The sequence below is a fragment of the Malania oleifera genome, chromosome 7 (assembly GCF_029873635.1).
Source record: "Malania oleifera isolate guangnan ecotype guangnan chromosome 7, ASM2987363v1, whole genome shotgun sequence".
In the NCBI taxonomy this organism is placed as follows: Eukaryota; Viridiplantae; Streptophyta; class Magnoliopsida; order Santalales; family Ximeniaceae; genus Malania; species Malania oleifera.
In genome coordinates this window covers 46303355-46447533 of record NC_080423.1, presented here as the reverse complement: position 1 = coordinate 46447533, position 144179 = coordinate 46303355, and the positions used below count along the sequence as shown (strand labels likewise).

General features: G+C 35.8%; 1 protein-coding gene across 2 annotated transcripts; it reads left to right on the top strand.

Annotated features, from left to right (window-relative positions):
* Positions 1 to 41481: 41481 nt before the first annotated feature.
* LOC131159648 (solanesyl-diphosphate synthase 1, mitochondrial) lies at positions 41482 to 125340 on the top strand. 2 transcript variants are annotated; one of them, XM_058114705.1, is made up of 14 exons: positions 41482 to 41586; positions 41820 to 42011; positions 42158 to 42295; positions 55686 to 55766; positions 55887 to 55958; positions 69319 to 69450; positions 77556 to 77642; positions 89741 to 89812; positions 90420 to 90505; positions 112742 to 112874; positions 113853 to 113942; positions 122682 to 122780; positions 124060 to 124259; positions 124880 to 125340. In XM_058114705.1, the coding sequence occupies exons 3-13, from the start codon at positions 42161 to 42163 to the stop codon at positions 124237 to 124239; spliced, it is 1167 nt and encodes a 388-aa protein (XP_057970688.1). In that variant the 5' UTR covers positions 41482 to 41586; positions 41820 to 42011; positions 42158 to 42160; the 3' UTR covers positions 124240 to 124259; positions 124880 to 125340. The 2 variants fall into 2 exon arrangements, with proteins under 2 accessions (XP_057970688.1, XP_057970687.1); XM_058114704.1 differs by lacking the exon at positions 124880 to 125340 and having other exon boundaries at positions 41484 to 41586; positions 124060 to 124523.
* The last annotated feature ends 18839 nt before the right edge of the window (positions 125341 to 144179 follow it).

The window sequence follows — 144179 nt, the reverse complement described above, 5'->3', positions numbered from 1 at the left end:
AGAGCTCAAGAACTTGCAAATAGAAAAGAGAGATGACATAGAATTTTTTTTTTTTTTTTTTTTTTATTCCATTATGAACAAGTGAAATTTGGTAAGGTTCTTGCAAGTGTGGACACCTTTTGTAATAACCAGAAAAAATAAATATTAATTAAAGAAATTAAATAATTAAAATTGTTAATCAATTAGTTAGTTAAAACATTATTAAATTAATGTATTAAATAAACAAATAAAAGGAATAGTAAAAAAAATTATTAGATTAAATTAAAATTATTTATTAGTAATTAATTAATTAAATAAACATTATTGAATTGAATTAATTAAGTTAAGTAAATGGTGCTTATATATATATATATATATATATATATATATATGTATATATATTAATGTATTAAATAAACAAATAAAAGGAATAGTAAAAAAAATTATTAGATTAAATTAAAATTATTTATTAGTAATTAATTAATTAAATAAACATTATTGAATTGAATTAATTAAGTTAAGTAAATGGTGCTTTTATATATATATATATATATATATATATATATATATATATATATATAAAAGGCTATTATGTTAAAGTAAATAAGTAAAAAAAAAACATAAAAAAAATTATAGAAGCTTACTTGAAACTTCATCTAACAATTCTCTCTGAATTACAGAGAGTCCACTGTTTCCCACTTCGTCTTCATCTCTCTCTCTCTCTCAATTTCTTGGCGGATATTCGACCAATCCAAAAACAGAAAGTGTCGTTGGATTCCTAACTCTGCCACCAACATTTCTACTGGAGTGGATTTGTCGTGCGAGCGGCGTAGGCACCATTCTTAGGGTAAGGCAAATTTTTTCTAATTTCTCAATTTCTCATTAGATTTTCAATCAAATCGACGATCATGCACCACCATCGGGTCCAAGTCGTGATCGTCGTCATTTTGACATGAGTAAATTTCCAATTGGGGTTTTCTAAGCTACAGTCCAAAGTGAGAGTGGGATTTGAAAATTTTGGCAAATTGGTTATATTTGAGGGTATAACTGTTTATTTGGTATCTAAGGGCCTAGAAAATATTAAAATAATATTTTATTTAGGGTTGATTTAATGGAACTAGGTTTTTTATTTTAGGGTTCAGGTAAGCGCCGCAGGCATCTTTTTGGGATCCCTGTTGGCGTAGTTCAAGAAATCAGGTAAGGGGAAATTATATATTAAGTCAGGTTTTTCATGAATTAAAATGGATTATGTTTTGTTTAAGTGTATATGTTTCCATGTTGGTATAAAATGCCAGCCATGTAAAAACTATGTTTTCTAAGCCTCAGACTACTTATATAGTTATGTATATGTGAAAGTAAACGAATGAAAGTGAAAAGTAATTTCTGAGGAATTATGTAAGAAATGAAATGTATTTTCAGCATATAAGTGTTAAATGTAGGTTGTCTTATTTTACAGGAATATGTATGAATTTTACTGCTAAATTATGTGGCATGAGTGAATGTAAATTCTGTACAAATATATGTTAAATGTATGAGATGCAGGCTAAGTAAGTAAAACATTAAGAATAAAATATGTTGTGGACTATGCTGCTTGTGTATGTTAATGCAACCGTGTAAATGTAAGACAACAGAAAGACAACCATGTTACCATATTCTAGTACACTTCTTTGTAGACTAACTGATGACAACTGAAAGGAGCTGTAAACTAACTGATGATGGCTAAAGACTAGCTGTAGTACGAAGGAAAGAAATGAAAATGTAATGTAATGACAATGAAATGATAAAGGAACGAAATGAAAAATTTGAACGATGTAATGTTGATGATTACGTAAAGTGAAATGCAATGCAATGTTTAAGCTATGAACAAGAACAAATATGTATGATTGAATAATAACAGAAAAAATAATGTATTATGATATTAGAAGTTTTTATGTAGGTAGAACATGTTACGTTTGGGCGGGGCGCACTCTTCGCTTGAGGGCTTGCTGAGTAAGGCGAGTGTACTATTAGCTTCAAATGTGACAATAGCTGCATAACGTACTAGGGTAGAGGGAACCTACTTGTATGGGTGGGTAGATTTCTCTATCCTTAGGGCCTTTGTCGATAAGCTATTGTTGAATGGTGTGAGTATAAGATCAATCTAACACTTGAGGGCTTACTAAGTAAGGTGAGTGTCCAGGTATGCTTTAGTAGTGACCTTAGGGTTACCTAAATATCATAGTAGAGGGGTGCTACTTATATGGGCAGATAATCACCCCTATCTTTGGGTAATCTCATGGGTTAAATCTCTGTAGGTGATTGATTAGGTTCAGAGAATGATTTCAGTGTTACGCTAATGATTTGTAAAATGTTATTAAAATCATATTTATATACCTCATATTAGCCACACGCTGTTTTAATATATTGTTTCTTCCCTTACTGAGATGTGTCTCACTCGAATATGAATTTATCTTTTTCAGGATTTCCTCAATATTAAGCTTTAAGAGCTCAAGGTTTTTATAGCATTATTGGGAAATATAAAAAGAAAAGGGTATATTTCTATATTAATTTTGGGATGTATAAAAATGTTTTATGTTTTAAATCTTCTAGATATTACGAATGGTTGTGAAACATACTGGTATTGTGAATACTGAATATTTTTGGGAGATATGTGTATATTTGGGAATACAAGTAGATGTATGGTTTATTATGGTGTGTAGATAGACTTAGAAAACTCTGGTATTATATTTTTTGGAAGATTATAGTTATGTTTTTCGGCCTTGTGGGACCTAAGTGCCACATTATTCACTTCCTGTACCTGATATTCCATTAATAAATACGCAGCAAAAAACATAACTACCATCCTCAATCAATATAATACCAAAGTTTTCTACTTCTATCTACATTCTAAATAATTCCTTCATCAACCTGTATCCTTATATATACATATCTCCAAAAACATGTTTCACAACTTCCAATATTCAAAACCAACCATGTAGTGACCCGAAGAATAATAGCGTTTTAATAATAATAAGAGGCAGAGAAAATAGATACCGAAACAGATGGAGCGTTCGTCGACGACATTGCATTTTGAGGGAAATAAAAATTTCAAAAAATTGCCAGGCCTCGTCGACGAACGCAGGATTTCGTCGACGAAGGTTTAAAGAATTTCGCCGACGAACACAGGGCTTGGTCAACGAGAAAACACCGAGAGACGGTTCGAGCTTTTTTGAATTTCGTCGACGAATACAAGGCTTCGTCGACGAAATTACCGAAGGGTTCGTCGACAAAGTGACGTGTCTCGTCGATGAACCTGGCCCTATAAATAGTGGTAACCCGAGATTTTTATCATTTTTTTTACCATGCTCTCTCTCTTCTCTATCTCTCTCTACAGCTCCCTTCTCTCTTCGATTCCGGCCCCATCAGTCGTCGGATCGACGATCCGAAGTTACCACGACGCTCCTGGCGGAGTTCTCTACAAATCTGCCGGAACAGATCATCGGGAAAATAGAGTTGGAATTCATCCCAAATTCAAGGTAAGGCCTTTTAGTCCCTTTTTGGCCTTATGACAGTTATAGGAAATAATGTAGGCACAAAAATACTGATATTATTTTTTCTAGCATATGTTGGTTTTAGGGTATTGTGTAGGAGACCCTGCAGGTGTTAGGCCAGTTTATCATAGGAGCTTTTCAAAGTTAAGGTAAGGGAAATATGCAATGCTAGGTATTTCTTAAAATACTCTACAACTTATTTAATTATGAAAATTATGTATTTGTGTATGGTGTGGCTTGTGAATATGAATATGGTACGGGTATATGTTTTACGAATGCTAGTTTCATGATTTTACGGATTTCAGTACCATGATTATGTGAATTTCAGTATTATGATTTTATGGAATTTAGTACCATGATTATACGAATCTCGGTACCATGATTATACGAATCTCAATATTATGAATATGTAGTTTCAGTGCTATGAATAGATAATTCTCAGTATTATGACATATGAATTACGGTACAGTTATGCAGCATCATGGTCATTACGATTACATCAGAATCATGGTAAATCAAATATATATGTATATAAATATATTATATGATAACAGACCCTGTTGGACTTGCAGCTACAGAGCACAGTACTGTAGACTCTCAAGGAGGAGAAGTTTTATGCTAAGTTCAGCAAGTGCGAGTTCTAGCCTGAGAAGGTGACACTTTTAGGCCACATGATCTCAGGGGACGGTATTGCAGTGGATCCCAGCAAGATTGATGCAATGGTAAATTAGGCTAGGCCGACGAATGTGCAAGAAGTCAGGAGCTTCTTAGGACTGGCAGGTTATTACCGTCGTTTTATTGAGCGTTTTTCAGCCTTGTTAGGTCCTCTCACGCGGTTGACTATGAAAAATGCCAAATTTGTGTGGGATGAGGAATGCGAGCAGAGTTTCCAGGAATTAAAGCAGTGGCTCATCACTGCACCAATTCTAACGATTCTATCAGGAGGCGATGATTATGTTATCTACAATGACACGTCCTTGAAAGGGCTCGGTTGTGTGTTGATGCAGTAGGGTAAGGTGGTGACATATGCGTCCAGGCAGTTGAAAGAATATGAGAAGAACTACCCTACTCACGATCTAGAATTGGCTGCGGTAGTACATGCATTGAAGATCTGGAGGCCTTACCTTTATAGTGAGAAGTGTGAGATATTTTGTGATCATAAAAGCCTAAAATACATCTTTACACAGAAAGAGTTGAACATACGACAGAGGAGATGGTTGGAACTTATCAAGGATTACGACTGCACCATCAGTTACCACCTAGGTAAAGCAAATGTGGTGGTTGATGCTCTGAACCGTAAATCAGGAGGCACAACACAGTTAGTTGTGATAGTTCAGCATCCAATTTAGATGGACATAGAAAGACTCGGTGTGGAGTTAGTGGAGGATGATTCTCAGGCGCTTATTTCTAGTTTGATTGTACAGCCCACATTGTATGAAATGATTAAAGCTGCTTATAGAAATGATCCAGAGTTAGTGGAGGTGATAGCTAGAGTACAGGATGATCAGGGGGAAGAGTTTAGTATTTCTGATGATGGGGCTCTAAGATTTCGCACTTGATTGTGTGTGCCTATAGATTATAGCATTAGGAAGATGATTCTAGAGGAGGCACACAGGTCTCTATACACAGTTCATCCTGGCAGTACGAAAATGTATAGGGATTTGCGAGATTCTTTTTGGTGGAGTGGCATGAAGAGGGAGATAGCAAAGTCTGTACAGTAGTATTTGACGTGCCAACAGGTTAAGGCTGAGCACCAAAGGCCGGCTGGTCAGTTGCAGCCACTTTTCATTCTTGAGTGGAAATGGGACCATGTGTCCATGGATTTTGTTACTAGGCTGACGCTGGTATTGCATGGACAGAATGCCATCTAGGTAATAGTTGATAGATTGATGAAAATAGCGCATTCTCTGCCTATTAAGGTCAGCTAACCTATGAATAGGTTAGCAAAGATTTACATACAGGAGATTATTCGATCCCATGGAATGCCGATATCCATAGTCTTGGATCGTGATCCACGTTTTACATCACGGTTCTGGAGGAGTTTGCAGGAGGCGCTAGGGACTCAGTTAGCATTCAACTCGGCTTTCCACCCTCAGACCGATGGTCAGACTAAGAGAACCGTCCAGGTATTGGAAGATATGCTTCGTGCTTGTGTGCTAGACTTTGGAGGTAGCTGGATTCAGTTTTTGCCGCTAGTTGAATTTGCTTATAATAACAGTTATCAGGCTAGCATTGGCATGGCACCCTATGAGGCATTATATGGTAGGAGATGTAGATCTCCTCTTTTTTGGGATGAAGTTGGCGAAAGGCGAGTGTTGGTCTAGAGATATTTCAGCAAGCATGTGATAAAGTCCGACTTATTCGTGATAGGATCAGTGCAGCACAAAGTCAGCAGAAAAGTTATGCAGATACTCGCCGCCGGGAATTAGAATTTGGAGTAGGCGATCATGTTTTTCTGAGAATAACTCCTCTGAAAGGAGTTATGAGGTTTGGAAAGAATGGCAAGTTGAGCTCTAGGTATATTGGACCTTTTGAGATACTTAAGACAATTGGGTTAGTTGTGTAAAGACCCGAAAATTTAAAAGGATTAAAATAATTTAGAAAAAAATATATAAATAAAATAACAGATAAATAAATAAAAGGAATGGCGTGGGAAAAAAATTTAAATTAAAGAAATTAAATTAAATTAAGATAAATTAAATAATTAAATAATTAGTTATTAAATTAAATATTTTTACATTGGATTTAAAAAATAATAATAATAATAATTAAAATGATATTTATAAGTAAGTTATTATAATATATATATATATATATATATATATATATATGATAAGTATAAGTTATAATAATATATATAAAGTGAAAGAAGAAGGAAGAAGAAGAAAGAAGAAGGAAGAAGAAAGAGAAGATGTCAGGCACGCCCCCCCCCCCCTTGCAAACTTTCCTGCGTTGTACGTGCAACCACTCCTCCGTCTCCACTTCTTTCCTTCTCTCAATTACTCGGTAAGTTTGCGACGGATCGGGAAACGGAAGGTGCCGTTGGAATCCTGATTCCGCTGCCGACATTTCTACTCGAGCAGATTTGTTGTGAGAACGACTTAGGTACTGTTCCTGGGGAAAGGTATTTTTTCCCAATTTCTCAATTTCTGGTTAAATTTGTTGTTAAATCGACGAACGGACACCACCACAGGGTCCTAGTCGTCGTCATCGTCATTCTGACGTAGGTAATTATTCAATTGGGGTTTTCTAGGCCCTACTCCAAAGCGAGAGTGGGAGTTGGGAAATTTGGCAATTTGGTTAAATTTAAGGATATTATTATTTATTTAGGAATTATGGCCCTAGGAAGTATTAAATTAATATTTTATTCATAAATAATTTATTGGAACTAAGAATTTAATTTCAGGGTCCTGGATGAGGCAAATAAAGTCAAGAGGGCAGGTATGAATTTATATTAAAGATGATGATGATTTTATTTAATTATTGATGATGCAAAAATTTATTTGGGAAACATATTTATTGAATGGTATGAGGTATAGTAAATCGTAGAATTATGGAATGAAAGACTGGGTAACAAATTTCAAGGACAAAATTTTTTAAGGAGGGGAGAATGTAAAGACCCGAAAATTTAAAAGGATTAAAATAATTTAGAAAAAAATATATAAATAAAATAACAGATAAATAAATAAAAGGAATGGTGTGGGGAAAAAAATTAAATTAAAGAAATTGAATTAAATTAAGATAAATTAAATAATTAAATAATTAGTTATTAAATTAAATATTTTTACGTTGGATTTAAAAAATAATAATAATAATAATTAAAATGATATCTATAAGTAAGTTATTATAATATATATATATATATATATATATATATATATATATATATATATATATATGTAAAGTGAAAGAAGAAGGAAGAAGAAGAAAGAAAAAGGAAGAAGAAAGAGAAGATGTCAGGCACGGCCCCCCCTGCAAACTTTCCTGCGTTCAGTACGCGCAGCCACTCCTCCGTCTCCGCTTCTTTCCTTCTTTCAATTACTCAGCGAGTTTGCGACGGATCGGGAAACGGAAGGTGTCGTTGGAATCCTAGTTCCGCTGCCGATATTTCTACTTAAGCATATTTGTCGTGAGAACGACTTAGGTGCTGCTCCTGGAGAAAGATAATTTTTCCCTAATTTATCAATTTCTGGTTAAATTTGCTGTTAAATCGACGAACGGACACCACCACAGGGTCCTAGTCGTCGTCCTCATCATTCTGACGTAGGTAATTATTCAATTGGGGTTTTCTAGGCCCTACTCCAAAGCGAGAGTGGGAGTTGGGAAATTTGGCAATTTGGCTAAATTTAAGGATATTATTATTTATTTAGGAATTATGGCCCTAGAAAATATTAAATCAATATTTTATTCATGAATAATTTATTGGAACTAGGAATTAATTTCAGGGTTTGGGTGAGCGCCGCAAGTATTTTTCGGAGTCCCTGTTGGCGTAGTTCAAGAAACCAGGTAAAGGGAAAAATATATATTAAATCAAAATTTTTATGAATTTAATGGAAAAATAAATTGTGTTATATGTACGTGTATATGTTTCAGTATGGGTAAAATGCCAGCCATTTAAATTATATTTCCTTCGAGTTTAGGGCTGTTTATTAGATATGTATGTGTAAAAATGAACTGATGAAAGTGGATAAATATTTTCAGAATATTTATATAAGACATGAAAGGTATTTTTAGTATATAAACATTAAATATTGGTTGGCTTATTTTATAGGCAGTGTATGAATTTTACTATTAAATTGTGTGGCATGAGAATCTGTGCAAATATATGTTAAATGTATGAGATGCAGACTAAGTAAGTAAAATCATGAAAATAAAATATGATATGGACAATGTTACCTATGTGTGTTAATGCAACCATGTAAAGAGCTGAAAAATACTAGGTAAACAGCTGAAAGATGTTGGGTAAAACAGTTAAAAGTGGCTGGGTAAATGTGTCACGGCTAAAAGTGGCTGGGTAAATGTGTCATAGCTGAAAGTGGCTGGGTAAATGTGAAACAACTGAAAGTGGCTGGGTAAATGTAAAACAGCTGAAAGATGCTGGGTAAAATAGCTAAAAGATGCTAGGTATGAAATGAAATGAAATGAAAAGGGAAATGAATGAAATGGAAATGAAATGTGCAATGTGAACAATGTAAAATGGGAAAGAGTCACTTAAAGTGAAATGCAACACAATGTTAAGCCATGAATACAAACAGATGTGTATGATTGAATAATGATAGAAAGAATTATATATTATGATATTAGAAGTATGTATGTACATAGAACATGTTACGATTGGGCAAGGCGTACCTTTCGCCTGAGGGCTTGCTAAGTAAGGCGAGTGCACTAGTAACTTCAGATGTGGTAGTAGCCACATAACGCGCTAGGGCAGAGGGAACCTACTTGTATGGGCAGGTAGAATTTCCTATCCTTAGGGCCTTTGCCGGTAAACTATTGTTGAATGCGTGAGTACAAGATCAATTTAACACTTGAGGGCTTATTGAATAAGGTGAGTGCTTTGGTATGTTTTAATTGTGACCTTAGGGTTACTTAAGTATCAGAGCAGAGGGGTGCTACTTGTATGGGCGGTAATCACCCCTATCCTTGGGTAATCTCGTGGGTTGAACATTTGTATGTTTTTTTTATTAGGATCAGAAAATGGTTTCAGGAAATTATGATAATGATTTGAAAATATTATAAAATGATATGTATAATCTCATAATGACCACACGCTGAGTTTAATATATTGTTTCTTCACTTACTGAGATATGTCTCACTCGAATATGAATTCATTTTTTTTTTTCAGGATTTCTTAGGATCGAGCTTTGAGAGCTTGAGATTTTATAACATTTTTTTGGAAGATATAAGAAAAATGGTATATTTTTATGTTAATTTTGATATGTATATTTTATGTTTTATGTCTTTATGTTTTAAGTCAGATATGAAAGGATAGTTGTGAAATATACTGGTATTTGTGGATAATGTTTTAGAGACATATATATATTTGAATACAGGTGGATGATTAATTTATTATGGTTGGTAGTTAGAATTAGTAAACTCTGGTATTATGTTATATGGAGATTATGGTTATGTTTTCCGCTGCATATATTATGGATTATGGATTATCAGAGATTTTATCAGGTATAATACGCCGGATCCAGGTTCAAGGGTTCAGGTTATTACAAGTTGCCTACAGGCTAGCTTTGCCACTAGCTTTGGCTCGTATTCATGACGTATTTCATGTTGCCATGTTACGCAAATACGTCCCAAACCCATTCCACATCATTAGCTATGCAAAGATAAAGCTTAGGGATTCATTGGCATATGAAGAAGTACCAATACAGATTTTGGACCGAAAGGTCTAGACTTTACGCACTAAAGAAATATAGTTAGTTAAAGTTTTGTGGAGGAATCATGCCATAGAGGAAGCTTCTTGGGAACTCGAGGAGCATATTAGACAGAGATATCCGCAGTTGTTCCAAGAGGAATAGAGATACCCAGGTAAAGTATAATAGTCAGATAAGTTTTTTTTGCATGTACATGTATTGATCTTGGATAGTAGATAGTTTTTACTTTTATGGTTGTAATCTCCCAGAACTACCCATGTAACCACAGTATTCCTTCGCCATAAGTGAGGGCAGGTAATAAAATAAGTAGACTTTTTTCTTTACAGAATGATGGAAGTATAAATAGAGATTCAGATAGTAAATTTCGAGGACGAAATTTTATAAGGAGGGGAGAATGTAGTGACCCGAAGAATAATAGCGTTTTAATAATAATAAGAGGGAGAGAAAATAGATACCGAAACAGAAGGAGCGTTCATCGATGACATTGCATTTTGAGGGAAATAAAAATTTCAGAAATTTCCAGGCTTCGTTGACGAACACAGGATTTCGTTGACGAAGGTTTAAAGAATTTTGTCAACAAACACAGGGTTTCGTCGATGAGAAAATACCAAGTTCGTCGACGAATACAGGGCTTCGTCGACGAATTTACTGAAGGGTTCGTCGACGAAGTGACGTGTCTCGTCGACGAACCTGGCCCTATAAATAGTGGTAACCCGAGATTTTTACCGTGCTCTCTCTCTCCTCTCTCTCTCTCTCTCTACAGCTCCCTCTCCCTTCTCTCTTCGATTTCGGCCCCACCAGTCGCCGGATCGACGATCCGAAGCTACCACGACGCTTCTGGTGGAGTTCTCTGCAAATCTGTCAGAGCAGATCGTCGGGAAAACGGAGTTGGATTTCATCCCAAATTCAAGGTAAGGCCTTTTAGTCCCTTTCTGGCCTTATGACAGTTATAGGAAATAATGTAGGCAGAAAAATACTGATATTATGTTCTGGCATATGTTGGTCTTAGGGTGTTGTGTAGGAGACCTTGCGGGTGTTAGGCCAGTTTATCATAGGGGCTTTTCAAAGTTAAGGTAAGGGAAATATACTATGCTAGGTATTTCTTAAAATACTCTACAGCTTATTTAATTATGAAAATTATGTATTTATGTATGGTGTGGCTTGTGAATATGAATATGGTACGGGTATATGTTTTACGAATACTAGTTTCATGATTTTACGAATTTCAGTACCATGATTATATGAAATTCAGTATTATGATTTTATGGATTTTAGTACCATGATTATACGAATCTCAGTACCATGATTATACGAATCTCAGTATTATGAATATGCAGTTTTAGTGTTATGAATAGATAATTCTCAGTATTACGACATATGAATTACAAAATAGTTATGCAGCATCATGGTTATTACGATTACTTCAGAATCATGGTAAATCAGATAGATATGTATAGAAATATATTATATGATATCAGATCCTCTTGGACTTGCAGCTACAGAGCACGGTACCGTTGCTACAGGTACTATGTTACATTGTTAGTGCAACCACCTATTCAAATAATACGTGGTAAGGTCGACCACCTAGGCCCTTATAGAGGTTAGGCTCCCCATCCAGATATGGGTTGAGGTGGGCAGGTCGACTGACGGAGTTCAGTGATTTATTCCTGGTTGACCAGCCAGGGTAAATCCAGCCTATGGGTCGCATAACCTTGTCATGAGGGGGGCAAGTCATGACACATAGATAGCCACAAGGAACAGCTTCAGTTACTATTATTTACTTACGGATTTACAGAAACAAGGACCCTACTTATATACACTAGAAGTACTTTGATTTATAACTTATAAAACTGCTATGTTAAGCAACATGGAAAGGGGTGGTGTATTTTATTAATTGTATAGTACTTTTGTATTCAGTTATTCATGTTTATATGAAAACAAATTTCATGATATATAGTAGCTCATTTGCCACACACTAGTAATAGCATATTTCTTCTTACTAAGCGTTGGCTCATCCCAATGTTGAAACATTTTTCAGGTGATCCAGGTAGGCGAGCTTATCAAGCTCGCAAATAGAGGGGCGCCTGTAGTGCCCTGTCAGCAAAGTGAGTATAGTGGAGGATTTTTGTATTTGCCCTAGTTAGTTGAGGGTAATTTGGGAAATCAGTGATATGTGTATATTTTGGGAAACATGTAGTACTCTGGTATTGAGTGGTATTGGTTTTGTATTGTATATAATGATTATGGTTATGTTTATATGATTCTGCTTCTTGCTGCTTAGGTTTATGGTTGGGTTTACCCCCAAGCATGGTATTAGAGCATGTAGAATATTAGTGTATAAAAAAAATCAAAATCAGTTTATTAAGCAGGTCGTTACAAACCATTTCCTTAGAAGACTTAAAACATAAAACATAAAACATAAATTTTATACATCCCAAAATATCATCAACATTATACCCTTTATCTCTATTACTAAAAAATGTTGTAATAACCTCGAGCTCTCAAAGCTTGATCTCGTGAAGGTCCTGAAAAAGATAGATTTGCATTTGGATGAGACACATCTCAGTAAGGAAAGAAACAATATATTAAATCAATGTGTGACCAACATGAGGTTTGTATATAACATATTATTCATCATTTGCAAATCATTAGCCTAATTTTTGAAATCATATCCTGTTCCTAATCAAACACATGTAAGACATTTTACCCACGAGATTACCCAAGGATAGGGGTGATTACCAGCCCATACAAGTAGCACCCCTCTACTCTGATACATTAGGCAACCCAAAGGTCACAACTGAAGCATGCTAGAGTACTCACCTTACTTAGTAAGCCTTTAGGTAGTAATGTAATCTCGTACTCACACAATTCATACAAAGGTTTACCAACGAAAGCCCCGAGAATAAGGAAATTTACCCGCTCATACAAATAGTTTCCCCCTGCCCTAACACGTTAGGCAACCTAGTGCCACATGTGATACTTACCAGAGCACTCGCCTTTCTCAGCAAGCCCTCTGGCGAAGAGTTTGCCACGCCCATATGTAACATATTCTACTAGCATACATACTAATAATACCATAATATATTATTTTTCCTGTCGTTATCCTGTAATTTTTAACTGTTCATGTTTTTAGCTAAAACATTTCATAGTATTTCACTTTATGTGGCTCATTCCATTTCACATTGTTTGCATTTCACATTTCCTTATCATTCTCATTATCTTTTAATTACAACAGCTCCCTTCTGGTTGTTATTTCTACAATTCCCTTTTGGCTGTCATTAACATGATCTACAACTCCCTTTTGGCTACAATGAACATAATCCACAACACCCTTTTGGCTGTCATAAACGTGATCCACAACTCCCTTTTGGCTGTCATAAAAATGGTTGCATTAACAAACACATGCAACATATTCCATATAACATTTCATTCAAATGCATTTCCTACATAACATGCATCTCACACATATAACATAGTCCCACACAAGGTTCAATTTACTCATGCCGCACTATTTAATAGTAAAATTCATATATATGTATTCCCCGTAAAATAAGTCAACCTGCATTTAACATTCATATACTAAAAATATACCTTTCTTATCTTACATAATTATCCTGAAAATATCTTCTACTTTTATCAGTTCATTTTCACATATACGTATCTAATAAACAACCCTAAGCTCAGAAAATATAATTTAGATGGTTGGCATTTTAAACTCATACCGAAACATATACACGTATATATAACACAATTCATTTTCCATTAAATTCATAAAAATTCTGGTTTAATATATATTTTCTCCTTACCTGATTTCTTGAACTACGCCAACAGGGACCCCGAAACGATACCTATGGCGCTCACCCGGATCCTGAATCAAAAACCCTAATTCCATTAAATCAACCCTAAATAAAATATTATTTTAATATTTCCTAGGCCCATAAATTACAAATAAATAATTATACCCTCAAATATAACCAATTCACATATTTCCCCAAATCCCACTCTCGCTTTGGAGTGGTGCCTAGGATACCCAAATTGAAATTTACTCCAGCCAAATTGTCGACAATCGCAACTAGGACCCCGTAGTGGTGCCTAGTCATCGATTTAACGACAGATTTAAGGAGAAATTAAGGATTTAGAGGGAATATACATTTCCCTAAGATTGGTGGCTACGCTGCTCCCATGACAAATTTGCTCCAATAGAAATGTCGGTGGCGAAACTAGGAACCCAACGGTACCTTCCATTTCCCGATTGGCCGAATATCCATCAAGAAATTGAGGAGAGAGGGAAAGGAGACGAAGGAGGCATGAGAGAGAAACGCCAAACAAAGAGAGAGACTGAGAGGCGTTGTAGAAAGCTTCTCAAGTAGGCTTTCTAATTTCCTTTATTTTTTTTTCTTTTACTTTATTCATTAACATAATATCATATTATATACTTATATATGTACATATATATATATATATATATATATATATATATATAACCACCATTTTACTTAACTCAATTAATTCAATTTAATAATGTTTAATTAATTAATATTTACTAATAAATAATTCTAATTTAATTTTTTTTACTATTCCTTTTATTTTTTTATTTCATTAATTAATTTAATAATGTCTAATCAATTAATTGATGAATAATATATATATATATATATATTATTTTATCATTATATCTTTCGGGTTACTATAGTTGGTCAATTTGATCAACACTTCAAAGTTCATGGGGAACAAGTTGATCCTATGTCATTGAATAGGTTTGATGTAGAGGCAAGACAAGTTGTGGCTGATCAAATTCTGATTGACGAAGTATATGCTGATTTCATAAACAATAATGATAGTGATGTTAAAGATTAAACCTTGGTCGGCATATTGTATAAAAAATGAGGATATACTATAGAGTGATGATGACACTTATATTGATGACGTATAGCCATTTGATGATAGAAGGTAGGTTGACAAGGATCAAGGGGATTGAAGGAGGTCAAAACATACCATTTTAAAGCCGAGGATTGCGATTCACGATGCGGCTTGCTGGCAGTAAGAGATTGATGCAATACTACGCCTTCAAATCCTATTAGTACCTTGTCCCCTCACCCATTGTTGACATCGAGATTTGAAGACTCATCTAGATTTCCAACATTTAGTGACCATTTTTTAAATCAAACAAGGGTAAACTATCAAACCATTGGTATATCTAACATGTCCTTTTTATCTTTAAAATTTGAATCGTCACTTTATTTTAATTTTTGAAAAGATAAAATAAAGGAAAACCTTTTTAAAGAGATTAAGTTCGTAGTACATTTACTAATAGGGAAGGTATTGCATTAAATTGTTTTTTTATATTAGAATTCAAAACACGAGCAACCTAAATCACCCATTCATTTCAATGGTTACCGTGGTTAGCTTGTGTGTATGTGTACTTCCCATTTTGAAATAATTTTTTGAAAATAAACATTTGAGGTTCGAGAATGTATGATTTGGGAAAACATTCAACCTTTGCCCCTTTGAAAAGACCTTCGTATGATTTTCATCCTCATGAAAGTCCTATCACTTTAATGCCTAATCAAATTGCACATACAATACATGCAAGTTAACAAACAATAAAGAAGAAATAGAGAATAGATGAACAAGATATTCAGGTTTCTTCATTTGGTATGGACAAATCTATAAAGTAAACAACTTGCACATCCTTATAAGAGGAATCAAGTCATTTGTCGTTTCCAAAAAATATTTTTACTTCAAGTTTAAAACATATTTTGAGTAATTTATGAAAACATTTAAATTTTCATGATTTTTTGTTTCTTCAAGAGGAAAACCATAAAACCCAACTTGAAAACCCTCAAGTTATCTTTAAAAAAAAAAAAGAGGTTTCTTTAATCCATTTAATAGTCATATCATATATGGTTAATTAAAAATTTAAATTTTCTTTAAATACATGTTTGGTTTATTTGAAAGGAAAATCCACAAAAATCATTTTGAAAAAAAGTGTGGATTTTTGGAAGGAGAACCACAAACCCAACTTGATCGTCATTGAAAATATTGGAGAACTCCCAAATGCTTGTTCATTAATGTATAACCCCACATAACTTGAAAACTTTGGAAACATATTAATGTTTTTACGATTACTCATTCAAATCCATTTGTTTTTTTTTTATATGAAAATGTGATTTTTTATAGAGATTGTATGAAAACTCTTAATGAAAATATCAATAAATATTAATCAAATGTGCTACCATGTGTAGCGACACTAACACATTTGAAATCAATAAAGATATTAAAAGAAAGTGCAAAATAAGCACTCTCAAAAATTGGCAGTCGACCACTTCTAGGGGCTTGTTGACCACCAGTATCCAATGACTACATTTTCAAAATGAAGAGAGGTCGATCAACCACATGTAATGGCTGATCGACTAACTAAAGACAAAATTAAGCATACATATGCAATTTTGACATGCTAACATGTGTTTTCCTATACAATAATGATAGAAACTACAACAACTAAGTAAAGGGTATGACATTGTCCTCTTTGAAGAAAAACATCTTTTGGATCAATTGGAAGGTCCTTCCCTTCAAAACACACCTCAAAAATTAATTTCAAAAGAAGAAGATTATGGAATCTCTTCTTCAAACAGAAAACCCTTTTGAAGCTCAAGAATTTGTCTTAAAACCCTCACCATGCCCCGATTTGGACATGTCCTGAAGTCTCCCATAGGATGTTTTCTTATATACCTCCAATGGAAGGGAAAAAAGCCCTTTTGGAATTTGAATTTTAAAAATTTAAATTTGAAAATAACTACCAATAACTCCTAACCATTAATTGTTAAAGTCAAAAGTTGAAATGTGACATCAATGAGACGCTTGGTTGGTCCAAAATATTTAGCTAATTACATGAACACAACTTAAAAAGTCAAATTTCAAGTAGGTTGATCAACTACCTAGAGAGGCTATTCGACCGCCTACAAGATCGCACCGGTACCTAGAATGAAGGGAAGTCCAATTCACCGCCCTAAGAGAACGAATGATCATCGAGTGCAAATTTTGTTTTTTTCTCCTTATTTCCTTTGATTTTGCATCTTCATTTGTATTGAAAGTTGTTTGGTAAAAAACAACTATCTAAACCTGCCATCTTTTTCTAACATTTTTTGAATTAAAATGTTAGGAAAAGATAGAGATATAAATTGCCCACGTGACTTAATCATTACTTTAACCAAGCACCTTTTAGGAATTTCCGAAACTACAAAAACTTATTCATACTTTTACCTTCTTTATTCATGTTTTTACCTTCTTCTTATCTACTCCTTCAAGGTGTCTTCCGTATTTGTATTATAGTCATTACTAATATTGCTAAACACTTTGAAAATGAGTGTAAGTTTTGAAATTTTAAATTATGAGGGAAACAAATGAAGGATTATTGGAAATTATGGTCAAGGAAAAATTGGTATGATGGCAAAATTGTTGATCATTGCTTCGACAAAACCTTTTCAATTCTTCATCAAATGAATAAGCAAAGTGCAAAATAATTTCTTGAAAATGATTGTCCATTATTTTTAAAACTACTCCACATAACACTTTTGCAACTTAAAGGAACATTTGTAATTGCCCTAGTTTCAATTGAGTCAATCTTCCATCCAACTCTTAAATAAATCATGAGTTTTGATTTCTAAAGCCAACTAACAAACATAATATCTTCATTAGGAACCGTTGTATAGATGACCGACGATTACTAGCGATTTTGTCATCATGCAGGCGAGTTGCAGCTGCTAATCCAAACACTTGAGGGCTAATCTCCATCCGACCTAAAGAAAGGAAAACATTCTATAATCAGTAATCAGATGATTCATGAATCGTCCATTGTGCGAACTAGAAAATGGAAAAATTGGTACAAGTTATACGTTTTGCCAACACTTTATGGATGTTTGAAATGAACCCATTATTTTACTCGATAGGTTGTCTATGTACCTTATTTTTAGGGATCAAGTCCATTCGTAGTTTAGATTTTATTGAGATGGTGTCTTGTAAAATCCTTATTTTGACAATAAACACATTTTCTTTTGTTTCTTTCTTTTTATTATTTCATTTTTTCTCTTTCTTATTTAAAATATCATCTTTTATAGATAACAAGCTTTATGATTTAAGGCTATTTTTGTAGAGATCCAGAAATATTAATAATAAGAAAATAAAAGAAAAAGAGGTTTTGGCCGGATGAAGACCAAAACATGTGACAATTTTGTGGGAAGCCAGAAAATCGGCGCCAATTTGCTATTAACTGCGGGGCGGTTACCGGCTAAACAGTTAAAAATGGTGGGTTAAAAATCAAAATTGGCGACGGTTTTGGGTGAGGCACAGAAAATCGTCAACGGTTTTACATGCAGAGGATATTTTAAAAAGGAACCCAAGAGCAAATGTTTTTAAACATTTTAATAACCCCTCTCTCTTATGGAACCCTCGGTCCTCCCTCCTTCTCTCTAGATTTCTGGCTCTGATAAAGCTCGGTTTGACTATTAGATTGCTCGTGAGAAGATTTTCTACATCATAGCCAGAGCAGAATTTTAGTTTGGGGTACTGGGGCAGCATCCCAAAACCAGGGTAAGTTGAGTTCAATGATTTATTTGGATTATTGGGAACTTAGAAAGTGTTTTATGAAAATTATTTTGAGGTTTTGTTGAATGTTCTGGGAAATGGAAATTTCAGGCTTTTGAGCTGTGAATGCCACGGGCGTAGGGATTGGTTGTTTGTGAGCATCTCGATAAGCCAAGTAAGGGAAATAAATTATTACAGGTATTTTTGTGAAATACTGGTTGAATTATATGTGAAACCAATTACAGTATTTTCCTTTAAATTATTATAATAAGATTAACAGATGAAAAATTGTGTGGCATATGATTATATGAAAATGATGAAATGTATCGTGTAACATGTGATTTGAAATGTGGAAATGTTAATGCAATTTCTGGAAAATAATGAAATGGGATAAATGGATGTATGGAAATGATTTTATGAGAACAGTGAAAGTATGAAGCACTGATATATGTGTATGCAGAGGAATGTGGAAACATGTGAAATATGGAAATGGTTTTATGAAATGGAGGAAATATGAAATATTGATTTGTGCACACCGAAAATGACAAAACATATGAAATGTAATATATTTTCGTATACATGTACACATTATTATGAGATGAAACAGGTATTGAAATACTAAGAATGAAACAATAGACAAATGTGAATCTACTGGGAATATTGAAATGAGAATATTGATATGTAAATACTGATTTGTGAATGATGAACGTGAATATTCAAAATGTGAACATTGCAACGTAACAACTGCAATCAATATTGAAATAGGAAATGCTGATATGAGAAAAGTGAAATGGTGGAAATGAAAAAAACCTTAATGGATGGAAATGGAAACCCCAGCAATGGGTTATAATATCGAGCACGGTAAGTGTGGGTAATATTTGTTGAAATGAACTACTGCTTGAACTACGAAAGGCTATTTTGGTTCTAAGTGCATAGCTTTCAAAGTGTGGGTAATATTTGTACACCGTAAGCTCTCTTAACTGCCTTTTAACCCTACAAATGTGTGGTCTCATTCAATTTAGACCTCATTTGTTCAATTTGGACATTCAAGTTCTTAAATTAACTTCTACTTGAGGTATAAAAGGTTACTTTATTTTTAAGTGCATACTTTCAAACTATGGGGAATTTTTGGGAATCTCAAGCTTTTAAATATGCATTTAAACCCCCAGTACGTGCTTTAGTCTTATTCAATTTGGACCTCATTTGGCTGATTTGGACATTCAAGTTCTGAAATGAACTATTACTTGGATTACAAAATGCTGCTTCGACTTTAAGTGCATAACTTTGAAACTATAGGAGGTTTTTGGGAACCACAAGCTCCCACAAATCCACTTCAACCCTATGGACGTGCTAGTACTGGTCTTGTTAGATTTGCCCCTAATTTTCTCAAGTTGGATACTCGAGATCCAAAATGAACGACTACTTCAACTATGAAAGGCTACTTTGGTTCTAAATGCATAACTTTGAAACGATGGGGAATTTTGCAGAACCATGTTCTAAAACTTGTCCTATTCAATATGGACCTCATTTTCTTGATTTTGATATTCAAGTTTCGAACTAAATTACTACTTGAACTATGAAACGTTACTTTGGTTTTAAGTGCATAACTTTGAGACCATGGAGAGTATTTAGACATCATAAGTTGTAAAATATCCCTTTCAATCTTATGAATGTGCTAGAACTGGTTTTGTTAAATTTGGACCTAATTTGACCGATTTGGACACTCAAGTTTTGAAATAAACAACTACATGAACTACGAAAGGTTGCTTTGACTCTAGTGCATAACTTTGAAACTGAGGGGATTTTTTTGGCACTATAAGCTCTGACAAATCCCTTTTAACCTTGCGGATGTTATAGAACATGTCTTGTTAGATTTGGGCCTCCTTTGCTTGATTTGGATACTTGAGTTCCGAGATGAAAACTTGAACTACGAATGGGTACTTAAACTCTAACTGCATAACATTAAAATGTGAGAAGTTATTGGACATTATAAGCTCTCATAGATGCTTTTTGTTGACAACCTATTTTGTACAAGGTCAATTAAGCCAATATCTAGACTAATTGGGAGTTAAAAAAGCTATCAAGGGTTCAATTTGAGTTCAAAAGCTATAAATTAAAGTTCGATTCTCTTTCCTTATGTAACGACCTGAAAAATAATAATATTTAAATAATTAAGAGAGAGGGAAATGGAAACAGAAATAGAAGGAGGCAATAGGTTTCGTCAACGACATTACATTTTGGATGGAATAACCCAAAAAATTTTCCACAGGGCCTTGTCGACGAACACAGGGAGTTTGTCAACGAGTGCATAAGGGGACCTCATTGACGAGAAGATATCAAGAGAAGAATTTGGGCAACTTTGAATTTCGTCGACGAAGGGTAAGGTTCGTCGACGAAATTATTTAAGGACTCATCAACGAGATGACGTGGCTCATCGACGAAGCCCGCAGTATAAATAGTCCTAAACTGATTTTAATCGCACAAATTTGGTTGCAAACCCTCTCCTCTCTCTCTCTTACGACCCTTCCCTCTTCTCTTTTCGATTCTGGCCCCGTCAGTCGTTGGATCGATGATCTGACGCCACCACGACATTCTTGGCGGAGTTCTCTTCAAGTCTTTCGGAGCTGATCGTTGGTGAGACAAAGTTGGAATTCATCTCAAATTCAGGGTAAGGTCTTTTATTCGGAATATGACTTTTCAGCAGTTGTAGGAAATGTAATAGACGTAGAAATAGTAATGTTTTGTTCTGAAATTTATGATTTTCAGGGTGTTGAGTGGAGAACTCTGCGGGTGTAGGACCCATTACAGTAGGGGGATTTTAGTAGAAATCAGGTAAGGGAAATATGCTATGCTAGGTAGTTCTAAATGATTTCCAGTATGAAATGTTTATTTTTACCAATTTATAATTTACAGCAGGACATTATATAGATTATGAATTATGAATATTATGTAATAAATTATTATGTGGCTTGAGAATATAAATATAGTACAGAAGCAAGTTTTACAGTATTTTCAGGGTATGCTTTTATAGAATATACAGCTAGTGGATATGTTTTATAATAATTACAGTACCATGATTATACAGTTTTGAGTACCATGATTATACAGTTTACAGTACCATGATTATAAAGTTTTCAGTACCTTAACTTACAGATTACAGTTCAATTCAAAAATACAGATAATACAGTTACAGTTTATTATAGTGTCATGGTTAATACAGTTATTATATAATCATGGTAAAACAATTAGTTGTATATAGAAATATATTACAGAGTATCAGACCCTGTTGGACCATACAACAGAGCACGGTACCGTAGCTACATACAATTTATAGAGTGCAACCACCTATTCAGATAATATGTGGTAGTAGGTTGATCATATAGTGCCTTGACGTGGATAGGCTCCCCATCAGATATGGGTTGAGGAGGGTAGATCAGACCGAGGGAATATAGTGTTTTACCCTGGTCGGCCAGCCAGGGTAAATCCCGCCTATGGGCCGCACAACCCTGTCATGAGGGGTTAAATCATGACACACAGTTATCCACAGAGAAATTTTCAGTTATTATTATGTATATACAGATTTATTGAGACAGAGAATATACTTATGTACATTAGAAGTATTTTAAATAATACCCTAAAATACTGATATGTTAAGCAACGTGGAAATGGTGGTGGTTTCTATTACTTATACTGTATTTACAGATCTAATTATACATGATTTTATAGAAGCAGATTTTCATAATATTGTAACTCATCTACCACACACTAGCAATAGCATATTTCATCTTACTGAGCGTTGGCTCATCCCATTTACTTTAACATTTTTCAGGTGATCCAGGTAGGCGAGCAGATCAGGCTCGCAGATAGAGGGGCCTTAGTATTGCCCTGATATTAGAGTGAGTATTTTTGGGTGTATTTTGTATAGCCCTAACCAGTTGAGGATATTTCTGGGGAAAAGTTATATATGTATATTTTGGAAAACAATTTAGCACTCTGGTATTGTATATAATTACATATAGTTATGTTTATTTGATTTCTGCTTCTCACTGCTTAGGTTGATGATTGGGTTTAATCTAGTATGGTATCAGAGCATATTAAATGTTATAGTATAAAAATAAAAATAAAACCCAAGTTAAATAGCAAGTCGTTACACCCTACATATCAATGGTCAAATCTTGTATTTAGAGCATTATAGAGCCCCGGTTTCATGTTTTGGGTCCATTTAATTGAAGACAGGGGGCTTGTCTCATTTTAATTTGGATTTGGACAATAATAGGGTAAAAAGAATGCCCAAAATTGAATGTGGAAGGGAATCTTTTACAACCTCAGCAATTTTTATTTTTATTTTTAAAAGAGGAATGAAAAACTAAGGTGTAGTCCCAAGAGGGGGGGTGAATTGGATTTAAAATTTTCTTTTACTTCCTTTTAATGTATTCTTGACTTCTTCTTGATTTACAAAATACACAACCAATACTTAAAATAATATCCAATCCACAACCATGTACCAATAAAGTATTTAAACAATCAAGTAATCAATCAATCAACCAAACCAATCAATTTTTTCAATCAACCACAGTATCCAATCAAGATGGTTGTTTTGTTTGCAGCCCTATGTATATGAATTTGTAAGCCCTGTAGAGAATGTAATTTGTTTCTCAATTTAATATTCAACAAAACATTCACACTCTTCCCAAAATTCGGAATTCAAATAAACTCTTAGTAAATTTATCTTTGGGTGTTAACCAAGTAACATACTCCCTTATGGTTTCCGCAAAGTATGGTTTAACCAAAGTACTCTCTTTTGGTTTCCGCAATCCCAAATCAAAATTAGACTTTAAGTTTACTTGATTTCCAAATATACGTAGTATATATGATTAAATTTAAATCATCCATGCAATTTATATGTGCTGAAAAATAAAGAGTAAGGGAAAGAGAGAATGAGATCGGGATTTTTACGAGGTTTAGCTTACACCCAGCCTACGTCCTCATCTTTGAAAAACCACCAAAGGATTCACTAAAATCAGTTCCTTTGCCGGGTGGAACAACATAGTTTACACACTCCTTTAGTAGGTTAGAACCCGCCTCTCCAAACAATGTACCCTCGTTCGGTCACTCCTTCAATTAGGCTAGAGCCCGCCTCTCTAAGCGATATCCCCACGTTTAGCCAAAGATCCAAACAATCCTTGGAATCGTCAATCTACAAGATACAAAACGAATAGATGTACAAAGAATGCTCTCACAAAGAGCTGATTAGTACAAGTTAAATCTATATACTTCAATCAAATTCACAATATGGAAATATGAAGCTCAAGAAGATATCACTATAAGACTTCTTTCTAGGTTGAAAGAATTAAGAGTAGACTCAGAATTTTCTTGATAAATTCATAGCAAATCTCAATAGTGAAACTCAGAAATTGATTGCACAAGAGAGCTTTGAGAGAATTGGGAGATTTGAGAGTAAGAAAGCTTGTTTGTTGTATTTTCTTAGTGTAATTAATCCTTAGCCTTGGGGGTTTATTTATAGATGATAAATCAAGTCTATTTCGTGTTCCCCAAGTGGCTTAGAGTGTTTTCCAGATTTATAGAAAGTTTGGAGCACAAGAAATACGAATTTGAATTTAAAAACTTTTAAAAAAATATGACCGTTAACAGTGTTCAGGCACCTAAAGTCTCGGGGTTAGTCACCTAAAGTTTCAGAAAACTATAATTTTCGAAATTAGTACATGTTCAGGCACCTGAACTCACAGGGTCAGTCGCCTGAGGTTGTTCTGTCTACTATTTAGGCGCTTGAATAGACAAGGTCAGTCACCTGACAGCTTCAACCCCCCTTCAGTAGTTTGTTCATAACTTTTTCTGTATAACTTCAAATTAGGTTTTCTTGGTGTCAAAAGAAAGGTAAGAGACCTACAACTTTTGTGTTGAACACTTTTTAAAATAAGGAGTGTTTGATAGAGAAAAATGCACCTCAATGCGAATGTAGAAAAAATGATAGCATTTGGAAAAACCTCTTTTTGGTGTTTTTCATTCCAAAAATAATTTTAACCTTTTTGAAATATCTTTTCACCTTATAAAAATATTTTACAAGTATTTTAAAAGGTATCTAGGTCCAAGAAGTTAACCTAAGAGCTTCATGTATCCATATTGAAATTATTTGAAATACGTACATATAACTTCCTTAAGATTCCTTCAACTCGTGAAGTCTTCATGTATGTCCTTACTTTGAGTCCATCTTTTCTTCAAGCTTTCAATGTACTTTAGGTTTTTAGCAAGTTCACTTTAATATGCATGCTCTCATAATCTTCAAGTTTTATTTAAATCATCTTTAAATCCATGTTTTGACTCTTTTAAGCTTTATTTTATCCTTATGAGCACTTTGACCTTGCTTTCACATATGTAATCCTTGTGACTTCTGAAATATTACCACTCAACCAAAATGTTAAGTTCCACTTGTTTGTTAGCATCAAAACAAGATTTTAAACCTTGTAAGGCCAACAAGGAAAGAAGGATAGGAAACCCTAACCCTTGCAGTATTTAAAAGTCTTAAGCATGCAAGGGAGGGGAGACATGGAGAGAAACACATACATTCATAGTAGGGAGAAGGAGACAAGAGAAGGGGGGGGGGGGGAGAGAGAGAGAGAGAGAGAGAGAGAGAGAGGCTACTTTGATGAAAGCAAAGGGTCGACATTTGAACTACTCAATTTCTCAAAGGAAAAAAAGTCAAGGTATGTCCATTAACCTTATTTTCCACTAAAATCCAACATGTTTACATGCTTGATATCATGTTAATGGTTAGATTAGTTGTTGCATTACCAACGTCGTATCTAGTAACTCGCAGGAAACGATGCTGGAACCCTAGAACTTTAAATGATCATATCTTCTTCATTTGAACTTCAAATTAAGCAATATTTTTTATTCGAATCACTTTGATCTCAAGAATATTTTTCAACCAAAAATCACCCAAAAATCGATGAAATAAAACCTTTCTCTAGCTTTGCTAGTCGTCATTGGCAACTACCAAATTTTTAATGTTTTAGGAGTTTTTTTTTTTACCTATTTCTCTACCTATTTAGACCCTTGGACTCGTTTTTAACCTATTTTCTATCTTTTGGGCGTGCCATGCATGTAAATACTCTGATTTTTCAAACTTTCCTCTTTTTTTTTTCTTCTAGTTGGCAAAGCCTTGGTGAGCCTTCTCTTTTGACTATTTGCCTCTAAAAAGCCTAAAAATAATCTACATAAACAATGCCTTATAGTACATAAAATCCAAGATTTAAGACATAAAAATCCAAACTTTCAATAAAATAAAGCCAAAAACTTTAGCTTTAAACCATTTTACCATCTTGCACATATTAAATCATCCTCCTTTGCCACCATGTAGAGTTTAAACGTACAAAATTTTGGGTTTTAATACGAAAACAATATTAAAAGACTTACCTTGTATCTTTGTACTTTAAACCTTTGAGAAATACACATTTTTGCACATCAGCCTCTCAATTTTAGCAGTGTCTCCTCCTTTCTTCCTTTCTCTCCTTTATCTCCCTAGCTTGGGCATGCAACTTTTCTTTCTACGCAACGTGCTCTCTTTACCTCCAAAATCCCCTTTCTTATCTTGCTCATTCTCTTTCTCTTGCTCCCTTGGAATGAACATACACCATAATCCCAATGTGTTTCCCACTACTTTGAAAATTAAACCCCTTTAAATAGAGCAAGACCAGGGCTTCCTTTTTTCTCCTTTTCTAAAAATGTCCCTCATCTAAAAAAAAAAACTTATTTTATGTCCAATAGGGGTGTTTTGGTATTTTTTATATCTTATCCTAGTCCAATTTTAAATTAAAATGAGCATAAGCCTCCCTTCTCAATTAAATGAGCATCAAATCACAAATTTAAGGCTTACTACTCAAAATGCAAGATTTGCACACTAAAATGCAAGGGGGAGATAAAGACCTTGCATTAACTATTGTTGAACTTCAATTGACCCCATAAATTGTTCTGTTAACTCTTAATTAGTTCAAATTCAAGCTAAACTAACCCTAGACAAAATAGGGTGTCAACATCGCCTAAAACCACTCCCTTTCGTTTATTGTAAATCTCTATTTAATCGTCCACTTCCTAGATACACAACAAATCAGGTTAAATGCACCTATGATCACTTAACTATTAACTAAAATCATAGTGGTGATTAAACCTTTTCTATGGGCCAAGCCACTTTTCTTCCAAATTAATACAATCTCCCTATTTCTATCCAATTTAAATTCTCCTCCATTACAAATGCTTACGCGTAAGAAATTTTTGTATGTGTGGTAGCTTAGGTGCTGTCTAGGTTCTCACCTTTATTTCATTAACATTTCTTCATATATGTGGCAACAAATGTTGGCTTTTGCTAAGAGGCCTTTCATCTTCTACACAAAGATCCATCTTCCCCGTTTACAATTCTCTGTTTTCAGTACAATTTTCAATGTATTCGTTGTGTAACGACCAGAAAAATAATGATATTTAAATATTAAGAGAGAGGGAAATGGAAAGAGAAACAAAAACAGAAGAAGGCAGCAGACTTTGAAGCGTTCGTCGACTACATTGCATTTTGGAAAGAATAACCCAAAAGATTTTCCATAGGTCCTCGTCGATGAACTCCTTGTGTTCGTCGATGAGTGCATAAGGGAACTCGTCGACGAAGCTATGTCTTGTCGACGAGAAAATATCGAGAAGGATTTTTGGGACAATCTGAAATTTGTCGACGAGGGAGGAAGTTCGTCGACGAAATTATTGAAAAACTCATCGACAAGGTGACGTGTCTCATCCACGAATCTGGCCCTATAAACAGTGAAAAACTCAGATTTTAGACAAATTTTCAGCGTAGATTTCTTCTCTCTCTCTCTCTCTTCTACAACTCCCTTCCCTTCTCTCTTTGATTCCGGGCCCGTTTCTCGCCGGACCGAAGATTTGAGGCCACCACGACGCTCCTAGCGAAGTTCTTTGCAAATCTGCCGGATCTAATCGTTGGAAAAGTTGATTTGGATTTCGTCCTAAACTCAGGGTAAGACATTTTATTCAGTATTTGTCTTCCCCTCAGTTATAGGAAATGCAATACACGAAGAAATACTAATGTTTTGTTCTGAGGGATGTGGTTTTCAAAGTATTGAGTGGACAGCCCTGCGGGTATCGAGCTAGAGTACAGTAAAGGCTTTTCGGAGATAAGGTAAGGGAAATATGCTATGCTAGGGAATTTATTTATGTTATCAGAAATTATATATATAAATATGCATGAATACCAGATATTATACAGAATGAGAATTTTAAAATTATGTGTGGCCTGAATACATGTTATTGATATGCAGTTTTACAATATTTCAAGTTATACAGCCATAGATAAATAATTGCATATTTTATATAGACAGAATATGTACATATATATAGTTTTATTGAAATGATTACATAGACAGATATTTATGTATATAAATCAATATATAGATATTTATTGAGAACAGTATATACAGTGTATATAGAAAGTTATGTTTTTCCTAAATGTCATAACACTTGGATTATACAGAAAGAAAGTACAGACTGATTATATAGAAAGAAAGTACAGACAGATTACACAATTATAGCATCAAGATGCTACAGATATTATAGTATTTACAGTACAACAATATAATGTTATGATTATTTAGGAAATATAATGAAAACAGTATAAAAGGTATGGTATGTATATATAGTATTAGATCCCTGTGGAAAGAACAGATAGATACAGAGCACGATACCGTTGCTAGATATAGACAGAGTGCAACCACATATCTCAGATAGTGTGTGGGTATCGTCAATCGTGCTCGGAGAGTATGCAGCTCCCCAGTTCACTGGGTTAAGGGGGCTGGTTTGACGAGGTAGCAGCTAGTCCCGAGCTTAGGAGTGTATGCAGTTTGGTTGTGCTGGAGTAGTGTAGAGTATATTGACTTATCTAGAGGGACGACCAGATTAAGTCTCGCCTATGGGCCGGACAACCCTGTCATAAGGGGTCAAATTATGACATACAAAGTCCCAGGGAAAGAACGTAGTTATGTATATGTATACAACTTTACAGCTTTTATTGTATATAGTATGATGTAGCACTATGAATGATAGAAAGTTCAGATGATACAAATGTTTTAAGTTATTATACACGTGTTGTACAGAATTTCCAGATTATACAATTTTTAAATGTTATTATTATAATTTTATGACTTGGTCGCCACACACTAGTAATAGCATATTTCCACTTACCGAGCGTCGACTCACTCCATTACATTACCATTTTTCAGGTGAAACAGTTGGGCGAGCAGATCAGGCTCGCGGGTAGAGAATATATTGATTACCCAGGTTCAGAGGGTAAGTTTTGTGTAGGGTTTTGTATTTTTGGGTAGTTGACACTGGAGAGTGAGATGTATTATGTAGCTATGGTTGAAAATAATGAATTCTGGTATTGTGTATACATGTACATGTGGTTATGTGATTTATGTTTTTCCGCTGCATAGGGATGCCCATTACATGCAAGTATTGGAGTAATTTATTATTAAAAAAAATAAAAATAAAATGGTGAAAATTTTGAGGATGTTACATGTTGACTTATAGGACAACCTCATTCGAGATGACTAGAGGAGGCTTCACTCTTCGCTAGAGAGTGACGTTACATTCATAGTGGGTGAATTTTTCATTTTTTGTAGCGTTTTGAATCCATGAAACTAGGTTGTATTATTTAGGGAAAATGTAAGAACCCGAACCATTATATATGGAGTTGATTTTTGTAAAAGAGGGGTAAAATGGAAATTCTACAGGCTTCGTTGACGAAGGTAGTAGGATTTTCGTCGACAAAATTCAGAGGTTCATTGACGAAGAAAATCCGAGAGGAGGAAAAATTGGAAATATCAGACTTCATCAACGACGTCGCCAACTGCTCGACGAAATGCTGGATTTTTCGTTAATGAAGACACCTTTTCGTCAACAAAATCCCTCAGGTCAAAGGTCTATAAAAGGGATCTTTTGGGTTTCTTCATTGCTAAGTTATGGAAAAGCTCTCTCTCTCTCTCTCTCTCTCTAAGTTTCGAAGCTCTCTCTCTCTCTCTCTCCTCGATTCCTTCGTCGTTTGTCGCCGGATTCACAAATCCAAAGTTACAACGAGGATCAGTGAAGGATTCTCTACGTTTCTGCTGGATTGGAATCTCGTTTTGGAGGATTTCGGGTTTCAGGCCAAAATTGAGATAAGACTCGATTTTCATTTTTGATTCGATATATGTATAGTAGTGCGGATTGTAAGCATGTTTAGTATTGTGATTTGTAGATTTCAAAGTCTCGGTTCGTAGTTTTGAGGATCGTAAAGTTTGTAGTTGAAATTCGGGTTAAGGTAAGGGGATTCTATTTATATCAGTCCATTTTTGAAATTAGGATCAGTAAGCTTGTAGGCTACAATCATATGTATGTTTTGATTACTTATTTGGGGAAACATATCGGGTAAAATGCTGGATTTTCGGGTTACAGTTTTTGGGAAAAATTGGGGATTTTGGGTATCATCTCTATTTTGTTTGGAAAACTGTTGGATGTGTTTAAACTATATACTTGAATTTGTAAACGATAGGATTTGCTGTAAACCAAATAAGTGTGGTACGTATGGATGTATGTATGTGTTCCAGGTATTTGTAAAACAGTTATGTGGCGGTTAATTACCATACGCTGAAACGTATAGGAACATGAGTTCCAAAATGATTCCAGGTTTTGTGAAATCGGCTAGGGGCTGCTAATTAGCGTACGCCGAGAGTGGCCGACTCTATATCCAGGGTGTGAAATATCACCAGTATGATTCAGCTGGTCACCGAAGGTGTGATCTACACCGTATGTAGCAATGGATTCACAGTAGGCCTAGGTCATCGCGGCGTAGTTTGCACGTGGTAATGTAATCGGGGTTAGACCAGGTGACCTTGTGTAGTTGCGTATGTAGCAATGGATTCACTATTGGGCCTGAGTCGTAGATCTTCGTAGTTTCATGTGTTGGAACATAACCGCTGTGAGACTAGGTGACCTTGTGTAGTTGTGTGTGAAGCAATGGATTCACCATTGGGCCTAAGTCGTCGTAGTGTAGTTGCGTGTGTAGCAATGTAATCGTTGTGAGTCTGTGGTGACCTGGTGTAGTTGCGAATAGTGTGAAGACACTGACCATATGTATGTATGTACGTATGTATTTGAGTATCGTATGGATGAACTGGAATGAGTTTTTGTGAAAATACTGGAGCTGTATGGAAATGTTTGGAAATGTATGGGACTGTATGGAATTGTTTTGAAACTGTATGGAATTGTTTCAAACTGTATCGTATGTATGGTGTTATGAAGTATGTAAAATGACACTAGTATGCCACACACTGATATAACTTGTTTTCTCCCTTACTGAGAGGTGTCTCACCCCGAATATATTCAAATGCTTTTTAGGTCCTTCAGGTAGCCGAAACTAGCATCCTAGCATCCAGAAGCGGGGGTGTGGTTTAGCAGCTACAAGTGCCTGATAGGTACGAGTTTTGTAACCGGGTTGTCGTGATAGATTTTGTAGACGCCCGTGGTATGTATGGTATTTGTAGGGATATATAACCTTGTATGGTATAGACTCTGGTATGGTACAGTTTATGTATAGAAAGACCGTATTCCGCTGCGTATTTTGATGAGTATAGACGATTGTATGTATGTATGTAGGGCATTTGTTCACCCTACGAGGTTAGACCCTCTTTGTATGTGGTATCATGTATGTTTTAATTGATATAGAGACAGGTTAAGTTACTTAAATTCACCCCTGGGTCCTATTTTCGGGTTCGGGGCGTGACAGAAAATGCTTCAGGCATTATTATTGGCCTTACAAGGCTTAACATCCTGTTTTGATGCTAACAAACAAATGGACCTTAACATATTTGGTTGAGTAATGGTATTTTAGGTCTCACATATAACAAAGCAAGGTCAAGTGCTTATATTCCAAAGAAAGATGATCATATGAAGCTTAAGGCATGGATTAAAGTTTGAAGATCATGAGAACATTGATATTAAAGAAAAAGCTTCAAGAATAAAAGTTCAAGGATCAATGAAGCTCAAAACTTAAAGCGATAAAGATTTGAAAGCTCATATCAAATTCAAGTAATCAATACTGAAAGCTCAAGGATCAATGAAGCTCAGAAACAAAGAGAACTCAAAGTAGTAACTTGAAGATTTTCAAGGAATTCAAGAAATGAAGAGAGACAATAGGACATGTATTGTAAGTACTTCAAGTATATTTCGAGTATGAAATCATTTTGGAGCTCATTAGGAAAAAGAGACTTAGAGACCTTATTCTTAACACTTGGAACATATTTTTTTAAAGAAAACAAATTGACATTCCAAGAAATGAGGAGCAAAGAGAGTTAGTATAAAAATATTTTAAAAACCAGAATTTCGTCTTGACAGAAGCCTAACTGAATCTGTTAGTAGGCTGCCACTTTAAGAGTTTTTAAAATACATAGATAGAAGGTCGTCAGGCTACTACCTGGACCTTGATAGGCCCCTAACGAGGCAAACTGAGAAGCCTGTCTAGATTTCATCAGGTTATTGTCACCCTTTTGCCTATTTTTTAAAACTGAGTTATTCAGTGACAAAAGCCTGGCCACAAGGTAACAGGCGACTGTTACCCTACTACCTGTGAAAATTAACTGTGTAATTTATTGATAGGCAATTGACTGAAAGCCCTCAGGCTACTGCCACGCAATAAATTTTAAATTTTATAACGGACATATTTTTGAAAAATAGATTGCTTGGGGCTTAAACCTGTTCAAAACTTGGACAATACTCCAAGTAAACTTGGGCATCAAGTTAGACACTTTTCTAAATCTATAAATACCCTCAAGACCAATGAATTTATATACTAAGAATCAATTACAACTCTCATACTCTCTCAATTGTTCTTAAACTCTCAAAGGCTCTCTCACTCTCATCTTGTGCACGAATCCTACTGAAGTACTGCTGTCTTTCATCACTGAAATTATGCATCAAGTTCTAAATCTTTCATCCATTGAAAGAACCATTTGGTGATATACTCTTGGAGCTTCAATTTGATTTTCATATTTGAATTTCTTTGAAGTATATAGATTGAATTTGTAATAATCAGCTCTTTTGAGAGCATGTCTTATACATCTTCTCTTAAATCTTATCTTGCAGTGTTTTTGATGATTCCAAGGTGTTTGTTTCATTGGCTAAGCATGGGGTATCACTTAGAGAGGTGTAGCTCTAGTTTAATTGAAGGAGTGACCAAGTGAGGGGTATCACTTGGAGAGACGGGCTCTAACCTACTGAAAGAGTGTGTAATGGTGTTGTTCCGATAGAAAAAGGAACTAATATAGTGGAATCCTTTGGTGGTTCGACAAAGGCGAGGACGTAGGCTGTGGTTAAGCCGAATCTCGTAAAAACCCGATGTCACTCTTTTTCTCTTACTCTCTTTATTTTTCAGCAACCGTATAAACTACGTAGATGTTTTAATTTTCATGATCATATAAAGTACATAGTTTGGAAATTAAATAAACTGAAGTTTTATTTGTTTTTGGGCTTGCGGAAACCGAAAGGGAGTACGTTGGTTAATCAATACTTTGCGGAAACCATAAGGGAGTACGTTGATTGGTCAACACCCCAAAACCTATTAACTGAAGGTTTATTTGAATTCTAAATTTTGAAAAGAGTGTGGATGTTATATTAATTATCAACTTAAAAAATCAATTACAAATACACAGGGCTGCATACAACCAAGCTGAGAATTGCCAAAAAGAATTGTGTAGCACATCTTGATTGAATATTGTGTGATTGTTTGATTGGTTACTTATTTATGGGTGATTGATTTGATTGGTTGATTGAAGGTTTTATTTTGTGTGGTTGTGGATTGAATAAGAATTAAGCTTTCGTTGTGTGATTGCTAAATGAACAAGAAATCAACAATTCATTGAAAGAATTAAATTAGGTTAAAGAATTCATAAAAAGTTTTAAAAAGAATTTTAATAACCAAATTCACCCCCCTTTTAGGACTACACCTTAGTTTTCAATTACTATTGATGAAGACGTGGTTAAGACCCTCTACATGCACCAAGTTGTGGCTTCTCACAACTTTGATGAGTTTGAGTTTGACTACTTGAACATATTTTAGAAGTTACTCAAAGAGCTAGTCATTCTATTGAGATTACTTCTGTCAGAGCGAGTGAAGTACCTATAGATTATTTTCGGTAATACATTGTTTTTTTTAAATAAATCTTTTGCAACTAGATTCCACAAGTATAAACATCTATTAAAAATAAAAAAAGAACTCGACTGGGTTCTTTGATCCATTTTTCAATAACAACCTTTCTTTATAGCCACTCATATGAGGATCCATACCCTAGTCATAAGTGCTTGCATCCATAGAAAGACCCTATGTCTCACCAAAATTAGCATTTAGTCTTTTGGTCATGTGGTCCCAACTGGCACAACAAGGGTTGTTCGGAGCCAGAGTTGTTGTACAAATTGACCCCTCCAACTTTCACACCGTTGTGTAGAGGCTCATTGCAGGGCGATTAATGACCAAATAGGCAAATAGGTCCTATTCACCAACCTAAGGACGCATGTTGCCATCAAACTTTCCGCAGGAGAATTAGGCCAATAATGGCCACCCTTAAAGCTCCACAAATGGTGGCAAAGTGTGAGAAACTTGGAGATCAAGGATAGGAGTTTTATGGGATTTGGTGGCAGAGAGACAGAGGTGGCATCGCTAGTGTTTCCATTTGATTCATTCTCCAGTGTCGAAAGGAGCTCGAAGATGCTGTTGGAGGAGGAAAAGAGAGCCACTTCAAAGAAAGGTTTCTACTTGCACCTAATCAGTCCTTTGAAATCTCTGAGAGGGTCGAAACTTAAGTTCTTGCTTCTGTTTCCTTTGCATTTCTCTAAGATAGATCAATAATTAAAACTCCTAAAATTTATTTTTTAACAGTTGAAATTTCCCAAGTATGACCCACTTTCGTATCTCTTAATGAGGAGTCATGGTTTAAGGTAGATATATACATTTAGGAGAATCTAAACAATGCTTCTCCGAATGTTTTTAAATGTATTTTCAATCCATTTCAGTGTTGCAAAGTGTTGGAGTAATATGGAACAAACATCACGAAGTACTTTTCTAGCAAGTTTTGGTCAAATTGGAGTTAGTGAACTTCACGAACTTAAAAGCCTTTTTACCATTGTATATGTTGTAATTGATTGAGATTTTTTTTTTCCTCGCACTAAAATGCAGTTGATTTTTTTTCATATTCTTGGATAACATTAATTTTTGTAAATGAAAACATATTAGTTAAAGAGAATGAGGTAGAGTTTTAATTTTAATTTTAATTTTTTTAATTTTATTTTTGTGTCATAACAATTATGGGACCCCATCTACCAAGCATGTTATGATAGCTTTCCATGTAAGCATATATAATGGAGGGGTGTTTCTATTAGACACAAAGAAAAGGAGATTGACGTTTTGGTAGAAGAGTGACCTTGACACCCACATAAAAAAAATTAGTGACATCAATTGATTTATGTCAATAGCTAAGTGATCATTGGTGCATTTAACACAACAAACCCACTTCTTACCCTTCGCCCTTTTCCATTGCAAATAACTAAAATTGTATGTGTCCACAATCAAATGTATTTCTTTGTTTCTTACATCAAGGACGATTTGTGATGACCCAAAAATATATATATATATGATTAAAGTACAATAATAATAAAATAATAGTCATTAAGTTAATATCAATACAGAAGTGTTTTTCTATAGGATCCTTGATTCCATGTTTGATGCCTAAGAAAGACCTTGTCTTAGCGAGTGCTCAGAGACCATTGCGGCTCAGTCGCTCCCTGGAGGTCGGCCTGGTCAAAATGGAATTTCATAGGATAAACAGGATAGACACTATTTGTACACGTAAATAAGTATATATACATAAAATAGTGTTTTGACAGACATAATTTGTCGAAATACATAATAAGATAATAATAATATAGGTATCATATGTGGGGCCCACAAGACTATGTGGGGTCCACATGAGTCCCGGAGCCACAAGACACTGTTTATATACGTAAATAAGTACATAAAATAATGTTTTAACTGATATAATTTGTAAAAATATATGATAAAATAATAATAATATAGGTATCCTATGCGGGGCCCACAAGACTGTGTGGGGCCCACATGAGTCCCGAAGCCGTATGGAGGTTTTCACAAGTCTCAAAGCTATGTAGGATGCATAAAATCGTATAAGAGTTATTCGAGTTACGTAGGATCCATTCGGGTCTCGAAGTTGTGTGGGGCCCACAAGACCATGTGGGGCCCACATGAGTTTTTAAAATTTAAATTTAATTCTTGTTCAAAAATAAATAATAAAATAAATAAATACTTAAAATAGTTTATAAGTAATAACAATGATAATAATAATGACAATAATGATTAAGAAAAATAATAAAATAATAAAATAATTAATTAACTAATTGATTAATTAATTAGGTAAGTAGTTAATTAAAAATTTATTTAATGGGAATGGTGGCAAGCACTCCCACATGGCCTCCATCCCCATCCCATACTCAACCCATACCTTGCCCATCCCTTGCCCATTCTTTAATTTTAAAAAATTATAGTTTCACCCATCTCCCCACACTTTTATAAATTCTATTTCTTCCCCAAAATTTTCCTATAAATAAGGAGCTTTCAACCTTCATTTTTCACAACAATTTTCTAAGGAAGAGAAGGATTAGTGAGTGAAAGAATTTGTGGTGGAGTGAGAATTTTGAGTAAGTTCTCACTCACCCACTCTTTCCGATCTCATATCTTAAAGATAGTTATTGTGTTCGTAGCATACGGTAAAAGAAGAAGGTAAGTAAATTTTGATTATGTTAGTTTCTTTTTATTTTAAATTCATACCCGAGTTTATTTTGTACGTAAATTTTAATTATGTTACTTAGTTCCACAAAATTTCCATGAGTTTATTTTTACGCAAATTTAATTATACCAGTTCTATCTTTAATATACTTGTATCTATTTTTGGGTTAAGAAATGTTCCAATCCCCTCGGGTAAATTTTCAGCATTTCTTTCTATTCAAAAATAAAATTATATATATACACAAAAATTGTGTGGCATGAGTTTATTTGTACGTTGCATTTTTATGAAAATATGAGTAAAGATGAGATTTTCGCGATATTATTTTTAAATTTCATAAATTATAATAAGATGATTTTAAACCCCCTTATGGCAACGAAAGTTCAAAGTTACAGATGCTCGGTACCGCAGCTTAAAGTTTATACGGATCAGAGTGCACCCACACTGTTTACAGAGTGGTTATTTATGTTAGTGGATTTCTCCTGAGTGCACACCTAGTTCCGGACCAGGACTTAATAAGGAAAATCTCACTTAAAGTTTACGTACGTTGATTTAGTTTGGTCGGCCAGCCAGCTAAGTCCAGTCTTCGGACCGCACAACCCAGTCATGGGGGTAAACATGACTTACGGCAAACAGGCCTAAGGGTGGTTTTTACAATATATGTTTATACATATTTAATTACGTGTACAAAGTTACTGATGATTTGAAGGGAAAGTGTAAGTTTACGTGAAAAGGATCATTTTGGTGCTTAAATGACGATCTAAGGAAAACGTATAAGGAAAAGTATATGTATGTTTATCATTAAATATTTTAACAGTTTTAAAGTTAAAAGTTTAATTTAACAGTTATAGTATATGATTGTAAAAATTTACTGTTAAAATTGATGACAAAAGTTTTATGCAGGAATTTTTAAATTTATGTTTATTCTAAAAGCAGTCTTGAAGTTATAGTATTAAATATTATTTTACGAAATTCTTTAAAAGCTCATTTTGGCCACACACTAATAATAATCTTATTTACTTACTGAGCGTCGTCTCACCCCAATCATATTTTATTTCAGATAACTCTGAAGGACATGTCGGAAATCAGGCTTAGCAAGCATGCGGGTGGGGATTAGAAAAATAAAGATTTACTTAGAAACATTAGTATGATTTCAGATATTTACGTTTGTGTAATTTTCTTCTTTTGAAATAAGTGATTGTAACATGAATAATTAGCGCTCTGGTGTAATAAAAATTGAGCTTATTTGCTTCCGCTGTAAATCAGTAGTAAAAAGTTAATATCCCAGGCCCCTCGGGGTCGGGGTGTTACACGATTGATATTGATGCTTCTATATATCTTTCACCTATCCCCCCCCCCTCCATATTCTATTTTTCTAGGATTAGACTAGAGCATTAAATAGTTTGAAGGAAGAAGGAAAGAGCTTGTGATAGAGGGCCAAATTAAACAACTACGTACATGATGCTGCCAAAAACCAATAGTACCATCTCTTGGTTGTCCTAATCACTAGCATTGGCATCTTCCCCAACGCCCACAATTTCTTACACATATCCCTCATCACTAAATTACTCAGTTGCATTTACTACTAGGGTGCCAACAACCTCAAGTATGTAACTTGTGAGTTTTGGTGTAATCCCAAGAGGGGAGATGAATTGGATATTTAAAAATCTAGGTCAACTTTTAGCCTATTTTTAAAACACAACCACTCAAGTCTAGGGTTAATCAAACAATCACGAGACTATAAGTATTTAAACATACAAGTGTGGAAAATTAAATAAGAGTAGGGATAGAGAAAACAAACACTAAGATTTTTACAAGGTTCAGCTATTGCCACCTACTTTCTCACCTCAAGACAACCGCTAGAGGATTTCCATTAACGACTCCTTCAACCAAGGCGGAGCCACCTCATACAACACTCCTTCACTCAGGCAGAGATACTCGTTACAACACTTCTTGTAGGTAGAGCGACCTCTCCCAACGATATGTTCTCGTTTAGCACGGTTCAAAACCCAAACCGCAAAAATATAGATAAATGTTTTGTGTACAATGAAATGTTTCTTCAAAAGTTAGTTAGTACAAAGAAAAACTTAATGCACTCTCACAAGATAAGAATGAGGCTCAATAGAGTTTGGGTATTTCTCTTAACATTTTTTTTTTTTTGCAATAAATGAGAGTAGATAATCTTTGATGTAAAAGAAGTATGTGTAATAAATGCTTCAAAGATTCAAGAGTAATAAATGATTTCTCCAAAAATGATTTTGAAAATAAAGAGTACAAGAAGTTAGGGTTTTTCTCCCAAAAGGATTTTTGCAAATAAAAGAGTAGGAGAGCTTTGATTTGAGAAAATGAGTACAATAAATGCCCAACAATGTAAGAGTATTGAATGATATTGGCAAAAGTGTCTCCAAGTGTTTTGGTATTTATAGGCAAATACATAATATGACCGTTGTATGACTATTTGTCATTATAATAATAATAATATATTTTGAATTTTATAGCTGTTTTCTACTCAAAATAGCCTTAACCCGAGAGTTCCGATCAACTGACCCAAGGACGGTTTTCCTTTTAGCGCGATTAGGTCTGCCAAGCTGATGATTCGGTCTGCCGGATCATCCTTACATGAATTTCGGTCGACCGGCTTACGATCCGATCGACGAGCCCTTTAGAAAATTGAGTTTCAGTCAAGTTTCAACTTCAAAATCATTTCAACTCTTTTGTATTTGTTTATCATTTTTAATACAAAGGTTTTCCATGAAATCTTGAGTTACTAGGGTCAATCTGTGGTCATCATTGAGCTTCATATTAGATCAAATAAGACATACACTTACAATCAAATCTAAATATATAACAACTGAAAAAAATACGAGTCTTCACTCTGTGCTCTTCAATTTGCCATGGAATGAGTTACGTGATGTGTACTTTGAGTGTCTCTTAGCTTCCGCATTGCATTGACTATTTGTGCCTTCTAAAAATAAATCTGTTCATATACTAAATGCACAAATGAGATGCTTATGATTTGTCATTATCAAAATGGGATAGTACTAAAAAAATCAACATAACTCTTCTTCTAATATATCTGCCTTCATTAGCTACAATGCTTTGTGCGACATCATTGCCGACCATCTATTCTTTGGCCAACTCAACAACAAAATGGGAAGGATAAGGATATATGACACGATCCTCATACTTATGGTCATTTTCTAAGTTGCCTCCGATCTCTCCTTCATCCACGAATATAAAGGCGTGATGGCCATTCTATACTTTTTTTGATTTGAAAATGTATTTTCTTTGTGCACTATAGGCTTTTACTTGCTTAAGGTACACTCTTAATTGTACATATATGATATATTTTTCATTTTTTACCTATCAAATATAACTTTGCACCGCAATGAGATAATTGTACTTGTGATTTCCACTGCCAATCCACCTCCTTATAGCTTCACTAATCGAATGATTTTCATTTGTGTGTAGAGGTCTCCTTTATCACGTATTGACATGTGCAATTTTGTGTTTGTATTTTGTTTTGGCCCTTGGTACTTTATAGAGATGCATGAGTTGGAACTATTCATAGATTATATTATTTTTAATTTTTTTTTTTCAAAGCTCTATGTGCTTTATTCCTTTAATTTCTTAATTTTGTAAGTAATTAGGAGAACTAGAAAAGTAATCACTCTTGGTATTCTCAGTGGACACCTGCCATTTTGACCAACATAATTTTTATTTATTTTTTCTATTGTTGCATATTGTGTTTTCATGTATAACTACTGTCAAGGATATCTATGCATCTCAATTCCTCATAGAAAGTATCTCATAAAGAGCAACAAAAGTCATTTCTTAACTAATTCATGATATTTTTAGGTTAATTCGTATTTAGTTGAGGGTCAATGATATTTGTGCATCTCAATTCCTCATAAAAAGTATCTTACAAAGAGCAGCAAAAGTCGTCTCTTAACTAGTTTATGATATTTTTAGGTTAATTCGTATTTATTCTTTTCGTAAATTGCATGCAGTCATGCTTGCTGCAAAGTTGGTTTCATATAAGACTAAAAAGATTAAAAAGAAAAGAAACGAACGTTATGTTAGATATACCCTTAATATTGTATCATTAAAGTTTTGTAGTATATAATATGATTATTTATGGCTTTGTTCTTTTTTTTTTTCGGCTAAGTTTATTACTAAAGGAGTGGATTTCCTTACTTTTCATCCTAATCAAGAATATTGGGGTATTTTTTCTCCACTAATTTGCTTGCATTAATCATGAATATTGTTTCTTGGCTTTATCTTTTTGACTTTTGTGTTAATTTTTTCTCATAAGCATATTTTTTCTCTTGGCAATTTTATTAAATGTATTGTTTTTTATAAAAAAGTTAAGGGTTCATTTAGTTGTGGATTTTTTTTATTTTTCCCTTTCATTTTTCTAGAAAATTACATAAAAGTTCGCTAATTTTTTAAATTTTACAATATTTATATGAAATAATTGAATAATAACCACTTGCTTTGGAAATGATTTTTATTTTTCATTTCTAATTTTTTAAATAATTGTAAAAATGCTATATTAGTTTTCAATTTATAAATTTTATTTAGAAAATTTAGAAAATATTTTTATTATTTTCTAAATTTCTAATCTTTACTTTGCTTTTGGAGTATGAAATTTGGATCTAACACTTTAACTTGTGTGAATTATATATTGGATTTATTCCAAACCGATACAAAATTAAATTCAAGCCTTAAAATCCATGATGCCTTGATAGCACCTCATATAATTTTTTTTATCTAAATACTTTAAAATCTAGAAATAAAAAGTAAAATACTATCTTGCTCATTTAAACAACTTTTTATGTTTTTACTTTTTAATACAAATATTTTAGAGCTAAAAAATAAGTTAAAATTTTTATAACTCTTTGAAAATTTTAAAATAAAAAATATTATTTGTCATGACATCATAATATATGGTAAAGAATAATATTTCTTTCTTGCCCAAATTTTTATGTAAACCTAAATTCACACATCAATCTTGTTATTCATCTAAAAATGAAAATTTTCTTACTAAAACGTAATTTTCTACGCACTGTGGCAATGCGCACTGCCCACCACGATCACGACGACAATATTTCCTGAAGCATGTAAATAGCTTGAGGTTGGGATAGCGTCGCAATCTATATCGATCTACATTGTTCCGCATCTGAGATCTACATCATTTCGCATTTGATTGAGGTGCATCGCTTATGGTTATCCGCTTTGCTCCCAATAATTCCAAACACCCTATTTTTCTTATAATTTGTAATGATTTATTTCTAACATGACATTTAAACTTTATTAGTTGAGAGTAGATTTAAATATAGAAATCCGTAAAGATAATTAGCCAGGTTTTTGATATAAAAAAATCATATATTTATAGTTAATTTTAAAATTTAATATTAATAGCAATCATGCGAAGAAAATCGCAGAGAAAAACAGTGCGCTGCAAGTTGGGGCAAATTGAAGATGCTACACGGTTTTATTATGAGCTCGCCTTCATCCTTCGGCGGCAGTTGCCCATGCTTGCGTGCTTAGTGTGCGCTTGATGCGGAGGCGACTCACTCTCGCTCTTCATTTTGTGGTTGACTCCGTGTGTGGTTGATCGCAAACGTCCTACCAGGGTGAGTGAGCAGCCATCCTTGCGCGTTTGAGGATGCTGGATACTGCTGCATTCTGTTCTACAATATCGTCATGATGCTTTCGCTCTCCAACCTCTATGAAACCTGCTCAATGCTCTCCCTCTTGACCTTTTCTTTTTCTTCCGCAGGATATGTTACTTTATCGGGGGTTTTCTCGGAATTCGAGAAGTATCTTGAACCGATGCCAGTGGGTTCTCCTTCCTCTGCAACATCACCATTCAATTCTTTCGAGCACTGTTCGCTCTCCCCCTGACCCTACTCGGAAGGTAATTTTTTTTTTGCTAATTTGATTTTTTTCCCATTATTCTTGGTGTTTGATTCGTGAGAAAGCTCAAAAAGCGAAGAGAAGAAAATAACAATTTTTTATGGGCAAGTAAAAAATATTTCATATATAGGATTTCAAATGCTTTGAAGACCGCCGTTGACCAGTAGTTTTTTTTTTCTTCGGAGCCAAACATACTAGCTATCAGTTCTTGCATTCGGGGCAATGTAAATTTGGTTAGTTTTGAGGTACTGGTGCTGTTTTTACTATTGTTGAAGAAGGGTAAATGAGTGAGATTGTAGGAATTTGTTGGTGTGAACCAGTTATTTGGGCCATGCTAAGTTGCAAACTCATTTATATTTTTGGCTTGGGCATTGAGTATATATTTTAGGTAGTGAAGTGTTAGAATCAGGGTTGCAGAATGCGTGTATGAGCTAAATGAAATGTGTGGAAGACAACATGGGAGAACAAGCATTTCCTTATTTAGGGTTTATGATTCTAAGAGATTTTATAGGAGTTGAGTAGTTCAAATTCGGGTTCAAATTATAAGGGTTTATCCCTTGTGTGAGGACATAAAGTCCTGCATCAAATTGTTGAGTTAGGGAAAAGGTTATGAGGCATGGAAACAGATGGGGGATTCAAGCTACCGTGTGATGGCAGGAAAGATGAGAGTTCCTATTTGTGATGTTGGGAAGTTAATGGAAATGATTGGTTCTTGGGTTGAGGGATTGTCTTTGCTCCTATGCACTGGTTTGGGTATGGGGTTAGCTTGAGCAGATTCCTTTTAGTTCTGCTCAGCAAAATGGAGGGGGGAAATTGTTCCCTGAAGAGACAACCACGTTTGATTGATTATGATGGGCTTGAAAATGGTGAAGTCCAAGCGAATTAAATCTTTAGTACACTCAAGAAAACTCTAGGCTTTATTGTTACTTGTTAGCCATTTTTAGGTTATGATGCTGATAATTGGGGGTGTATTTGGGTGATGTCGACATAATGGAATACTTGAAATTGATTCGACTAGAAAGGTTCATGCTTGAAGCTCAACTCAAAATCAATCTTATAATTGTTGAATTTAAGCTCAACTTGAGTACTAGTTCTTAAAACTCGAGTTTGACTTGATTAAACTCAATTTGGTTGTAAAATAATATTAATACGTGTATATATGTATAATATATGACTTGTATAATATAAAAATAATAAAATAACATCACTTGATTAATTTCATGAGTGGTATTAAGAAAGTTGAACTTGATTCATCAAGCTAGTTGGATTTGTTGGCTTCATGATTTTTTCTCTTTTTTGTTCTTAGTTTTTTATTTTTGGTTTGTCCTAGGAGATGTCTTATGTTCCCTCTTTGTAAATTCTTTCTCTATTTAATGAAAATTTCTTTTGCTATCCATAAAAAAAAAAAAGCTACTTGGGTGGCTCAACTCGAGTTTGAGCTTGAAAATCGGCAAGCCAAGTTAAGGTAGAGGGCAAGTCAAGCTTGAGTATCTTGCCAATCAACTCAACTACTCACATATGCCCTTTTGATAACTTTGATACTGATATCTCTTTTATTGAAATAGCGATGGGGCTATAGCTGTAACAGAGGATGACTAGGTCTCCGTAATCTTTGCAAGGTTGGTGTTGACCATTGAAAGGAATCTGCTAATAGGCCGATGTTCAACCCAATGTCATCTGATACAACCTAGTCCATTCCACTCCATTTTCTTCACACACCAATCCTCATGGAAAGATTAGTGACATCTTGATGTAGGACAGGAAAGGGTGGCCTAGTCCTATGGTTCAACCCTCACAAGCACATAGACTCAATACACTTTAAATTAAGAATTTAATTATCCGAACATAAACACAATAAACTAGAGGACATTTCACATGTTTTGGGATTTTGAAAAGGTGTATGATGTTGTTATGAAATAAGTCCCAAGAGTTCTTTCACAAAGAAATCAAGTTATATGCAACAAAGATGTTATTCAAAATTTCAAGAATTTAAGTTCTATTGTTAGCAAGCAATATTCCCACAATTGATTTTAAACTAGCAAGTATCAATATTGAAGTCTAATGATTCAAATGTGGTATTCATGCATGGAATTTCAGATTTCTAGCAAAGGCTTACAATATAAAGTAAGGGTTCAAATAAGTGCTGAATTTACCAATAATACAATGGATGACTTGACGATATTCTACACAAGTTAGTCCATGCCTTAAGTTCTTCGTACAAGCTTTGAAATACCAACGAATGCAGCAATGCAATGGAGTGATGGTGGCCGTGTGGGGATATGAAGGTGCTGGCTGTGTGGGTGTATTTAGGTGGAGGTCGTGAGAGTGAGGGAGGGAGGATATGGAAATGGAGTTGCTGGATAGGTTAGTGGTCTCTCACCACCTGATCTCCGAAGAGAATAACGTAGCCTCTCACTACACAATCACAAGGATTGGACAAAGCTAACGAGCTTTAACAAAGGAATTTCCTTTCAATATCAATATTCAAACTTTTCTCTCTACATAGTTCTTACAATGAAGGGGTATATATAGCTAGCATGGGGGGATAAAACATTAATAAGCTTAGCTAGCATGGGGGGACAAAGACATTAAACAACTAACAATTCCCACACAAGCATGAGAGACAAAATAAATACAACACAACTCTCAACACTCCAACTTACAAGACTCACAATTTTCTAACACATTAAAGACTCCTATTTTCTAGACACAATAAATAATAAGCACACACTTGCAAGCTTGGTTGTCTTGCAATAATACAAAATAAAAATGTAAGTCAAAGGGGTGGCTCAAGCCGTGGGGGGCCCACAAGATCATGTGGGGGCCCACATGGGTCTTGATCTTGATTTGCTTCGGCATCTCTACTCGGGTCTTTCTCGCACTGAAAAATCTTCAAAACAAGTCTTCAAATAATCCATTCAAAATCTACAAACAATTATGAACCGATGTGGACAATTGAAGGTCGTCCACGTGTCATCATGTTAGCAAAGGAAATGTGGACATCGAGAGGCCGTCTATGTGTCACAACATCTGAAAATGACATAAGTAGGGCATGCTAATCCCCATCATCTCTCTCGGGCCCAAAAAAATTCTTCTCTAAAGAATCAAAGGTGAAGTACTGGGAGTAACATTCCGGGTTAAGATGAAGGAGGTCTTCCTTAAGATTCCAGCTCCTTTCAAGAAGTGGCTCACCTCTCCACTTGACCAAGTACTTCCGATATGATCCTGCTTGTGTGAACTTTGTCTTGTCATCTAAGATTACATCAAGGTTCTTGGGCATGGGTAGGGGTAGAGGTAAAGGCAATTTTGGTTTTTCAGGTTCAAGAGGAGTGGGTCTTTTGTAGGGTTAGAATTTGAAGGTTCTACAAAAGAAGATGCTACAAGAAATGGGGTTAGATTTTCAACATTAAAAACATTGCTTATGCTAAAATCAACAAGAATATTAAGCATGTAAGCATTAGAATCAGTTTTCTTTAAAATTTTGAAATGATCCATCTTGTTAGCCTGAAACTTCCTCACCTTTCCTACACGAATTTGCTCAAGACGAATACAGACCATAACCATGTCACCCTTTAAAAATTCTTTCAACATGCAATGTATATCAGCACAAGATTTATGATGTTCAAAATTCAAATTAACCTTCATTCTTATTTCAGAGTGTAGATTGTGTATATGCTTTGCAAAAACATCAGTTAGCTCACTTACTCTAGACTTAAGTGGTAGTGGAATAAGATATACAAGCTTCCTAAGACTATATCCTGTGATAACCTGAAATGGGCTGAGTATTGTGGTCATATCCACTGAACTACTGAATGAAAAATTGACCATAGGAAGGCATAAATCCCAAGCTAGGATATTCTCAATTACCTTACCTCTCAATAGGTCCCTAAGGCTCCTATTCACTACTTTAACTTGCCAATTAGTCTGCGGATGATATGCACTAAAATACGAGCCTAACATAGTCCACAAGGCTTTCAAGCAGTAACCTATAAGCTCTACATCTCTATTGGAAACAATGGTTTTGAGAAACCTATTTTCGATGACAATCTTGCTGGTACCTCTATTATCGATGCATGTGCTCATAGTGTTATCTTCCTGGGGATTAGGGAAAGTAGGGCAGGCAAGTGGACCTAAACTTTTTCTGAACAAAGTCATGTTTTTTCAATTCATTCACTTGTTTCAGCTTCTCATGTTCTATTGGGTTCACTCTATGATGTGGTAAATCAGGCATAGATGAACAAGGAACAAGGTCAGTGACATGTTGATTGTCTCTCATGGGAGATGACTCACTATGTGGCTTAGAGATGAGATCCTTAAACTTAGAAGGTAGGGATGATACTTCTAGTGGTGTTTCCTTCTCAGGAAGGGGTATTTCAGTCTCCTTAGTAACAACCACATTCACTTCCTGTGTATCTTGACTTTCTTGCTCACACAGCTTTTTACTTGTGGTGTTCAAGGATTCACCACTAGTTTCTCTCTTTTCCTTCTTATTTTTCTCACCATCTTCCCTATCAAGCGCCAAGTTCCTGGTGGGACATTGTTTGGAAAAGTGTCTTTGTTTATGGCACCTGAAGTACACTGCACTGCTAGAACTCTGGTGAGAGGATCCAGTCATGGGTGCTTTTCCTTTGTCCATAGGGTGTTGGACTATGGAATTACTCCCTTGGGAGGTGACTTGACCTAATTGCGCTGGTCGAGACTTGTCATAACTCTGTATCTTTTGAGAGTATGACTCATTTGAAGAGGTATCAAACCATTTTCCCATGGGTCCTTTAGTCATTTGCTCAATGTCATGAGCTAAATTATAGGCCTGTTCAAGGGACTCCATGTGATGGGGAAACAGTTTTCTCCTTAGTTCAGACTTTAATTTTAAGCGAAATTGGGAGATCTGTTGAGTAACAGTCTCATAGTCACCACATCTTATGGACAACTCATCGAATTGACTCATGTATTCTAAAACAGTCATGCTACCTTGACACAAGCTGTAAAGCTGATCTATAAGGTGCTCTCTATAACTAAGGGGTGCATACTTCTCCCTTAACCTATCCTTCATTAGATCCCAATGATCAATGGGACCTTGCTTCCTGCCTCTCGACATTCATCCAATGGTGCTTGGCTTGCCCTGTTAACTTCATTTTTGCAAACTTAACCCAATGAGGGTTAGTCATCTTACACCAATCAAAATAGGAATCCATCCTAGTCACCAATCTTGGAAGGCTTTAGGAGCCATCTGCCTATCATAGGTTGGGGCTTCTATCCTCATTACATCCTTGTAAGGATCTCGATGGTCTCTTCGGTAAGATCTCCTAACATGAAGGTCATCAACGTCATAGTCCTCATCATTCCAATGTTGGGCATAGGGCTCATGACATAGTGGTCTCCTAGCAAAGTCATCTTGACGATTCACTCGCCTTTGTGGAAGGAGGGGAGGTCTTTCTCTAGGAGGCATAGGTGGTTCTCTTTCGTCATTAATCCTACAACCTCGGTAAGGATTCCTAACTTGAGCAGACATCCTAGGGGTTGGAGAAGGATTTGGACACACTAGGGAAACCCTTGGAATGGTGTTTGGTCACACAAAGTAGGGTCAAGTGTAAACCTAATCAAACTAAGTTCCAAATATCCAAAATTCAGACTATAGGTGGGTCTGTTCTGGGAAAAATCTTGCGGCTGTTTCAGTCTGAAACTAAAATCCTGCAAGCTAAGGAAATAGGACTTTGAGGGTTTGGCCTATTCTGACCTAGGCTCTGATACCAAGATGATGTAGGATGGGTAAGGGTGGCCTAGTCCTACGGTTTCAACCCTCACACAAGCACATTTGCTCAAGGCACTTTGATTTAAGAACTCAATTAACTAAACATAAACACAATAAATCTAGCTTCATTTCACACTGTTGAATTTTTAAACGGTGTATGATGTTGTTTAGAAATAAATCTGAAGAGTTGTCTCACAAAGGAATCAAGGTATATGCAACAAATATGTTATTCAAAATTTCAAGAATTTAAGTTCTATTGTTAGCAAGCAATATTCCCACTATTGATTTTAAACTAGCAAATATCAATGTTGCAATCTATGGATTCAAAGGGCTTATCAAATATCGAATTTCATATTTCCAGCAAAGGCTTCAATATAAGCAAGGGTTTACAATACATAGCAAGGATTCAAACACAAGTACTAAAATTACCAAGAGAATTGTTTGGATGACTTGACGTTGTTCAACACAAGTCTTAGACCATGCCAGAAAATTCTTTGGAACAAGCTTTAAAACACTGAGACAAATGCAGCAATGTAATGGAGGGGAAGTGGAACTGCTGTAAGTATGTAGTGATCCAAATGAATGCTGAATTTACCAATCAAAATGATGGTTTACTTGACAATATTCTACACAAAATAGAAGTCTCCTGAAGTCCTTCGTGCAAACTTTGAAATGTAATATGTATGCTGCAATGTAATGGTGGATTGTTGGCCTTGGGTGTAACTTGGTGGTGGCCGTGTGGGTGACGGAGGGAAGTCGTGAAAGTGGATAGGGATGGAGTCGCTGATAGAATGGTGGTCTCTCACCACCTGATCTTTGAGGAGAACAACGTAGCTTCTCACTACACAATCACATGGATTGGACAAAGCTTAATAAGCTTCACAAAGGAAAAACCTTTATAACTCAATAACAATACTTTTCTCTCTACATAGTGCTTACAATGAAGGGGTATACATAGCTAGCAATGGGGGACAAAGCATTAATAAACTTAGCTAGCATGGGGGGACAAAGACATTAAACAACTAACAATTCCCACACAAGCATGGGAGACAAAATAAATACAACACAACTCTCAACACTCCAACTTACAAGACTCACAAGTATGGACTCAAGTAGGGAAGGAAAATTTTTAAAAATAGACAATGCTTTACAGTTTTATGTTGAGGATTCTCAGAATTGTTCTGTCTGACTTAGAGAAAGGAGGAAATCATTTTCAAAAAGACAAAGAAAGAAATAGGAGGATATTTCAGAAGTGGACAGTGAGGATGATAGTGATTTTTGCGTGTGATAGTGGTCTACTGTTGGATGAGATTTGTGAAAAATTCAGATTATATTTCCGACTCTTATGATGCTCTTGGGGATATATATCCTATCTGCTCCCTTCTTCGCTTAAAGGTTTGGAGTATGTTTCTATCTTTGAGAAGGGGGGACTAATCAACGTAGGGGTGGGTTATCATCTACTTTGATGGAGGAGATTAGTGTGCAGGATGCTGGTGCTAAAAAAAATTGGATCATCTGTGAATGTGGCTGGTTTATCTTTGGAGGGAATGAAATTCGTTTGGATGGGGCTTAAAACAAAAGCGACTAATGGTCAGTGGGAACTTGCAAGATTACAGAGCTTTATCAATTGCAGAGGAAAGGGCTTAAAGAGGGGTTTTCCATATTATGGTTTATTGTTTTGTCTTGTTTTTTGATAACAAAAGAAATATCATTAATGGGGAAAGGATTTACAAGGAGGGAGACTGAGAAATCTCCTAAAAAAATCTGGAAATCAACCAGAAAAAAACTAAAACAACAAAAATCAAACTAACCTGTTCTTCCAATCCCTATTTAAATCCTGAAAACTAGCTTCCCTGAAAATTCCAACACAGCATGAAGAAGTCAAACCCTGAATCTGTTTCTACGCCAAAGCCAGATTCAACTTCATCTCAGAAAAAACAAGCGCGTTATGTTCCAACCATAGACTCCATAAAACTGCTTACTTACTACACTTGCACAAAGCTGCCCTTCCCACCATAGATCCCTATAAAACTGCATACTTTCTACACTTCCACAAAGCTGCCCTATCCTTCCTTCTTCCAAAGCCAGCGGAAGAGATGACTAACAAATCTTCCACTGAACAGGGGAAAACCCAACTCTCTTCCATAATACCAAACAATTTATTCCAAATCCTCCATGCGAAGTCACAATGCAAAAAGAGATGGGAGGCTGCTTTGGAATTCCTATAATAGAGCATGCAAGCACATGGAGAGAGAGCCTTCAAAGGTCTCCTAATCTGGAGCAAGTTATTGGTATTAATTTTGATAGCACAACCAGCCGAGTAAACTCTTTTATTTTTGGGGGAACTTTATCCTTCCAAATAATAAGATAAAGACGAAAGGGGAGTTGAATATGTCAAAAATTGCAAGAATGATTTACAAGAGAACACCCCCGAATGATTCAGACACCAAGAATGAACACCCCCATACCCAAATATAAGTTGCAGTGATTCAAAACAAATAAAAAGGAAGACAACTCCACCATCTCCCTATCCTTTAGAGGTCTCTTGAAATGGAGATTCCAAGAGACTGGAAGGCTACTCATGTTGTCCACAAAAAAAGAAATAACTTTGTTCAGCTCATAGCACAATCTAAAAAGACGAGGAAAAGAAGTGGAAAAAGAAATGTTCTTGAGCCATAGGTCTTTCCAAAAACGAATACGGGAACCCCTTTCCAATTCAAATTTGGTGTGAAGGGTGATTATAAAGTAAATCTAGGAAATAGAAGTCCACACTTTCCTCAAAGAACATCTAAAACTAGCATTGGTATCCCACCTATTCTCATCCAACCCAAACATACTATGTCTAATTCTATGCCACAAGGAATTATCTTCTAAAGGGAAGCACCATAACCATTTAGCTAAAAGAGAGGTGTTTTTAGACACCAAGTTGCCAAGACCCAACACCCCCCCTCCATTTTAGACCTACAAATCTCCGCCCAACTCACTTAATGGTCCCTATGACTCACCACACCAGACAATAAAAAATCTCTTATTATTCTTTGAAGCTTACTAGCGATTCTTGTTGGAATTTTAGAAGTAGATAAGAAATACATTGGAATGCTAGAAAGACAAGCTTGGATAAATGTAATTCTACTCCTAAAAGAAAAAAAAGGCACCCTTCCAACGGTCTAATCTCTTCGTAACTCTTTCCACTACCAGATTCCAAAAATCTTCTCCTTTAGGATTCCCTCCCAATGGAACCCCTAAATAAGTTAGTGGCCAATCCAATAAATCAAACCCCACGTATGTAGCTCAATCACTACTTCTCTCAACGGTTACATTTAAGGCTGTTAAACCATTCTTCCCTGTATTAATTTTAGGCCCAGAAATCCTCTCAAAACTTGAAGTATACCGAAAATTCTTCTAAATGAAAGGTTATAATCATGAAGGAAGAAAATGGTATCATCAGCAAATTGAAGATGAGAAGCCACCACCCCCTCATTTCTCACGCCTAATCATTTAACCAACCCTCTACCAACCGCCCTATCCACCATTCTACTTAAGACACGAACAAAAAGGGGGATAACGAATCTCCTTCTCTAATGCCTTTTGAAGCAGTAAACCAAGATTTAGGTTCACCATTAACAATAACCAAAAACCACAAATTAGACAAACAACCCCTAATCCACTGACCCCAATGCTCACCTAAACTCTTTTTTCACGAAGTTCCTGTCGTAAGCTTTCTAGAAATCTACTTTGAAAATGAACCTCCTCTTCTTATTCCTACAGATGTCCTCCACCATCTCATTTGCCACCAAAATAGCATACACTATTTGCCTCCCCACCATAAAGGCACTCTGGATGGTGAATTATTTTGAAGCCTCTTGCTTTGTGGTTCAGGAAGTGTTACTGGAAGTTGAATTGTACAGTCATCAATGAGGATGTCTATAAGATGATGTGGGGGAAAATGTTAGGGTCTTAGTTTTGCAACCCTGTGATATGGTTTTGGTGTATGATTTTGACTTGGAGGGAAGGTCGGTTAACCTGCATTTGACTATGCGGATGTCATGGGGATGGTTCTGGCATGTCACCATGACGTTGTGGTTGGTTCAAATGGTATTGATGGTGTTCTCGAACTTAAGATGTATGATCTTTAGATCCTCGGTGGTTACTTGTACGTGAACTTGAATGCTTTGGAGACTTCATTATGTGGGAAACCAGGTGAGCGGCCTACCTTCCTAGTATTTTATTCGGTACTAAGTGAGCACCTTGAGGAGCACTTAGGGGTGGAATCTCGAAATCCTTGAGGGGTGGCCTGGGTTTCTGTGTGGGATTGGGAGCCCCATGGACAATCCATTTGAGAATAAGATTGTGCGGTACTCTCAGCCTGGAGGTTTGGATGTTTGACTTTCTTGGCCGTTGGCTATACAGTTGGGTGGTGTTGTTGAAGACCTCAAATGGACCGATGGTGTTGTGATAGGGGTGTAATCGAAAGCTGAACCAAAAAAACCAGTTCATCAAAATTGCAAACTAACACCAAACTGACACCGTCGATTTTTTCCAAAACGGTTAATGCGGTTTTTCAGTACGGTTTGGTGTTTATCCGAACAGCCCAGCTGGAAAGTACAAGGGCACAAAACTATTACTCATATATACCACCCAAGCCCAGCATGAAAACTTCCCACATATTGCAAGCCCAGCCCACTAATGAGTAGGCCCACAAGCAAGGCCCAAAGGAGTGTTGGAGCCCTTCCCAGGCAGTGGGTTTTAAAGGAAACCCCAGGGATGATATTTTCTAGAGCTTCCGATCTGGGATAAACGTCTCCCTAGTCCCAATTCCCAAGCATGCAGCAGCAGCAGCAGCAGCACTCTCCTCTTTCCCCAATTCCCATTCCCACATCGGAAGATGAAATCTTCCTGGCTCTCTCCTACAGCTATATAAACCCCCTTCCCCATATAAATGTTTCCACTGCAGTCTGCAGTGCATTTAAAACCATTATTTGGAAATATAATAATTTTAAAGCAGAAGATTTACTTAATATATAAAATTATAATGTAATATTTTTAATTAATAAATACCAAATCAAAATTGAATTTTAAAAAAATTAAATACCGAAATCAAAAACTGAAACCTAAATGCTGAACCGAAATGTGAAATGGTTTGGTTTTGGTCTGGTTCTCAATTTTTCGATATTTTTTGTACATCCCTAGTGGCAACCTTAGTTGGTTCAAGGGCGTTCTGACCGTGAGACTTGACTGCTGGATTATACACTTGAGTGTTTCCTTAGATAAGGATGATTGTGATTGGGCTGGACTTGGTATTGTCTTGCCACTGCACAGTTGTGAATCCTTGACACTTTGGGTGGATCTTGGTAAGGGTGATTCCTTTTGGCCTGTGAGATCTCCACGTTCGTGAAACCATGTCTTGAGGGATTGGTCTTGGTTTTTTATTTTTATTTTTTGAAAAATTTTAAAAATAAGAAAACTGTCTAGTTCTCATGTTATGATTTCCTCCTTGAATCTAGTGCCAATTCTATTGTTAAGAATAGGTGTCGTTTGATCATGAACATATAAACTGCATTAGTTTACTATGTGTGGTTTTCTTATAATTTTAACTGCATCAGCTTATTACATGTGGCTGTTTTAAAATTTTATTTACATAGTTGCCCTCAATAAATTTTTTTTAAAAAAGGAGGAAATTAGAGTGGGATAAGTTTGGAATTTAAGAAAGAGGACCCCAAAAGGGAATCCCCTTTATAGTATTAGAGATAATATTTCATTGATTTATGGAGATTATTAAATACCAAGTTATCCCAATATTTTATTGTGTTTGATGCCCTTGTCCTCAACAAATTATTGTTTAAAGCAACCAAGGACTTAAATTTCGATTTCGATGGTCTCAATTTACGGAAATTTTGATTTAAAAAAATTATGGAAATTTATAGCAAATGATGGAAATTTTCAATAAAATTTTTGGAAATATTAAAATAGATGATTATGCTTAATATGGTATCAAAATACATTAAAAAAAATGCATACATGACAAGTTTTTAGTGTGTAGGATATTAAATTGCATATCACGAAACAAACTATGAAGTGAAGAACATTCTAATGATTATAAAGTTTTGAAGCTATTCCTTTAATGATTTAAGGCAACGAATTATCCTTTAAACAACTACATTTTCAATAAATATCATACATTTAATGATCTAATACCACATGGACTTTCTTGGTGGCTCAAAGTCATCTCTCCTATCCATATCATTGGGATTTCGAGATGACATATATTGTTTACAATAATCACTCCATGTCATATAATTTCCAAAATATTGAGTATAGGTGTACATGTGTTGTTCATATTCCTCCATAGTCATCTGGTTCATGGTAGTTTCTACTCAGCCAGAAGATCTTCCTGTACTAGGATGCCTTCTTGCAGGTTCTACTTGTTGTAAATCTCACTCTTTTAATTTCAGCCATCTGATTTTTGTGTATGATTGTAAAAAAAGTTGAAAAGCACAAGATAACATGTTATTTTCTCTTGCATCTAATTTCTTTTAACTCTCAGCAAATCAGCGCAGCATCTCATGATACAGGCAGAGCTCCATGAAAGGCCAATCCTAGATTTCCAAGGCTCACTCTCAAGCTTTGATTGAAGGCCAACTCACTCTGTCTTTTCTTCATCTTCTTCTTCTTGATTGACAAGGTTTACTCTCCTATTTTTCCTTCGTCTTTCTTCTTCTTCATGATTGACCAAAATCAGTGATTTTGCTGCTCTACTGAGCTGCCGTGACCCCCTTTTTGTTTTTTCTTTATATTTCGCCTTTTTTTTTTTATGGAATTCTTGCTACTTTTTCCTGATATATCTGCTCTCTTGCTGTTAGACATCTTCTTTTTTATTTCTTCTTCATTTTCTTCTGGGCTGCTGTGCTGCTCTCTGTCAGGGCTGCAACCTTTTTTTTTTTTGTTTATTTAGTTTTTTTTTTCTTTTGTTGCTTTTTTTTTTCAATTTCTGTTTTTTCCCCCTTTAACTTTTGCTCTGCTGCTCCGGAGTCTTCTTCTTCTTCTTCACTGTTCCTCTGCACCCTTTTGTTTTTCTTTTTTTTCTTCTTTGTTGTTTTACTTTGAAATTGAGTCTTTTTTTTAATTTTTTTCCTGCAAACATTTTGTTCTTGGCATTTCTGCCCTTAATGGGTGTTATTCATTACCTAGGCCTTTTGTCCTCACATTTGACTGGGTTCTTCTTCTTCTTCACTGTTCCTTTGCGCCCTTTTGTTTTTGTTTTTGTTTTTTTTCCCTTCTGTGTTGTTTTACTTTGAAACTGAATTTTTTTTCCAGAAGCATTTTGTTCTTGACATTTCTGCCCTTAATGGGTGTTATTCATTACCTAGGCTTTTTGTCCTCACATGTGACTGGCTGCATGTGAGGGTGTGCAAAGCCACACACGCACACACACACACACACACACACATAATATTGGCCCACAACCTTATACACACCAATCCTATTTGAAAGCCTATAATTGATTTTAAAATCTTGAAATCATCTTTCACTGAAGGTCTTTTCTTGCCTTTAGTTTGCGAGTTTGTTCTCTGTCGGAATTAATTCTATGCATCGCACTTTATAGTTGTCCATTACATTGGGATTTATGACTGCTTTTCAGGAGCAACTTGATCCATTTTCGCTTGTTGCGGATGAACTTTCAATTCTTGGTAATAGATTGCGGTCAATGGTTGTTGCTGAGGTATGTCCTTGTTCTTTATTGCCTTTTACCGAGTGATGGATTTTATAGAACCTGTATATCCTTAGATGGTGAAAATGTTAATGAATTTTCATGGTAAGTGTGAAGTTTGATTGCTTATAGGTCCCTAAGCTAGCCTCAGCTGCTGAGTACTTCTTCAAGATGGGTGTGGAAGGCAAGAGGTTTCGCCCCACGGTGAGGTTCTTTTTTCTTGGGTTATTACTTTGGTTCTGCAAATAATTGGTTTGAATGCATCTTAAGTTTTATTCTCAATTATGAGAAGGAATAATTACCTATGTCCACTAATGTTGGTGCTGTGCATATTTTTATGCTCCTTCCCTTCACTGCTCTCAAAATCCAACATATGGTCACACACTATGGTCTTAAATTTTAGAAATTTTGGATTTCTGGAGGGTTTGAAAGGAAATCCACATTCAGTTTCTTTTTTGCAAAATTTTGCCAAAAATTTGACCAACGTCCAAAATTTTGGCTGAAGTTTCCAAAATTTCTTGAGTTTTGGTTGAAATTTCAGATACACTATTTGAAATTCTGGGAGTTTAAATTGAAACTGATAAGAATATGAAAATTTTGGGATAGAGTGACATTTCTTGCATCCCATTGGGCGCACTCTCTTGATTTTTTAAGGGTCTATTTGGCATCATTTTGAATTTTTGTTTTCGTTTTTGTACAGTACGGAAACAGATTATGAAAATGTGTTTGTTTACGTTGGCAATTTTCTGTTTTTGTTGGTTTTCATTTATTTGCCAAAAAACTGAAAACCAAATTTTATGGTTTTCTGCCATTTTGGCAACCTGCTGCTAGGATACTTTAATATCCAGATTACCTTTTTTTTTATTTTAATTAGAACATTCATTTTATTCATTTATATAAAATTAAAACAAAATGATCATATGAACTAGAAATATAATTAAAATAAAAATTTCCGTAAAATTGCAAAAGGTACAAAAATAAAAAATCTATTTACAACAACGACAACAACAACAACAAGAAGCCTTCCCACTAGGTGGAGTCAGCTACATGAATCCTTTTCTACCAATTCACCCGGTCATGAGCATTTTCCTCTATTAGATTAAGGGCTATAAAATCCTTCCTCACTACTTCATTCCAAGTTATTTTAGGCCTACTTTTATTCCTTTCCTTTTTCATGTCAAAAACAATAACTAACTCCCTCCACCTTACAATTGCTCTTATAGGCCTGCGTTTAAATGCCCAAACCATCGAAGCTGCCCCCCTCCAAATCTCGTCTTTGATCTATGCTTTGCCTAAATTATTGCCTATATGCTCATTTCTTATTTTTTCTTTTAATGTTATGCCACTCATCCACCTTAAGATTCGCATTCCAGCAACTTTTACTTTTTGTACATGTTTTTTAGTTGCCCAACATTCTGAACCATAAAGCATAGCCAACCTTATAGCTGTCTTATAAACTTCGCTTTTAATTTTAAGAGTATTCTATGATCACACAATACGCCTAACGCGCTCCTTCATTTTACCCTACTTGTTTTAATTCTATGTATTACATTTTCTTCAATTTCCCCTTCCACTTGCATAATAGATCTAAGATATCAAAATCCATTAGTCTATTAATTTCTTGATTATGAAGTTTAATCTTCTCTCCACTCTTTACATTTCATATATTTTGTCTTATTCATACTTATCCTAAAATCGTTAGATTCTAATGTTGTTCTCCAAAGTTCTAACTTAGATTCCACTCGACTCCTACTATCATCAACTAACACAATATTATATACAAACAACATACACCAAGAGATCTCATTTTGGATATTACTAGTAAGTTCATCACTCACTAAAGTAAAAAGATAAGGACTCAAAGTAGAACCTTGATGTGCACCTATTGTGATTGGAAAATCTCTAGATTCCCCTCCTATAGTCCTAATACTAGTCATTACTTTATCATACATACCCTCAATGACAAATATCTAGTGTAGATCCCCTTCTTTTCTAGGACCCACCAAAGATCTTCCTAGGTACTCTATCATATGCTTTCTTTAGATCAGTAAAAACCATATGCAAATCCTTTTTCTTTTCCTTAACCTTTTTCATTAAAATTCTTAAAAGATAAATAGCTTCTGTTGTTGATCTCCTAGGCATAAAACTAAATTGATTTTCTAAAATCCTTGTTGCTAGTGTTATTTTTTGTCCAATTAACCTTTCCCATAATTTTATCATATGACTCATAATCTTAATATCACGATAGTTACTATAGTTTTTTGTTTTTGTGTAAAGGTATTAATGTACTTTTCCTTTGTTCCTCTGTCATTTTCTTGGTTTTTATAACAATGTTGACCATATATTTCCTTTATCCCCTATACATTTCTAAGCTTCAATTGGTATTTTATTTGGTCCTATTGATTTCCCACTTTTCATCTTTTTTAACGCCATCTTAACTTCAAAGATTCTAATTTTGCTAATAAAGCTCCTTTTTTTAGTCTTCTCCTCAGTTGTCACTTGCAAGTTCAATCTTTCATTTTGGTTTTTATTAAATAACTTATCAAAGTACACCACCTCTCATTTATGTCTCTCTCTAGTTAAAAATTATTATTCTCATCCTTCATAGATTTTACATCACATAAATCTTTGCATTTTCTTTCTCTAGCTCTAGCAAGTTTATAAATATCTCTTTTTCCTTTTGTATCTAGTCTAGTATGTTTATCATAAGCTTTATGTTTAGCTTCACTAATAGTATTTTTTGAATTTTTTCTCACCTCTTTTATTTTTCTAGATTTTCCATATTTATACAAATTTGACATATTTTATATCAATTTCTTTGTCTTAAAGAATTTTTTGGACTTCTTGATTGCACCACTAACTTTATTTACTACCCGAGTATCTTCCTTTGGATTCACCTAAAATCTCTTTTGGTATCCTTACGAAAGAGTTAACCATTTTATTCCAAACGATATTTGCATATACCTTACCTCCTACTATCCAATCACACTCTTTGATCTTTTTATCTTTGAGTTTTACTATATTATCTCCCTTCAAGCTCCCCCACCTAGTCCCTAAGGTGTTGATCTATGTCACTCTTTCTCATTCATTTTTTTGTATGCATATCTAGACTCTATGTTGTGTAGTCAAAATTTTACCTGGGATAACTTTACAATGCTTACAAGATAGATGATCCCCCTTCCTATTTTAGAAGAAATCTATTTGTCTTTCATTAAGTCCACTCTAGAAAGTTATTAAGTGTTCTTCTCTTTTTATAAAGCAAGTAGTCAATATAACCAAATCGTAAGACGTGGCAAATTCTGAAATTGTATCACCAACCCTTTTTTATCTCCATATCCATGGCTTCCATGTATCCTCTTATAGCCTATATTGTCCTTTGTGATGTGTCAATTTAAATCAGCTTCTATGAATTTCTTTTTAGACGTGGGTGTCCCTTGTAAAATACTATCCATATCTTCCCAAAATTGTCTTTTAAGATTTTTTGCTTAGCCTATTTGACGAGCATACACACTAATGACATTTACTATCTCCCGACCTAGAGCTATTATGATTTTAATGATCCTATCCCCTATTTTTTTAACATATACTACATTATTTTTTAGTTTTTTTGTCTACAATAATAAAATCTATTTACAAAATATTTCTACTATTTTTTCAATTGTTATGTACAATAAGAATGTTATTGTAAAGTGAATTTTTAAATATAATAATTATAATATTTTTTTTATTTTGATTATAGTATTTTTAGTTTATTTTATTTTGTGATTAAGTTTAATCATATATTTTAAATTGTTAATTGATTCAAGAACAAAAATGTGCATTTGTTTAATCAAGTTATTAATTCGTTTTTAATTTTAGAAATATAAACCAAATAGGTTGTTGGTTTCTAGTTTTCTATTTTTGTTTCTAAATTTTAGTTTTCACTTTTACTTTTTGTTTCATAGTTTTTGACAGTGATACCAAATGGCCCCTTGGGGGATTACCGCTGTCTGACCTCACGAGAGATTGGAGGGCGGAACTCTTGTAATTAATACTTCTATTGTTGTTCCTAGTTCCTTTAGTAGCTTATAGTTATTTTCTTTTTGTTATCCAGGGAGGACTTTTTGTGCTCTGTTTTGTACTTAGTTTATGGCTTTAATAAACCCCAAAAAAAAAAAAAAAAAAGAATCAGAAAGTTTTTGAAAATTTTATTTTGTTTCTAAATTATTCTCGATCATCTAAAATTTATATAGTTTATCAAGTTTTTGATATTTCTTTAATTTGAAATTTCCAAAAATAGACTCTTGAAATTCCCACCCAGGTTGAAATTGTAGTGCTTGGTCAAGCATAATTTTTAGCTTATAGGGTTGCCTCATATGCATGAACATGGGTGTGGTGCATGATGCATGACACATCCTCAGTCTTGACATTTGTTTTTGGGGATTATCGCTGCCTGACCTTCAAAGGGATCGGAAGGCAGCTCTATTATTATCTTTCAGCTTTGTTGTTTTACTGTTTTTAAAGACGTCTTGTCCTCTTTTTTTGTACATTGATTGTCTTTCACAAAACATTCTTGTTATCCAAAAAAAAAAAAAACTAAAAAATGAGTTAACTTCCAAGAATATGAATTTTCTTTTGATAGAAGAATAATTTCATTAATAGGAAGAGAATTTACAAGGGGGAGAAGAGGCATCTCCCAAAAAAAATCTGGAACAAATCAGAGTAAACCTAAAACATCAAAAAACAGTAATCAAAACAACCAAAAAAGTCAAGAACTGAATCTTTTCCCACACCAAGTACTAATTCAATTTCTTCCCGGAAAACCCGCGCGTTACGTTTCAACCAAAGACCTCATAAAGCTGCATGCTCACTACATTTCCTTAGAGCAGCCATTCCTTCCATCTTCCAAATACTGCAAAAGAAGTGATTAAACAAATTTTCAACTGAATAAGGGCACACCCAACTCTCTTCCATAACACTGAACAATTTATTGCAAATCATCCTTGCCAATCACAATGCAAAAAGAGGCGAGAGGCTGTTTTGGAATTCCTATAGTAGAGCATGCAAACATTTGGAGAAAGAGCCTTAAAAGGTCTCCTCATCTGCAGCAAGTTATTGGTATTAATTTTGTTAAGCACAACCAAGCAAGTAAACACTCCACTTTTTGGGGGTAATTTAACCTTCCAAATAAATGAATAAGGAGGAAAAAGATAATTTAAATAGGTAAAAAATTCAAAGAATGATTTACAAGAAAACACCCTTGATTGATCCAGACACCAAGAACAAACATCCCCATCTGAGGATAATTTGCAACTGTTCAATACGGACAACAAGGAATACAACTCCACCATCTGCCTATCATTCAGAGGTCTCCTGAAATAAAGATTCCAAGAGACTGGAAAGCCGCTCTCATTATCCACAAAGAAAGAAATAACTCTGTTTGACTTGGAGCACAATCTAAAAATAAGGCGAAAAGAAATGGAAAAAGAATCATTCCCAAGCCATGGGTCTTTCCAAAAACGAATCCCGGATCCCCTCCCCACTACAAATTTAGTGTGAGGGGTAAAAATAGAGTAAATCTGGGAAGTAGACATCCACGGATTCCCCAAAGAACATCTCAAGCTAGCATTGGTATCCCCCCCATTCTCATCCAACTCAAACTTATTGCGAATAACTCTATGTCATAGGGAATTATCTTCCAAGGGGAAGCGCCACAGCCATTTAGCTAAAAGTGCGGTGTTTTTAGACATCAAGTTATCAAGGCTCAACCCCCGTCCCTTTTTAGACTTACTAACCTCAGCCTAGTTTACTAAATGGTCCCTATGACCCCTAGATCGGAACACAAAAAATCTCTCATAATTCTCTCAAGCTTGCTCTTGACTCCCACTGGAATTCTAAAAGTCAATAAAAAAGTACAAAGGGATACTATAGAGACAAGCCTGGATAAGCGTAATTCTATCGCCAAAAGAGAAAAGGGCACCCTTGCAACCATCTAATCTCTTTATAATCCTCTCCACTATTGGATTTCAAAAATCTGCCTCTCTAGGATTTGCACCTAGTGGAATCCGTAAATAAGTTAGGGGCCATTCCGAAAAAACCACACACGCGTTTGCTGCCCAAACTCTAATCCTCTCATCGGGGACATTTAGGGCTGCTAAGCCACTTTTCCCCATATTAATCTTAAGTCCAAAAATTCTCTAAATAACAATAAGAATACCCGGAATTTTTCTAAAGGAAAGATTATGGTTGCAAAGAAAGAAAATAGTATCATCAGCAAATTGAAGATGGGAGACTGCCATCCCCTCATTCCGCACACCTAATCTTTTTAACCACCCCTTTATCAACCGTCCTATCCACCATCCTACTTAAAACATCAGCTACAATACAAACAAAAAGGGGAATAATGGGCCACCTTGTCTAATGCCTCTTGAAGCAGTAAAACAAGATTTAGGTTTACCATTAACAATAACTAAAAACCCCACATTAGACTGACTGGAAGCCCCTAATCCACCTATGCCATCGCTCTCCAAAACCCTTCATGAAGAAATTATCTAGGAAACTACCAACTCACTCTTGCATAAGCTTTCTCAAAATCTACTTTAAAAAAAAACCCCTCTTCTTGTTCCTTTGGATGTCCTCCACCACCTCATTGGACACTAGGATAACATCCTAACACCCCCTCCTCCCAAGGTGCAAATCGCACTCTAGGCTCTAGAAATAGAATCATTGAGCACCACACTTGACCTATTAGCTATGACTTTTGTGATGATCTTATACACACTAGAGACAAGATTAATATGTATAAAGTCCTCCACCTTATAAGATCTACCTTGTTTAGGCACTAAAGCTATAAAGTTGGAGTTGATACTCTTGCTTAAAATCCCATTTCCATAAAAGTCATTGAAAACTTTCATCAAATCTGCCTTAACTATCTTCCAACAATCTTGAAAGAATGCCATGTTAAACCCATCTAGACTCAGAGCCTTATCTTTATCCATCCCAAAAACCACCCCTTTCACTTCCTCCTTGTCAAAAGTTCTCTCAAGCCAAAGCAATTGGTCAACAAAGATAGGATCCCAATCTAAACCCTCAATTATAGGTCTATTAAGATTATCCTCTAAATACAAATTGCAAGAGAAGTCAGTGATAGTAGAAGATATGAGACTTCGATTGTTAGTACTCCTGCCATCACCAAACTCCAGCTCCCCCGTCAAATTCTTTCTCTTATTTCTATTGGCTAATCTATGAAAAAAGAGAAAACAATCACCGTCTTTTCATCCACGTAATTTTTATCTTTTGTCTCCAAATTGAAAGGTCACCTCTTCCAACTTGTTTTTAATAGAGGCTCTTCTAGCCTTCTCTTTGTTGCAACGTTACCTCGTCCTCCTTTTTATCTAGACCCACCAACTCACTCAAAAGACTAAATTTTCTAAGCTTAACATCACCAAAATTCCCCTTATTCCAAACTTTCAGTTTTTCTTTCAGCCTTTTTAACTTCATCATGAATTTGAATCCATCCCAATACCTCTCCACATCCTCTCCCCATGAATCTCTAACCAAAGGCTTAAAAGTTGCATGGTTAAGCCACATGTTCTCAAACTTGAAAGGTGTTGGACCCTATGACACCTTACTAGACTCCAGCAAAATAGGGAAGTGATCGGAAGTTGTCCTATGAAGAGTCTTATGAGATAGATTTGGAAACTCATCCTCCCAATCACTGTAGAACAAAAATACATCCAATCTACTAGCTATCGCTTTAGCCCCCCCAAATGACCAAGTGAACAAAGCATTTCCCAAAGGAAGTTCTCTCAACTCGCCAAGTATATACTTCAATAACTAGATTCACAAAGGACTCCTAAAATTCCTTTAAAATTATAAAATTACAAATCTGCCCAAAGATCTGCTGCTCCTAAGAGAGCAAACAGCAAGAACAAAAATAAGATGAGAGAGATTTGTTAGTGTGTGATATTTTTTAATTTTCTAATGGACTCTTCTTGGTGAATTTTTTCTATATTTTCTTGAGGAGCCGAGCTTGTTAAGAAGTTGTGCAATATCTGTGCTCCATTGGAAGTCTACTTCTTCATTTGTATAGTAACTAGGGCAATTGTTTCCTCATGGACTATTACGCGACGGGTCACTCGTGACCCGGCCGTTTAAAACGGGTTCGGGTTTAGGGAAACCAACGCGTTTATAAACGGGTTAAAGTAGGTTCGGGTCGGGTCACCCGCCAGGTGATCCATTTATTTGGATCCTTTATATACATCATAAACCACCCACACAAAAACCCTAAATCCTAATTCCTTTCCTGCGGCCCACAGCTCTCCTCTCAGTCCTCTAGCTGCCTCTTGCTTCTGCTGGTGCGTTGCTGCGAACGATCCACTCATTGAGTCCTCGTCTCCTCCACAGGCATCAAGCCCCCTAGCTCCACAGACCACTCGACTCCAAAGCTCCTGCGTCCAACTGTTCCATGGTCAGATCAAGCTCCCTTACGGATCAAGCTCCCTCATGATCCAGAGGCGTAGATCTACCGTTCTACCCCAGAGCAAGTTTGGTCACGATGTCGAACCAAGAAAATAGGGAAGGAATCATGGAAAGCAGATCTGACTAGGCGTTGAGCGACAGCTGGTGATTGCTCTGTCCCTCGACCTCCAGCAACTGCTAGCAGATGAGAATAACGTTTCCTGTCACTAGGGCCAAGATATTGGAAAATGCAAGCCAGAAACTCGTTTGGCAAGTCGGAGACCCCCTCGATAATCCCATGGAACTCGTCCCTTTCTTATGGGAGCATTGGGGAGATTAGGGCCGTAGTTTTGGTGTCGCGACTGTGACAGGTGTCGCGGCAGTTGAGGCTTGATGAGATGTCGGAAATGGAAGGTGACCGGCCCATCAATGGCGATGGGAGGACTTCCAGTGGACCTGCGTGCACCTTACCTTCCCCCTCTTAACTTATAAGCAGCGTCGGGGTAGGAAATGAGAGCTACTCGTTGTGTATTGTCTTGTTTTTTTTTTTTTAAATTTTTATATGAAATGTTTAAAATTTTTTAAAATAAATAATTTATATTTTTTAAACGGGTAACCTGTGAATAAATGGGTGGGTTAGGGTTTACATGGTTGTGACCCATTTAACTTTGACCCGTTTACGACCCAACCCATTTACAACCCCCCTAGACCCGGCCCGTGAACCCGTTTTGCCACCCCTATGGACTATTGATCATTTTCCTTTTTCGTAGTCTTCGACATTTGATTTTCACTAATTGTAGTTGTATGAGTTGTGCACAAATTGGTGAAGGCCTTGCTGGTATTTAATGGAGGCACTTGGGAGTCGAAATCATTTTCTTTGCCTTATTTGCTGTGTATGTGATGTAGGAAGGGGGTTAAACATTTATTGCATGAAATTTCTTTGAACTCCATTTTTAGGTCAAAGACTTCTTCATTTCAATTAATAACGTTCAATCTCTCTCTCTCTCTCTCTCTCTCTCTCTCTCTCTCGTAATTGCTCCAACTGCTACTTATGAGGGGGATCTGAATTGAAGGTTAATCCTTCTATTTGAGTATCAAAAAGTTTAATGATAGAGTTTTATTCATAAGGTGGAAAGGGGAGAGCAGGAAGCTGCAGAGTAACAGAATTTTACTGTTTACAATGGAAAATGGATTCAAGATTGGTCGAGCTCAGCAAAATTGGGGTTTAGGGACTTAAATTTGAAGAGCAAGTTGGGGAATTAGGATGATGATGTAATTTCGAAGGCAAAATTTTTGGATGTGGTGATAAATTTTGGAGGGAATAGAACAGATGCCAATCCAAAGGTCTCTGAAGCAGTGCACAGGTTTTGAAATGGTCTAATGTTATATATGAAAAGTCTGAGTCATCTCCACAGATCAGTTGAGAGACTGTTTAGGTGCAAGCAATGAAGTTCTCTAGTGAGGATGAGCATATTGTGAGTGGGGTGGGCAGGATAATGAGCTGAGGATGGAGTGTGTGCTCTGTTGCTTTTCACATTTTGAGTGCCGATGCAGCCCCAATCAGCAGATTGAGTTTTGTGAATCCATGACTTGGAATTTCTTATTTGTAAATCCAGGCATCTGTGTTCTTAGTTTTAATCGTTCAGAATCTGCATTGCATTTGTTCATTGATCGTAAATTTGTAATTATGCTTGGAGGGTATGGAATAAGCTATTTGGTATTTTAGCCAAATGTTGGGTGAGTTTAGGGGCAGTTGAGGACTTTCTGGCTTTTTATTTTGCTGGTTTTGGCAGAAAAAGGGAAAGGGCAGCACTCTGGAAATGTGCGTTTTTTTTTTTTTTTTGCAGTCTTTTGGGGGCTGTCGATGGAGGCATGGAGCGTAATGTGCGTATTTTTTTTCTGGGGAAGAAGTCATCTCATTTGCTGATTTGGGAAAAGATACATTATTTGGCTTCTCGTTGGTGTGTGGGCAGGGGAATTTTGTGGGGGTGAGTTTCTCTGATATTCAGAACAATTGGCATTATGTGTTGGAGTAATAGTTCCGTGTTGGTTTTTCTCTCTCTAGTTTTTTAGTTTTCAGGTTAGTTCTTTGTGATTTTTATCTGGGTTTTCCAGACCACGTTAAGGAGATGCCTTGTTCTCCTGGCTGTATATTCTTATTCTTTTAATGAAATTCTTCTTTTACTATAAAAAAAAAAGTTTTTTTAAAAATTTTAATTTGGTAGCCCTAGTTATCGATAAATAGATAATCCTTAGCTGTCAAATGTTTATTCATTTTAAAATTGGATATTATTCTTGAAGAAGAACATAAGGTCATTTAAAGGTAGCCCGTAGCCCTTGATGAAATGGCAGTCCCTATGTTCTCTGTAAATCTATCAAACAGAACTTTAGCTATGGTCTTATAAACACTTGTGATCAAACTAATTGAGCAGAAGTCGCAAAACCTTAGAGAGTGGCCTTTCTTGGGAACTAAGTGATAGAAGTTGAATCCATACTATTTGGAATCACACCATTAGCATGGAACCATGAAAGACCTTCACCAAGTTAACCTCAAGCACATCCCAAAAATTCTGAAAGAAGGCTAAATTAAACACACTTGCCCCAGAAACTTTCTCTTAATCCATGCTAAGCATTGACTACTTCACCTCCTACTCGAAAGGCCTATCCAACCAAATACATATAACCAGATTAGGGACACCATTCTAATCCTTCAATCATGGGCCAACAAGTGTTACCCTCATAATATTTTTGAAAACCCAGTAATCTCCTCGACGATGTCAATTGGATTCGTAATGACAACACCCCATATGGATACTAGTTCTTTAATTACATTCTTCCTTTGTCATACCTTATCTATCCCATGAAAAGAAAATCTTGAGCTATGATCCCCCTCTGTGGTCCATTCAAACGTAACAATCTTTTTCCTTGGAGCCATCATTTGGAAGGCAAAGGCATCCTTTAGAATCTGGGATTTTCATTTGGATTGTCACTATCAATACGGTTAACACATACAATTTGCTCCAAATCAGGTGCTCCTATAAATTTCTCAATCATGATATGTATTGTATGTGCTGTGAATCCCACGAAACCAGTGCTTATCCTTTCCTCCACTGTTGGACGTTAAACAATCTTTGGAACTCTTTTTTTTTTTTCTTTTTAATCTTTGTTGAAGCATGGTGGAGCTCGGGAAGAGCAGGAATGACGCTTTGTGATTTTTCCGATCTTGTGGAGTCTTTGGCTTGACAGGAATGTTATAGGGGTTGTCTTTTTGTTCTTTCTAGGGTCTGTCTCTGTGTTAACTTCAAAGAGATTGGGGAGCAGCTCTAGCTTTGTTTGTCTGTATTGTTTTTACTTTCTTGTTGTTTTTGGTCATCTCGCTCTCTAGGCCTTCTAGATGTGTTTGGTTCTATTGATAAATGTTTCTCTTATCAACCACAAACAACAACATTTGCAACAACAAAAAACCAAGCCTCAAGTCCCATTAGTTGGGGTTGGCTACATGAATCCTTTTCTGCCAATTTACACAATTGTGGCCAATATCTATCAACAATTTGAAGGCTATTAAATGCCTACTATCTTATTCCAAGTTATTTTAGGCCTATCCCTACCCGTTCTACTGCCAAGCTAGCTCCTCCTCCGCGTTAGGGCACTATTTGGGCTTCAATGTAGATGCCCAAACCATCCCCTTCCTTATCTTATCTTCTAGAGGTGCTATGCCTAACTTATTGTGAATATATTCACTTCTTAATTTATATTTTAATGCTATACCTATACCACTTTATCCACCTTAGCATTCTCATTTCGATAACCTTCTCTTTTTGGATATGCTGTTCCTTAGCTGCCCAACATTTAATCCATATAGCATATCTGGTCTTATAGTCATCTTGTAAAACTTTTTTTTAATTGTAAGAGTATTCTACAATCACACAACACGCTCGAAGCATTTCTCCATTAACCCAACGTGCTTTTAACTATGTATTAGATTTTCTTTGATTTTGCCTTCAACTTGCATAATAAATCCAAGGTACTGAAATCTATTGGTGTTATTAATTTCTTGTTGATCAAGCTTAATCTTTTCTTTAATATTGCTCCTACCATGTCTGAAGTTACATTTCATGTATTCCATCTTATTTCTGCTTATCCTAAAACCTCTAGATTCTAAAGCTTCTCTCCATAATTCTAAATTAGATTTTACCCCACCCCTGTATCATCAATCAAGACTATTATCTGCAAACAACATACATGACGGAACCTCATTCTAGATGCTCCTAGCAAGTTCATCGGTCACTAATGCAAAAATATAAGGGCTCAAAGAAAAAAATAATGTACACCTATTGAGATTGGAAATTCCCTAGACTCTCCACTTGTAGGCCTAACGCTAGTCACTACTTACATATCCTTATATGCAAGTCCCTCTTCCTTTCCCCAAACTTTTCTTTTAATCTTCTTAAAAGATATGTGGCTTTCGTAGTTGACCAAATTGATTTTCTGAGACCCTCATTTCAAACAAAAGTTTTTGCTCAATTACCCTTTCTCACAATTTCAATGTATGACTCATAAGTTTAATTTCACGATAGTTATTACAAATTTGAATATATTCTGTATTTTTTCTTGTAGGTATGGAAGTGCTTTTCCTCACTTATCTCTCGCATTTTCTTAGTTTTTATCATTGTGTTAGAAGAAAATGGTCAAGATCCCGATTTTGAGGCTGCCATTGAATGTTTATGTTTTAAATCATGTCGAATACTGAAGTGATTCAATTTGCAACTGGAGCATTCTCCTCATTTGAAATGATAATATGTATGATGCAGAGAGATGATACGAGGATGAAGAATGAAGTGTGTAGTATTCTTGTTTTATATTATTTTTCGTGTCAGATCTGTTGGCATCTTTCCAACCTAAAATGGGTGCACATTTCGTGGAAGTGTGAATTATTTTGTTAGATGATCATAAATGATAATCTTGCAATTTAGACAAGAATTAACTTCTCTTTCTTGTTTTTTGCTCCTGCATCACATATTTAAAAGAAAGTCATAGTATACTTCCCATATTCCTTCTTTCTATTTTACAATCTAATATAATTCTTGCTTACATTGATGAGCTGACATTTGTCTTTTATATACAGGTTCTATTGTTAATGGCAACTGCTTTGAATGTGACTATACCTGAAACAGCTTCTGATAGAGTTGTTGATCCTGTGGCAACAGAACTACGCACCAGACAGCAGCGTATAGCTGAGATTACAGAGATGATTCATGTCAGTTCTTTGGAATTTTACTTTTTCTTTTATCAATGGTGTCAAGTACATACGCACACACATGGATGAAAGGTTTCCAAATATATTGATTTCCATACTTATTATGTAATTGAAAACACTTCGCCTTGCGACAGAGGATAGATGTCAGTTTTGTGCTGCTTCTTACAGAGTTCATAGAATGGTTTCATCTCAATGCTTTGGAAGAATCATCACTGATTTGTTGTCTAGACATAACATAAACAGGAATAATTTGTTTTTCTTTCATTACTTCAATAAAGCAACAATCTGCTTCACTCAGTCTGTCATAGGAAACATGATTGATGAGAATATACATAATGGTTTGGTTTTTCACTTATTACTAATGTGCTCTTCTGATGGGGTGGATTTACATGGAATGGTGGGGGTGCCCTCATTGACTCCTCAAAAGTAATATGATTATTATTTTCTTAAGCTCACTAATTTTCAAAAATCTATGCGTTAGTTAATATATTGATGCCCATCTGTTTTTTCGTTTGCACATGGATAATATAATGAATAAAGTCCCAGAAAGCTTTGAGGGATAGAGGCAACAAAATACAGGCCCATCTCAAATAAATCTGGGGGTTTGTTTGATGATTGTCCTTTTTTTGGGGAACGAATTCATGTGGAGGAGAGAACTCCTACTGAGCCTTCTGCAATGGATGAAAAATGGGGGTTACTTTTAATAACCAAAATTCTGATGAGGATGAGATTCTGGGGAAAAGTGTTGTTTTGGGTGAAAAATCTGCAGAAAAGGAAGCTATATTTTGGGTGATCTACAGAAAAGGAATATATGTATGATAAGTTTAGGGACCAAAAGTTCTATGCTCATGAGAAGGCTATGCTGATGGGTGTTGAGATGAGGAAAAAATTTGAAGAAAAGTGGGTAACTTCTGGTGAGGAAACAAAATAAATTTATGAGAGGTAATGGAGGAAGTTTATCTATAGTGGAAGAGCCAGTTGTTCAAAATGGGGATGTTAGTGATAGGGTTAGTTTATGTCAGGAAAAGAAGAATTTGGGGGGATGTTGTGGACAATGAAAGTGAGCAGAATGGTTATGCTTCTGACTTTTCTGATATGCTTGAGGATTTAATGCATGTGCTGCCACTTCCAATGGAAAGATTTTAGAGTTGGGGTGGGGGAGATTCGTATATTTGAAAATGATGATATGGAGAAGACGCAAAAAGCAAACACAGAAGGATGTAATTTTGCCCACCCCTGTAGAAGAGAGATCTGGGAAGGCTGTAGAAGCTCTGCATTTGATGGATAAATTGGATTTACTGGTGTCTTATTCTGGAGGAAATGTAATTCAGCTAGATATTGGCAAAGCTAAGGTGAAGAAGGGTCAAAGGGAACTAACATATTTGAAGTGTTCGGTGAATTACATTGGGAAGGATTTAAAAAAGAGGGATTTCTTGGTTAATTATTGCTAGTTTGCTATTTTTATTTTACTTCATTCTTTGTTTTTTATTTTAATTTTTTGAGGTTCTTGCCTTGCTGTGGGTGTAATCTCTCTCTCTCTCTCTCAATATATCTTTTATTTGAAAAAATATGTGAATTTATTATTGTGTGCAACTTGCTGTCAAAAATCTCTTGATCAGTAGCTGTTTTTTGCCTTGTTACCTAGAACTCCATCTTAAGATATCTTACTCAACAATAAGAAGAAGAAGCCTTTAGTCTCACTAGGTGGGGTCGACTATATGAATCCTTTTCTGCCGATTCACTCGATCGAGAGCGTTTTCCTCTATTTGATTAAGAACTATTAAATCCTTCTCATTACCTCATTCTAAGTTATTTTGGGTCTACCCCTCTCCCTTTTCATGTTAGAAAGAAGAACTAACTCACTTCTCACAGGTGCTCTACTATGCCCGCTTTTCAAATGCCCAAACCTTCTAAGCTGCCCCTCCCTTATCTTGTCTTCGATTGGTGCCATACCTAAATTACTGCGTATATGCTTTCTTACTTTATATTTTAATGTTATACCACTCATCCACCTTAACATTTGTATTTCAGCAACTTCTACATTTTTTACATGTTTTTTAGTTGCCCAACATTCTGAACCGTATAGCGTAGCCGGCTTTATAGCCGTCTCGTAAAAATTTTCTTTTAATTCTAAGGGTATTCTATGATCACACAACACATCTGACACACTCCTCTTGCCCAACTTGTTTTAATTCTATGTACTATGTCTTCTTCAATTTCTCTTTCTGCTTGCATAGTAGATCCAAGATATCTAAATCTATTAGTGCCATTAATCTTTTGATTATCAAGTTTAATCTTCTCTCCCCTACTACTCCTTACATTACTGAAATTATATTTTATATATTCTGTCTTATTCCTACTTATCCTAAAGCCCTTAGACTCTAATGTGGCTCTCCAAAGTTCTAGCTTAGATCCCACTCCACTCCTACTATCATCAATCAACACGATATCGTCAGCAAATAGCATACACCAAGGGATTTCATTTTGGATATTCCTAGTAAGTTCATCAATCATTAAAGTAAAAAGATAAGAATTCAAAGTAGAACCTTGTTGTACACCTTTTGTGATTGGAAAATCTCTAGATTCCCTCTTACTATCCTAATGCTAATCACTATTTTATCATACATTATCCTTAGACCTGGCAAAATGGATAAAAATTCGTTAATCCGAATCGCATCCGACCCGTTTTAACCAATTTATAATTATCCATTTTCTAAACGAGTCGAATATGGTTTTTCATTTTCATTTTTGCCCCCTTAGCGGGTCGGTTCGGGTTTATCCGGAGGATATTTGCCAACCCGCTTACATTATTAACCCAGGAAGCCCAACAGGCTACAGCCAAACCCTTTAACCCAGTGAGCCCACTGTCCAAGTGCCCACACGGCCTACGCGCGGCACGCCCTGCTCAGTGCCTCTGCCCCTCCCACTCACAGTCACAGCCCCTATTCAATTCGAGCCCTAGCTGCCTGCTTCCCTATTCGATTCTTCATTCGAGCGTGACGACTAATGAGCATCTCTGTTTAGAGAGCCAGCAAGAGAGGAGAGAGTGAGAGACAGAGACCCTTCGGCCTTCAGTTCTAGCCTTCGTGAGTTTGTCGTCAACCCTTCGGGCTTTGAACCAGTAGGAGCTTTTGCTACAGAATACCCTTCGTAAGTATTCTTCTTCTTCTTCTTCTTCTTCAGATTTGCTTTTTGGCCTCTCCAATTTGCTATCAAAGCGATTTGCTCCGCGAAGTGGAAACTAATCTGGTACGACCTTTTGACTTGTTTCCCATTCTCTCTGTGTCGTGATTTGTTTCGTTAATCAGCTAGGGTTTGTGTTTTATCAATAATTTTCTCTTTTATTTTGTGGATTTTTTTCTCTCTTTTGTATCTTTTTTGTGTTTGATGTCGATGTGTGTGGGGAGAGAGAGAGAGTGTGATGATCTTGGGAGAATGATTTCTGAGTTGCAATAGTTGTTGGGAAAAAAAACAATTTTTAATGCTCATGTTTCATGATTATTTAAGTTAATATTGTTAGCTTGTTAGGGTTTGGATATAAAAGCATTTTGTGAAAAATCCAATTTTAATGCTAAATATTATAGGTTTTTAAAAATATGGCCGTTATTTGTACTGCTAGGGTTTGAAAATTGAAATAACATCTTGTGGCAAGGAACAATTTTTATACCAAAATTGGTTGATTCTTCTTAAATATCATTATTACTTTCTCCTGGGGACCCTATGTTGACAAATTTTAAAAGAAGTTGTGGTTTATTTTTATTTTTATGATGAACTAGATGATTGTAAATTTTTTTCTTTCTCTTAAAATATATTTCAGGATTCTTAAAGTTGAAAATCTGAAAGAAAAACTTTGATAATGTGAAGATTAAAATGAAAATATTTAATCCCATTTCTTAATTTTTTGCAATGCATTACAAGAATTCAGGAAAAAAAATGTCTCAATCAATACTGAATTTAATTGGTCAAATGATGAAATGAGTGAAGAAAAAATTCAGTTGCCAGATTCATCAAACATAGAACCCACAAATGAAACAACTCCACAAGTAAAAAGAGCTAGTATAAATGATTAAATGATTGATATAGTTACTAAAAAAGTTAATACACAAACTAATCGCAAGTTATTGTACACAACTTAAATTATTATGACAAAAAATAAATTATTAATAAAATTATATTTAAGAATGGTGGATTATCCGCCCATCCGTCATGAATTATCCGACCCGAAACCATCTAATCCGCCACTTGAGCGAGTTGAATATGGATTATGATTTTTTCACCCGACAATCCACCTTATCCGCCACGGATAAACTGACCTGATCCACTTTGCCAGGTCTAATTATCCTTAATGACCTTAGTATATTTATTGAAAACCTCTTTCTTTTCTAGGACCTAGCAAAGAACTTCCGTAGGTACTCTATCATAAGCTTTCTCTAGGTCAATAAAAACCATATGCAAGTCTCTTTTCTTTTGCCTAAACTTTTTCATTAAACTTCTTAAAATATAAATAGCTTTTTGTGTTGATTTCCCAGACATAAAACCAAATTAATTTTCTAAAATTTTGGTTTCTAGTCATATTCTATATTCAATTACCGTTTTCCATAATTTTATCGTATGACTCATAATCTTAATTCCACAATAGTTATTATAGTTTTGAATATAGCCTTTGTTATTGTATAAAAGTACTAACGTACTTTTCCTTCATTCTTGTGGCATTTTCTTTGTTTTTAGCCTTTGTTATTTGTGGCATTTTCTTGGTTTTTATATTAATGTTCAATAGATTAGTTAATATTTCCTTTAGCCCCTAAACATTTCCGAATTTCAAGTGGTATTTTATTTGGTCTTATAGATTTCCTGCTTTTGATTATTTTATGCCATCTTAACTTCAAGAACTCCAATTTTGCAAATAAATCCTTTTTTAAGTCTTCTCCTCATTTGTCATTGCCAAGTTCATCTTTCATTTTGGTTTTCATTAAACAACTTATCAAAGTATCTTTGCCACTTCTATTTCATGTCTTCTTCTCTAGTTAAAACTGTCATTTTCTTCCTTTATACATTTTACATCACCTAAATATTTGCATTTTCTTTCTCTAGCTTTAACAAGTTTATAAATGTATTTTTCTCTTTCTTTTGTATCTAGTATAGTATATAAAGTATCATAAGTTGTATGTTTACCTTCAATAATAGTTTTTTTTGTATTTTTTCTTGCCTCTTTATATTTTTCAAAATTTTCCATATTTCTACAATTTGCCATATTTTATACCAAATTCTTTTTTTCTTAACGGATTTTGGGAATTTTTGATCCCACCACCAACGTTCTTTACTACTTGAGTATCTTCCTTTGGAATCACCTAAAATCTCTTTTGCCATCCTTATGATAGAATTAGCCATTTTGTTCCGAACAATATTTGCATCTACCTTATCTCCTACAGTCCAATCAAACTGTTTAATTGTTTTATCTTTGAATTTAAGTATATTATCTCCCATCAAGCTCCACCATCTAATCCTTTTTTGTTGATTTATGTTACTCTTTTTCTTCCATTTTATAATATGTATATCTAATACTAGGACTCTTAAGTTGTGTAGCCAAAATTTCACTCGAGATATCTCACTCAAATTTCATAAATATTGTGTGAGACATAGCTCTAGTTTATACTTCAGTCTTCATTCTTGTTGCAACATATTGCTTCTAGTTTTTCCCTGTAACCAAATTGCCTCCAACAAACATGCAGTACTCAGAGATCAGCCTCCTAGCCATCTGATCACCTGCTAAATCTGTGTCAAGGATGCCTGCATCCTTGAGTGAGTCGTATCTCTTGAACAACAGCACCTAAACTGTGTCAAATCCTTCGCTTGGAAACTATTGTAAACCATAAATTGATTTTTTTCCAATGATATACCTTGCATGGCTCCATCAGAAACATCTTACCAAAGGTTGCTCTATGCATATATATCTTTGTGCAGATGTCTTTGTAAGAAGGCATTCTTGATATCCAATTGATGCACTGATCAATTGTTTAAAAATTAAACACCATGTTCGTATCTGCGTAATATATCCATTTCTTCATCCATTTCATGCTTCCAATCATGGTGGATAAATGTTTGAATTTACGAACTTTGGAAGCACCACAGAGACAAAGAACGAAGGAAGGGGTGGTAGGTGGGAATGGAAGGATGAGAGAACATTTGGAAGAAGATATTGAGTACAGGACTGCTGACCTTCAAGGATATCTATAGGAACATCATCTCGGTAATGGGCTTTGTGTGAGGAAGAAGCAACTTCAGATGTGCTAGGTTGAACTGCAGGATGTGAAGATTGTGGGCAAGATGTAGGAGGGGACGTCTAATATCTGGAACTTGTTGGGTAGGATTATTTCATTAGAAGGCTGTGCAGATATGCATTTGTAGACAATTGACAATGGGACAAATGACCCTTTGGGAGCAGAGTTAAAGGGGGAATCAAACCAGATTAGCATTAAGAAGAGAAATGAAATGATATTCACTCAAAAACGTAACATCTACAAGACACAGCATACTAATGGGAATGTAACCCTTGTGCACAAATGCACATTTGGAAGCCTTAGGATATAACTTATCAGGCTTGTAGTAAGAATGTGCACAAAATGAATCTTCCAAAAACATTGGGTGGAACATTGAAGGGAAAGATCATAATTGAGAATAAAGTGTGCAATCTGACCATTAGGAACAGAAGAGGGCATAATCATTTAACAAGCAGTTACTTAGAATTGCCTTTGCCAAAAATGCTTCATGAAAATTGTCCATGGTTCTGGGCCTTCTGGCAACTGCCATCAAGTGTCTATTTTCTATATGCCAATCTATTTTGGTGATGCATATAGGAACATGATATCTGATAAACAGTACAATTGCAAAGCACAAAAAGAAATACCTAACTTGACCTAGAATTAGGTCAGTCCTCATTACCATCCCGTGCACACAATAATCACTTGTGGGCACTATGAGTATTGTTGATGCCATTTCAATTTTTGAAAATACAATCATACTTCATCTTTGCTATTTTCTTTTGATAGTTAAAATTTCCCCATTAAATCTCTTAATAGGCAGTAATGGTGGTTTTGGTGGTCTGCTGTATATATTTGATGTTGGATAATTTTTGTTGGCACTTCTTGTTGGATCTTTTAGTCCAATTTCTTTGGAGTGTCCGTTTCTCTAGTTTACGCAAGATTGGTTGGCTGTGTTACTTGGACTACATTGCAAGTGCCCAAACCATCTCAACAGCTCTTTCCTTGTCAGTGCTTTGTCTGGCCTAATGCAGATGTTTTCATTCCTTTATTTTTCAAAGTTATGCTACTGATTCATCTTAACATTCTTATTTCATATACAAGTACTTTTTAGAGGTGTTGTTTCATAGTTGCCTAATATTATGAATCGTTGACATCGCTAGTCTTAATTTTTCCCTTTTAACTTAGGAGTATTCATTGGTCAAATACCACATTGGATTCAATTCTCCATTCTACCCAATTTGTTTTAATTCTGTGTATTGCTTCTTCTTCCCTGTCTTTTTCTTGTATAATTGATGGAAGGTGATGAAATCTAGTGTCCCTAGTAATTCTTGACGATCAATTTTGACATTTGCTTTAGTATTCTTTGATCTTATTATGTGTAACTTGCTTTTACAATAACATACTGTCTGTAATTTTGTCTATGATCGCATCAAATCCTGTGTACTGTTTCCCTTGATTGTTAATTGTAAACCTACCGGTATATCTTTGATATATCCTCTTAAGACAAATATTAGTAGACAATTGAAATAATCCCCACTACAACTCTCTGTATTTTTGTTTTGATCAGAATTTGACGTTTCTGGATGCTCTAATTGAATTGATTTATGTTTATCTTGGTTGGAAATTCTGTTCTGTTTAACTTTACTGAAAATTTACTTATGCTTGAGGACAAATAGTTAAATTTATAGACTTGGATGCATACATGGATACTACTTATATGTACAAGGGCAACATAGTGACATTTAAATAATCAAAAGAGCATATTAATTTGGAATGGCTAACTTTGAGAAAACCATAATTTGTTTATTCCTTCCAAATTAACTTATCATTTATAATCTTTTTAAGGTGGCAAGTCTTCTTCATGATGACGTCTTGGATGATGCAGATACACGGCGTGGTATTGGTTCATTGAATTTTGTAATGGGCAATAAGGTTCCTATATATTCTTGTTCTCTTGTGAATTTCTGGTTATGTTAATTATTTGACAATATTTTGAATTAGTAATTCTCTATCACTGTAATTGATTTTTTATTTTTAAAATCTATTTTATTGATTAATTATGGTGATAATTATGATATTTGTATGCAAATAAAAGTGGGCATGTATATGTGATTGTACTTGTATTGTAAAAGGAAAATGTATTTTTTTTGAGTGATATTGAATCAAGCTCAATTGTTGGGATAGAAAAAGGAAATATATTTAGAAAAAGGAGAAAAGTTACAGCTTAGGAGAAGATAAGAGATCCTCAGGGCAAGAAAAGGAAAACCAAAGGAAGAAAAAGGAAAGTTAACAAACTCTAAATAAGAACCCCTTTTTATGTCCTTCCTATCATAATTGACAGAACTTGGTAAATTTGCCAAATCATGCTGTCCTTTCTTCATTTTTCTTTTAGCACCATGCACATGAACTTTATTATCTCGAGGATCAGCCAACCCTGGATGGCTGGGCCTATATTATCCAATAACTTTGTGCTTCTAAATGCTCTTGCACTAACCTCCTCCCAGGGCTAGGAAGGATTCCTGACTATACATTTATTATTTCCAAAAGTTCTGTGCTCAAAGATAGAAACATCATTTAAACCTTCCAGAGGGGGAGGCACATAAGAAATATCGTGAGAACTTTAGAAGGGTCGAAAACATAACCAAATTGATCGTGGAGTTCATCTGACAAGAATCCATTATCACAGGCAAACTCATTGTCATACTTACCGTCATTGTTTGAAATATCACCCTATTTCTTTTCCTTTTCAATATGATTTTTTTCCCTTTGTCCTTCTCTAAGATTGGCCCTAGAACAGTTCTAAGATTCTTCAACCAAAAAATTCACTGCAGAATCTCTTTCTGCAACCCTGCTAGTTCGAGTTTAGTCAATTATTGACAAGAAATCCTTTCTTACTTGCCCCCTTGTGCCCCTCTGGCCAACGCTTATAGACCTTCATATCCCTAGCCTTATTACCCACCTTCCCCGCTTCGCTACCACTAGATGATTGAACCACCTCTTAACACAAGCCACTATCTATTTGCTTCTCACCCAGCTCTGCAACGGACTGAAGCTTCTGCTCCACTTGGGTTTTTCCACCCTTGGCATTCTCCACAGGAAGCTCACTCACCAACTTGATGGAAGATGTATCTGACCCAGCTAAAGCCACTGCTTTTACCTCCTTTCTTCTCTGTAAGAGATGTATTAGAAGCACAATGGAAACTATGCTGTTCCTTATTTTAAATCCTTTTGCCTGGAAATCATTTTTACAGAAGTCACCCAAAATTCGCCTGAAATACCAAATAACTTATATTGCAAACCCTCCTAGCATAGTCACAATGAATGAACAAATGCGATAAAGATTCTAAACAATAAAACAGAGAACATAGATGCCTGGAGGTGTAGCCTTCAAAGGTCTCATAACCTGCAGCAAGTTATTGCTATTAATTCTGTCAAGCGCAACCAACCAGATAAATGCCTTAATTTTTAATGGGTCTTTGGCTTTCCAACTGGAACTATAGAGAGGAAAAGATAAATTAGACAAATTCAAAAAATCACAAAAAGATTTGCAAGAGTAAACCCCTGAAGAATCTAGAGAAGACTGTCTATCCTCTGAATAAAAATGATATTTATTCAACTAGACTAGCAAAGAGTATAGCTCTACTATCTCCCTATCATTTAATGATCTACGTAAATGGAAATCCCAAGAAGGCAAAGGACCACCTGGATCAACAACAAAAGAAGAAATAGACCCATCTTGCCCTGAGCTCAGGTGAAAAAGCCATGGAAAAAAGGTGGACAAAACTACATTCCCCAACCAAGGATATTTCCAAAAACGGATAAAACACACATGAAACATATTTGCTACAACAAATCTTTAGAAGGTGCTCCTGTTCTGCAGCAGATTGTTGGTGTTTACTCTGTTAAGGATCACCAGCCAATACAAAAGCCTTTATTTTAGACGGAATTTTTGCCTCCCAAAGATGCCAATAGAGAGGAAAGATCACATCAATCTTAATAAAATGAGAAAAGAAAGAATTATGCGAATAATGCCCCAAAAAATCCGAAGGCCAAACTCTACCATCACTTTGTAAAGTGCGGGAATCTGATCTATGTACAACAAAAGGTGAACTACTTCAACAAGTTTGTGTGTGAGTTATCGAGCATCTGATGTTCATACTGCAGTATCCACAACTACTTTGAAGGCTTTGTAGCAAGAAATGGTATATTATGCTTCACTCATATTGCTTTGAATGGGTAAATAAATCATTTTTACTGGACATATGGTGATTGGTGACCCTTCGGTAAAATGACTAAAGAAGACACTTCTCCACCTCTATCATATTTAAATCCCTTCTAATGTGAAAATCCTAAGAAATGAATCCTCTCAAGAACAAGAGAAGAGAAAATCATGTCATTGTGATGAGAGAGGTGTGAAAAAGGAAGCAGATACTTCCCATAACTTTATACAATTACTTTTCCCCAATTGGAATTTTGTTAGAGGAAGAAAAGAAGGATGAACATGAGAAATGAACCTCCAAGGACTCTCAGAAAAGTTTCTAACACCCCAATTAGCATCCACACATTATTTTGTAAGCCACATTTACTTTTTTACCATGTGCCATAGAGAAATCACCTCCAAAGGAAATCTCCACAACCACTTAGACTGGAGGGAAGTGTTTTTAGACACCAAATTACCAAGACCCAAACCTCCTTACAATCTACGGACCGATTCCCAACCTAACCAAATGCTCTCTGTTGCGCCTGATTCATAGCCCTCTCTTTATATATGAGCTAGCCCTCCAGAATCTTAAAAAGAGGTTAAAAAAAAAAAAGGGCATAGTAGATGGCTGGTCTGAATAAGAGTGATTCTATGACCCATGGAAAACCAAGCTCCTTTACCCATCCAACTGCTTAGTTACCCTAGGCACCACTAGATCCCAAAAGGTTAATGAATGAGGCCTAAAATGACCAAAGGCCACTCTAAAACATCACACCAGTAAGGGGAGTCAGCTCTCCCCAAATTAACACTACACTAGTAAGGGAAGTTCGCTCCACTATTCCCAAAATTAATTCTAAAATGAGAGTCTTACAAAAATGGGCAGAATAGTGAGAATATTCTCAAGAGTCAACATGATCATCTAAAAAGATAATGGTGTCATCTGCAAACTACAAATGAGACACAAAAACCGCCTTCTTTCTCACCTTGATATCTCTCCCAATCCCCTTACAAACAGCCTTGTCTATCATTCTACTCAACGCATCCTCCACAAGGACAAATAGAAGAGGGGAGGATGGATGCCCTTTCATATCTGAAGAGGATGGTAGTAGATGGATGGTTGAAGGTTTAGAATGGATCCTTCCTCTAGTGATAGGGTAGCTTGGTTGGAGAGACATTTTTGAGGAAGTGAGGGTCATGACCTTTGTGATGCTGAGGGATAAAGGTCTGGTTCTAGACAGGTTCAAAATGGCTTTCTTTCAAGATTGTTGGGAGGTGGTTAAAGGTTGCTTGCTTAAGGTTTTAATGAATTATATGTTAATGGGTTTTTAAGCAAGATTATTATCTCCACTTTCATAACTTTGATGCTGAGAAAGAGTAGCTCAATTAGATTTCTGACTACTAGTCTCCTGTACTCACTAGTGGGCCTTTTAGAACGGCTACTAATTGGGTCATAAAAGAAAAAAGGGAAATGGGCCAACCCCAGCTCAACAGCATGGCAGGCCTTCCGCAGAAGAAAAGGAAATAGGCGGCTTTGTAACCCAGAGCCAAGCAAGTACTGGAGACTCTAGAGGCGAAGGTACAGAGGGCAGAAATTTGGCGGAGTCTAGAGTGCATTTAACAGAAATTAGTTCAGAAGAAAGGAGTCCTAATGAAAACTACTAGAAGAATTTATTACAGAAGGATAAGATTGATTTTCTCAAAGATCGTATTTTGAAGCTCGGTGGGAGAAGGGTGATAAAGCTAAAGGGCTGCAGAGTTTACAGATGTTGAACTTCCGAAGAGGGACAAAAAAGATGAACTGGAAGTTATTTTTACACTGCAGAAAGATGGCAGTACCCATGTGAAAATTGACCCATGTAGCAGCAAGAGAGCAGACAGTGGTCTAAATATTGGCCCTCAGCATCCAACAGAAATTGAAGAAACACAAGGGGATGAGATTAGTGCGACGATGAGTGCTCAAATTCAGAATACAATCTAAGCAGCTTCTGTGATTCTTATAACGTCTTGCTAGTTGACTAGTTTAGAGGTGAGATAGATATGGAAGGAGAAAAGAACTGGGCAGATCTTTCAAGAGGTTTCTGTTTAAATGAAAGGGAGGAAGAGTTAATATGGAGTGAGGAACCCTTATATGTAATTCGACATATAGGTGAAGAGAATTCTCTGTTGTCCTCTGACGCTGGGCAAGAGTTAGAAGGTTCTGTTAAGCACATTTCAGACCAGATTACAACTTTGATTGAGGAGGGGCCTTTGTACCTTGTTCCTGAGTCTATTTTTTAATAAGGTGGATATTGTTGCTATTCCTTCTGATGTTGGGATGGGTAATGATGAAGAGGTAGGAGTTACATTGGGCGATCTGAATTCTTTGGAACCTGGAAAAGATATTCTTCATCTTCCTGTTCAGTCCTATTTTCCTTTTGATGCTTTATGCCACAAGGAGAAATCTGCTGGGGGTGGTGCCTCTGGTTTTGGTCTTGAGGCTAGTCAGAGGGACTATGGAGACCCAACGAACCCTAAATTACAGAGGTTTGAAATTTGTTTGTCCTGCTGCAGCAGAGGTTAAGTGGGGGATGAGTTCAAAAACTTATGAGCAGAAAAAGGAAGGTGCAAAAAGAGTTGAAGGATTTGGTTTCTAACATCAATTATGGGGGCGGAAAGGGTACCGGGAAAGGAGGCAAATGTGTTAGATTATGAAGATTGTAAGTTGGAATGTTAGGGGTCTAGGCAATGTTGGAAAGAGAAGTTTGATTGGGGAGCTTTTCCTTCGGAATTCTCACTTAATTTAGGAGACTAATCTTGATTTAGCTGACAAGGAGGTTGTTAGAGGGATTTGGGAAGGGCACTGTAAGGATTGGGTTTATGCACCCCTCTTGGGGGTTGGCGGGTGGCATTCTTGTGTTGTGGGATGCTCGTTCTATTACCATAGTGGATAGTTTAGTGGGTTTTTTTTTTTAAATATATATATTTTTTATTTTCTCTTTCTATATTGCTAGAGGTTAGAGATAGGGGTCAATGATTGGTTTCCTCGTTGTATGCCCCTTCTAGGCCTGCTCTAATGGGCTCTTTTTGGGATGAGCTTTATTTTGTCTTTGGATTTTGCTTGCCTAGGTGGATTATGGGCGGTGATTTTAATGTAGTGAGGTTCCCTTGGGAGAAGAACGTGGTGGTATGATTGTTGCAACTATGTAGAAGTTTGGTTTGGTTTGGTTATTAGGGAGTGTGGTTTGTGGGATCTTCCTTTGGGAAATGCTAACTTTATGTGGTTAGTGGGTGGAGCTAGGGAGGTGGCTAGTAGAACTTATAGGTTCTTGTTTACCAATGAGTGGAAGGAGGAATTTCCTAGTCTTTCCCAACTCGTGCTACCTAGACCCACCTCTGATAATTTTCCTATCTTACTGGAATCAAGGAATGTGCCTTGGGGTCCCACTCCTTTTAGGTTCAAAAATATGTGGTTAGATCATGGCTCCTTCCAAAATAGGGTAAGGAATTTTTAGAGGGAGGATGTGGAAAGGAGTTGGGAGGGGTTTACATTTAAAAAGAAATGGAAGAGGTTGAAAGAAAAATTGAAGTGTGGAATATGGAGGTGTTTGGAGATATTACGTTTAAAAAGACTAGTATTTTAGGAGATTTGGAAGAGATAGATGGAAAGGAAGAAAGCCCCCCCCCCCCCCCCTCGTCTCCTTTTTTTTTGGCAAGGAAAGCAAGAAGGGTTTCCTTGAAGAACAAATTGAAAGTGCTGAAATTTAAGGAAATGAGAAGTTGAAGGTAGGAGATGAAGTTTAAATGGTTAAGAGATAAAATAAGAAACAAGCATATACACAATAATTTAGGCATAGCAAATATCGAAGAGAAGATAGAGTGGGGCAACTTAGATGGTTTGGGCATTTAAATGCAGGCCTAATAGAGGACTTGCGAGGACTTAATTATTGTTTTTGGTATAAAAATGGGTAGGAGTAGGGGTAGGCCTAAAATAACTTGGAATGAGGCAGTGAGGAAGGATTTACTAGCCCCTAATCTAATAGTGGAAAATGCTTTTGTTCGGGTGAATTGGTCGAAAAGGATTCTTGTACGCCCCACCTAGTGGGACTTAGGCTTGTTGTTGTTGTAGAAGATGATTGTATAGAGAATAAAAGAAGAATTAGAGCTAGTCAAAGATTCAAGCTACATTTCTATCCAAAAGGGCGTAAACAGATGTAGACGCATTTGTTGAAAAAAGACATGAAGATCTTTCAGTCAATTCAAGAGAACCCCCTTTCTCAAGGGTTCCTAGCTTTTGCTTCCTCAGACATGGTGAAAATGCATACAATATCGAATGTTGCTGATTTATCTCCTTATTATGGTGATGATGGCACATATTATTCATTGACAAGTCTTCTTTAGCTAGAGAGCATGGGACATGAGTGTTGTCAAAGAGTTCTAGTGAATTCGAGATATTGGAAGGTGACCTAATGATTGAAACAAATTCAGATTTCTTGAGCTATTGCAATATGCCTTTTGTTTGAATTCCCTTTGTAAGAAAATGTGAGTAGTTATTATTACAAAGAAAATGTGAAGCAACTTTTGCCTATGCTTGGAGGGCTGGCCAAGATCTGAGCCCACTATATTTCCCGAGTCCACAATCACCATCCACTCCACCCAACCATCATCGCCTTATCTTCTACAAGAAAAACCTCAGCTGCCTCTAGCTCCCTAGCATCCCTAGTTGAAACCCTAGCCGCCTTGACAATGGTAGGCTTGATGTCCGGAGTGGCATTATTTTACTTTGGCAATGACTATTAGAGATCCTCCATTTGCATATTCTCACCAAAATGAGCACAATATTGCATCTTCTCATTACATGGTTATTCCATAAGCTTTTTTCGTTCGACATTTTCTTTTACATGTATCTTTCTTCTCTACAGATACAACTTGGCTCTATGACTGATTGGCTCCCTCCTTTCCTTTGCCATGACCAATGGCACTAGGAAGATCCTTGAACAACGCAAGGAACTCTTCCCTAGCACGATGCCATCCCTCTCCCTTAGATCCACTTGGAACAAATATTGAAAACCTTTTTCCTTCCCATCCAAGCCGTAAATCCAGAATCTTTCTCACTTCCATTGTATGAATTGCCATCAAGTATGTAATGCTTTAAACATTATAGCTTTGAAAAACCTACCTAATCTTTCTAAAATCAACGAAAACCCATTAGAGAACCAATCAACAACAACTGAAGACAATCTCACCCATCTATTATGCATTTTACTGACTGTGTTCGAGAATGAAGAGAGTGATACCTTCACCCATTTTATCCAATCTCATATTGAAGGCTCCTTTGATATGTATTAAACATTTGCAAGCCCCTTAATTCATGTCCTACCGCAGCCACAATGCACTTGAGAATTCAATTTGTTTTTTTTTTTTTTTCATAATGGAATCATGCTCATTTTATTGGGGGGGGGGGGGATTTTTTCTCTTTTTTACAATGTTCATTCTATAGTTGACTTATAGTTTGAAGCATGTGAAATAGGGGTGTACGATGTTCTTGTTTGTGAAGTATGGGACACAAGACATGGACACATGGAGAGAACAAATCCTAAAATTATAGGACATGACATAAATGGACACGAGTATAATATATTACGTAAATATTAAGTTTTTAACTTTTCTATAGCTATATAATTGTGTGTTTGTGTATATATATTTATATAAATATATGCGTTTCTTCCTCTTAGTTTAGCATTATATAAATTTGTAATGTATCTCTTCGTCCATTGTAACTTTCATGAACAAGTTTAGTGGAATTTTTTTAGGGGCAAAAAAACCGATATGCTAATTATTATTTTCTTCTAATTATGAAACTTCATGAATAATTTTAGAATTAAGCATATTACTATGTGTTTTTGCATGTGTGAAGCACATTAAAAGGAAAATATTAGTAGTGGCCAACAATTGGGCACTAAGTATTAGGGAAGTGTCCAAAATAAAAGGTAAACAACAATCACAACCATGCCTTTAATCCCACTAGGTGGGATCATGTACATGAGTCCTCTTTTGTCATTCTCATTTTTTCCTCTTAAAAAATCATGTCAGATCCTTACTCACCATCTCAATCCAAGTTATTTGTGATCTATGCCCCCTTCTACCACTAACATTAATTATTCACTCCTCACTTGTATGTTATTTGGCCAACATTGCAAGTGCTTAACCATCTTAACTGTCCTTCCCTTGTGTCCTGCAGGTGCTATGCCTAACTTACCACAAATGTTCATTTCTTAATTTATCTTAAAGTTGTACAATGCAACCACCTTGGTATTTTCATTTCGGCAAATTTTACTTCTTGGATACGTACCCAACATCCCGGTCCATATAACATTGGTAGTCTTAGTGTCCTTTACTCGGGACAAGTTACTCTTAGAGAAGTGTCAGTAATGCAAAAGTTGCTGCCTTGATGGGACTCGATTGCTTTACATGGTAGATCTATGTGTTTGAGACTTGGAACTATTAGTTGTTTATGAAAATCTCTCTCTGATTCTCTCTCATGTTTGAAATATCCCATCTTCTACTTCTTTATAGTAGTTTGCAATGTCTACTGTAGGAGATGAAAGGAGAAACTTGCAAATGGGATGATCTTTCTTGAACCAGGTTGTGTTGGTAGAGAAAATTCATATTTGTGCTCATTGTGGTGTGATGCAAGTGCAGGAATTTGGGCATTCATCGGTTGAAGCCATGAATCACGTTAGGATGGGATTTCCATAGATGAAGCCGCTAGGGTTATGGTCAGGCTGTGAGGGTGGCTGAAAACCAGGACATCTAGGTTATCTAGTGGGGAGGATCATGCAATGAAGATTAAACGGAGTGGTCTGAGTTGCTTGATGATTTGAGTTACTTGAAAATTGAAAGAAAGGAGTATCATTTATATCTAGGGTGGTCTACTCACACTAATAGGCCTATGACCAGGTTGATATTCATTTGGACTTGGGTCAATCTTTTAAGAAAGGAAAAATCTTTTATTTCCCTATTGGGCTGCTTAGATGGCCAGGTCCATATTTCTAAATGTCACTTATCCAGGAGGCATTTGTAAAGGCCCATGGTTCTCTTGACATTCAAATAAGGATTAGGGAGAATCCTACGTGATGGTTTTTGGGGGGGGGGGGGGGTGTTGGGTTTCAAGAAATAGAGAGGCCTAGAAGAGTCCATATTGTAAGATTCCAGGATAGTTTCGTTCTCGCAATGTTTCTAGTGATGAGAAGATCTTCTAGAGACAGGATGAGGTTTCACCGGCAGGTGTTTTGGGTGTATCAAATCCTCGCTAGTGACATTGACAATAGAGCATTTTTGTTGAAGATGCTAAAGTGGAAAATCAGGTGCACGAGGATTTTGTTAGAGGTCACGATGAGGAGTATCTTGGCAATGGTTTGCTCTTGGAGGTGATGTGTGTTTCTAGGGATAGCAAGTACAGAAAGGATTGTAATAAGGCTGTGGATATGAAGGTACATAAGCGTTGATAATAGGTAAAAATAGTTTTCTTGTGAACAATTATATTAACTCAAACTTGTGGGTTAGCAAATTTTAAGAAGAGATTTTGCTAGAAACTTTTATGTTAAGGAGTCTTTGAGCTACTTGAAGCCAAATTTAGAGAAGGATAGAGGAGGAAATTAGAGTGAGAAGTAAAAGAGATGGTGTGATATGTTCGAATATGCTAGTGAGTATGATAGTAATTGATTTTTCCTGTGACTATGGCTATTGCTGGGTGAGTTTGGTGAACAATTTGATTCTTCTTTTGACTCTTCTGATGCTGTTGAGGATATTTTTTGTGTGCCTCCTTCTCCACTTTAAGGTTCGGAGGATGTATCCATTTTTTCGAAGGGGGTTGAGCGTAGACTCAGCAGTGAGTATTTAGTGTATGGGAGGGACAGGATCATATCTACCCATATGGAGGAGGTTAGTGCACAGGATGTTGATGCACAAAAAAATTTGGATGAGATGGGATTATGATTGGTTGGTTTTGGCTAAAATAAACTGAAGAAAGGATAACATGAATTAGCAAGATTACTGTCAATTGTAACGGGAAGTGGTTAAAGAAGGTTTTCCTCAATTAGGAATTGTTGGGTTTTTCTATGATCTTCTCCTTCACATGGTCAGACTCCAAGAGACCCCTATATTTTTAAGGATTAAATAGGTTTTTAAGCTCCACATATTGGGAAGAATATTTCCCTAAGGTTTTTTCACAAGCTTCTCCCAAGGCCCATCCTGAACTAATTCTCCATCCTTCTTGATAGAAAATGAATTAAGATGGGGCTAACTCCTTTTGGTTTGCGAAAACATGTGGCTCAAGCATGATGGTTTAGTAATCAGGTGGGGCAATGGTGGTCTACTTTCATTTTGAGGGGAAAACAAGCTTTGTAGCTGGCTCAAAATTGAAGGGGCTGAAGGGAAAAACTGAAGAAATGGCGACTTTGGAATATTCACTTGAAAAAGGATATGATCCTCAATGGATGTTTTTTGGAGAACAGGCAGATTCATAAGCAGCATTGACTTCACATTTATTATCCTGATTCCCAAGAAAACTGAGGCTTGTGACATTAAGAACTTCCTTCCTATTAGTCTTGTGCGTTGTATCTATAAGATTCTGTCCAAAGTCCTTCCTGTGAGGCTTAATAAAGTGATTTGAAAGTTATTGGCCAGCACCAACATGCCTTTGTAGCAGGCAGGCGGCTTGTTGATGCAGCCCTTATCGCACATGAGGTTGTGGGTGCCTACTGCAAGGAAAAGAAATGGGAGGTGGTTTGTAAGCTTCACATTCTCATTCTTTGCATGGGAGGCAAATATTGGAAAGATTATTGCCATAGATAACCTGCTGATAGGAGACTGCCTACTGTTAACAGGCGCATCTTTTGTTTGATAAATGTTGAATTAATTGATGACATTGTCTTGCACTGCTCTGAACCAGAAATCTCTGTAATCGTGCCATTTCTCTGATCTGGCAGCAGTGGGTAACTGCCAGAAACAGTGGAGGGGGTGTTACAGGCTTGGAAAGAAATCTGCTCAAGCAAGGGAAGGAGGAAAGCTTTGATGCTCATTCCCATTGCTATATCTTGGTTTGCTTAGAGGAATAGAAATAGAAATGCTTTCAAAGGATTGGCTATGCTATTCCATGTTTTCAAAGACCATTTGATTGCTGTCGTAACCACTTCTTGTAGTGGATTCTTTTGGGTTGACCTGTAATTCTAAAATTTTCATCTGTTTGTGCTTGGGTGGCATCCCCTCGGTGCCCCTTATTGATTTTTTTTTTCTTGATTAAAATGAAAGGTTTTGCCGTGATTTTATTTCCTTTTCTGCTTTTTCCTTTTGTCTCTTTTTTTTCCCTGCTATGTGGATTTATTGTCCTCTCCTTGATTGTAATGTTCTCTATTCAAATTTTTAATACATATATTCCTTATATAAAGAAAACACCCATATAAATAGCTGGTCAAAATGTCCATGGCTTGGTGCTCAATACCCTGTAAAAATGTCAGTGATACAACTATACAAGAGTCCTTTGCTTTGATAGAAACATGGTGGATCTCCATGTTTGAAACTTGGAAGTTGGAACTATCAGTCGATTATGGCTTTGCTGGCTCATTAATCAGATATTTACCAAAGATTCTGGGCCCTAGTGAGTCCTTTGTTGTGTTCCCACCTGCACATGCTATATATACATAGATGCATGTTTATGTATAATCACAACTCCTCTAGTTACAGAATCTCAGAGATTCTTGTCACAAAGTCTATAAATTTTTGGTGTATGAGAAACTTTAAAATTTATATTGTGGTAAAAAACTTGTGGTTGATTCTTTTGGTGCTAATGCAGTTAGCAGTGCTAGCTGGGGACTTTCTGCTTTCCAGAGCTTGTGTAACACTTGCTTCTTTGAAAAATACAGAGGTATTTTGTTTATCTTACATTTCCTATTTTGTGAATCTGTGATATATATAATCTAGTTGCTTGTTGTGAATGTCCATCTTTTAATGGAATGTGGAATGGACTCCCAAAATCTAGCCTTAAATTGCATCCAGTAGATCCTTCATTCCTTGCTTTTTGATATACTCGAGCAACAAATTGATCACATTTGGTTGGCATGCAGGGAGCTTGTTGGTCTAGTTTTTATGTAACATTAATAATTTATTCTAGTTGGTAGCTTGTGGAATGTCACTTTAATGTTCAAAGAGTCCATGCATTATGAGCTTGGGATTATTTTTAAGAAGCAGTGCTATTAGGCATTGAGGACAACATAAATTTCAAAAATTTCTTTTCCCATTACTCTGTACACGTTTTGGATGTTCAAAGCATTGAATTTTGATGTATGTTTCTTTTTGTATGCTTTTGTGAGTACCACAAGAACAAAAGTCATAAGTGCTGCTATTTATGGTTGGCTATGTGATTCCTCTTATGTCATTTCACATGATATAGGGCAACATCTTCTAAGCTAGGGCAACATCATCCTCTGAAAAGTATACATTGATTAGTTTCTTCATCATTTTGTTTCTTGCAGGTTGTGTCTCTATTAGCAAAAGTTGTAGAGCATCTAGTTACTGGTGAAACAATGCAAATGGCCACTTCATGTGAGCAGCGTTGTAGGTATGCTGCTCTTATACGTTATTTGCATTTATGCTTTTGTTAGCCTGACAAAATGACAATTCACAAGAAGGTGATAGATGGGAGGAAAATCCCAATTATAAAAGCAATGAAAAAAAAAAAAAAAATCTCAGTATGGGCTTATGCTTTGAGTAAACACTAAAGTTTTAAATCTGCACTTTCGTAGCTGTTCAAAAATCTGATTCTGAATGGTTAAATATTTTCCTGTTCCTTTCTTTCCACAATTCCAGCATGATGTAATAGGGCAGTCTGAAGTTTTTCTTTGTTTCCCACAGAAACATTTTCCGCTCGAAGATCAAGTTCTTCACCTTGGCAGCAGACATGACCCAATTCCTACACCATAAGAACATACATTTTAATCTTCATTAAGCATAACTGCCACTACCTTCTTCTCTTTAAACTACCTTATGGTTTATCTGTGTAAAAAATTTCTTTTGTTTGATTAACATCAATTGCCCCTTCTATGGGGTTTAAAATATATTTCCTTTCAACAAACAAAGGACGGTTTATTGGGCGTTAAGGCCCTCAAAATTGTTTTCCGTACTATTTATTTGTTCTCCTTTTTGTGGTGTGTTGCTTGATATTCTAGTGATTGGCTAGATAAATTCCACTTTTTATCTTGCAACTTGGTTTGTCGTAACACCCTCTCGAAGGATGTGAACTTCTGGTGTTTGTTAAATGATCTTAAAAAAATAAAATGTTATAGTAATACTGCTTCCCTTTTCTACTTCACAAACTGTCTCTACTTCTTTAACACCTTCTCTAATCTATTAGTATGTTTATGCATGTTTGTGTCTCTGATCTCTCACTCTTTTGTTCCTAATGTCAGTTATAGTGTCAGTAATGGGGAGAGAGTGCGCTTTTTGGGAGGATCATTTGATTGGGGAGGCTCCTTTGGCCCCTACGTATCCTCATATTTACGTGTGTCTTCTTTTCATGACATACCAATTTCTACCTTTCAACTATGGCAAGAGGGCGGTTACTCTTGGGATTCCATTTTGTGAAGAACCTTAATAAGAGAGAGACCAAAGAGCTTGCCTCTTTAATTAATGTGCGTCATGTTTTTTTGGCTCCTGTTGGGGGGTGTGTGGGTTTTAGACTCTTATGGAGAATTTTCTTGCAAATCCTCCTCTAATTTGATTCATGATCCTAGTGCTATTCCTTTTTCCCTTCACTCCTTCCTTTGGAAAGCTAAAGCTCCTCATGACGTTAAGGTCTTTGTGGACAGTGATCCTGGGAAAAATTAAAACTGGTGTGTGTCCCCGTTACTTTAAGACTGGAGAGAATTGTTCACACCTGTTCTTATGTTGTTACTTCCCTTGGTCACTTTGCAGTAAGTAGTTTGGTAGTCTTGGTATTGGGTCTCTTCTTCGGTTCTTCTTCTATGGAGGCATTTTGTATTTATGATGTTTAGGGGTTTGGGAAGGGGCCAGACAAAGGCTTTGTGGAAGTGCTTGTTTCTTGTCTCTTTGGTTGGTGCAAAATGCCAGAATTCTGTGATTCAGTTGGGCTGTTCTGTAGTTAGTGTTTTTTTTTTTTTTGCATCTATGCTTGTTTTATTTTTATTTATATATTTATTTATTTTTTTTCGTAAAAATAGAGCGTATGTGGATAGATGGAAGAGGAGCAAAGTTTACGTAGTATGAGGTGGTGGCAGCATCTGTAATTTTTTTTTTTTGGAGCAATCACAACCATGCCCAAATTGAACAATAATCATGTAACCTTGTAAAAAAGGATTTATAATGTATTCTGTTAATTTTACGCAATCTACATAAACTCTATAATAGGATAAAGGATTTTTATATTAATTGTAGTCTGTTATTTGCAAAAGGAATTCATATTTCTTGTGATTTCCTCTTTTCTTATTGTTGAAAGAGATGAAATTTTAGCATAAGTTGATGAAATTCCATTGGAATTCAAATGTGATGCGATGTGAAAATTCTCTCTTACTTTATCCTTTTTTTTAAAAAAAAAAAATTAAAACAAAAGATTGTTAGAAAGGCTTTTCATAATATATGAAAAATTAAACTTTGACATTTGTAACAAAATTTTATTTAACTTTTCACATCTATTGTCTTTTTCTGTATAAGAGATAAAATTTAACTAATTTATCAATTTCATTTATATTAACTGGACATGTTTAGTACAAATAATATATTATAGCTACTGCACCTAGTATATAGCATATGTGTCATTGAGGTATTTTTTTTAATAATATATTATTACTAAAACTTGCAGTATTCTGTCCCCTAACCATTGAATTTTCATTAAAGAATTCCATGTTTTACGACTAATTTCCATCATTTTTAAAATAAAAAATGATATTGAAATCAAAATTTCCGTACTTTTGAAGTTTCAAAATTCTAGTTGAAATTGAAATTTAACACCTTGCTAGCTTTGGATGGAAAATTTTCGTTTCAATCTGAATGGATTAATAGTAGTGCTCTCCTTTCATATTTTATGGTAGCCATGAGGCCAAGGAGCGGAATGAGAGAAGATAGAGGAGAGAGCATTGCACTATTTAAAATCCCCTCTCTTTATTCATCTGGTCTTTTGCTTTTCTTAATCTTATATATCACTCGTGGTGATGATAAAATGTTCGTTTACTAGAAAAAAACACCGAAAAAAAGGTATCTGTCATGTTAATACTTGGCACAGATTTCTTATTGACATTCCTATTAGTGGATTAAGTTTCTTAGGTTTTATCAAGCTAAATTTTTTCCTAGTTGTATTTGAACTCAGTAAAACTGGCTTTATAAATTTTACGCGATAATTATTAGTAGGTATGAAGTACCAATATTTAAATTGTTAAATAATATTTAATGATTAGTATTATTGGTAATTTAGTTGTAAATAATATGTAGTTAGTGGGTAGTAGCGATTTGTTATATATATATATATATATATATATATATATTTACACACTACACAATAAGTTTTAGTAAGTATAAGTATAAAGTATTGCAGTTATTGTGCGTAGTATATTTTAGTAGTTAATAATATTAAAGTTTAACGTGTTGCACTTACACTAGGTTTTGTTAGCCAAATTAATACCGAAATGGTATTGAAATTTAGGTCTCTATTCACATTCCACTCTTTGGTTTGTATAAGTTTTTGGGGGGGGGGGGGGGGGGGAATTGCTCTCCAAGTAAGATGCCTATTCCCCATTCAACAAGATGGTGATTTTGTCTCCTCATCTATGGGAATTGCGATTTTCTAGCATACATTTCAAAAGGACAAAATAAACCTTCATAGCAACTTGTTATTCCAAAGCTATCATTTACATTGATCTCACTCAGCCCCACCAGCAAGAACTGGCCAAGTGTTCACTCTTTAGGGTGATGATGATTGCGTCAATTCCTCATTGTCCCAGCAGCAATGGTGAACTCTTTTTTTCACATATGTAATTGTTGATTCAAAACTCTCTCTCCTCTCTCTAGATCTATAAAAGAAGATGAAGGTTTATAATTGGCTGCCTGTTACCAGCGTCATTGGCATCAATGGCAACCAAAAATCTTTTTAGAAGCAAGAGACATATCATGGAAAAAAGCTCCATTTGCTTAGATTCAAACATGAAATTAAAGTTTGATTGTTAAGAACTTACTTTGCTCTTAGTAAAAATTAGTCTCTAGGTAAATTATATTTAGTAACTTGCTATGTATTATTTAAAAGCTGCATATATTTTTTTGGTTGCTGTTATTTACTACTATTAACTACTTCATAACCAAGTACATATAATATACTAATAACTGCCTGTTATTGTGGAACTTTTTATAACAAGTTTCGACTTAGTTCTTGACTATTGTTGTACTACTACTGAGAATAAAATAAAACAAGAGGGAAAAAAAGCATTACATCCTTATGATGTAGGACAAGCAAGACCATGGGAAGATCCTTTGTTGGACAATAATTGAGAAGAATCAGGTCAAGGGATTGTTGGGTTTAGTTAATAACTAATTGTGTGCTTAGTTTAATTAGTATTGGATTATGTTTATTTGAGGGCTTCTTTATAATATTTCTGTATTTTTGGGCTTGTTTGTAATTTCATGTAGTTTCAGGAGTATATTCGTAATTTCATTTGTTAGCGACTTTTCTATAATAGTGTGTAAAAGCCATGTGGGAGTTATTTTTGTTGATGAATTTGAATTGAATCGAACTTGTTATTCCCCCTTTCATCCCCTATCTCCTCTCTTCTTCTTATTCTCCTCTTCTCTCTCCTACATTCTCTCATGGTTGTATATCATTGATGCTATCCCATCATTCGGTATCAGAGCCAAACCACAATCACACCATTCTTTCATTTCGATCCCCCCATCTTCCCCTTTCATTCTTCTCCCTCTCCCTCTCTATGTTTTCGCCTCTAATTTCTGTCCTTTTTTCTCTTCTATACTCTGTTCTATTCTCAGTGTTGTTCTGCAAATCTCTTTCCTTCTCCCTCCTTCTATCTTCTTTCTTATCTTTTCTTCATTCCTTTATTCCTATATCTCTTTGATTTTGATTTCTTGTTCTCTGTTCTGAAATTTCAGTCTCTAAAAGAAACCAAAGATCTGTTCTGAGCTTCTTCTGAAATTTCAGTCATGTTCTCATTTTTTAAGCACCTCATCCCTGGAAGATTTTGTGACACCTCCCACACTATTAAGGGAAAAACCCCTTTAACACCCTTCTCTGGAGTTTTGTTGCCATCCAACCACCAGAGTTTCCCCACGCGACACCTTAAGCATTTCCTCGACCCTCTTTGAAATCCCTAATTTCCTGTGCTTTTCTCATCACACCACCACCACCACCACCACCAGTGCAATCCCCATTCTTTGATCCCCCCTGCCCCAAATTGCATTGCTGGAAAGTCGTCGCCACTTATGCGCCTGTAATGAGTGTGAGAAAAGTTGCCAAAATATCCTGCAACTGCCACAATCGTGAGAATCTGCTCCAACCACAATATTGTGGGTTTCGTCCATGATATTTTTATATCTGGCGTGATATTTTGGTTGTGGATATAATACTTTGCAAGAAAGCGCAGTATTTTTTGAGAAAGCAAGAAATTGTCGCTGCTAGCATAAAAAATCAGGTTTTATTGCTGCAAGTTGTGAGTTTCCTAAGTGAATTTGTTTCATTTCTATGTTATACTGTGACCTGAATATAGTTCTTGAAAATTGGTGATCAAACTTGATGTAGGATGAGAACGGCTATTTGGATGGATCATTTCGACCCAATTAGGACGCCTATGTCAAAGAATAGGATGAATGGTTTATTGGGTCCGAAACCCAAATGTGCTCAGTTAGTTAACTGTTTAAGTATGTGTGTATAGTTTGCATATATTAGGATTATTTATGTTGGGGGCTTGTTTGTAGCAACTGTGTATTCTAGGGGTATGTTTGTAATGTAATGTAGTTTTAGGGGTATGTGTGTAATTTCATGTATTTAGAGGCTTTCTTATAAATAGTGTGTGAAAGCCATGATGTAGGTAGCAGTTGAATTTGAATTGAAGTGAATGTGAGTTCCCCCTCTTGTATCTCCTCTCTCCTCCCCTCCCCTTCCTCCACTTATAATTTCTCTATGGTTGCATAACCTTGATGCTGCCCCCTGCATCATTTGGAATCAGAGCCCAACTTCAATCTCGATTCTTGTATTTCAATCCCCCGTTGTCCTCTTCTCTCCTCTTCTGCCCTGTTCTTCTCCCTCTCTTCTTCATCTTGCCTTCTCTCCTATGTTCTGTAACTTCACACTCCCTATCTGCAGCTTCTTCTCCTTTCTTCTTTTCTTGTTCTTTAGCTTCCTATCCACCCATTCTCCCTCACTCTTTTCCTCTTCTTATCTTCTTCCTTTTCTTCTTTCTTTTCTCTGTTCTGTTCTCTCACCCTCTGTTCTGTATTAGTCCTCCCTTCTCTCTGATTCTTCTCTATTCTGAAATTTCATCATTAAAAAAAAAAAAAAAAACTAATGAAAGGCAGTTTCTGAACTTATCAGAAAATTCCAGTCGTGCCCCCATTTTTTTGACCACCACCTTCCAGACTGCTTCCTGCAACGCCGCCCATCCCGTTGAAAACAGAACCTCTCAAAACCCTTCCCCTCCAATATTCATCACTGTCTGACCACCGGAGGACACCCCACGCGCTGGCCAAAACTTCTCCAGCCATTGGTACTTCAAAAACTCTGATTTCCTGTGCTTTTCTCGTAACACCGACTCCACCAATAAACTCCTTATGCCCTGATCTCCCCTCGACCCATGTTTCATTACTGTAGGTGCCTGACTGGCAGCGCACGCTCCCCATGCGCCGGTGACCTGTGACTAGGAAACTTCCACATTTTTTTCACAATTTCCAGTCTCACAAAAAATTGCTTCAGCCACGAGATTTTGGATTTTCTCCACGATATGTTGACCTGCAAGGAGATATTTTGTTGTGGAAAGAACATATTGCAAGCAAGCACGATAATTTTGTCATGAAACCTAGAAATTGCCGCTGCCAGCATCAAAAATCAGGTTTTGTTTTTCTTTTTCGGCTGCATTTGTGAGTTTTTCTTTTAATTTGTTCGATTTTTACATGATTTGCTTCATCTAATTGCATCATGGTGACCAATGTTGAATTATCTGCAAAGGCGGAGTTGTTATTTGGTAGGGGTACAAAATATGGAACATGCTTTGGAGACTTTTACTGATGCTTTGAATAGGCTAACAACTGAAGTTGCAGCCTTGGGAATTCCTACCAAACAAGATGGCGGAATAGTTGCTGTTCCCAATGCTTTTTAAGTTAAGTGAAGGGCGAAATAATCATTTGAGTGAGGGAATTAAACTAGAAGTCTCAGATTTTAATGGTGATGGTTCTCTTCATGAATTTGATGATTGGATGTATTCTTTGGAGTACTATTTCCGATGGTATGACATGAATGAGGCTAGAAAGTTATACTTTTCTAAATCAAAATTGAAGGGAACTGCTCAAGTTTGGTGGATTAAACAAAGGGAGATATTTAGAAGAAGGAGATTTGGAGAGATTACAACATGGGATGAGATGAAGCGAGCCATGCAAGTGCAATTTGTGCCTCCCAATTATCAGCAGTGTGTTCATCTCCAGTTCTTTGATTTGAAGCAAGAAGAAAACACTGTTATGGAGTACACTAGTAGATTCTATCATTTGGCTACTCATGCTGGTATAGAATGGAAAGAGGATGTTATGATAGCTTTGTATGGAAAAGGGTTGAAGCCAGCTATGCCTTCAAACTTGCTGCATGTCATCTCATTACAGTTGGGGATGCAGCACAGGTTGCCACTCAGATTGAGTACATGCAACACAATCCTCGTAGAGCTACAACATTTGTACGAGAGAAGACAATTGTGCAATTGGGTGAAGGTGTTCAGACTGTTACCTCTTGAAAGACTCGTGAGCATTCCAAAACAACTTCTAAGAGCCAACCATCACTTAAATGCTTTAAATGTCTAGGTTTTGGACATCGAGCTGCATAATGTCCTAACCGATTCATTGCCGTTACAGAAAAGAAAGAAGGTGATGACACAAGTAGTTGAAGCTGAAGCAAAATTTCCAAGTGACTTATATGATGATGGCAATTTGAAAACTTGTTTAGTGCTTCGACAAATGCTCTCTTCCCACAAGGTTGAAGAGACAGACGATTGTACGCGGACCAACATTTTCAAGCTCAAGTGATACACCAAAAGCAACTTTGTACTTTGGTTATTGATCCTGGTAGTTACATAGTTTCGGAAGAAGCTGTGAAGAAGTTAAATTTGGAAGTTTAGCCTCATCCTGAACCATACAAAATTGCTTGGGTGAGCTCTACCAACTTGGAGGTCTATTATTGGTGCTTACTTACCTTCAACATTGGTTCTATTATGGAGACAGTCCAATGTGATATCCTCCCTCTCTAAATTTTTCATATCCTTTTGGGCTGACCATTATTATTTGATTGGAAGGTGAAGCATGACGGATATGAGAATTCTTATTCCCTCTCCATTGACAAAAATAAGTATAAGTTGATGCCATGACGAATTTTTTCCACTCATCAAATTGAAGCATATTGCTGGTTCCTTTATGACTCTATTCATGGTGATGGACTCCTTGGTACTTTCCCCAACTTAGCAGAGTTGAGTTCTTTTTGGAAGGATAGAATTGATGTAGGACGAGAAGTGGCTATTTGGATAGATTATTTCGGCCCAATTAGGAGGCCTATATTAAAGAATAGGGTGAATCAAATGTGCTTAGTTAGTTAGTTGTTTAAGTGCAGCACGCAAGGAATGGTGTTTCGATGCTTCATGAACTAGTTTATCAATGCTTATTGAGTTTAGTGGGTCTGAAACAGTGGGATTTGCTGTGTTTTTTGATTCAATGTTCTAATTCCTTCCATATATGAAAATATCAAGCTGTTGGACATGTGTTTTGCCTAAAGATCCAATTTTTATTTAACGATGCACTCATGATAATTCGTCAGTTGTTGTTCAGTGTTAGTAACAGCCATTGGTGACTTTCTTGGAGCAGTGATAGTGCTTATAAGCTGTTTTTTGTGTGGCAATGTCAATGTTATATAAGTTGGTGATTTCTCCATGGCAGTTTCAGTGGTTCACTTCTCCAATTGTTTCAGTGCTGTGAGTTGCTTTCTTGGGGCTTGTTTCTTGGTGCTTTGGCAGTTTTGTACGGATTTATTTGTGACTTGTTCATGGTTGGTCACCTTGTTTGTGGTTGTTTTGATTGTTGCAACAATTAATCTTATGGTGGTAGATCTGAGTTTGTGAATGCTGGGATGCAGTTTGCAAATCCCAAAAGTATGGTTCCTTCGTTTATTACTTGTTTCAGTAAACCGTGTACCATGACTATATTTGAGGAGTAGTCATGGTTTCTACAGTATCAGTTGTCTCAACAAGCATCTTCTCACATTGCGTCTTGCCTAGAAAGGTAATCGTACATTCTGTATGTCACCTGGTATCCTTCCTACTAGTCCTTGGGTTATCGATTCTGCTGCCACTGACCATATAACAGGGGCAACCAACTTCTTTTCTGATCTTCAGTATCCTAAAAATCTCCCTCTGCTGATGGGTCCAGTATTGCTGTTAAGGGGATAGGAACAGTAAATCCTACTACTTCCATATCTCTTTCTTCTGCTTTATACATTCCTAAATCTTCTTTCAATCTCATGTCAGTTAGTAAGCTTACAAAGTCACTAAATTGTTCTATCACATTCTTTCCTGATTTTGTTGTTATTAAGGATCTAAAGACAAGAAAGACAATTAGCACAGGACGTGAGGCTCGTGTACTTTACTACTTTGAGTCGTCTTCTCCACTCATTGCCTGCACAGTTGTGGCTACACCACTTCAAATCCATTCGCCCTTGGACAAGTTGAAACAATTTGTTCCTACATTGAGTTGATGTTGTATCCCTCATGGGAGTGAGTCCATTAGGTAACTCATCTAGCATCACATCTTTGACATCATTTGGGAACTCCAACTGCAGCTTCCCTTCCTTTTTAAAGAGGACATAAATCAGCCCACTTTTCTTCCTTGAGCAAGGCCCTTTTGTTTAAGAGAGCAAGTGAACAACAATTTTCCTACCTCTTACCATCATCATCCTTCATTGGTTTTAGCACAAGATTTTTCTCTCTCTCATCACCATTTACAAAAAATGAATAAGTATTGTTGATACCATCATGGATTATGTCTGTCATTTTGCCATGACCACTCAAGAAGAATATTACATGCATCCATGGGAGCCACATCACAATAAGCATATTCTTTAAAGAAACCAATTGAGGAATTAACAAGGCATCTTGAAGAGACTATTACGTCATTTCCATTGTTGAAACATAGAATCTGGTATGTCTGGATGTCTTTCAGTTTTAAATCCAAGATTGTCTTCCATCTCTTGAGAAACCAGATTCTCACTGCTCCCACTATCAATTTTTCAAGTTGCAAAGCTTTCCATGAGCTTTACATTTGATTTGGAAGATATTCGTACATTGAGAATTGTTGCTGCTGGTTGGAGGGGAAAGTAATGATGTTCAAATGACTAACGCCTCACCAAGGACATTACCCTCAATCCCTTCTTTGGGCACATCTTTTTCGGCTTCCAGTTTCTGCTCTTGATCCTCAAGGTTTGTAAAATTCTCTTCATCATCAGCCTTTGGATCCTCAGCAAGATTAACTCTACTTGCAGCCCTCTTCGGGCACTGGTTGGACTTCTTCCCAAGCCTAAAGCATCTGTAGCATTTCACCACTGTTTTCCCCTGGTTTATGTGGGCTGCTTTCACACTTTTATTGCTGATTGGTTGGTTAGCACGCATAGGGACAGCTGTCCGACCATTTCTAGTGCTGCGACCCGCCGTACTAGTTGATGCATCCGTGCTGCATTCTATCTCAAGTTTCTTAGGCATGTTGCGGGAAAGGTCTGACTCAACTTTGAACGTCGGTTTCAGCAAGGTTACACCACAATGAAAGCCTATGAGACTCCTGGGTGTACTGTCTAACTGACTTCTCATGCTGCCTCAAGTTTTGAATCCTTCGGTACGAGGTTTGCTCATAATCTTGTGGTAGGAATTGAGCCTTCAGCTTCTCTTTCATCTCATTCCATCTTCTGATTTTCCTTTTCCCTTTTTTCACATGATCACTTTGATAATGTTTCCACTAAGTAGAAGTAGATTCCTTGAGCTTTACTCCCACAAGATTCACTTTCCTCTCTTCCTGCACATCTTTCCATTCAAAATAACTTTCAATGCTTTCAACCCAGTCTAAGAATTCTTCAACTTCCATATCACCTCCAAATTCTGAAATATTTACTTGTGCACCATTCTCTTTGGAATTTTGTTGTGCACGTACAATGTGATCTTTCCATCTTGAAGGCCTTTCATTTTGTTGTGCAGAGCTTTCATTTTTTGAACTCCTATCATCGCTAGAGCTGTCAATTTCAGCCTTAGATTGCTCATCTATTTAATTTCTTTCTCCTAACAAAATCATATTCATTATCACCATCATTTCAACAACTTTGATTACCCATATATTGTGTAACAAGCTGAGTAAGTTGTTTAACTTGTTCGTGTAACTTGTGATTTTAGGTGTAATCCCAAGAGGGGGGAGATGAATTGGATATTTTAAAATTTCTAGGTCAAACTAAAATCAAGATCAGTATTACTTAACCTAGAGTTTTTTTAATCCAAATATGAATCTAGCAGATATATGAATATGTAAACAATTTATACAAGTAACATTGTTCCAGTATTTTTCAATCAATCACAATGTAATAATTAAGTACTCAGGCAGCTATATCAACAGATAAATGTAAGCATGCAAATATAGGAATGTAAATAGAATAGGGAAAGAGTGACACAAGGTTTTTATTGAGGTTTGGCCAATACTGCCTATGTCCCCGCCTCAAGCCAACTCACTTGAGGATTCCACTAATTGCTCACTTAACTAGGTAGAGCGACATCATTTACAAACTCTCCTTACGGGGTAGAGACTCCCTAGCTCAATTACGGGACTGAGCCACAACTAGTACTCCTTACGAGGCGGAGTCTCCTTGGTTCACTTATTGGGCGGAACCAAACCAGTTCTCCTTACGAGGCGGAGTTACCTCAACTCAATTACCAGGCTGAGCCAAACTGGTACACCTTATAGGTTGGTGACTTCCTTTTCAGGCGACGCCTGGAGTACAATGATAAAAATAAAGTTTTGTATACAACAAGATGCTTCTTAAAATAAGCTAGTGTGTACAAAATGAAGCACTAATATGCACTCCCAAATGATTTACAAATGAAGCTTTGTAGAGTATGTAATTTTTCTCTTAAATATATTTTTCAAATAAAGACTGAGACTTTTGGAAAAAGCTTTTCCTCAAGATTAACCTTGTGTAAAATTCAAATGCAAGAGGCTCTTCAAGCAAAGAATATAAGAATTAATATATTGCTCAAGAAATCTTGATTTTCTCAAAAATTATCTCCATAAACAATTTTCAATGATGAAGTGTATAGGAGATTTAGATCTTTGAGATTGACCACAAATAAAGACTTTCGAGCTAAATATATGAAGTTGAATACAAGCTCAAGTCTTTTTTAGGAACCCAAAAGAAATTTTATCCAAGGGAGTATTTTCAAAACAAAGAAAGTTTGGAGAAATGATTTGTTCTTTGAAATCTTAAGAACAAGTGACCTTTCAAGCAAAATATATTAAATGAATAATTGCTCAAAGCCAACTTGTATGAACCTCAAGATTTCCAAAAAAAATATATTTGAAAGAGATATTATGGGAGAAATGGATTTGATCTTTTGATATGGAGTAGAAAATGAGAAAGAATGAAAGAAAAAGCAATATAACTTTCAATCTATTTTTCTAACGTTTAAAAGATGTTTTGGCCAAGTATTTATAGAGTTTTTCGGAATATGGCTGTTATCTGACCGTTGGGCATTAAAATAATATTAAGATTTGAATTTTTCAACCGTTAAATGCCCAGAATTTTGAACTTCTATGAGGTTGGTTGGTCGACTAACCCTTAGGAGATTTCAAAATTTCTGATAGTTAGTCGGCTGAGCAAAAGTGCCGGTCAGACGAGTAAACAGTGCCGGTCGACTGAGCCATTTATGCTTTAAAAGCGGTCGGTTGACTGTCCTTGTGGTAATTTACTAACTTGGCCTTAAGCACTCGTCGGTCGACTGTTCAAGTATAATTGGAAAGAGGCCAGTCGACTGACCTTACTAAAAATGAATTTTTGGCCAAAGTTCTTGTTTTAAAAATAATTTAAACCTTTTGAGAAAGTGTTTAATTTTAAGTAAACAAGGTTTTAGTCTAGTTAAGGGTTCCTATGGTCAATCTATGGTCTTAGTAGAGCTTCAATAGAAACCAAATAAAATGCATGCACAAACAAGCCTATTTTACTATTACAACTTAAGCATAGTAAAGTCTTCGGTCTTTGCTCCTTGTATGTCCATGGAATGACCAAGTTAATGTGATCTTTTAAGATCTGTCTTGGCTTCCACAGTGCATCATTTCCTGTGCTATCTAAGATTTAACCTATTCATTCACTTAAGCACACACAAGAGATGTTGTAGTTTGTCAAAATCAAAACAGGGATTGGTGAGTGCGTGTGGTGTGGTGTGGTGCAATGCGTAAAAGTAAGATGTTTATGAGTATTGACCAAAAGAAATTCTACAAATCCTGCTCCCCTTGAGATACTGCTGCAGCTCCTAGGTCCCTCCATCGACAGGTCCTCCACCGGATGCCTCATCATCCCCGATGTCCATATGATCCTTTTTATCTTCATGCTCACCTTGTATTTCATCAAGGCGTTCATTGACTTCATTGAAGCTCACCTATATGAATTCTTTCAACTCTCCAAAATTATTTTGAACTTCAATGAGCTGATTCTCTGCTGAAACTGCATACTCTCTGAAGTCCTTCTGATTAGCCGTGTATTGGGTATCATAAGTAGCAGCAGTGTCCCTAATCTTACCTTGCATAGCAGTGAGACGAGCATCTGTAGGCACGAAGGATCTGGCTGTTGACTCTTGAAATTCATGAAAGGAGGTGGAGAGATGCACAACCGATGTGGAGAGCTGCGCAATAGCAGCTATGATTTCAGCATTAGTAGGCTGCGGTACCTGAGGGGGCGGATCAAGAGGAGCACCTAGCTGGACTCTTGCTTGTCTAGGGGCTATTGGTAACCACATGTTACCAACTTGCTCGTACCCCATCTACTTTATAGTGGTTGTGGAGAACATGTCTGTGTGCTTCCTCCTCTTAATTACTAAGAAATTTTTCTTTGTGACCTCCAACTTTAAAAAGACTCTATTTAATATGCCTCCATATGGCATAATGATCCTATTTCCCATAGTCTTTAAACACATCCATTTTATTATCGAGCTGGGCAGGTCTAACTTCTTTCTTGTAAATAGACACCACATGACAAAACAATCTAGAAATGACACATGCACCCTAGACCCACTTTTTGGCAAGATATTCTATGAAATTAAGTGGTGCACTATCTTGGCTTCAAAGGAGAAAGTCCTATAATCAAGGGGTTGGTTGTGATTCACAACGGGAACTGTCATGACAAGATTTGCAAAAGTCTCAACCGTTTCATTTATCCGTGATGACCCTGGGTTAGGACATTCGAATTCGCCCCGCTGAATATCAAAGGTCTCGGTCAGGTATTTGGCATCGAACTTGATGGGCACGTCTAGGACGTTGGAGAAATAACCTCTGTCATCCTTTCCTAGGTTAGAATAGAAGAGCTGAACTAGGGTCGGATAGACACCTCTAGCCTGGTACGCAATGAACGTGTACAACCCCTAATATTTGAACATCTCTTAAATGTTTCCAAAGTGCTGTTGCATAAACAAGATGTCAAGAATCTTTCCTAAGATTGCCTCTTTGGGGCGAAAGTCCCTTAATCCTAGCATTGTTGGATATGAACCAATCAATTGAGACATCTCCGGCTTCTTGGACTGCTTTTCTCTTGTCTGCCCTCTGCATTGTGGATTTGAAGGATGTTAAGGGTAGGAATTTTAGTTAAAGTGCGGGGATGGGAAGAAACAGAGGTTTCCCTTTCAAACAACTATGAAAAATGAAAAGTTGGGTGCTGAAAAATATATATAGTCTTGAGGCTCAGTCGATTGAGGAATGTCTCAGTCGACTGACGAGCATTAAATAAGGCCTCTTTAGTGTCTAGTCGATTGGCTAAGGATAATGCGTCGGTTGACTGAAGTGTGCAATGGTTTAGTTTCCGAAGGTCGGTCGACTGAGAGAAATGACTAGTCGACCAAGGTAAACCGGAGGGGCTCGGTTGACTGACTAGTTGACCGAGCCAATAAAATGTACGGCTTGGTCGAATGATCGATTGAGGCGTCAATTTCTTTGTAGTTTGGCCTCTTTTCACCCTTTTTGCATACAATCTATTAAGCCAAAGTATTTTTCCTTCTTTAATGACAAACAATTGGCTTTTGATCTTAAAACACTTGTTGATATTTAACAAAAAAAAATCCTAAAATTATTTTTTGATTTTGAAGCATCTGAAGGGTTTATTTGAGTTCTTAAGTCTAGGTTCTAAGGTGGGGACAATGGGACACGCTTTGGAACCCATTTTTCTTTGAGTCTATGTGGGATGAAACCCAACGTTTCTTTGACTCTCCATACTTGATTGATCTTCACACCTTTTCTTTTGAACAGGCATTCAAACTTGATGTGGCTCTTCTTTTTACACAGAAAGCATGTGGTGTGATCATATGGACCAGAGGAAGAACTAGCATAGCATTTTGATTCTTTCACAAAATACCCCATGTAGAGGTTCTTTCTTTTCCTGTTCTTAATCCCATTATATCCTGTGCCTTCCTCATCTATGGTCATCTTTTGCGAGCCTAATAGTTTTTCAAAATTCTCTTGGCCCCTAGTGAATTTATGGATGATCTTATCTTGGTCCTCTATTTTCTTTTCTAAGCCTAATATTTTCAAATCTTTTAGGCCTTTGCAAACAGCTTATAATTTTACAAATTCTTTAGTCACTATTTGCTTTTTTTTCAAGATCAGAAATACGAAGATCCTTTTTATTTTCAATGAAAAGTTGGGATCTCACATCGTTAAGCTCTTTTTGTAGCATTGCATTCTTGTTATCCAATTTCATGATTTTCAAATCCCTTTCTTTTATATCAAGAATTTTAGATTCTAAATCTTTTAATGCTACCTCATTTTTGTTTTTCAAATCAGTATAACGTTTGTTTATTTTAGCAAGAAACTTATGAGTTTTAATGTATTATGTTCTAATTCCTCATAAATGGGCATGCATTCACTATCAGATTCAGAACATGATTCATTGACAGATCTATCACACGATATAGTACATGAATCAATATATGAATCAGCAATAGATATAGAAGGTAATGAATGTACCTCTTCAAGGATTAAGGCAACTAGGCATTGATTTTCACCTTCTTTAACATTTGAGCTTGATGCCTCCGGAGTAGCAAACTCCTTCTATATCTATTGCTGATTCATATACTGATTCATGTACTATATCATGTGATAGATCTGTCAGTGAATCATGTTCTGAATCTGATAGTGAATGCATGCCCACTTATGAGGAATTAAAAACAGAATACATTAAAATTCATAAGTTTTTTTCCTTGGTTTCCCTGTATTTCTTTTCGAGTTTTTCCCAGATAACTTGAGCATTTTCTCAAGATATAATTTCTTTAAGAGTGTTAGCGTCTAAGGCACAATAAAGCATGTTCATGGCACTAGAATTAATTTGCAATAAGTCATAATCATGCTAATTCATTTCACTTTCTATCTTGAGTAACTCTATATTTTGAATAGTTTTCATTGGGATATAGTTCCCTTGATCAATAACTTTTCAGGCCCTCCAATCAATAGCGCGAATAAAAATAGTCATTTTTTGTTTCTAGACATTATAATTTTTGCCGCAAAATAGTGGAGGCCTTGAACAAGATCGACCCTCACTACACATGGGTACACGATCCCGAGCCATTGCAATCTTTATGCAAATGCGGTTAAGCTTATTTCAACGGGGCTCTGATACCAAATGTGATTTTAGGTGCAATCCCAAGAGAGGGGGGGGGTGAATTGGATATTTTAAAATTTATAGGTCAAATTAAAATCAAGATCGGTATTACTCAACCTAGAGTTTTTCTAGTCCAAATATGAATCTAGCAGATATATGAATATTTAAACAATTTATACAAGTAACAATGTTCCAGTATTTTTCAATCAACCACAATGTAATATTTAAGCACGTAGACAATTATATCAACAGATAAATATAAGAATGCAAATACAGGAATGTAAAGAGAATAGGGAAAGAGTGACACAAGGTTTTTATCGAAGTTCGGCCAATTCTGCCTACGTCCCCGCCTCAAGCCAACCCACTTGAGGATTCCACTAAATGCTCACTTAACCAGGCAGAGCGATGCCGTTTACAAACTCTCCTTACGAGGCAGAGACTCCCCAGCTCAATTACGGGGCTGAGCCACAACCAGTACTCCTTACGAGGCGGAGTCTCCTCGATTCCCATACCAAGCGGAACCAAACCGATTCTCCTTACGAGGCGGAGTCACCTCAACTCAATTACTAGACTGAGCCAAATTGGTACACCTTACAGGATGGTGACTTCCTCTTCAGGCGACGCCTGGAATACAATGATAAAAATAAAGTTTTGTGTACAACAAGATGCTTATTAAAATAAGCTAGTGTGTACAAGATGAAGCACTAATATGCACTCTCAGATGATTTACAAATGAAGCTCTGTAGAGTATGTAATTTTTCTCTCAAATATATTTTTCAAATAAAGACTGAGACTTTTGGAAAAAGCTTTTCCTCAAGATTGACCTTGTGTAAAATTCAAATGCAAGAGGCTCTTCAAGCAAAGAATATATGAATTAATTTATTGCTCAAGCACTCTTGATTTTCTCAAAAATTATCTTTACAAACAATTTTCAATGATGAAGTGTATAGGAGATTTAGATCTTTGAGATTGACCACAAAAGCAATAAAGACTTTCGAGCTAAATATATGAAGTTGAATACAAGCTCAAGTCTTTTTCAGGAACCCAAAAGAAATTTTATCCAAGAGAGTATTTTCACAACAAAGAAAGTTTGGAGAAATGATTTGTGTTTTGAAATCTCAAGAACAGGAGACCTTTCAAGCAAACTATATTAAATGAATAATTGCTCAAAGCCAACTTGTATGAGCCTTAAGATTTCCCAAAAAAATATATTTCCAAAAGATATTATGGGAGAAATGGATTTGATCTTTTGATATGGAGTAGAAAATGGGAAAGTATTGAAGAAAAAGCAATATAAATTTCAATCTGTTTTTCTAACATTCAAAAGATGTTTTGGCCAAATATTTATAGAGTTTTTTCGGAATATGGCTGTTATCTGAACATTGGGCATTAAAATAATATTAAGGTTTGAATTTTTCGACCGTTAAATGCCCACAATTTTGAACTCCCGCGAGGTTGGTCGGTTGACTGATCCTTAGGTGATTTCAAAATTCATGATAGTTAATTGGCTAAGCAAAAGTGCCGGTCGGCCGAGTGAACATTGCTGGTCGACTGAGCCATTTATGTTTTAAAAGCGGTCAGTCGACTGTCCTTGTGGTAATTTACTAATTTGGCCTTGAGCACTCGTTGGTCTACTATTTGAGTATAACTGGAAAGTGGCCGGTCAACTGACCTAATATGAAGAACATTATTTTGGCCTTTAAGGACATGTCGGTCAATTGAGCTTTACTGGCTGGTTGACTAACCTTACTAAAAATGAATTTTTGGCCAAGTTCTTGATTTCAAAAATAGTTTAAACCTTTTGAGAAAGTGTTTAATTTTAAGTAAACAAGGTTTTAGTACAGTTAAGGGTTCCTATGGTCAATCTATGGTCTTAGTAGAATTTTAATAGAAACCAAATGAAATGCATGCACAAACAAGCCTATTTTACTATTACAACTTAAACATGGTAAAGTCTTCGGTCCTTGCTCTCTGTATGTCCATGGAATGCCAAAGTTAATGTGATCTTTAAGTTCTGTTTTGGCTTCCACAATGCATCATCACCTGTGCTATCTAGGATTTAACCTGTTCATTCACTTAAGCACACACAAGAGATGCTGTAGTTTGTCAGAATCAAAATAGGGATTGGACTCAAAAAGCCAACCCAACTCTCCAAACATCTTGACAGTCATGTATCTACCTCTATGGTCCCTATTTCTCCCCACCTTGCAGCCATGAACCCACAAGATCGAACTTGCTCTGATACCAATTCGATGCAAATAAGTGTACTATAGAACAAAGAATTCAGAAATAAAGACTAGGAGCTTGAGCAACCTTCTTTGATTCAAGCAACTGGTAAATCCATAAAATAATGAAAAGACAACTGCTGTGAATTTCAGTTCAGCGAATAAGACAAATTCTGGTAACTGCAGCAACTTAAATCTCAAATTAGGACCTGTTTTGGTACTGTTTCAGAACGGTAACAGAAGATTTCTGCTAGCCTCTTGCACCTTTAGCTGCTATGGAAGCACTGGTAGGCACCACGGGGTTGACTCCTTAAAAACCTAGCCTCCAAATCTTCAAACCCTAGCTGGTCTTCACCAAATCAACAACAGACTTGAAATCGCCTGATTCTGCTGATATAATTTGCTGATATATTCATTCACCAGCGGAAGCAAAAGAAAGGGTCTATTGATTTTTGCTTTAATATAATGCATGAAAGGATCTTTGAACAACCATGAGATGACCTGAAAATTCTTAGTAAAGACTTCGACAAGATGCTTTTTTTTTTTCCATAGAAATGTGTTCACTCAAGAAGTGTTTCAGAAGATGTTGATCGTAAATGAGAAGATTGGTTACAGAGAAAAACGAGGATAGATTCGTATTCTTGAGCTAAGATCTGGACATAAATCGTCTCAAAGATAAAATGCCAAAATATCTCCTGGAAAAATGGCTGATGACTCCTATATATACTAGGGTTGATGATTCCAAGTGAAGCCAACTCCTATTTTGCACATAATCCCCCTCTAAAAGCCACTTATGTTGTACAGTATTACCAAATACAAATCCCTTCACATAGTCATTCCATGAATATTACAAAAGAGACCCCCAAAGCTAATTAGACCAAAATGAACCCCAAATTTCTGAAATTACAAAAATAACCCTAGCATCCATAAATAGCAACACTTGATATAAGCAGAAAATAAAATAAAGGCTGCTGATTGCATCAGGGGAGTGCTAATGGTTATTTTAGGGTTCTAGTATCATTAGTGTGTTTGTGTAATGTTATTAAGTGAGAGTTAGTAAGGGTATCATGGTCACTAAAATATATTTGATATGTATTATAAATAGAGGGAGGGACCTATCGTTGTGTTAAGTCTTTCATTTTACCAAAAATCTAAAGAGTGCCCAACATCCAATCTCTAATTTTGTTTGTAATGATTTCTTGTCACCGTCATATTATTGTTATGTTACTATTCTATCGTCTATTGTTTATCTCTCCATGTGCTGTTGGGTTGCACGTGAGGGGGGGTGTTCAAGCTTGATATACATTGTTGGCCCACAACCTAATAGCTTAAGCTTTTAGGTAAAGTGGTCATCTAACAGAAACTTCTCTCTCTTTCCTTCTCCCTCTCTCTCTCTCTCTCTCTCTCTCTCACTCATATGCATTTGTGTGCATGTTTTTGGGTATGAAATTATGTCCATAGCCCACTCTTGGGTTTTTTTTTTTTTTTCTGACAGAAGAGAAGAGATTTTGTTCAAGAATATGGAAAATACAAAAAAGAGTGCGAGAAATCCTCAAAGAGATGAAAGCAAAGAAGGGAAAACTAAAAAGTGCAGTCAAACCGACACTGCCATCCTAGGCCACTCTTGATTGTTAGCAAACAAGATTTCTCTATAGATTTGTGTTTCTTTCTCTGTAAATTTTTCTTAGATCCGTCTTCTGCCCTGGCCTTCCTCTCCTTGTCCCCTCTGTTTTTAACCTTGGAATATGAATTTGAATTTTGATGGATTAACCTGTGGCATGTAGATAAATTCTGCATATGATGTATTACCAAAAGACTCAATGGGTGATATTGATCTTTTCTCTAGGTTTGGTGGGAGGGGAGATGTTGTGGAAGCATATATCCAAGCTTTTTATTATGCTTAATACCAAGTGATTAGTTGTAGTTGAGCAAGTTTTTGGTTGAGGGTGGCTCCTCAATAAACGTGGTTGGGGGGGTAGAGCAGGGGCTCATGTTATAACTAGAAGTATTGGATAAGTGAGATAGGGATCTTTGTTGTTCGTCAGGGTTGATTGTGTTTCAAATATTTAGAGAAGCAAATCAGAAGATTAACTGTTTGGGAATAAGTGCCTCTCATTTGCCGAGCTATTGGCTAGGATGTAATTCTTGATTTTGGTTTTTCATTTCATCATAAGGGTTAATTGTAGCTTTTTGCCCAAATAAATTGATATACAATTATAGGGGATGGATGAGATTATGGAACATTTCCTAGTACTTTTTTGAAATGCAAGTGGCACAGTTGTCCCATACACAAAATTAGGCTTGGTGAGGATAATGATTTTAGTTGGGTAAAAATGTCTCTATTTGTACGTCCTATACTGCTATTTTGGGTTGGAAAATGTGTATATTAACCCATCCTTTAAGGGCTTGGGTAATTTTCTATTAGACTTCTCATTAACCCAGTCTCAACCCTTGAGACTGTTACTGCAAAACTATAGTTCTTATACTTATTAATCTTTTGCGTTATTTCCAGCAAGCTTTTCATTTTAATTCAACTTACCTAATTCCCCATTTCAGTAGTAGTATGACTAGTATGACCAGAGCTCTTTGAAACTGAAGCCGATGTCTTCATATAGTTGATTATAGGAAGCTGTATTAATTGCTTTCAAAGATTATTCTGCAGCAATAAATGTTTGTGGCACATCAGAACCAGGGTTTGCAACCAAACCTCTCTTCTGTGGTATTTCAAAATATTTTGTGCAGTAACCGACATGGCTTGAGAAACTGTGGTGGTCTTTGTAACAGTTACGGTCATGGCCACAGCCATTGTGTGTGTTATGCAACAGGGTGCCGACATGTGTTTCCGGAATCATTCTTCGCACAGGAAACTTGAAAGAAAAATGCCCATTCACTTATTCTGACCCCAAAATTGCAGATACTAATGTTTAAAATTATTTTTGACAAACTTTAATAAACCTTCAACAGCATATACTACTACTATTAGATGCTGCCTTGGCTTTCTATTTGCTATTGGTGAGAGAAGTCTGGCGCTGAGCTTTTCACAAGAGTTTGTGTTATAGATGCAATAAATTAAGAAATCATAAATATAATTTATCATAAACACCATAACATGTTTATGGTTCCCCAGTCATACTTTGGGAATTGGAGCCTTGTTTATTGTACAAGCAAATATACACATCAACAACATAGTATGCTCATAGTTGTCATATGAAGTCACAGTAGGCATTTTGCTCATAGTTGTCATATGAAGTCACAGTATGCATTTTTTATTACATATATATATAATAGCTAATGGCTTGCACCTACCATAAACATGCTGTTGGGTAGACAATTCTGCCAAAGGGGTGTTTGCTGTACTGCCATTTCCATAACTGGTTATGGATATCTTTATTTAAAGCATATCGATGGTTTAATATTTTTTTTAGCAGATCTATTTGCACCTCAAAGGCCTGTAGTAAATAGTTGCAAATGATTTTATTTGCAATGGTTGCAGCATGGAATATTATTTGCAAAAGACATACTATAAAACTGCATCATTGATTTCAAATAGCTGCAAGGCAATTGCTCTTCTTGCGGGACAAACAGCAGAAGTTTCAATGTTGGCTTATGAGTACGGCAAAAATCTGGTTTGTCATTCGCTTATAATTTATCTTTTATTTTCCTTCTATTGTCAACAGCAACTGTCATTGTGAAATTTAGTTGTATTTTGTGGTCTGTTCTTGACTAGATGAATTCGTAGAAAGCATAAATGATTTCATGTCCATATCCCTGCAAAAATGGTTGTAATTGTGGGATTGATTTCATTCCCATATCCTGAAGGAGATGAATCTGAAGCATACAAGTTTGAATTCTTGTGAATTTCAAATTCCAGACTCATTCTAAACCATATCTGAAGATGCCTTTCATTTAGGGTTTTAGGCATCTGCAAAAGGGTGCCTAAATAAAAAAACAGATTGCACAGTTGCTTGGCCAACATCCCAGAATAAAGAACGAAGAGATTGAAAGTTTTGTTTACTCTTTAGAGCATTTCGAATTTATAAACTACAAAATGGTTGCCATTGTGCTGATTACAATCTATACCAAAACGACAGGGTGGCCCTAAATCCCCTGACAGTGATTGGTCTAAACTCTGAGCTGATTACCTGTACAAAGATTCCGTGACAGATACTATTGATTTTGCTTTTTCCTGAAAGTTTCTTTTCCATTTTGACAGAAGTTTCTTTCCCCTTAAAATATCCAGTATGTTTTGAGAATTTTAAGCTCTCTAATTATCTTAGCTTATATATTCATGGAAAAATAGATAGGCATTGCACAATTGTCTTCGTTGGATTTTCTGCACATGCCAATTTTTGTCAGTCACAAATATGGTACATGACAATTTAATGGCATGCTGCTATCATTTTGTGAAAGCACACCCCTCCCCTCTTTGAATTTTTAATGCTGTGGCTCTTACGGAATGTGAACGGCTTGCTATTGCAATGATATAGTAATTTAGGCCAAGGGCATATGCTTTTAGGCTGATTACATTTATATTATTATTATTATTTTTATTATTTTTTTTATTTTTTTTGTTTTTTATTTATTTTTTGTTTTTTTGATTCCAGGGATTGGCGTACCAACTAATAGATGACCTTCTCGATTTCACTGGCACATCAGCTTCCCTTGGAAAGGGTTCTCTATCTGACATCCGACATGTAATCCATCTTTCCTTAGTGTGACATATCAATGTTTGAAAACCCTTAGTAAAATCTGAATCCTAAAAGAATTTACTGGGATACATGCCATAAGTAAATTTAGAAAAATCTGATGTATTGCTTGTTTGCTGATTTAGGTTATTCTCGGGAAGATTGGTTTTGGGCCTTGGATTTGGATGTGTCCAGATTTGGACAAGCACAATAGAAAATTGTATTGAGTTTCATCCAAATCCAAACAAATCCAAGTCCAATCTTCGAAACACAGGCTTTTTTTTCTTCCCTTTTTATCTAATGCTATCTATATTTGTATTTTTTTGCATTTTCTAAGATAAACTGATTTTTCAATTGTCCATTGCACTGTATGAGTGAGAGTGAGTGACTACATTTTTTAGGAGTATCTTTGGAGCTAGTCTTGTTGATGGTACAATTGTTGAGCATTGTGTTAGGATTCCCTAATCAATTAGGATTTCTATTTAATGTTATGGTTCCCAATCAATTGGAGTTTCAAATTTATGTGTTAGGATTACCAATTGAGATATCTATTTAACATTATGATTCTCAAATCAAATAGGATTTCTATTTAATGTGTTAGGATTCCCTAATCAATTAGGATTGAGTTCATTAAGGACTTGGAGTGGGGTTCCCTACCCTATATATATGTAACCCTATGGGGCTTTACATTCAAGCAATAACGTAATTTAGAGTGTTAGGTTAATTTGGAGGCAGATCGCCTCAAAGTGATCGACCCTATTTTCTCTTTATATTTTCCATTTTTTCAATTTCCCCAATTTCCCTACAATAAAACCTTAGGATCTTATCATTTGGTATCAAAGCCATGTTCTTGTGGATGCCGTTAAGCCGCCGAAAAAAATAATATCTTGGAATTCATGATCTTTACTGATACGCAATGGCCTTAGAAAATTTAGTTTAGTCCCAAATGAAAGCTAGCTAACTTAGCAATATGTTTAAGCTTCAATTTGAAGAGATCCAACCATCCCTCTCTAAACTACTTAGTGCTTCTTCCCATAGCAAGGGAGAATATGATGCCTATATGTCAGCTAATTGTAGGGCGCAGCCATGCTTGGGTGAAGGAAGTTACCACGGAGAGCATGATCATGGTCCTTGTTTGCATGGTCTTAAATTTCCACAAAATTATTGAAATTTCTGTTGAATTTTCTTTCCATCACCCTTAAAATTGAAAATTAGTCCATTTCCATCATGCATCATTTCCTTTGAAATGTCAACTAATCATCCAGAATTTATCAAAATCACAAAATTTTACCAAAACCTATCGGAATTTTAATCATATAATGAAATTTCTCTAGAATTCAAATTTGAGATTTAGACGCAAAGTGAAATTTCTTGCTTAATTTATCTTATTCTTTTATTGAAAGAGAAGATTATTACAAGGGCTTTTCAAAATATATGAAAAATTAAACTTACAACAACATTTTATGCCACCACTCTTGTCTAAATTATTATTTAATCATTCATGTCTACATTATATTTATTACTATAATAAATAATATTAAATTGATTTATGAATTTCATTTATACTAATCAAATATGTTTAGTACACATTATATTACGAATATGTTTAATGCTCATATTATACAACAACTTTTGCACCTCATACACAACATGGATGTAATTAATTTATAATATATTAGTATTAAAACTTACATTATTATGTCCATTAACCATGTCTAATGTTTGATAAAAGAATTCCATGATTTTATATTAATTTCCATCATTTTCTTTAATTGAAATCAAAATTGACATCGACATCAATATTTTCATCTAAATTTCCGTACTTTTGGTGCTTCGAAATTTTAATTGAGACCGAATTTTAAGACCTTGCTCAGTTGTTCGTATGAAGGTGGATTTTCCTCGGTGGGACAGTGATGACCCTACAAGTTTGGGTTCTAGGACAACAAAAATACTTTTTGTTTCACCGCACTATAGAAACATCTAAAGTTGAGATTGCTGCTAGCAGTCTTGATGGCAATGCTATTCTCAATGGTATGATTGGTTTGAAGCTCGTTATGGAATGACTTCACGGGGATAATTTGTTTTAGGATTACTTGTCCGATTTGGGCCCACTAGATATGAGAATACTGATGGAGAGCTTGCCAAAATATGCCAAGCTATATCTTTGGAATACCAGACATGATTTGAGCGGCTATCGTACTGAACTGAAATTGGAATGAAAGCTAACTTGTCGATCCTTTTATTGAAGGTCTCCTACCTAACATTCATGATATAGGAGTGTGCTCAATGAGTGCATATGAATTTGGGCTGTTAGGAGATGGCTTAACAATGCATACAAATTTAGTTCTAGGAGATGTGGACTGGCAGGGTTTGGCCCAATTTTGAGCCCATTTTTGAAAGGCTTCTGGAGGTTGAAAATGTGCATGTTATACTTGGAATTAAAGTTGAAGAAGTGCTCTTTTCAGTGGATTAGATAAGACAATAATTGGAATTTTATACTAGAAGTTATTATAGTTTGAATTTTAGTGTGCAATATGTCAGTTTAAGCTTTTTATGTGTTTATTTGTATTCCCTATGTCAAAAAGCGTGCTTTTGCTATTCTTTTTTTATATTTATTTTTATATATTTATCAAAGTCAATTATTTTTATCTAGAAAACATGGAGTATCATTTTCCTTAGTTTGGAGGATTGTTCCTAGTCTATAAAAGCATCTGAGCCATGTAATAGTACATTAGAGTGTTATTTGATTGAAAATTGGAGACTTTGGCTTTGCCTTATTTCTCTTTAGTTTTGCATCTCCTTCGTGAGTGGTGAACTTCATTTTTAAAACTCTGCATCTCTAAAGTGGTGAATTTTTTGTATTTTTAGAGTAGTGAGTTCTCTTGTTTTTGTCTCCCTTTGGTGGATTCCATTGAGTGGTGAAGCAAGGCTGCCTATTGTGTGTGTGTGACCTACTAGTTCCTAATTTCTAGCAACTTGACATCAATTTGGCGGGAGCTCAAAGGCGGCCATAGACTATGACTGATGCAATTTACTTTGCACAATTAGAAGAAGAGAAGTTGGGAGAAGAATGACGTTGTTCCTGCAAAGTCATTAAGCAAGTAGAATGTCAACAACACTATCACACCACTTGCTCCTCAAAATCCTCCTACCAAATGATTGACTTAGAAGGAACTTAAAGAGTGAAGAACAAAGGTTTTGTGGTGGCATTGTGATGAGAAGTGGCATAAGGGGTATTGTTCCAAAAAGGGACAACTCTTGATGATTGAACTAGTGGAGGAGCCAGAAGAGGTTGAGGATGACTTTGTAGATTCAGATTAGGAAGGTATGGAATTTGATAATAATGATGAATCCATCACTTCTTCAATTCATGCTTTAGTTGGATATGCTAATTCTCAAACCATGAAATTTAATGGCTTCCTAAAACACCAGCCTGTCACTATCTTAATTGATATGGGTAGCACGAATTGTTTCATGGATATTAAAATTGCTAAATGACTAGCATATTCTGTGAAGCAATGTCAAAAGTTTGCTATGAAGGTTGCAAATGGAAGGAACTTGACATATTAGAGTAAATGTCTGAAGGTTAAACTTACTACATAGAATCATGAGTTGTATCTTGATTTCCTTTTGCTGCCATTAGAATACAATGAAGTAGTCTTGGTATTGAATTGTTATGGACTTTAGGTGATGCAACTTGGAATTTTTCTAACTTGGTTATGAAGTTCCCCATGAACAGCCAGAAAGTGATTCTTAAAGGCAAACATTGTGGTAATGTCATTATAGTTTCAAGCCATCGTATGGAGATTCTTCTTAAAAAGAAGTGACATGGCTGCCTACTGCATAGTACAACTTGAGCACTAGAGGAGTTACAACATCAATATGGCTGGGATGAAAGGCTAGAACCTCGTATTTCAGAATTTTCTAAATTGTTTGTGGAACCCCAAATATTGCCATCTCAGTGAACGCATGATCACCACATTCCTCCTCTATTGCCAGGTATTGTCCCTACTAATGTCCATCCTTATCGCTATCCTTATTTTTCAAAAACTAAAAACAGAATAAATAGTGAAAAAATGTGTTGGTATAATTGAATAAAGTGTTAGCCCATATTCTTCTCCTTTCTAAGAAGAAGGATGGTTCTTAAGCACTAAAGAAGAGCACTGTGAAGGATAAATATCATATCCCTATTGTGGAAGAGTTGATAGATGAGTTAGGAGGTGCCCAACAGTTCACCAAGCTCGACTGGAGATCAGGCTATCACCAAATTTGCGTACCTGAGGATGACATTTAGAAGATTGTGTTTAGGACTCGCAACGTCCATAACGAGTTCTTGGTTATATACCATTTGGGTTAACCAATGCGCCTTCCACCACCTATAGTCTCATAAATGACATTTTCTGACCTTACCTACGAAAGTTTGTTCTCATAATGTTTGATGATATCCTGATATATAGCTCATCTCTTAGATCATTTTTGTCATCGGCAAACCTTATTCACCACTCTTCATGAGCATCATTTGTTTGTCAAGAAATCTAAATGATGCTTTTCTTGATCCCATGTGGAACACCTTGGGCATATTGTTTCCCAAGGTGTTTTAGGATTTTTGAGGTTGACTAGCTTTTACCGCAAGTTTACGAAGGATTATGGACAAATTAGCACTCCACTGACTGCTCTACTAAAAAAGGATGCATTCAAATGAAGTGAGGAAGTTGAACAAATCTTTCTTAAGCTTAAGCATGTAATGTCCACAACACCAGTTCTTGCCTTGCTAGATTTCAACAAGGTGTTGATCATTGAGTTAGATACATCAGGAGTTGGCATTGGCGTAGTTTTAATGCGAGGTGAGCACCCCATTGCTTTTACCAGTAAGGCTATTTCTTAATTAAACATCGGCATGTTTGTGTTTGACAAAGAGATGCTAGTCATTATGCATGTAGTAACAAAATGGTGACCATATTTAATTGGCTGGTGTTTCCAAAACCAAATTGATCACAAGAGCCTGAAGTATTTTTTGGAAGCAACAAATCTCTTCCATGGAATAACAGAAAAGGGACACTAAGTTGTTGGGATATGACCATGAGATTATTACGAGAAAGGGGCCGAGCATGTGGTGGCAAATGTTGTCTCACGACTTCTTGAGCAAGTTGAACTTGTAGATATTGCTGATTTGCTGTACCTGCATACTACACTCGACCAAATAAAGTAGGAATGGTGGCAAAATCTAGAGACTAGAGATATCATCCAAAGGCTACTAGGAGAGCCAGCTTCAATCCCTCCTTACTTTTGGGACTCTTTAAACTTACTATACAAGGGGTGGGTTTATTAGTGACTAATTCAGCCCACAAGCAAATCGTTCTCCTAAAATTACACGTATCATCAATTGCAAGTGACTCTCGATTTCTTAGAACCTACGAGCATGCATTTCTCAAGAGTTTTACTAGAAGGGAATGAAGGGTAAAATATAAAAAATTTGTGGTAGAATGTGATGTTTGTTAATGACAGAAGGGTGGAACAGTGGCTAGGCCGGGCCTTCTACAACCTCGTCCTATTCCAAAAGAAGCTTGGACTTATATCTCCATTGATCCATTGATTTCATTGAGGGACCACCATCTTCTCATGGTAAATACACTATTTTGTTGTTGTGGAATGCTCATTTTTGTGCTATAACTCACCCTTATTTTGCTACGAGTGTTGCTTGTATTTTTGTTCATAACATTGTCAAGTTGCATGGAATTCCTGTGTCTATTGTCAATGATTGTGACAAAATCTTTACTAGCAATCTTAGAAGGAGCTTTTCCATTTGCATGGAACACAATTGAATTTGAGCATTGCATATCATCCTCAATCAGATGGGCAGGCTGAAGTTGTTAACAGGTTCTCGGAGACTTATCTTTGTTGCTTGGCTAGCAACAAAACGAAAGATTGGGTGCAATGGCTTCCATGAGTGGAATTGTGGTAGAATACCACTTATCATTCTCCCGTCAAGTTGACTCCATTCAAGGCTGCTTATGGTTGAGCTTGTCCTGTCCTTGTTAGATAATTAGCGAGATCCTCCAAAATTGATCAAGTTGACTAGGAGTTACATGATCAAGACAAGTGCTTGAGCTCCGTAGAAAAAATCTTGTTGCAGCTTAAGCTCGTTTGAAATAACAAGCTGATAAGCATCATAGTAAAAGGGAATTCTCAGTGGGAGATTTTGGTTTTTCTTGGGCTACAGCCCTATGGACAAATATGTGCGACAGTTCGTTCTTCATTGGAATTGTCTCCTCGGTTATATGGGCCTTATAAGATCCCATAAAATATCTTTTGTTGTATTTTTGAGGTGAACATACTTCAACTTGTGTTAAGCAGGGGTGTTAAAAGGTAAATATGACATCTTTGCCTTCTGTAGATATTTAGACATCCTTCTAGATGCAATGTTGGAAAGTAAACAAAATTTAATTCAAGACATTGATTGTTCAAAAGTTGCCTTAAATTTGTGATCAAGTTAGGGTTTATTTTTATGTAGAATTTCTTGTTTTTCTGGGATCTGATTGGGGAAGATGTAGTATTTTCAGTTAAGAAGGAAGTATCAAATTATTAATTTTTCATTTGAGTTGGACCTGTAAAAGGTTTTTGTGTAATGATTCAGGATGGATTTTATTCCCCTTTTGAGGAGCGCATTTTGTGGAAGGGATCTTGTTTGAGAGTGTTGTATTTGGCTCTTGACAAGCTTGCCCCTTTTGTTAAGTGTGTTGGCCTTTGGTGAGCATGTTTGGTGAGTCAACGATTGTGAGCCTCTAGTTGTGTTCTTTGTGAACCTTTGTGGTTATCAGGTTGGTGTTTGATATAGCAAGGGTTCTAATTATGGGGTGGGGTAGCAAAATCCAATGGAGGTAAAATCAGTGCTGTCCATGGTTTATAATTGCCAAACATTGGGGAGAAGGGGATTGGAGATGAGGAATCCTAATGTTAAAAGGCATAATGGTTTTGACAGGCCGGTAGGTTTGTTTTATTTGTAAAGAAATACTGAAATAGTAATGTCATTTTTTTTCTTTGCCGAGGAAATGATGAATAGGTCGAAGCTTGATTCTGTAAAGGTTACCAAGGAAAATTGTATGAAGGAGAAAAAAATGGTGCAATGCATCTGATGATGAGTGTGTTGGATAGTGATTTTGCTTGTGAGGGGAATTACTTTTAGATGAGGTTCACCGTCAATTTGCGTATCTATGAGAAACTTATGATATATTGGGTGATACTCCTATGTCCCCATCTCTGCTGGACAAAATGGGTTTGTGGCTGTCTGGCTTGGTGGGCGAGGAAGTCTGTTTTGATGGCGGTAAAAGTAAGGAATAAAGGACTGTGGGCATTAGCTAATTTACAGTGCCTATTAATTCTGATGGATAGGGGTTGAAAAGAGGATTTCTTAATTAGGTTTTGTTAAGTCTTTCTCTGTCTCGTTTTATTTTTTTTAATTTTTTTTTTGAAGTTCTCCTTTGAATATTTCATGTCCTCTATTCATTGTATTTTTTTCCGCTCTTATTATATCATCTTTTCTTATCCAAAAAAGTGGAATTTTCAAACTTTTGGAGTTGTCAACTGTGGATCTTGCATTGAATTTTTGAATTTCTGTTCCAAAAGATGAAGGGAGAAATGTTCTGTAATATAGGTGGAGTCAGTGGACATCATGGAAATGATAGAATGCTCTTTTTAAACATATGAAGTGAAAAAATGTGACTAGGTTCAACATGTGGGCATTTGGTTCATCCTCTGGGCTTTTTTATTCCATGTTCATGGTCATGGGTCTGTAACCAGGATAATCCACGCCTGTGTTTTTTCCGCTGCTTGACAACTTTTGTGGTTTTGCGTGAGTTGCAAACTATTATTGTTTTAGCTTGTAATGGGAAATGCATGGACAAAATCACTAGTGCTATAAATTTCTTTATGGTTGGAAAGTTCAGGTTACTAGAAGTATCCCAATGAAGGGAAGAACTCTTTATTATTATATTTTTCCATGGCTAAAAGGAAGGGCAGATTGTACTAGAAATTTTAGTACAATATTGTACAAAGAAGACGAGTGGCACGTTTTGCAGATTCTTTGCTAGTCTTGGACGCAACAGAGCACCGAGAACAGGGTGGTGTTTTTTTTTCTTTTTTTCTTGTGAGTTACCCAATGATGCCATGGCTAAACATGCCATAGATTTCTTCAGGATAATAATTAAATTAAAATTTTATTTTATCAAAAAATTGAAGTTCTGGCTATGTAATTCTCATGCTGTTTTTGTTTACTTAATTGCCTTTGGGGTCTGGTCCATCTTTTTGTTCTTAGATTCTTAATGAATTAGATCCTTAAACTTTATAACTCTCCTTTAACTTCATTGTGCCATGCATTAGAACCAAGTTGCAAATGTTTTATTCCCTCAGTTTTGTACACTTTCCTGTAATGGTTAGGCTGTGAACTGAGTGCTGAAGTGTTTTAACCATATTGTTGTTGAAATGGTTATAAAATTTCTTAATTTACCTTTGGAAGTTTTAATTTGTTGGTATCTAATCCTCTGACTTGGCCATGTGGACAATAGTCGCTGCTTTTCCCTTACTCATCTCTTGTATAGATATGCTTTCAATGTTTATGCTTGGTTAGTTGGTTCCCATGTCTGACAACTTGACTGCTGCTTCCCAACTTTATAGCTTGAATTATATAGGTTTCTGGAATGGTACGTGCAAGAAAATTTCTTATTTGCATTGAAAATTTTTAATTTTTTGTAGGGAATTGTGACTGCTCCCATATTATTTGCAATAGAAGAGTTTCCTCAATTACGTTCAGTTGTTGATCGAGGCTTTGACAATTCTGGAGATGTAGATCTTGTAAGGCTTTATTCCTCAATTACGTGATTCATGATAGTTTTACAATCGTGAATGAAGCTGAACTCTTGATGATGCCTTGTTTTCTTCTTAGGAATAAAGGGGGAATTTTTTTACTACATTTGGTATCACTATTAAAAATTATGAAAACAGAAAACTAGAAAGAAAAATTGAAAACCAAAAATGAAAATTAAAACCCAAAGATCACCAACCTCTTTGGTTAATATTTTTAAAATTAAAACAAATTTGAACTTGATTAAACATCAGCTCATTTATATTCTTGAATCAAATGACAATTAAAAAATGATATAATTAAAAAATAAATATACAAAATAATACAAATTAAAATACTCCAATAAAAAATAAAATTATTGAAATTATTTTACTTAATTATTATTATATTTCAAACTTCACAGTATAAAAACAATCTTATTATACATGACAATTGGAAAATAGTAAAAATATTTTGTAAATGACTTATTATTATTATTATTATTATTATAAAATTTATGGGCATTTTTATTTTAATTATATTTTGAATTCATATGATCATTTTATTTTAAATTTAATTTAAAATATGTATAAAATAAATGATTTAATACCAAAAAAAATGTCATTTCAAATATTTAAATATTCTAACAGACTCAAAATAACTGAAAGCCATACAATCTGGTTTTTAGTTTTTTGGCAATTAGTTGAAAATCAAAAATAGAAACAAAAAACTAGCGAAGTTTATAAATGCATTTTTATAATTTGTCTCTTTATTGAACAGATGGTAAACAGACCCTTAATTTGTTCTTCAGAGGTTGCATAGTACACTTGATTATTTTATTCTGTCGTTTTGTGGAATTTGACCTAAGTGCATGTAATTTTTTTGTTATCATTTAACGCCACATATTCTGGCTCCCACTTCTATACTTTTTTTTTTTTATCCTTAGTAAACCGGTTGGCATATTGCCGCACCAATAATTTTTACAACAATTATGTCTAAACTGTTTACCTGATATTATTTTTGTATGCATGGACCATGGACACCCAAAAATATGATCTCATGGACCTGCCATCAAGCCTGGACAAAGTGTCCCAAATGCAAATGGAGTGTCCTTGTGTCAACTGTGACTTATAATCCCTTGTTTTAAGCCTTTAATTTCTTTGTTGCATTTTCGGCCATTTTGTTTTGGTCTCTTTCTGCTTCTTTGGGAACTGTGCGCATGCAATCATTGGATTAAATACAAGCACCTTCTTGTTCAATTTAATCACTGCTTACATCGGGAAAACACAGGCTCTTGAGTTCCTTGCGAAGAGCAGTGGGTTGCAGAAGACAAAGGAACTAGCTACAAAGCATGCTGGCCTAGCTGCCGCGGCAATTGATTCTTTGCCTGAAAGTAACGATGAGTTGGTTCAAAAATCAAGGCGTGCACTTCTAGATCTCACTCAGATTGTCATTACAAGAATCAAGTGAAACAAATAATTACAACGACGGTAATAAAAATTATGTTGTACGTAAGTTTTTGTTCAGTTTATTTATTTTTCACATCAATGTCCTGTCATTGTAAGGCGGAGAAGTAGCTCTGTCCCTTATTTTTTTATAATATTCGTTCAATTCTTCCCCTTTTAATAATGAATTTCAAAAGTCCTAGTATAAGTTAAGTAGCAGCAGCAAATTTTTCTGTACCGAGTAGTGTTGCAGTTGACTCTTTTGCATGTTATGAAAATTTAGATAATGGTGAATAATTCTTATTTGCATTGGCTCTCTTGAGAATGAAAAAGACTAGCATGTCATGCAGGTTTGCACGAGTTTTTTCCGATTTTATCTTTATTTTGAAATAATATATTAAATAATACCCTATTTGCGGATATGTATTTCAAAATGATTCTGATGTAATCTCGCTGGTTGGGCTAGCGAGATTTGCATGAAGTTTTTTCCTCCCGTGTTTTTTTCCTCCTCCCTCCGATGAGGACTGCCACCACCAAAGCAAAAAAAAAACTAGCACCGGAGAGTCACTCCACAGCAGATCACTAAACCATTCATATTTCGTTATATGAAGAAACTACTGATAACTAAATATGTATGGGATGGATGGTGGGGAATGGAAGTATAGGTGTCGCTGCAATTTTGGGTGCTGCAAGGAGGGGAGGACAAGGTGATGGACATATCGGCGAGTGAGGAGCTGTACGAATCGGTGACCAGCTGGGACAAGAACTTCAAGGTGTACCCCGGCATGTGGCACTCCCTCACCTACAGTGAGTCCCTTAGACAACACCGGCATCATCTTCACTGACATCGTCGAGTGGCTCGACGAACGCTCTCTCTCCCCCGCCTCCTCCTGCCTTGAGCAACAGCGCAAATGCCTCTATGACGACCGCTGCTCCTCCGCCAAGCAGTGACTCGACCACAAAATTTGATTCATCTTCATCTCTCGCTTCCCCTCCTGCTCCTCTTTCTTTTTAGAATTCTAAATCTAACTGGTACTCACTGTTCCCATTTGCAGCGGCAGAATACTGTGTAAAAATATTTTTTGTTGTTTGGACCGTGGGAATTCTTTCAACCTTCCCTGTTTGTTTATTTATGGCTTTGTGTGCAGTGTTTAAAATGGAAGAAAGTGAAAGGAAAAATTATCAGCACCTGGATAATGTAATTACTGGAAAGAAAGAAAAAAAAGAATTTGCTTCCACTCACTTTTTATTTTAAAATAAAAATAAAACGGGAAAAAACTCAAGTTTGCGCTCCTTCCACCAAAACTATGACCGACCTGCTTAGTGTTTTCTTCGTGGCACGGCACGGTACTTTGTGACACATCCATTTTCTTTAAAAGAAAAAAAAACTTCTTTTCTGCTGGTGTAAAAACAAAGAACAATTGTGTCAAATTACATCTAAAGAAAATTGGAGGTAGGCGGACAATGAGAGATGTATGTTTGGACAGCGCATCACTCTCATTCAAGATCAGTTCATTGCCGCATGGTTCCATTTCTTAGCATTGTCCACATCTCACCCGTCCATGGTTTCGCTTCCCATTTTAGTAGCTCCTTTATCCCCTTGAATTAAATGAAAATAGAGATCTTGAAAAAGAAGAAAAAATAAATTAAAATAACTTTTTATAGACAACAATGAAATCACAGAAGATCAATCAATGGAAAGAAATTTAAATTACTAAATGATCAAAATTCCTTTAACATTGACGAAATAGTCATAAGCGGAAAGATTAACCTTTAGATCGGATTGAGTGGCTAGAGCTATATTGAAATAAATTTCAAAGGGTACAATGAAATAGTCATGAGCAAAAGATAAACCATTGAGTGATTAGAGCTATATTGAAATAAATTTCAAAGGGTACAATGAAATAGTCATGGGCAGAAAGATAAACCTTTAGATCGGATTGAGTGGTTAGAGCTATATTGAAATAAATTTCAAATGGCACAATGAAAGGATGACCTGATAGATGCAAATCATTAGGTTTCATATTATGAGTAGTCTAAATTTAAAACCACATGATGTAGCCATTGTGTCAAATAAGAAAAGAACAAAAAATTATAGAGAAAATGAGAAGACAATGCTATTTAGAATATGTGAAAACAAATCCATTCTTTGTTCCTTTTCATGGTGGTTTTTATTTTGTAGTAGTGTGTATTGATGAGTGTTTATCTTATGTTGAGGGTTTTAGGATTATGGGTTTATGATTTAGTAGTAATGAGCTAGAAAGCACCAATTTTTAATTTATTTTGAAAAAGTAGCCAAGTTTTTGCATTGTTTATCTTCTTTTATTTGCGACTTTAGACTTACGATTTTTATATTGTGCATCTCTTTTGAAATATCCTACTTGTAGGTCAAACATTTTTTATGGGACTTTTGTTACAGGCATCTTAGGGAGTGTTTGGTGAAATTAAGTGTTAAGTGTTGAACACTCCTCGATTCAAATATAATTTTGTAAAATCAGTTCTGAATTGAACTTGAACCGGTCAATGAATCTAAAATCTAAATCATTTTAATTGTTTGATACCTTATATCTTAATGTGTTGTTTTTCAATTTTAATCTTCTCAACAATTAAGAGTATAAATATTTGATAAAATTAATGGATAATTATGTAAGTTAAAGTTTTTTATTAAACATAAATAATAGTTTCTTGTCATATATTAAGTTAATAATTATAAATAAAAATAATATAATTTATTATAGTACATAAATAAAATTAATTATTTTAATTTTTATCACTTGGGCATTAGGTTTTTTGTCACTTTTCATTTTTATGAGGGATACAATTGGGAAATAGACCTTTGAATTTAAACAAGATATATTCCCATGCTTGATTCTATTAAAAATTCAAGACTGCCACCAGACGCTGATGTCTAATTGGTTCACTAATAATTGAACCAATTCAGGCGTAAATTCAATTCAATGGTTATTCGGATCAAATAAACACTCAATTTATCTTATGATTCAAACATTTTTTATGAAATGTTTTGTTTGCATTAGGGTAAAACCTAGAATACGATGCAAATAGGAGTAGGAATAGAAGAAAAATTTAAAAATAAATCTTTTTTTAAATAGTATCTGAAGAACATTTTTTTTTTTTTACTCAAATAACAATTGAATCCACAAAATAAAAAAAATAAAAAAAAAAAAGATTGCTAAGATGGATTTTAGTCAAACATATGGGGCATCTTATGGGTACAACAACTTTATCCTTGAATCAATGAGCAATTAAGGATGATACTCTGCAGAGAATTAAGAAAACAATCAAGAAATGTTGAGTTCAATAAACATACGTTTTAAAGCTAAAGGTGCACCTTATATCACATTAGATTTGATAGACTCTTATTTTTGGCACTGCTTCAAATTAGAAATTGAACTATAACAGTAGCTTTCTACCAACCTAAGTGCCTTTAGTAGCGATGGGGGGGTTTGTAGCCATTGTAGGGTCAAATCCACAAAACCCTAAGCCTCCAAATATTCACAATCCTACTTAATTTGAAAGTACTAAGGTTTGTGAAGAAATTTTTTTAAAGACAAAAACCAAAACTTCTTAGATAAGTGACTGAGGACTCTTACTTGTACCAACCCCAAGGCTTTGAGAGGACACTCTCATTTCTCGTATAACCCCACCAAAAAAATAATAATAATAATTCACATCAGAAAATATACCCATGAATACTGCAAATAACACCCCTCAAAAGCTAATTTGACCAAAATAAACCCCAAAATTTAGAAATTATAGAAATACACATATTACCCATAAATAAGGACACTTGATATAAATAGAAAATTACATAAAGATTTCAAACATGCACCATCCCCCCACCTCCCCCCCCCCCCCCCCCCACCCCACTTGTCTCTAGGCAACTTGTCATCTTAGGTTCCTAACACATGTTAGGGTCAATCTTCATGAATGTCTCCTTTCTAACCCATTAATTTCTTGCCCATTTTACCAAGAATCTAGAATAAATTCATGTCCTAATCTTCATCTCTTTACATGTGTGACAATCTCAATTTTTTTTGCCTTATAGGGATGAATTTAGTTAAGTTCTTGCATTCAACACTTTGTGTTTTGTTATTTAGATCATCATGGAATAGGTAAAAGTTAGTCACGTTAAATATTAGTGATACATCCAAGCCTTGAGGGGGTTTAACTTCATAGGCATTTCATCAAATTTCCACAAAACTTTGCATGACCCAATTGTTTGACTTTTCAACTTATAGCAAGTACCCACTAGAAATTTCTCCTTTTGAAGGGAAACCATTACCTAATCACCAACTTGATATTCCTTGAACCTCTTATGATAATTAGCTACTTCCTAGTATAACTGGTTTACACTTTCAATCCTTCTTTAGACTCTTTCTTAATCTTTTTTAAATTTTTAGCGTAAGAGATAGCATCATCATTGGGTCTTGGTTGGTTAAAGACACCTTTGAAGTCAACCTAATTTAGATTTCTAGTGTACACCACTTGAAATAAACTTTGAACTATAGATATGTTAATGCTGTTATAAACACATTCAACTTGTGGTAAGGTCAAATTCCATTGTTGAATGTTGATTTTGCAAGGCATTGCAATAAATTCACCAAAATTTTGTTCATTACTTTAGTTTGTCCATCAACTTGAGGGTCACAAGAATTGCTATATACTGTAATTTTGTAGCCAATAACTTCTATAATATCTTCCAAAAATGGCTAAGGAGCTTTATGTCTTAATTTGATGTGATTTTATTTTGTATCTCATGTAAGATGATTGACTTCTCGAAAGAAAAGTGAGCCATTTTTGAAAACCAATCCACAACTATAAAGATGGAGTTAACATCCTTGGTTGTCAATGGAAGTCTGAGCATGAAATCCATGCTAACTGAACCCACAAGGCTATAGGTATTGGTAAAGAAGTGTCAAAACGTTATTTTGCTACTGCCCTTTTGAAACATGGCAAATATGACACCAATCAACATGGTTGTACACATCTCGATCCATAGAATGTTAGAAGTACCTTCCAGGTAGCCACTATATTTAGTGTCTAATCCCTCCCAGAATGATATTCTAAATCTACCCCATACATTATACATATAAAGTACTCCCTCAAGGAAACTTTAGGAATGCATATCTTCACAACTATGAAAAAATACCTATCTTTCACAACTAATATTCCATACATCATTCATATGAAGTATTCCCTCAAGGAACTTTAGGAATGCATATCTTTACACCAATGAAAAAATACCTATCTTTCACAACAAATTCAACTTGTATATCATGATTCCTAGTAGAAAATTTCTGAAGAATTTTGGAAAAAAAAAAAGAGGGTATTTTTGTTCCTTGATCAGCTCCAATCCAAAAACACTAGTAGACATAGTTTTTAGAAAACATTCCCTTCTACTATATGCATCTACTACCGTATTTTGCAAGCCAACTTATGTCTAAATGAGAAAGTGTATTCTTGCAAGAATGCCACCCATTTAGCTTGCCTCCAACTAAGCTTCTTTTGAGAATTGAGATATCTCAAGGCCTATTTCAATGCTTAAAGAATATCATAAAGCTCCAAGTCATAAGTATAGTAGTAGTTTGTTGAGCCTGGTTTAATTTCTTTCTCAAACAAGCAATTAGACAATTAGCTTTCCTTGTTGGCTTAAGGCAACCCCAATTCCAATATTTAATGCATCACAATCAACTCCAAAGAGCTTGCTTGAAGTCTGGTAAGGACAAAATTAGCACTAGGGTCATTATCTACTTTATCTCCTCAAGAACCCTTCAACCTCCAAAGTCCAACTAAACTTCCCTCCTTTGACAAAGTTTGTGATGTAAGAGATTATTGTGTTGAAATTCCTTATACCGTGTAAAATGTGATCAAACCATGAAAAGCTTTTTATCTTCATAATTGTTCTTAGAGTAGACCAACTAGTTATAGCTTCAATCTCGAACGAATCAACTTCTATTCCCTTTGTTGAGACAATGAAACCCAAAACTCCAACTTGTCCCCCATGAATCTGCCCTTTTTATATTAGGATAAAGCCCACTTTGCCTCAAGAGTTGTACAATAGCCCTCAACGATTAACGTGATGTTGCTTCTCTATGCTATGCACCAAAATATCATCAAAATAAACAGCAACAAACTTTCCAATGAAATTAGCACCCAATTTAAAAATCTCATGAAGGTAATAGGTGCATTGGACAACTAAAAGGACAAGAAAAACCACTCATAGAGCCCTTTTTTGGACTCAAAGATTATTTTATATTTGTGTCTGATTTTGATTTGGGAATAACCACTCTTCAACTTAATTTTGGAATATGCCTAAGATTTGACTAGCATGTCAAGAATATTATCTAGTCTTGGATTAGAAAACATGTATGATTGTGTTACTATTCACACACAGCTTAACAATGATTTTGTTGATTGTGTTGTTATACACACACATTCTAACTTTTAAACACCCAATTCATCCTCTTCTCTTAAGTGTCATAGGTTTGGACCAACAGAGATATTTTGATAATACGATATGTGAATTAAGCCATTAGAACTCACACGAATAAAGAGATGAACATCTGACCCTCATATAGAGAGGGGCAATTTTTCTTGATAGATTATACAAAAAAAAAATGAGAAAAAAATACGACAACTAATCACAAATTGAAAGAAAAATACTTGCAAGGAACAATTTGTCCACATAAAACTTGGAACCTAATAATCACACAATATTTTATTAATATTTTAACCCAGTAACCATAACTCACATCAAATCATATCTTTAATTTGTTATGAGTTCAAATGCTAACGTGACATTTTTCTATTGGTGGATTCTAAATCATGTATGTAGGAATTAATCTTTGCGAGTTCATTATTGAAGATCCCAAAACTTGCAAACGTCCATACATTCAAGTTCAATTGAATCAAGGATTTTGTTTAAGAAAAAGGAAGAAAAGAAAACTAAAGAAGAAATTTATTGTTCATTGTATTTTTTTCTATCTCAAATTTTATTAAAAATAAAAGAATTATTTTAATTTAAAAAGGCAGTCCTGAGAAGTAAGGTGTACTCCCAAGAGGGGGGTGAATTGGGTTTTAAAAAATTTCTTTATAAATCTTTTATTAAGTCTTTTCCAACTCTTTTATATTCAACAATCACACAAGTATAAGAACCAATTTAAGATTAAATCTTTATGAATGAAAAGATCAACTTGAATGATATTTCTTTCAACAATTTCATTCAAAATTAGAACTCAATTTAGCTTTTGAATATGTCAATCCAATCAACAAGGTAAGGTTGACTTCACAATATGAAACAAAATAAAAATTTCAGCAAGCTTCCAAAATTCAAATTTTGATATCAAATAAGTTACTTGAGTTTAAGTATGTTAATATGCTTTGATATTTATCAACGTACTCCCTTTAATCAAGGTTTCCACAATCAACGTGCTTCCTTTAATAAAGGTTTCCTCAATTCCCAATAACTATTTATTTTTCAGCAATTAAGTAAACATCCACGCAATTTATATATGTAGAAAATTAAAGAGATTTAGGGAAGAGAAAGTGTTGGAAATGGTGTGATCCCAAGAGGGGGTGAATTAGGTTTTAAAAACTTTTCGGCTAATTAAGCATTTCACCGATTCACCACAAATCATATCTCATTCATAATGCAAACGTGTATGTAAAATAATTGAACTGTGAGTGCAGGCATACACGAGTGCAGCATATCTCATTTAAAATAAAGGTGTGCATGCAAATAATATAACAGTAAATAAATAGGCATACACATACTGAATTTAAAGCGCATTAATTTAAATGAGAGAGAGAGAGAGAGAGAGAGTGCAACACAAGATATTTGTTATCAAGGTTCTACCAAACCAGCCTACGTCCCTGCCTTGGACATACCTCCCAAGGATAACACTAACACTGCTCACTTAAATGGTGTTAGCTTTGATGTATTCCCAAGAGGGGGGGTGAATGGGAATTTTAAAATTTATTCCTAAGTTTAGCTAATCTAAAGACAGTATATTCGCAAACTAGGGTTTGTATATACAGTTCCAAATGCGTTGATAAATATAACGTGCGGAAATTAAAATCATGCACAGCATTCACCAACTATAACATACATGTGCAGAAACGTAAATTGCAGAAAGATAAACAATGCACACAAGATATGTTATCGGGGTTCGGCCAACTATGCCTATGTCCCCGCCTCTAACTCGCAAGCCCGAGGATTCCATTAATGGCTCACTTAACAAGTGGAGCGGCACTGATTATAACCAGGTCAATTTAAGGGGCTAACCTCAATCAGCACGCCTTAACATGATGGTGCACCTAGCTTTCCTAATGGGGTCTAAGCCAGTCCGGGACTATTTACCAGGACTAGTCTCCTTCTTCAGGCCCCGTGCCTGGAATACAACAGATTTGAAATACTGTTTCTTGTGTACAAGGAAATGCTTCTTACATAAGCCGATATGTACCAATATAATTAATCACATACACTATAAAATGATAAGATATGATAAGCTTAATGTAGTCTTAGTGTCTACTCTCAAAGATTTGTGCAAATATTGCAACCAGTACGTGAGAGTGTAAGTGATATGATCTTTATATCACACAATATATTCAATCACAATACTCAAACAAAGATATTAGTCACACTTCAGATATCTCAATAGATGATTTCTCTCAACGTATAAAGCTCAAGAGATGTATAGATTTTGTTTGCAAAAAGGATTTAATCTTTGTATTCAACAAATAATATTACTCAAGGAATATTGTAACAAAGATCTTTAGCACATAAACAAATATCTCTCCAAAGATTTTTCAAAGTGAAACACACTAGATATTTGAAAAAGATTTGAAAGTATTTTAGCAACCAAAATCAAATACGAACTTTTTAAGATATTGCAATGATAGTGCAATACTCAGAAGCTCAAATGAAGTCTTCTTAGGATAGACTTATCAATGAAGTCCCCTAAGAACACTTGAGGTTTTGCTCTCAAATAAAATAATATCAAACAAGCACAATCTCGAGAGAGCAAACCTATAGAACAACAACACTCAATTCAAACTTACACATGAATTTTTGGCAATATGGCAAGGTAAGTATGAGTGTAGGATATTTCGAAGTAAGAGAGAATGATTTTGAAATTCAGAGAAAAATCACTAATTGAGTTTGCTAATTTACTTTCTAATTATTCCAAATGAAGACGTATATATAGACTTCCCCTTGATTGTAACCGTTCAGGACATATATGGAATAATTATAAAAGTTTAAATATATTTTAACCAATTTAACCCCGTTTAAAAATATTAACCACAGTAAAAATAATGGGGCAACCCGAGAGCACTGGTCGACTGAAGGAAGTTCGGTTGACCGAGTTGCTCGAAGTTCGGTTGACCGGGCATTAATTGAAATATAAGTTCAGTCGATCGGACATGGAGCTTCCAAGGCGATTCTCCATTTTAGCATGGTTCTGTCAACTAGGAAGATTTGAACTGCATAGTTCGGTTGACCGGATAGTTGAGTTCTCACACGTGGGAACTCGGTCGAGCAAAGCGTTGTTATGCATTTTGGGCTTGGTCGACCAAATGGTCAATTTGTTGACTCCTAGGTAGTTTGGTCGATCGGGTGAAAATGAACTAGGCAAGTTCGGTTGACCAAGAAGTGGTCAAACTGTTGACCCGATCCCGGTTCGGTCGACCGGGAGGATTTTGTACTAACAAGTACGGTCGACCGAACATGTAATTTTCATACATTTCGGTTCTTTTTAATTATGCAATCACCCTATTCATATGACCATATATATACACATGTGTGAGTGTCCTAGGGTCATTCTAGACCTTCTTTAGGACACTGAAAAAATCTGGTGTCCGTCGACCGAAGGGTGTTCTCTAAGGTCCAACTACGGTCTTAAGCTTATCCTTCCTACCATGCAGGTGATGCATATGATTATTACAATCTAGACCCTATTTACTATATCAGACCCATAATGAATAAAGAATTTAAGTACAACATAAATAGGATCCTTAGGTGCCTTTAGCCTTTACTCCTTGTGCCATCATTTTGTCTTACCAACAGTATACCTGCACATATCCTCAAGCATGCATCAAATACAACAGGTATTTATCATTATCAAAATCGAGCGTGACCTATAAGGTCAATAAATGGCGCGAAGCAGAATCCGTTTACATCCTCTCCTTACAGGGTGAGGAAAACCCCAGTTCAATTTTCAGGCTGAACCAAACCGGTCTCACTTACGGGGCTGAGAGTCCCCAATTCAATTTTTGGACTGAACCGAGCCGATCTCACTTACGGGAAAAACATTTTTGTACATATTAAAATGCTTTTAAATACAAGCATAGATGTACAACATTTAAACTTATATACATACACTCTAATATGATATGCAATAATGCTCAGTAGAGTAAAGGTGTTTTTCAAAATATATATTCTAATCTTTGATGAAAGATATATATATATTGTTAGACCTAGTGGCTAGGGGTTTCATTCCAACCTTGTTTTGATGACAACAACTTATTAGTAGTTCTTTAAGGTTACTAACAGTTTTCCTCTAGTCCATTCCATATTTATAGGACAGTTCCAAAGCAAGCATAAGAGATAAACAAGTCTCAAACCTGCAAAGAGCATTCCATATTTATAGGACAGTTCCAAAGCAAGCATAAGAGATAAACAAGTTCAAACCTGCAAAGAGCAGAAGACCATCAACACAGTCTAACATATGATATACCTTGAACTTAGTCACTCAACCAAAGCGCTTATGGATCCCACATAGCAAGCACAAGCTCTAAGTTGTGTGTGTGAGTAAGGGAGATTAATATTGTAATCTTTTTTGTATGGTGTGGTTCAAAAGTAGCGAGCAAGAGATGGGCAAATTACATATGCATTTAGTTCACGATAGATTAGGACATAGGCACTAGTCTCACACATACATAACAAGTCAAGTAAACTTCACAAGATGTCTATAACCCTCAAACATATTTTATTAAACCCAAGACATCTTAAAATAGATTAAATATAATTTCTAGAACAAAGATGAAAACCTTTTACTTGAATATAAACTTGGTTTGAACGAATTTAGAAAGAAAAGTAAAGGGCTCGTTGATGTACACAGGGTACTCGTTGACGAGAATTTACCAAGATCGCCTAAAAAGTTCAGAGCACCTTCATTGACGAATACAGGGGATTCAACGACGAAGTTTGTGCAAAGGTTCATCAACGTACATAGGGTACTCGTCAACAAGAATATACCGAGACCACCTAAAAGTTTAGAGAACCTTCGTCGACGAATATAGGGGATTCAGCGACGAAGTCTATGCAATGGTTTATCGACGTACACAGGGTACTCGTCGACGAAAAGAAATCAAACCTATCTAAATTCAGAACCATTGGTTCATCAACGAACACAAGGCGTCGTCAATGAAGGGACTAATGGGACTCGTCGACAAAGTCGTGACCTCGTCGTTGAACGTCAGGCTACAGACAGTATTAAATGTGCCAAAAATGGCTAGTTTTCGATTTTTCTCATATCAATAAATGTCCAACAGCTCTCCAGCACCTAGCTCGTCCCTTTGGCCTTTAAAATAGGTCTTATGCATTAATTTCAAACTAGATAAGCATATTGGTTGTTGAGAACACTTATTGTGCATTCATACTAGGGTTTCATTGTGTGTCTTCTTGCCCTCTTGCTTTTGCTTTTGTTTACACTCCATTGACAAAAAGGGAATAGTGTGAGGTTTGTATTGGGATATTCAACTCAAAGAGGAGCATTTCACATTGTATCTACTTCTCTTTAGTTTCCTTGTATTGTAAGGCTCTTTGTGAGCCATTGTAAGGTGATTCTAGGTGGGCACCATTGTAAGAGTTCATTGTGAGCAGCTGCTTGTATAGGCTTCTCCGTCGGGAAGGAGGATCACATAGTGGATTTGAGGAATCCTTGAGTTGGTCTCAAGGCGTGGACATAGGCTTGGTGCCGAACCACGTTAACATCTTTGCATTAAGCTTCTCTTCTCTTTTTTCTCTTGCGTTGCTCAATTATTGTTATTTGTTATATATATACTGTGATATAATACTCTTGTTCTTGCCAAGAAATTTTTGTGATTGTAGAAAAACTTGCATATCCGTGAAAGACATCTATTCACCCCCCCCCCCCTCTAGATGCATATCCTGGCCAACAAATGGTTTCAGAGTGCCAGTCGCTAGACATTTGGAGTAACTTTTAGGTGCAAAGATCAAAATGGCGGATATGTTTGCCCAAGGTCAATCCATGGATCGTCCTACCAAGTTCTACGGAATTAACTATCCGACATGGAAACATCGGATGTCAATCTTCATCCAAGCTTATGACTACCGAATGTGGAATGTCATCACCGAAGGAGACTACGTTTTCAAGAATGAGGAAGGCGATGACATACCGATTGGGAAACTTCCCGAAGCTGATGCAAAGCTAGCACAACTAAATTTCAAGACTAAAAACTTCCTCTATTGTGCTGTAAACGATGAAGAATACAACTGAATCTGTGGATGCAACACAGCAAAGGAGATGTTTGAAAAGTTTTAGGTAATGTATGAAGGAACAACCCAAGTAAAGAAATCAAAATTTATATGTTAGTTAAAGAATACAAAATGTTTAAAATGGAAGAGGGTGAGTCAATTACTGCTATGTTTACTCGCTTTACACATATTACAAATGGACTAAAAGCCCTTGGTAGGAAATATTCTACGGAAGATAATGTGCAAAAAGTCCTTCAATCTCTACCGGAATCTTGGCACGCAAAATCCACAGCAATTAAGGAGGCAAAGGACCTATCAAAGGTTACTCTCAATGAGCTAATTGGGTCACTCATGACCTATGAAGTCAAGAAGAAAAATGTTGTCACAAAAGCTGAGGCGCCAAAGAAGGCAACTGCAATTGCCCTAAAAGCTGGAAAACAAAAGGAGCTCGTGGAGGAAGAAGAAAATGACAATGATAATGAAGTTGCTCTCCTTACAAGAAGATTTAGAAATTTTTTAATGAATAAACGAGGTGGCAAGCAAAGGGAGAAAGGAGAATCAAGCATAGGGTGCTATAACTGCTAAAAGATTGGGCACCGCATGGCTGACTACCCTCTTTTCAAAAACAAAGGTAACAATCAGCAAGGAGACAAAAAGAAGTTCAAAGTCATGAACACAGCCAGATGGAATGAGCTAGATGGAACCTCAACCAATGAAGAAATCGAAGAAGAAGTTGCCAACCTCTGCTTTATAGCGTACGAACAAAAAAGAGGTAAATTCTGATGACGAATACTTTCCATCATATGGAGAATTAGAGGAAAACTGTAGGAAGCTTTACATTGAATCGATAGCTACCAAAAAGAATACAAACTTTTAGAAGAAACTCATGCAAGATGTAAGAAAAAACAAATCTGCTCATGTGACACTTTAAAAGAGGAAAATGCATCTCTCGGTTTCAAAAATGAAAAACTTATCAAGGAGTGTAAAAATTACAAGGAGTCCTCTTAAAAAGAAGTTGGAAGTTTGAAAAAACAGATTATGGAAATTCTTCAAGAAAATTCAAAATTGAAAAAGAAGGTTGAAGATCAAAATAATATGATTTACAAATTTACAAATGGTAAAGAGAATTTTGATAAGCTACTTGGAGTCCAAAAATTTGGAATTTTCAAAGAAGGATTAGGGTATAACTTATCGTCATCCGAATCAATTAGTTTTGCAAATCTTTGTGCTAAAAGAAGCTCCTTGTCAAAGAAAATCCCTGCACCCAAACCAAACCCCTTACATGCCAATAAAGTCTGCTTATATTGTGAAAGAAAGGGTTATGTACGCTTTAGTTGCCCCTTCACAGGAAACGGAGGAAAAAACATGAAATACAAATGGGTGATTAAGAACACTAACCCCATAGGACCCAAGACTATATGGGTACCAAAATAAATCACTTAGTGCTATGTGCATGTTTGCCTAAAGACCAACTCCATAAGAAATAAATGGTTCCTTGATAGTGGCTGCTCAAGAAACATTATAGGAGATGCAAGCAAATTCCTCTCACTCACCTACAAGAAGGAAGAATTTGTCACATTTGGAGACAATGTCAAAGGAAGAATCATCGGTAAAGGTAAAATAGGTAATTCATCCTTGGCTATTGAAAATGTTGTTCTTGTAGATACACTTAAACATAACCTATTAAGTATTAATCAGTTGTGTGATAAAAGGGTTAAACATTACATTCCATTCCACCCAATGTTTGATAAATGATTTAAATGGAAATACCATACTAGTAGGAAAACGTGAATCCAACATCTACACAATTGAATTTGATGACATTAAAACTTGTGACGTTAGATGTTTGGCTGCAACTAATGAAAATTGTTGGTTATGACATAGAAGACTAGGTCATGCTAGCATGGATTTATTGCATAGGCTATCATCTAATGAACTAGTAAATGGCCTACCGAAAGATAATTATGTAAAAGACGAAGTATGTGATGCATGTCAATATGGAAAACAAGTTAAATCATCTTTCAAAACCAAGAAAATGATATCCACTTCAAGACCTTTAGAATTTATCCATCTTGATTTGTTCAGACCAAATGATATTGCAAGTATTAGTGGAAAACTATATGCATTTGTAATAGTTGATGATTTCTCTATATTCTCATGGGCAATCTTTCTTGCAAACAAAAGTGATACTTGCAATGCCTTCAACCATTTTTGTGAAAAAATTCAAAATAAAAAGGGAATGTCAATTGTTCACATTAGGAGTGATAGACGAAGAGAATTTAGAAATGAAGAACTAGAAGACTTTTGTAATGAAAATGACTATTCACACAACTTCTTTGTACCAAAAACTCCATAACAAAACGTAGTAGTTGAAAGAAAAGACCGAACACTCCAAGAAATGGCTAGGACAATGCTTAACGAACATAATCTTCCAAAATATTTCAGGGCCGAAGCCGTTAGCACAGCTTGTTATGTTAGTAATCGCATCATCATTAGATCCAAAATAAGAAAAACCCCATACGAGATATGGAAGGATAGAAAACCAAATATTTCACACTTTAAGGTTTTTGGATGCAAATGTTTCATATTAAATGATAGAGATCATTTGGAAAAATTTGATTCAAAATCCGATGAGGGAATCTTTATAGGATATGCCATGAACAACAAAGTGTATAGGGTGTTCAACAAAAGAACTCAAACTATTCAAGAATTAACACACATTGTTTTTTATGAAACTGGCCCTCACACATCCAAAACAATTGTTGACATGGAAGAAGATGATCAAGTCACCACTATTAGAATTGAAAAGGAACTTGAACAACTTAAGATAAAGATTGTCAAGACATAAAAATTGACCATCAAGAATCATCACCTTATGAAAAGTCTAGGGAACCAGAAGAAGAAAATTACGAATTCCCTAGAGCTTGGAAATTTGTTAGGAATCACCCAACTGACCTTATCATAGGTAGTCCATCCCAAGGAGTTAGCACTAGGTCTCACTTAAGAAGTGGATGCAATCATATAACTTTCGTATCCCATCTAGAACCAAAGAACTTTAAGGAAGCTGAAAATGATGAAAAATGGATCCATGCCATGCAAGAAGAACTAGACCAATTTGAAATAAACAAAGTATGAGACTTAGTTCCTAAACCCAAAAATACTACAATAATAGGCACAAAATGGGTGTTTAGGAATAAGGAAGATGAAAATGGTAATATTATTAGAAACAAAGCTAAATTAGTGGCTCAAGGTTATAACCAACAAAAGGGTATTGACTATGATGAAACTTATGCCCCTGTGGCAAGACTAGAAGCTATTAGGATGTTACTAGCATTTGCTTGTTACAAAGACTTCAAACTATTTAAAATGGCCATAAAAAGTGCTTTTCTAAATAGATACATAAATGAAGAAGTTTATGTTAAGTAACCTCCAGGATTTGAGAGTCATACACATCCCGAACATGTATACAAACTCTCAAAAGCCCTTTACAGACTTAAGGAAGCACCAAGAGCGTGGTATAAATGTTTAAGCAAATTTCTCCTAGATGATAGGTTCACAAGAGGAAATTTTGATACTACATTATTCTTAAAATATAAAGAAAAGGATATGCTAGTTATACAAATTTATGTAGATGATATCATTTTTGGTGCTACAAATGAGACCCTGTGTCAAGAATTTGCCCAAACCATATAGAAAACATTTGAGATGAGTATGATGGGTGAATTAACCTTCTTCATAAGGTTGCAAACAAAACAAATGAAACACGGGATTTTTATTAATCAAGCCAAATATGTTAAGGACATGCTTAGGAAGTTTGGTCTTGAAATGGGCAAATCTAAAGTAACCCTTATGAGCATCACAACGAAACTTGACATTGATGAAAAAGGGAAAAATGTTGACCAAAATCTTTACTGAGGGATGATTGGCAGTCTGTTGTATCTCACTTCTAGCAGACCCGATATCATGTTCAGTGTCTGTTTATGCGCTAGATTCCAATCATGTCCCAAAGAGTCACATCTTTATGTTATCAAGAGAATTTTTAGGTACTTAGTAGGAACACATGACATAGGACTCTTTTACCCTAAGTACGCTCCCTTTGACCTCACCTGCTACTCAAATGCCTACAAACAAAGGTTGCAAAATCGATAGAAAAAGCACTCATGTTACTTCCTAGGACATTCACTCGCGTCATGGTTTTGCAAAAAGTAAACTTCTGTTGCTCTCTCAACCACCGAGGTTGAATACATTGCAGTCGGGAATTGTTGTGCTCAAGCCTTATACATGAAGCAATAGCTTGAGGATTTCAAAGTATTAATCAATGGTACTCTAATTCATTGTGATAACACTAGTACCATCAACATCTCAAAAAACCCGTGCCTTCACTCTAGGACCAATCACATTGAGATATGACACCATTTATCCGAGATCATGTCTAAAAGGGGGATATTGAGTTAGTTTACGTTTCTACTAAAGATCAGCTAGTTGATATCTTAACAAAACCTATCAATGAAGAAAGGTACAACAAAATCTGGCACACACTGGGCATTTGTTCTCCCACGGATCTATCTTAGGATCTTCTAGTTGTCCATCTTCTGCTCTAAAGCTCAAACTAGGTGAAACACAACTTTTCTCACTAACCTCGTCAACGAACACAGGGGATTCGTCACCTAGAAGTTAAGATTCTTTGTCGATGAACATATGGGTTTCATTGCCAAAATGTCTGATAACCTCATCGACGAACATAGGGTAGTCGTCGACGAAAACTGTCGGGACAATTCAAATATTAGCTAGCCAACCGCGACCTCTTTCAAACCCTAACCCTAATCTTTTGAACCCACTCCATCCTCTCGCTACTCTGAAGCCATCCTCTTTCCTCCCTCACACCAAACTTTCTCCTGCTGCTCGCCCTACCCACCTTCTTCCTTCACTTGCACCAGCAAGCAACCACACAATCTCCACCATAGACACCAAGCTTGTCCACCACCCAAAGTTTCCCTCTCTCCCACGCTGTCTCCACTCTCCTAGTGACTCAACCCTCTCTTCCTCAAATGGCTCCCCGCCCGAAAAGTAGAGTTCTTCAAACTGAGGCCGAAGAAGGGTCTTCTTATTGTCCTCCCACCAACCAACCCCAGCAGGCCTCCACCGATGTTGACCCACAGTTTGTTTCTGCCGAGGCTACCTATCGTTATCACAACAACATCTCCAAGCGCCACATTGTCTATGGTAAGATCGTACCATCGACTTTCCTTCAACTTCACTTTCCCACATTGTTATCCAAAATTCAAGTCGTTGGATGGGATGCCCTCTTCGATCTGGGGGAACTCGTCTATAAGGAGCTCGTACATGAGTTTTATGCTAATTTTGTTCCGTCGCATTATGGCATTGTTGCATACTCTATAGTACGAGGAACCCTTATTCGCCTTTCCGATGACACCTTATATTGACCTTATAGGTCACACCCAGTTTTGATAATGACAAATACTTTGGTATTTGATGGTTTTCAAGTGTTTTTGCAGGCCTAAATGACCATCTCAAGGAATGACATTTGAAGCAACATGAAGACCTTGAAGACTTTATTTTGTATTGTCAATTCAATTATTGTAATATGGGTCTGTAATTGTAATTAGGAGAAACGGTCTGTAATAATATCTGCATGTCATACATGTAGGTCGAATGACCTTAGGGCATAGACCGAATGACCTTAGGGCACCTTTCGGTCGACCTTCTGTCGACCTTCAGTCAACCGACGCCAGGTTTTGGCATACTCAGTAAGACCTTAGAAAAAACCCTAGGTCCTAGCACTTGCACAAAAGAAAGTCCTCAACATCACTTATAATATCTGGAAAATAAATTAAAGTGACAATAGACGTAATAGGTATAAAATAAGAGAGGTCGGGCGACCGAACCCTAGGAGTACAAAACTCCTTGGGCGCTCAAACCGCATGGAAGTCAGCGGGCTGACTTGATTTCGGGCGACCAAACCTTTTTGAACGTATCTTCCTCGGGCACCCAAACTCTTATCAGAGTGCTTTTCACCAACCCGGGCGACCGAATTGTACAGTCCAAAATGAGCTCCAGGTGACCGAACACAAGACTTTGGGCGACCGAATCTAGGACTGGGCACCCGAAGTCACAAACAAAGGCTACTGACTTTGATTCGGGTTGCTGAAGTATGACACAGGCTACCGAACCTATTTGATTAACTTTTATTATTGTGTCTATTCAGGCGACCGAACCTCGGTTCAGCCACCCGAACCTCGACGGACTAAAATTAATTTAACCGTGGTAAAATCGGGTTAAGTTGGGTTAAGTGTGTTTAAACATTTTGAATCTTTTCAAATAATTCCCAACCAGTCCCAAACGGTTATAATTTTACCACTGCCTATAAATATGAGTTCATTTGTGTGAATTAGCAAGAGATTAGAAAATTCATTAGCCAAAAATCCTCTCTCTTGAAAATACTCCTTTTGTCCAAATACTCTCAAATTTCTATTCCCTTGATACATCTTATTGTGAGAGTATATTGGTTGTGTTATTGTATATTAGACAGCTAATACTCCCACTTGCTTGTATGATTGAGATATTATTTTTGGAGAGTTTAGCTTAGGTTTATCCCACAGATTTTCATACTATAAATCTTGTGTTGGGATAATTTAGTAAGCTTAGGATATTTGCATTGTTATTTCAAGTGTCCAATAACTTTGTTTTTGGTTGTGTAAAGATATTTTCAAACAAGCAAAATATTTTCAAACTAGTAGTGTGCCTATTTCATTGAAGAAAATCTTCTCAAACTAGTTTGATTATCTGATTCATATCTTTAGAATACTGATTTGCTATTGATTTGTGTTTTACTTAAATTCCAAGGTATTGCTTGTTTAGAACACTCTTGAACATTATTGTGATCATATCTTGTTGAGTGTTATTTGCACATATATACACATCACTGAGCTTACATTACCTACATTGTTGATGTGTATGTGATTGATTAAGTATGCTGCGCGTATTGGGGTACATATCTGCTTTACATGAAAGCACAATCACTGTACCATTTGATTGAGTGAATTTTGTTGTATTTCCAGGCGTGGCCTAAGGGGGCGGTAATCCAGTCCGGTAATAATTGTGTAGGTTGAGGTCAGCCCTGTGTTAATTGACCTTGTTGTAAAGGTTGAGGTTAGCCATATGCTAATTGACCTAGTTGTTTAGGTGCCACTCCACCCGTTAAGTGAGTTTATAGTGGTAATCCTTGTGCTTGTTAGCCAAGACGGGGACGTAGGCACAGTTGGCCGAACCCCTATAACATATCATGCGTGTACTTTATATTTTCCGCACTTTACATTTCTACACGTATATGTTATAGCACATGATTTAATTTTCGCATATTATCTGTGCATTTGGGTGTGTGTATATAGAAAGACCCTAGGTTTTGAACTACTATTGTTGAAATA

Excerpts from the sequence above, each read along its gene's own strand:
- LOC131159648 (XM_058114705.1), top strand. The coding sequence starts at position 42,161 with ATGTTACTTTATCGGGGGTTTTCTCGGAATTCGAGAAGTATCTTGAAC. Across the intron at positions 55,959-69,318 it reads GCAAGAGGTTTCGCCCCACG|GTTCTATTGTTAATGGCAAC; the intron begins GTGAGGTTCTTT and ends TTTTATATACAG. Across the intron at positions 90,506-112,741 it reads TCATGTGAGCAGCGTTGTAG|CATGGAATATTATTTGCAAA; the intron begins GTATGCTGCTCT and ends CAATGGTTGCAG.